This window comes from Sarcophilus harrisii, chromosome 2, assembly GCF_902635505.1.
Source record: "Sarcophilus harrisii chromosome 2, mSarHar1.11, whole genome shotgun sequence".
NCBI lineage: Eukaryota > Metazoa > Chordata > Mammalia > Dasyuromorphia > Dasyuridae > Sarcophilus > Sarcophilus harrisii.
In genome coordinates this window covers 36695176-36838768 of record NC_045427.1, presented here as the reverse complement: position 1 = coordinate 36838768, position 143593 = coordinate 36695176, and the positions used below count along the sequence as shown (strand labels likewise).

The 143593-nt window shown below is 45.2% G+C and overlaps 3 protein-coding genes across 3 annotated transcripts; 1 reads left to right on the top strand and 2 right to left on the bottom strand.

Annotated features, from left to right (window-relative positions):
* Positions 1 to 91958: 91958 nt before the first annotated feature.
* Positions 91959 to 116837, bottom strand: MMP15 (matrix metallopeptidase 15). Its single transcript, XM_031949929.1, has 8 exons — positions 116663 to 116837; positions 99030 to 99178; positions 98015 to 98137; positions 97056 to 97363; positions 96536 to 96697; positions 95725 to 95975; positions 94465 to 94603; positions 91959 to 92130 (listed from the first exon to the last, which is right to left on the bottom strand). The coding sequence occupies exons 1-8, from the start codon at positions 116816 to 116818 to the stop codon at positions 91976 to 91978; spliced, it is 1443 nt and encodes a 480-aa protein (XP_031805789.1). The 5' UTR covers positions 116819 to 116837; the 3' UTR covers positions 91959 to 91975.
* Positions 116838 to 122165: 5328 nt separating this feature from the next.
* Positions 122166 to 128462, bottom strand: USB1 (U6 snRNA biogenesis phosphodiesterase 1). The gene is made up of 7 exons (XM_031949930.1): positions 128339 to 128462; positions 127467 to 127627; positions 126947 to 127130; positions 125264 to 125317; positions 124580 to 124685; positions 123452 to 123535; positions 122166 to 123197 (listed from the first exon to the last, which is right to left on the bottom strand). Exons 1-7 carry the CDS (start codon positions 128440 to 128442, stop codon positions 123093 to 123095), a joined length of 798 nt encoding a protein of 265 aa, XP_031805790.1. The 5' UTR covers positions 128443 to 128462; the 3' UTR covers positions 122166 to 123092.
* A 6572-nt stretch (positions 128463 to 135034) lies between these two features.
* ZNF319 (zinc finger protein 319) lies at positions 135035 to 141921 on the top strand. The gene is made up of 2 exons (XM_031949928.1): positions 135035 to 135266; positions 137921 to 141921. The coding sequence occupies exon 2, from the start codon at positions 138219 to 138221 to the stop codon at positions 139920 to 139922; it is 1704 nt and encodes a 567-aa protein (XP_031805788.1). The 5' UTR covers positions 135035 to 135266; positions 137921 to 138218; the 3' UTR covers positions 139923 to 141921.
* The last annotated feature ends 1672 nt before the right edge of the window (positions 141922 to 143593 follow it).

The following is a 143593-nucleotide window of genomic DNA, read 5'->3' as shown; positions in this document are numbered from 1 at the left end:
GCTCCCCGGCCGGAGATAATTGGGTTCCTAGACCGGAAGATGGTGGCCCGGCGGGATTCTAGGCCTAACTGGGCCACTAACTAGACAGAGCAGCTTGGCCCGGCACCTGACCCGCTTCTGGGAGCCTTGCTTCTTTCTGTGAGATCAGTCTTCTGCCTCTAAAATTGTATCTTAAATCAGAGGCTTTTTCCCTGTAAGATCAGGGTCTTCCACCACTGAAATGTCCTCCTCCATCCAAGGATGTCCTCCCTGAATAGCCAGGCCTGAGGGCACCTGGGAGCACCTGGGAATGCACTTCTTACCTATCAGTTATGTTTCAGGAGCAGACAGAGCCCCGGACACACCCGAGCTGTGATTCTGGACCTTCAGCAAATTCGTTTGCTGCCCCTGGACGAGTAAGGGTCACCTCCCTGGGCCCCTCCTCCGGTTAGAGGAAGGTGCTTGACCAGATGCTCTCTACGATCCAGCCTGGGAACGTCCGTTATATTCCATGATTCAGAGATGTAGTTGCTTTTTCAGAGATGGGCCCAGCTCCCCAACCTCACCTGTGGGAGGCAGTCTCCTGGGGAGGCCCCTTCCCTGAGGGGCCAGCCTCCTAGGTAATTCTGTAATGAGATCTGGAGGCCCCTCCACCCACCTTTGGGGTGTCTATCTCCCATCCCCTGCCTTCCCCCAAGATCAGGATGATACAACCCTGGGCTATGAGGTATAAAGCCTAGGGTTTTTATGTTTAATACTTGGAGTTATGTGGCCTTAGATTAATCCACTTTTCTTATTTTGGGGTATTTTTTTGGAGGGGGGGAGGTGTTAAGTGACTTGCCCAGTATCATATGGCTCATAAATGTCTGAGGCTGGATTTTAACTCAGGTCCTCAATGCCAGTTTTGGTGCTCTATCCCCTGTGCTACTTAGCTGACCCCATCCCAGTTTCCTTTAATAAAAAATTAGTGTGGAAGGTTAGATAACCTCTAAGGGCTCTTTCTGTTTTGAGAGGCAAGGAGTCACGGCCTTTGTGCTGATCACTAAGGGGTTAATGAAGTCTGATACCCACTCTTCGGTCCTCTGATCCACCTTCATGGCTCCCTCCATACCCCAATCTCTGGCTTTGCCAGATGTGTCCACGCCCGGCCTTCAGATGTGGCAGGCTGGCTTGTTCACATTTCCTTGAAGTCCTAAGGGGTTGCTGGCTGGGTGCCTGAGACTTTTCTTTCATGGGTGTCCCTGGAGTGTGTGTGTGTGTGTGGAGGGGGGGTTAAGGGGAACGGGGGCAGGGCTCCCCCGACTCCCTCTCCCTCCAGGCTAAGGAGTGTGTCAGGCAGTTGGCCCACAGCCACACAACTGGAGGGACTGGACCCTCCAGATCCTCTCCTCCCCACTTCTGAGAGGATTTCAAGTTAGGAGTGACTCTGGTGACTTAGGACTTTTTGGAGAGCTCCTTGTACAGCTCAGGTGGCTGAGAAAACACCTGGAAGGGCAGCAGAGGAGGGATCGTGGGTACCGGGCTATTCCCCCCAAAGAAGAGGGGCTATTTGGCCCCCATCCCCTTGTCCTGGCAGATGCGAAGGGCTGAGAGCGCAAGATGCCAAGTTCTCCTTTTGTGATGGAAAGCTGTTGCTGTGGGGATAGGTTCTGGATTCAGCCTGGAGCTGTCAAGCTTTGCCTCCTGATTTCAATAGTTTCTTTTCATGAGTGATAGTTTCCAGATGGCCCCTAGCCCGGCAGCCACTTGCTCAGCCCCATTTCTGCTTCTCCTCCCCCGACTCCAGGGCTGTCCTCCCCAAAGCACCCCTCAACTCCTTGGAGAAGGCCAGAGAAGATGGGCAGCCCCGGCCAGCACGGAGCTAGACACATCTTGGCTCTGATAGAGCGAGCAACCCCTCCTCTCCCCTGCCTGCCCCCTCTGTTTCCTAGGGTGGGTATGGTGTCTGTGGCTCCAAGGGACACCCACCTCCCCAGCCAGAGGTGACACATCAGTTAGCAAGGACAATCCTTTGTCCCTCAAGGCAGCTCTTCCTCCCCCAGAATCCTTCCTGCACTGTTCCTTCCCTATAGCATCCCCTTCCCTTCCAGCCACTTAATGCAACAGAGCCCACAGCCTAAGGAAATCATGACTGGAAACCCATCCTTTCGCAGCGATTATTCCTATGACATAGAGGAGGAAAGATTAAGAGAATAGGAGCAGGCACCTCAGGGGACCCTTGGGGAGAATATTCACCCCCTAAATGTCAGCATCTTGGAACAAAGGCCAGATAAATCCCTTGCTGCTTCCAGATATACTTCGGTGGTACTCCATGAGCCTGTCCCTCCTTCACTTTAAACATGGATTTTATTTTTAGATACTATTTTTAAAGCATTAAATTCACTTATAAAATCTGCCTTTATTCTAAATAACATAAATATAATGTAAATAATAAGAACATATTATTTTATCAGAAGAGGAGATACTATTGTTTTTCTAAAGTATTTTTTTGCTCCATACTTAATAATTTTTTGATTGAATGTTTTGATTGAAATATAGGATTGGTAGAGGCAAGTTACATGGTATCAGGTTGGGGAGGACCTTGAGTTCCAGTCAAAGGGGTCTGGTCTTTACTTGAGAGATAAAGAGATGTAGGTAAAGAAAATGTTTTGACAACAGCTGAAGAATGAATTGAAAGAGGGAGAGATGAAAAGAGGGATAGTTAAGAGATTGTTTCAGTAGCCTTGAAGGAATAATAGAGGCATATATTAGGTGTTGTAGTGGGTAGAATGCCAGGCCTGGAGTCAGGAAGATTCATCTTCCTCAGTTTAAATCTGGCCTCAGACACTCACCAGCTGCATGACTCTAAACAAGTCACTTAACCCTGTTTGCCTCAGTTTTCTTATATGTCAAATGATCTGGAGAAAGAAATGGCAAAGCACTCCAGTATCTTTGCCAAAAAAAATCCCAAATGGGATCAAGAAAAGTTAGACATGACTGAAAACAATAACAATAGATAAAACTAATTGCACTAGAAATGGAAAGGAGGAGATGGATGGAAAACCATGGAACCAACTGGATCTGGTAATTGGATAAATTATCAATTATGTAGGAGAGGGAAAAGTCAAAGATTTTGAACATGAGAGAAAGTGGTGCTCCAGACAAGGGAACCTGTTGTACTTAAGGTCTGATTGGGATATTTAGTTGGAAATGCTGCTCTAGGACTCAGAAGAAAGGTAAGGATTGGAGAGAATGGAGAGTTATTTACTTAGAAGTGATGTTTGAAACCGTGAGAGGGATGAGCTAGAATATTAGGAGATAACCCTTGGAGAAGACCAACATGGAAAGATCATGGAGAAGGTAAGGAAGCTCCGAGGTTTCCCCACCTTGAATGCATTAGTTTGGAATTGATAGAAGGAAATAGTAAATGTTGGAGGGTCTCTGGGAATGATATGGTATAGCTTCTAGGGAAATACACAGAGTTGTGGTTTTGGGGTCCCTTGACCTTGGGGGCTTCTGTTCTAACAATAAGTCAGTAGTCCTAAATCTTAGAAGCTAGAGCTTTGGAATCTGTCTCAGGAAACTCCTACACTCCTTGGTCAGATAGCTTCTAGCATCAGGAAACTCCCACAGATAAAAGTCCTGAGACTGTAGTAAATAAGACCACCCCTCAATTCATGGTTGATTGGTAATCTTGTCAATAATCTGGTCAGGAGAACCACTCTTTCAGTAGACCACTTCTTCCTCTCTGTGAGCCATAGAATTCGCATAGCTATGTTAGAAGCTGGATAAATGTCTCTTCTTGCTTCTGTTTCTCTACTGAATTCTCTTACAATTCAGTTTACTTTGTAATGACATTACTATTACTGTTGCAATAAAACTTTGCCCCTTGACTAGGAGATGGGTTCAAGCCAATCAAGTCCTTTTGAGACATCTCGTGACAGCAGTCTGGAACCCCAAACTTTTGGGGTCCCCCTTCCCAAATTGGTCGATCCATTCTGGAAAACAATTAGAATGCTAGAAAAAGGAAAGAAATTTTGTCTCAGTGAGGAGCTCAAAGATTAAGGATGAAGGCTTATATGTACTGTTTATTCACTGGAGTTATCAGAACCAGAAGCCTCAGTAATGTAAAGGTAAATGTTAGAAGACTTGAGACCTCATAGAATGTAGAGACTGTGAGTTGAATTATCAGTGGGTCAATGAATATTAAACACTATGTGCCACGTATTGTACTTAGCTCTTGAGTATACCAAGAAGGCAAAAAACAGTTCCTGTTCTTACGGAGCTCCCACTGGAATCGGGAAGACAATTTGTAAACTACCGAGTATGAACAAAACATATACGTAGATGCACATTCAAAGATAAAAATGATATATATAATAAATCGGAGATAATTAGCAGAGAAAAGGCACCAGCATTAGAGAGGGGTAAGGAAAAGCTTCTGACAAAAGATGGAATTTTATCTGGGACTTGAAGGAAGCCAAGGAAATATCAATCAATTATTCAGTCAATCAGCTTTATTTAGCACTGGCTGTACAGCTATGGAGATACAAGAACAAAGAATGAAACAATCCTCTTGTTCTTCCTTCTCTCAAGTAACTTGGATTCCAGCAGGGAGGATTGTGAAACAAACCTTTCTTCTTACCGTAGGGAGCTGGGGACTCTAGGTTTGGAGGGAGGCAAACATTGTTCGACATGGTCAATGCTCCTTTGTTTTGATTAATTCTACTTTGTTAAAAGGAAAAGTTCGGGTGCCATTGCATCAGGTGGTAGAAAGATAGTCATTGGGAAGCGAGAGTTAGCTATTTTTAAAGGGCATCAATAAAATATCTTTTAAAATACTTTACAGGCTCTTGAAATAGTTTTAAAAGTACAGAAGAGAACTTTACCTTTTAAGTAAAAAATTAAGACCTGCCACTTTTTACTAAGCTGGCTAGATGAAAAAGTGAAGCTGATTCAGGCCACCGGGTAGACTGTCTAGGGAAGTTCACAAGGAGGCACAGACAGGCAGAAGTTTTACCAAGAAAATCCCGAATGGAATCCAGAAAAGTCATATGTGACTAAAACAACTCAACATCAGCAATGACAAAATGTAAGAAAGACCAAACCAGTGACAAAGACAAGACTGAAGATGCAGAGTGAGGGAGGAAGACTTTAAAGTCCTAGAGAAGGCAGAAAGGAATAGGATCAAAACTCCAGGTAGGGAAGTTCACCTTGACAAGAAGGACTTCTCTTCCTTGATGCTGCCGAGGTGGCTGGAGCAGGGAAGGACAGCCCGGAGGGGTCACCCTGGGAGGGAAGGGTGTGGGTGGAACAGACTTTATGGGGAATGACATAAACAGTCTATAAGAGTTGAAAAGAAGGATTGTTGAACAACAACAAGGGCCTTACTGGCGTGATTGCTAGGAATTTGCAGTGAGTGGAATGAGTTTCATTTTGTGACTTTCTCCAGTACATTCTTTAAATTTGGGGCTGGAGTAGGGAAACAGGATGGTAGGGTATGAATTTACATATTTTACATATGAGGAAGAGTGGAAGGTCAGGGGCAAAAGATTCTAGATTAAGAACTAGTAAAACCATGGGACCATAGGCTCTGAGGTAGGTATGGAGAAAATTAAAACCAGAATGGGAAAATGGCCTGGGGAAATAGGGATGGATCCATGGGTCATAGGAGCAAAGGGTGAAGAGCTGGAGAAGTGAAAGAATGGATGGTTGTAATAGGAAATTAGCATTTCAAAGTTGTGTACATTGGAGGTGCTATGATTCAGAGCAATAGTGAGGATTTAAATGTGGTCCCTTGACTTGTGAAAGAATAGTCAAAGAACTCAAAAGAGATAATATTGCAAGGGAAGGGTGAGAAGACCAGGTACAGAACTCCCTGAAAAGGTTGGAAGATTAGACTAAAAAGTTCAGCAGATGAAAACAAAGATGGGGAAAAGATGCTACAAACAAATGGATACAGGTGGAAAGAGGAGATGCCTTTAGGGAGATGCAAAAGGAAGGGTCTGAAATGGTAGTGATAAACACTAAAAGCAGACCACCTCTTTTCTGGGGCTCTAGAGTCATGGATAGGGCCAAAAAAGGTAGAGAAAAGAATTGCAAAGGATGTAGTGTCCTGGGGGGCACTTCAGATTTCTCTGGAAAATTTGTTGAAATTTGAATGTATGTGGGATTTGACGGGTTGAGGATTTTGGGGAGAGGCTGGAGAAGGAACAGAGAAGGAACTATTATTCTATATTTTAGATGGAGTTGGGTGGCTTTTGCTTAAGCCCCTAACGACACTGTCCCATAACCTGAAGCAGCTTCACTTTTTCATCTAGCCAAGGGGACGAGTCTTAATTTTTTACTTAAAAGGCAAAAGCCAAAAAGATCCTCAAATCAACATGTGCATGCATGTGTACCCACATATATACACACATCAGAAACTATCAGTTACTATGCTTGAGCAGCTGGTGTTCTCAGCATTTGTATGTACAGGGATTTGGGGGGCTAAGGACCTCCAAATAAAATTCAGAAATAGCACGCTTCTTTCTGGCCATTGATGAAGTACATTGAAGTCTGGTCATATTTGCCTTGAATCTTCAAAAGAGCAATAAACTGAAAAGGAAGGGGAGGAAAAAAGCTGCTTTTGCTTGTCCTCCAAGTGAGATATCATAGGAGCTGCATTGTAAGAAAACAAATACCAGAATGGACACACTTTCATTTACACATAAGAGAAATAGAACTCGTGCTCAGATGTGTCTGTACCCATATGTAAATGGTATGGATGAACAAGAAAGAGAAATAGAGATTGTAAAGTGAGGTAAATTTAATCTTATAGGGATCACTGATCCTTGAATTGTGCCTCAAAGGTTATATCTAATTCAAAAGGAATGGGATAGGTAAAGGGATGATGGAATTCAAATTCAAATGAGACTCAGCTACTTACTAGCTGTGTAACTCTGGACAAGTCACTTATTCCTGCTTACCTCAGTTTCTTCATTTGTAAAATGAGCTGGAGAAGGAAATGGCACACTACTCCAGTGTCTTTGCTAAGAAAACCCCAAATGGGAACATGGACAGCCAGACGTGGACATGACTTGTCCCAAACAATCCATCTAGAGGCTGGTTGAGTTGCTCTTAGAAATGCATGATGGGGGGGGAAAGGGAGGGTTTCCCTTCCCCAACCTCAGAGCACTTGCCCTCATCTTCTGTTTCCTGTTGACTTACTGCATGGTGACAAAAATCTTTGCTGAACCAGAACAGAGTGTGTATACAAAAGGAAGATCTTTGTTCCTTGTGGCTTTTGAATGAAGAAAAAAGAAATATTAGGGGCTTCTGGATGGGTTTGTTGTGGTTGCCTTATCTCCATACTCAGTTACCATGTGGCTGTGAACACATGGCTTCTCTGTTTCCTTTGTCCCTTTATGTTTATTCTTTCCTAATCTTAGGTGAATGAATATCTGGGATAGAATGGACCAGGCTCAGATATTGTGACCTTTGAAAGGTCCGAAGATCCATGAGAGATCTCCTTAGCAACCAAAGCTAGTAGCAGCAATAGCCGAGTTTGATGAAGAGCCAGCACTGAGGAATGATCTGCTTAATACCAGCAGTGAATAAACTGGCAGTAGAGATAATATCCTGTAAGAAAGGAAGTGACTTGTCCATGAGCTATATCACACCCACAAGTAAACTTTCCAGGGACTCTTTAAAGAGAGAAAAGAACTTTCCTGACAAAAGAAGTATCTTTGCTCTTCAAGGTTAGGGGTTGGAGGTGGTGGGATGTTTTGTAGAAGCCGGTCTAATTTTAAGACCATTTCTCCAATGATTGCCTGGGTATATGAAGGGGAGAATGACTTTTATGTTTGGGGTGGGGAATGTTTTGTATTTCAGTCCTTGCTATACCTTCTCAGTAAACATCACTTTGTAAAACATTGTTTTATTTTATTTATTGTTAACAAGCTGAATAAATGATACTGAGTAAGTGGTTAGCTGGTTAAATGATAGTAGGGGGCTGGATGGGAGCTCCTGAGCATCAATGGTACTAGAGAAATTCACCAATTCCTCAACACTACATCTAGGATCTCTAGTGGAAAAGTATTATCTGTCCTCTGGGAATCTGACCTGCTAAGATGAGTAGAGGTGGGAAAATAAGTCCAGATGTTCACTTTCTAAAAACATGTAGCAAAACTTTCATTTTATTTTTAAGGTTATACATGTACATTCATTTTTTACTTATTTCTATATGAGTCTGTTTGGGTGAGAAAAAAACAGTACAAAAGGGAAAAACCATGAGAAAGAAAAAGAAGGAAAAAAAGTGAAAATAATGGGTGGTGATTCACATTCGGAATGCATAGTTCTCTCTCAAAATGCAGATAGCATTTTCCATCTAAAATTTATTGGGATTGCTTTGGACCACTGAATTGCTGAAAAAACCAAGTCTGTCATGGTTGATCATCAATCACACAATCTTCTTGTCGTTGAGTAGCACAAATCTTTTGAAGAGAAACCAGACACAAGTTGAAACTTGGTGGGAAGCTTTTGAGTGAAGATCAGTGTTCTCAGAAGTAACAATAATGCAATCTATGAGACTACTAAACCATCCTAAGAGAAGTAGAAATTGATGCATTTGAAAAATTGATTGCAAAGTACTAATTCCTTCAACTATTTCGACATTTGCTGGAGCTCCCTATTTGAAGCAGAACAGCTAACAATTTCTTGACTCGTCTAATGCTAATTTTATCTTTTCAAAAATGGATGAACCAACAAGGAAAATATCTATTCTGAATCTAGTTCTTATAAACAAGGAAGATATGTTTGTTGGAGTGGAAATGATGATAAATTTTTTTGAGGGGATTGAGAAATGACTACTACCTCATAATTATTGTGTTATAAAAGGAAAGGAAAGGTAGATCTATACTGAAATGTATCTTTTTAGGAGAGTAGATGTCAAAAGATTTAAAAAGGATAGGTGAGATCCTACAGATTAAAATTCTATAGGATAAGTTATCCCAGAAGTGATGGAATGCTTTCAAGAATAAAATTCTGAAGAATGAAATTCTAAAAAAACTCTAAATCATTACTGGATAAAGAAATGCAAATGGAAACAACTCTGTGGTATCACCTTATATTTATCAGATGGACTAATATGACAAAAAATAAATGAAAAATGTTGGAGGAAATGAGAAAAATTGGAACACTAATGCATTGTTGGTGGAGTTGTGAACTGATTCCAACCATTCTGGAGCGCAATGTAGAACTAAATCCAAAGGGCTATCAAACTATGCATATCCTTTGATCTAGCAATAGTACTACTTAGTCTATATCTCAGAGATCAGAGGAAAAGGAACAGGACCTACGTGTACAAAAATATTTATAGCAACTCTTTTTGTGGTGGCCCAGAACCGAAATTTGAGGGGCTAACTACCAACTGAGGATAGCTGAATAAGTTATGCCATGTGATTGTGATGGAATATTCTGTGAGGAATAAGCTATAATAAATGAGAAACAGGATGGCTTTAAGAAATATGGAAAGACAAGAACTGACGCAGAGTGAAGTGAGCAGAACCAGGAGAACATATACAGTAACAGCAATATTGTATGATGATCAATTGTGGATAATTTAGCTGTTCTCAGCAATACAATGATCTAAAGCAACTCTGAAGGATTTAGGATGAAAGGTGTTATTCATCTCCAGAAAAAAGAACTGATGAAGTCTGAATGCAGATCAAAACTACTTCTTTTACTTTATTTTTCTTGCCTTTTTTAATTGTATTTTTTTTTTACTACATGGTTAATATGGAAATATGTTTTGTATGACTGCACATATATAGGCTATGTTTTGTCTTCCTAAAGAAGAGGGAGGGAATGTTCCCTCTCTTGGGAAAGACATAATTTCAAACTCAAAATTACAAAAAAATTAAAATTGTTTTGATATGTAATTGGAAAAATATATTAATTTTTTAAAAAGAATGAAATCCTCAAGGTTAGATGTTGGAATCTTTACAAACTGTTAAGTCATTAGAGTTGATAGAGACAATAATTATCTAATTTAGCATGGTTCAATATGATTGATCAGATCCTACAAGGAGATGTTATAGGCCAGAACTTGAAACAAGGTACTAAGTACAACTGATAGAAACAATGCTTGTGTTCACACCTTTAGAGAGCTCATATAAGCAAGAAGTATTTAAGTACTCATTGGAGTTCACATGCTTGGGAGATTTCAGGGTTTAGTATGAGATATCCAAATTCACACCTCTCTTAATCCCTCCCTCGGGAGGAGTCAACCTTTGGGAGATCATTTATATAGAAGAAGCTCTTAGAGCTTCAAAGGAGTTACTTTGGAACATTGTCAGGGGTTGGAGAGGAGCACCCTGGAAGTTTGAGAGCCAGAAGCCCTCTCTCAGAGGCAAGACAAATTCACCTTGATGCTGGCTGGAGGCTGAAGAAAGCAGAGGCAGAAGCAAAGGACAAAGCTGCAAGAGCTCTTGGAGCCAAGCAGAAAGATAGGCCTCTAAGAAAAAGTAACCGGGCTATTTGGGAAGGAGAAAATAAACATTTGCATTTTGTCAGCTGGCTGCATTTTGGAGGGATTTATACTTTTAACTGAAACTAAGGCTGCCTCCAGAAAACCTCCCCAAGAAACCTACACCCAGAGAGAATCATATATATTTTAAAGAAGAAAAACACCACAGTTAGAGAAACAATTTGAACAAGGAAGAAAAGAAGGGGTTGTACAAAGTGATCATTGAGATGATATATAGGACCAACCAAATTAGACAAGTAGAAATGATAGGAAATGAATAGTGGCCATATCCTTAAAACAGAATATCAGCAATGTAAATCTCTAAATAAACAGAGACTGGAAATCCTAACTATCCACACAGGAAAAACCAAGTGGATGAAGAATACCTATTGCCTAAACTATGATATAAAGTTGAATGGGAATTCTTAGAGATGGTCCATTGGGAAATACCAAGGTTACTAGACCACTGGACTGAAATAAGGCATCACGACACAGTGGTTAAAGTGGTGAAAGAGCTGGTCTCAAAACCAGAGAGATCTGGGTTCAAGTCCTGCCTCTTGATCCACCAAGTCAACAAGCATTTATTAATCACCTACTATCTGTCAGGCACTGGGCTAAACAATAGGAAATATAAAGAAAGATAAAATAGTTCCTGTCTCTGGAGCTATGCCAGAACTGGGAATACAAGTACAGAAAATGAAACAGTCCCTACTTACTGGAAAACCACTTGGATCTGATTGAATGACCAGATACAAAGAGAAGTCATTAATGAGTCAATTGAGCATGAAAGTCCCTGGAGATAAGTCTCAGGGATCTGTGCTTGGGTCTGTGCCATGTAACATTTTTATTAATGACTAATATGATCTGACAATCAGATCTGAAGATGATGCAAAACTGGGAGAAGTAGCCAGCACTTCTTGTTAATTATTAATTATTATTTATTATTACTTATAATTTCAGGAGCAAAAGAAAATCATAGCAGGCTAGAATGTTGGGTTCAATTTTACTCTAAGGTATAATAGTATAATATAATATAATAAGGTATAATAATATAACATAGTATATATAACAGTGTATTATGTATAACATATAATATAATATGAAACATAATAGAAGTAACTGTAAAATCAATGGTTATATCATCTCTAAACATCAATAACATTTCTCTCTCAAAAAACATGAGAAAATCATACAATGACTGCAGATTTTCATGAGAAAAGATAGCAGAAGACTAAATCAAATCTCAATGAAGTTGTAAAATGGCTCACAGGTTCTCTGTGAATAAACAAATGATAACAAACAAATAAAAAATAAAAAAAACAGTAAAAAACTTGGTGAAGTTGTTTTAATCTTGTGTTCAAAAGCAACCAAAACCATTTCCTGAGATATTCAATCACCTTGTATTGCATTGCTCATTAGTATTTGCTTTTAATTTTCTTATAATCGTAAACATTATTTTAGTTTATACCAAACATTATTTAGTTTATACAATAATAACTGTTCTAGAAGATGAAGATTTAGAGAAATTTCCAAAAGAATTCCATAGACTATCCAAATTAAATCAACATATATTTTAATACCTACTGGCTTCAATAAAAAGGTGGGTATAGAAAAAGATGGACAAAATATGTTGACAAATATGGTTTGGGAATAAGAAATGAGAGGTGAAAGATTTGTGGTCTACACAGGAGCTTCATACCCCATATTTCACAAATGTCTTCATTGAAAATTAGTGCCATTCATGCTGAGTGCCAAATGACATCATTAAAGAAGAGGAAATTGATTATATTTTGATAGAGAGGGAATGACTGCTTACTAATGTGTATGTCATTTCCAAATTCATTTCTGGGTATAGTCAGGGCACTTACTTATTAGAGAAAAATCAATAACAAACTAGAAAAAAGAATAAAAATAGAATATATGACATACAATAGGAGCAATTCAGATATGGTTTATTTCAAAGGTTATGAACACATAGTTTTTGAAAGGAAGAAATTAGAGCTCTCAATGGCCAAATGTTTAAAATGCTCCGTGTGAATACTAATTAGAAAAAAACAAATGAAAGCAATTCTGAGGTTCTATCTAACTATAATTGAATTGAAAAAGTTGGCCAAAGATTTAACAAAAGGGAAAATCACAAATATTGGTGAGACTCAGGGGAAACAAGCCTCCGAGAGCTTCTAGTGCACTTGTCTCTTTTTGGCCCAGAGAGCTTCTTGCTTATATGCTGTACACTGAAACCATTATTTGTTGTAGGATTAAATCAATGCTAAACTAGATCTAACCATTGCCTCCTCAATTCCACTTAGTACCTTGTTTCAAGTTCTGGTCCATAACATCTTCTTGTAGGATTAAATCAATGATACTGAACCATGCTAAATTAGATAACTATTGTCTCTATCAATTCCACTGACTTAATACCTTGTAAGAATTCTTCGTTTCAAGTTCAGAGCTCTGGCCTATAACAGGAGGGAGAAAAAAACAAATCTTTGTTAATAAACAAAATTAAAATTAAACAACAAATATGATTTATTTAAACATGCAATTAATGCTAAAATGTGGGAAATGGATAAAAGAACTGACATAGAGTATGGCCATCCCCAAAGAAACTGCACTGATAAAAATCAGTCACTGTAGTAAAGAAACCTAAAGAGTCTAATAGGTATGTCATTCAAATGGAAAAAAAAATATGATAGGCAAAAGACACAACAGTTTTGAATATAAACAATTCATTTGTAAAATTTCATAGAGGAAGTTATTGAGTGTTTATGAGCAGTATGACCTCACACAACATCATGATCATAATGGAATACTACTGTGCCATAAGGAATAATTTTAGAAAAACATGGAAAGACTGCATGAAATAACGAAGAGAGAAATCAGCAGAACCAAGAAATGAACAGAGCTGCAATATTCCTTTTTTATTTTAATTTGTGGGATAAAATAAACATTTGCCTTCCTTGCTGTGGGGCTCTGGGAAAGTCACTTGGGCACTTAAGCCCAATTGCCTTAGCAAAAGCAACAACAACAACAACAAACATTTATATAATATAGTATAATAAAAAGATAATTGTATGTGAAACTGTAAATTTACTATTTATTTCAAATATACAACAGAATTATTATGTAAATTTCTTTTTTTCTCCTCCTTTCCTCTCCCTGATCTTGGAGATGACAATCATCAGATCCAAATAGGTATGTATGTAAAATTATTCTATACATCTATTTATCAGTTTTTTCTCTAGCTGCAGATTGTATCTTTCTTCATATGTCCTTTATAGTCCCATATAGTCCTTAAAACAGTATTGTTGTTACTGTATGCAATGTTCTCTTGGTTCTGCTTATTTCACTTTTCATTATTTCATGTAAATCTTTCCATGTTTTTTCTACACTGAGCTCATCATTTCTCATAGTACATGAGAATTCCATCACAAGCATATACATTTAAAAACATATAAGTTCTTTTCCTTTCTCCCTAATTATCTTCAGAAATAGATCAAATAATGGTATTGCTGGGTCAAAGGGTGTAGGTAGTTTAATAACTCTTTGGGTGTAATTCCAGATTGCTCTCCAAAATAGTTGGATCAGTTCACATTTTCCACCAGCAATGAATTAAGGTTCCAATTTTTCTACATATACTTGTAGCTTTCTCTTTTTAAGATTTTAGCCAATCTAATAGGTGTAAAATGATATCTCAAGACTATTTTAATTTGCATTTCTCTAATCAATAAGAATTTAGAGCATTTTTATAACAGCAATATTGTTTTATTTTATTTTATTTTTTACCTTATTATGAAATTGATAAACATCAATGTGAACATTTACATATAAGACACAGAAAAAAGATCATATATAAAGCTCTGGATATCTATCACATATGTTTCATTTTAAAATCATATAATAAACTTCACAAAAGCACCAATACTATGTGTGACCCTTTATGAGCTTTCTTCTGCACAATTCTCTGTATTTTTAAATGTTTTATTGATACTCTTGTCCTTATTTTCTATTTGGCTTTGTCATCACTATTTACTCATTCTGAATTTTTTTTTTTTTGTGAGGCAGTTGGGGTTAAGCGACATGTCCAGGATCACACAGCTGGTAAGTATTAAGTATTTGAGCTTGGATTTGAAATGGAGTCCTTCTGAATTCAGGGCCGATGCTCTCTCTACTGCGCCATCTACCTGCCCCTATCTATTTACTCTGTACTTCATGCGAAACCTCCCTTGTAACAAATAAGTATAATCAAAGAAAACAAATATACACAATGACTGTTTCTGAAAAATACGTGGCATTATGTACTTAAGAGTCTATCACTTTTTTTGCAGAGAAGAAACAGCATTATTCACCATTAGTTTTTGGTATTTATGACTTACCAATTTTTTTTTAAACACTACCATAGCATTTAATTTTTTTTCTTTAAATATAATTACTATTTATTTTAACACCATTAAAAATTGAGTTCCACATTATCTCCCACCATTCCACCCCTCTCCTAGCCATTGAAAAGAAAAATATGATATAAATTAGATATGCGAAGTTATGCAAAACATATTTCCATAAACACACAAAAATCCAAAAAATGTGAGAAAATAAAATTTCAATTTGCACTTGAAGTTCATAAGTTCTCTCTCAGGAGGTAGATAGGATTTTTTCATCATCAATTCCTTAAAATTGTTTTGGATCACTATATTGATAAGAAGAGCCAAACTTCACAGTTGATCATCAGTGCAATATTGTTTTAAGAGCAACTTTGAGCAACTGACTATTATAAATACTCCAATCAACTACAAAGGATATGTGAAGGAAGATTCTATCTGTACCCAGAGAAAGAACTGATAAATAGAAACATGTATAGGATGATTTTACATGTATATACTTTTATCTAATAGTAGCCATCTCTAGGGCAGGAGGGAGAAAGGGAAGAAAAAGAAAAGAAATTTACATGATAATTTTATTACATATTTAAAAAGAAAGGCAAGTTGTACATGATAGAATTGCAATTTCATGTACAATTATCTTTTTAAATTCTAGTATGTTATGGAAAAGCTTATTTAATTTATTAACATAAATTAATAAGAATTTTTAAAAAGAAGCAATGGAAAAGGGGAGACATTACAGACGGTTTGGCAAGAGACTCAATAAGGAAATTATGAAGGTGGATGAAAAAGTGAAAACTGCAAAAGTTCTATAAAATATTGTATTAAAATTACTTTTCTCTACTAATAATAATGAAGTATTTTAATATTGTAGTCCCAGATAGGCCATGAAAAAGACAAAGGTGAGAAGAACATAGAAGTACATAGAAGTTTGTGCTAGAGTAACACAATATTGAGGATGCTGGGTACCAATTCCTAAGATATGTATATAAAAGTAGATGAAACCAAAGGCTTAGAAAAATGTTGGGCATTATTGTAAAAAAAAAAAGTGGTCATGAAAACACCTATAGCTGCCAATTTACATCTACTTGTTTTTTTAGCTCTTTAAAAGCTTCATGAGAATAGACTACAAGGATTCAGTGAATCCTTGATGAAGTTTTAAGAAGGGTAATTTTTGAAAATTATGAAACATTGTTGACTGAAAGTTGCAGAGAATTCAAGATTCCCATTGGGCCTTTTTGTTGACTATTAATAAGGCATTTGACTAGGCAAAACAATATGGTACCTTAAAGGCTTTCTTTTCAGCAAGTTGCTTCCCATGCATGTGTCAAAACTTTAAAAAAGAAATTTTGAAAGATACAAAAGAGATAACCTTGTTCAATGTCCTAATTGTTATGGTCATATAAAATACAAGACAGGGAGGAAAATTCTTGTGAAAGCTATTTACCACCATCATGGCAGATCACCAAGAAAAAGGATAAATGGAATAATAATAATGTTTATGATGATTTATATAACACATACCATGTTTCAGTCACTGTGGTAAATACTTCACAAATATCTCATTGATCTTCAAACTCTGGGAAGGAAGTGCTATTATTATCCCCACTTTATAGGTGACAAAATTGAGGCAAATTGAGATTAAGAGATTTATGAATGCCTATTGTCTAGACAATGATATATAATTGAATGGATAATCTTTAGTTAGCCCATCAGTATATATTGCTTAGACAGACACTACAGATGAATAAACTGGGTCAAGAAATGAACAAGAGAAAGACAGTGGGTTTTCAGAAAATTGTTCAGATTTTTAAAAATGAGTCAATTCAGTTTTCCCCAAAACAAAGGCCCATCTTTTTCATGATATTCTTGTGGTGCCATATGGCTAAGAGTCAATGGAACAGCATAAGGATGGTTGTTCTGAGATGTAAGGAAAGACATTTCTTTGCTTCTGGTTCCTTCTTTTTCCTGAGATTGAGAATAAGATTAGACAGAATCTTAGGGAATTTCTAGACCAATTCTTTCATTTAACAGAAGAAGAAATTGGAGGGAAGTGACTTGGTCAGTAAATCATTGCAGAACTATGACCAGGTCTTTTCATTCCATATTTGCCTTCCTCTCGCTTCCTCAGCTCCTAACCCTCAATAGGGGACCCAGTCTTTGAAAGAGTCCAAGTCCTTCTACTGAAGGATCCCAGTTCCTGCTCTTTTTACTTTTTACAAAAAAGATGAAAGAGAGGCTGATGTGTGAAGAAGGGAACCAGGCAGTGTGGTCCGTGTCTTGTAGTCACACTACAGAGGCTCATTTTATGTTCCTTCTCCAGCAAATATAGTATTTAAAAGCTTTTTTGTGGTTGAGTCATTTTTCAGTCATGTTTGACTCTCTGTGACTATTATAAATATCCAAAACAACTACAAAGGACATATGAAGGAAGATGCTAACTGTACCCAAAGAAGGAAGTGATAATAACTAGAAGTGTTTAGAATGATTTCACATAGGCTTTTTCATGGCAAGATACTGGAGTAATTTGTCATTTCCTTCTTCAGCTCATTTTACAGATGAGGAAACTGAGGCAACATTAATTATAGATTAATTTTACAGATGATGGAAATGAGGCAACATTAATTGCAGATTAATTTACAGATGAGGGAACTGAGGCAACTTTACAGATTAATTAATTTACAGATGAAGGAACTGGGGCAACATTAATTACAGATTAATTTTACAAATGAAGGAACTGGGGCAACATTAATTACAGATTAATTTTACAAATGAAGGAACTGGGGCTACATTCACTACAGATTAATTAATTTACAGATAAGGGAACTGGGGCAACATTAATTACAGAATAATTTACAGATAAGCGAATTGGGGTAACATTAATTACAGATTAATTTTATAGTTGAGAGAACTGAGGCAACAGTCATTACAGATTCATTAATTTGCAGATGAGGGGACTGAGGCAACATTCATTACAGATTAATTTATAGATGAGGAAACTGAGGCAATATTAATTACAGATTAATTTACAGATGAGGGAACTGAGGCAACATTAATTACAAATTAATTTACAGATGAGGGAACTGAGGCAACATTGATTAAGTGATTTGCACAGGGCCACACTACCAACAAGTCTCTGAGGCTGGATTCAGGCTTGGTGCTCTATCCACCGCTCCACCTAGCAACCTATAAAAACTAACAAAATCCCTAAATTGTGTAAAGCAACCTGTGTTATATGTCTTCCTTTTGGTTTTTAAATTGAATATGAAACATTCAATTTTTTTTATTAGAATCCTTCTTTAAATCCAAGGGGAACTCAGCTAGTCCTTTGAATGGGACTATTATCCCCAAATTAGTTTTCAGGAAATTTGAAGAAGATAACTTATGTAGGTCCAGTCTTTGCCTAAAGCAGGACTCACAAGAGTCCAGAGGAGACATTTATCTGCTTTTCTCCATTGCAGTGTTTAACCGCCCTCACAGTTAAGGAAATTATTCTTCACTTCCAACATGAGTCCATGATGGCATAGTCTGAGCCAGTCTCTTCTTCAGTCCCTTCCACATTTCCCCATTTCTAACTCATTTTGAGGCTGGATGTTGTCTTCTTCCCTTTCCTAACCTTAGACTAGAACCTTCACAGTTCCTCATCTCAATGGTGTGGGAGTGGGAGGAGGAAAGGAAGGAAAGGGAGCTGAGGAGGCAGCAGGAGGAAGACAGATCTCTGCTATGGATTGAAACAGGGTCTTGAGAGCTGGAAAACAAGCCTTTTTTTTTTTTAAATCCAGGAGAGCATTTTGGTGAGGAGAGATATCACTTGAAGAAAATTCACTATTATAAAGATGCTTTTTTCCTTTTGGGCTCCCATGGCTGGTCGGAGAAGAGGAGGGGTGGTAGAGAGAGGGAGAGAGAAGTTGTCCTTCCCTTTTAAAGTAATTAGTGACTCTCCAGCCAGCCCCAAATAACAGCTGTGATTTACAGTCTCTGCTCTGCCGGGGCCAAGCTCCAGATTCTGCTCCAGTATGAATGGCACGGGATTGGGGCAGCCTGGGCATCCCCGACTGCAGCCAATAGCATCTCCCCCGTCCCCCCTCCTTCTCTTGCCTTTCCTTCCAGGATAGTAAGGGAAACCAGCAAAAAGGAAAGGAGGTCCCAGTGAGGAAATCCAGTGGACACGAAGCTCCCCCTCCTGATATCTTAGAGCTGTGATGTCAGATTCAAATAGAAAGGCTGCTAAGCCATATGTAAGGATCTCTGCAGGTCACAGATTGACTTGGAAACCACATATTAACATTATCTATGTTCTATTGTAGTTTTATTTATTTTGTTAAGTATTTCCCAATTTGGTTCCTGTAAGTTTGACATCTCTATCTGAGAGAGTCCTAGGTTTAATTGAGAAGGGTATTAGCAATCTTGTCTATCCCTTCATTTTACAATCAAGATAACTGAGGCCCAAACAAATGATGTGATTTACCCAGGAACACACAGGTGATAAGAGGCAAAGCTGTGATTTGAACCTACTTCCTCTTACTCCAAATCTAGCGTTTTCTCTACTTCCCTGAAATTCTAATCCTTTCTTGGACAGAAGGAAAAACTTTATTGGTGTCTCAATACTTATTCCTTCCACTTTTCAGATCTTCTGCAATTTAGTAAACAGTTTAATGTGGTCCTGTTGGAGCTACAACTAAGGCAGGGTGACATGGCCTTTGCCCAATGGTGCTAAATTTAGATAGTGCTGGCTGCACTTGCAGGCTTTCAGTGAGACAGAAACAATAGAATGCAATACCTTGTTAGCAAGAAGTCTCAAATGGACATGGGATCTATCTGATTTGAGAATTCTTTCCAATAGTTGATTCATACCTGCCCATCCTTTGTGATTCTCAAACTCATCCTTCCCAAATTTTAACACAGGGATTTGATTCCATGCTAAAAGCTTTTCTTGTTTTTTCTTAACCTAGGAGAGTACCAGTTGAGCATTCAGATCGGTCTCCTGTCATCCCTTGCTCTTGCTACACGACCATTCCATAATCTCTTTCCATCAAAAAATTCCCTGGTGATATCCTTTACTTTTGTTCTGTGATTCCTGGTAGGTTATTCGTGGCAGCTGGCTTATACCTGCCGTGTATGTACCTCTCCATTGCCCTTTGTGATAGGCTCACCAGGGTCCCTGAATATTGATAAAATGTTTTATTTTAAAAGATGGACTTTAATTTTATGAGGTCAGTAAAAGAGCTTTTAATTTTCTGAAAGCAACCTGAGTTATTCTTTTCCTTCTTTGTAACTCTGTACCCAGCTCACTATTTCTACCATTTCTCCCAGATACTCACTTTCTTGGACAAACTGGACAAATCTAGGTCACAATGGTTCATCCATTTGATATTTCCTGTGTGAATGGTTAAACTAAACTTTGAATGCTTATAGATCTTTTTCAGATGGTTCTTCAGTGTCTTGGGTGGGACTTGTTGCAATCAATATAATGTCTTATACATACCAAAGCATCTGAAGTACCTCCCTATCTGAAGGAAATGTCTCATGGACCTTTATCATTTTCCATCATAAAGATAAATCCTTTACCCAGTTGATATCTCCTTGTTTTATGATGTTATTATATGATGATGTTATTTATGTTATTATATGATGTTATTATAGAGGGTCATGGAACAGGGTTATTTCTTTTTTCATTTCATTTTTATTTTTCTTCTCAATTACATATAAACAATATTTTAAAGATTCCTTTTTTAATGTTGAGTTTGAAATTCTCTCCTTTCCAAATGACAATGTTCTGTTCTATTCTGTTTTTAATTTTTTTGTTTTATTTTGAGGCAATTGAAAAGTAAGTAACTTGCCCAGAGTCATACAATTAGAAGTGTTAAGTGTCTTGAGTCCGTCTCTGAACTTAGGTCCTCCTAAATTCAGGATTGGTGCTCTATCCACTGTACCACCTAGTTGCCCCCTCTGTTTTTTAAAAAATAAAATAAATGAAAAAAAAATTCTCTCCTTTCCTTCCCCCTTCCTAGAGAAGACAAGCAATTTGATATAGATTATGCATGTATAGTCATGTAGAACATTTCTGTATTAGCTGTGTTGCAAAAGAAAACACCAAAAAAAAAAAAAAAACCCAAGAATAATAAAGTTTAAAAAATATGTTTCACTTTGCATTAATATTCCATTAGTTCTTTTTCTTTAGGTGAACATTTTTCACCATAAGTCCTTTGGAATTGTCTTGGATCATTGTATCATTGAAAATGGCTAAATTGTTTACTGTTGATCATTATATAACATTTTGTTACTGTGTACAGTGTTCTCCTGGTTCTGCTCATTTCATATAGCATCAGTTCATGTAAGTCTTCCCAGCTTTTCCTGAAAGCATACCAATAATCATTTCTTATGGGACAATAGTATTTCAGCGCATTCATACGCAATGCCAACCCTTAAGTGATGGGCATCTACTCAATTTCCAATTCTTTGTTATCACAAAAAAAGAGCTGTTATAAATATTTTTGTACATATAACTCCATTTCCTTTTCCTTTTATCTCTTGACCTGGTAGTGGGTCAAAGGGTATGCAGTTTTACAGCCCTTTGGGAATGGTTCCAAATTGTTCTCTAGAATGGTTGGATCACTTCACAACTCTACCAACAATGCATTAATGTCTTGATTTTCCCATATATCCTCCAACATTTGTCATTTTCTTTTTCTGTCATATTAGGCAATCTGATAGGTATGGGATGGTACATCAAGCTGTTTTAATATGCATTTCTCTAATCAATAGTGATTTAGAGAATATTTCTATATGATTATAAATCATTTTGGTTTCTTCTGTTCATATCCTTTGACCCTTTATCACTCAGAAATTACTTACATTTTAATAAGTTTGACTCAGTTCTCTATATTTTTGAAAAATGATATCTTTAATCATAGAAAATTGCTACAAAATTTCCCCCACAATTTCTTGCTTTCCTTTTGATCTTGACTGCATTGGTTTTGTTTGTGCAAAAACATTTTTTAATTTGATGTAATCAAAATAATACATAGGATTATTTCTCTTGTTGTTTCTTCTAGGCATTCTTGAATGATTTTAGTGTTTGGATGGAAGCTTATAAAGTAGAATTTTGTATAAGTAATCCAATGCCTTTCCATCCCTAACAAAATAATGAATTGATGACCTTCATAATGATCTTGTTTAGAAAAGAAAGTAGTCATTTAAGTTGGTGGTTACTGATGTCTTCTCGGTCTCTATTTTGTAATAACAAGTTCAAGAAAATAGTTCAAAAAAGAAGCTGCCAGACTTTCCCCCTGCCCCGGGATATTCTTTGTGCTGGTTTTTGGCTTTGAATACAAAATTATTGCTCCAGTTCTTGTAGCTAAAATGCTTGTCACCAATACACAAACCGTCTGATGATGAGCTGCTATACTTAGGAAGACTGATTCTTGGATGACACTTCCAAAAGTGAACTCATTATCTCTCCCTCCCTTTCTTAAACTTCCATATTTCTATAGAAGGATTCACGATTCTTCCAATTTTTCAGGTTCATAACCTTGACATTATTTTTTATTCCTTACTCTCCCTGACATCCTGTATATAAATCAGTTGCCAAATCTTATCATTTCTGTCTCCAAAAATCTCATGCATTCTATTTCTCTCTCCTCATAGCCATCATCTTAGTTTGCATCTCCATTATCTCTTGTCTAGTTCATTAACAGCTTCCTCATTGGTCTCAAGTCTCTTCCCATTCTATTCATCCTTCAATCAATTGCCAAAGTGACTTTATTTTTTTTCTTTATTTATTGTTTTTTTTTTCTGGCTATACATGTATATCTAAAGAGAAAAATGCTGGAAGAGAAAAATCAAAACAAAAGGGAAAAACCTCCCACAGGGGAGGAAAAAAATAGAAAAAAGAAGTAAACAGCATGTATTGATTTACATTCAGTCTCCATAGTTCTTTTTCTGGATGCAAATGGTGTTTTCTATCCAAAGTTTATTGGGGACTGCCTTGGATCACTGAATCACTGAAAAGAACCAAGTCTTTCATAGTTGATCATCGCACAATCTTGCTGTTATTATGTGCAATGTATTTCTTAGCATTGGTTCATGAAAATCTTTCCAGGCCTTTTGAAAATCAGCTTGTTCATAATTTTTTATAGAATAATAATATTCCATTACCTTCATATACCACAACTTTTTCAACCATTCCCCAACTGACAGGCATCTATTCCTTTTCCAATTCTTTGCTACCACAAAAAGAGCTGCCACAGACATTTTAGCACATGTGGGTCCTTTTCCCTTCTTTATGATCTCTTTGGGATACAGACCCAGTAGTGGTACTTCTGGATCAAAGAGTATGCACATTTTTATAGGTCTTTGGGCATTGTTCCAAACTGCTGTCCAAAATGGTTGGATCATTTCACAACTCTAGCTTGGATTCCATTTAATAATTATTAAGCCTTTATCCAAAAGAGACCAAAGAAAGCAGAAAAGAACTCATATGTACAAAAATACTTAGAGAAGTTCCATTTATGGAGACAAAGAATTAGAAGCTCAAGGAGCATCCATCTATTAAGAAAATAATTGAACAAATTATAGTATATAAATGTGATGGAATGCTATTAAGTTATAAGAAATAATAAAGAAGATGGTTTCAGAAAAGCCCGGTACAGTGAAATGAGAAGAACCAGAAAGACAATTTATAGAATAATAATATTGCAAAGATGAACATCTTTGAAAGAGTTTGGACCATCCATGATTCCAGAAGTCTGATGATGAACCATGCTGAGGAGAGATGAGAAAATAAGACATACATTTTTGGACATGGGAATTTGTTTTACTTGATAAATATTTATTAGGTTTTTATGTCTTTTTTTCCTTTTTTTTTAAGTTGGAGTAGGAGAGTAAGAAAAAAAAAAAAGACTTGAGGGTTGAGGTAGAAACCTGCTCAGTGCAGGAGACTGGATTGGGTCTCCTCATCCTTCCCAAGTCAAGTCCATAAACCTTTATTAAGTGCCTACTATGTGCCAGATTCTGGGCTCCAATTCCAGGGCCTCTCTTTGATTCTCTGCAGCAGCACCTTAGTGGACATTACCCGTCTTATCTCCCATCTCTGCTTTTCTACCTATAAAAGGAAGTTTGAGTTTTCCTGGGGATAGAGTCATAATAGTCAGGACCAGTGGTGAAAAAGGCTTCTGGGTGGTTGAAGGCTCCTGGCAGGTAGCCCCTTGTATACTGGGTGAGCACTATCCTGCCCCTACCCCTTCCCACCCACTCAGCCAGGGGGCCCTTTGGATTCGTGTGTGCCCTGAAATTCTTGATTCCTGGCACAGGGGCCAGCTGGGGCTGGAATTCCAAGATCATTTCCAGGGAAGAATTACCCTTCCACTGAACTAACACCCCCTTTGCCCTCCTCCTTATGTTATAGTCAGTCAGACCCAGAGTGGAGATTGGAAAATTGACTCTTTCCAGCTCTCCCACTCACACAATTTTGGCACCCTAGTTTATTCCTTGTTTGGGGAAAGTGACTCCAACAGAGCTTGGCCTTTTGCTTCAATCCCACTGATTTGTTTGCAGGTACCACGTGGCCAACAAAGAAGGGTTCAGGGCTAGGAAACCCATTATCAGGTGGAAAAACTGAGATAATGACGATGATCATAGAATTAATCTGATATCTGGAAAGACAGTTGGAAATGTTGCTATATTGTTAGTTAACAAACATTTATTAGGTGTTTCCTATGCCAGACACTGCTGAACATTGGAAATCCAAAGGAATATAAAAAGCTAAAATAGTCCCTGCCCTTATGGGGCTCACATTTAATGGGGAACACATCAGAGTAGTAATAAGAGACACACAAGTTATAGGCAGCCTAGCTGTGTGGTACAGCAGATGGAGCACTGGGGCTGGGATCAGGGAGACCTAAGTTCAAATCTCTGTGACCCTGGGAAGGCCATTTAACCACTGTTTGCTTCAGTTTTCTTATCAACAAAATGGGGAGAATAATAGCACCTACCTCTTAGGCTTGTTGTGAGGTTATAATGGGATAATCATGTCAGGTTCATAGTAAGTACTATATATATATATATATATATATATATATATATATATATAGAGAGAGAGAGAGAGAGAGAGAATATATATATATGTATATATGAAGCTATGTACAGTATATATTAAGATATGTTAAGATTAGGTAATATTTGTTTAATATACATTAATATATGTGTAAATAGAAAGTATAAGTATAAATAGGAGACAATCTCCAGGGGAGTGCCCAGGGAAGGCACTGGGAAGGTGGGGAGGAGATGTACTAGTTGGAAAAGCCTCCTGTGGGAGGCGAGATTTGAGATGAGCCTTGGAGGAAGCCAGGGAAGCTAACAGGCAGAAGTAAGAAAGGGAGAGCATGTGAAGTATGGTGCACAGAGTCAGAGTCATATTGAGCATGAAGAGCAATAGCAGCAAGAAGCCCATCTAGCTGGATCAGGAGTGTCTGGGGGAGTAAAGAGCAAGGAGAAAGGAAAAGTAGGAAGGAGGCAGGTTGTGAAGACCTTCAAATGTCAGACAGAGACAGGATTTTATATTTGATCCTGCAAGATGTAGGGAGCCACCAAAGTTTGTTGAAGGAAGGGAGAGGGATGATATGGTCAGACACACTCTTTAGGAGGTTCAACTTGGCAGCTTGAGTGAAAAGTGTATTGGAGTGGGGAGAAAATGGAAGCAATTAGAAGGCTATTGTAATAATCCAAATAAAAGGTAATGAAAGTCCCAACTAGGCTGGTGACTGCGTGAATGATGGGAAAGAGATATATACCAGAAATTTTATAAAGATAGAAAAAAAGGATATGGCAATGGTTTAGCTTTGTGAGTGGTTGAAAGTGAAGCACCAAAGATGGTACTGAGTTGTAAGTCTGGGTGATTGAAAGAATGATGGAAAACTCAAATTGGGAAGCTGGACAGGTTTAGAGATCAATAAATGTCTTCTCTTCTGGAGATGCTGAGTGTGAGGTGCTTAAAGGACATCCGGTTTGATATGTCCAATAGGTAGTTAATGATCTGTTGATATAGCTCAAGAGAAAGATTATGACTGAATATAGAGATCTAGGAATATGCAGAGAGATGAAAACTGAATCCATGGGAGCTGATGAGTTTACCAAGTGAGGTTGTATTCAAGGAAAAAGAAAGAGTGCCCTGAACTGAACCTTAGAAAATACCCATAGTTTTGGGGCTTAACATGGATAAAGATCCAGTAAAGGGCATTGCAAAGGGGTGGTCAGACAGATAGGAGGAGAACTGGGAGAAAGCAAAGTTAGGAAGAAATAGAGAAGAGAATGACTAAAAGTCTCCCCGACCAGGGGGAGAAGGTTATTGATGGTGTCGAATAATACAGAGGATGAGGATCAAGAAAAGGTCCTCAGAATTGGCAAGTAAGAGATTATTGGCAACTTGAGAGAGAAATCCAATTGAGTGATGAGGCTGGAAACCAGATAACTGAGGGTTTAGGAGAGAATGAGAGGGGAAGAAGGTTTTTCTCCCCAAGGAGTTTAGCCAAAGAAAAAAATTATATTGCTAGTGGGGATGATGAGATCAAGTGGGAGAAGTACAAATGCATATGTAGGCAGTGGGGAAGAAGCCTATAGATAAATAAGAGTGGGAGGTTGACAGTGGGAACAATCGGTTAAGATGACAAAGAGGGATTGGTACATTTTGTGCATTTTGCCATGGCTAGGACACAGGCTGCCTCTTCCTCCAGAACTGTAGCAGAAAAGGAGAAAGATGATGCAGAAAGATGTCAGTGATGTGAGAAGAAGCAGAGGGAAGAAGAGGGAGACTGCTTGATAAGCAGTCTTAACTTTTTTCCAGTAAAATAGGATTCCTATTGGAGGAAGGAAGGATCAAGGGGTTATAATAGGTAAATGTAGTGTAAAAAAGATTTACTAATAGTAGAGAGTGAAATAATGAATTAATTAGGGAGGAGTAGAACGATTGCTTTGCTGCAGTGAGGACCCAGGTGGATCTATAGAATTTAAATGTGTAGTGAACCTAATTTATAATATTTCATTATTTCCCCAAGCTTTGCTCAGTAACACACGAAAGAGACAAATTATTGGAATGACTGAGGGTCAGATTTTGGCAAAGTATTCGTTACGTTTATTATTGCTAATGGAACAGGGGAGCAAAGAGTTCACAAAGGGAAGCAAGCCTAGGTTGAGTTGAATTGGTTCACAAAGTGGTTTAGTTGAGGAATGGATGAGAGGGAAGGTGAGAGGGATGGTCTGGGAACATATTAAGGAGTTGAAGAAGTAGAGGTCTTGGTGAGAACAAAGAACAGCAAAGGGTGAAATGATAAAAAGAGAGAATCAGATGAAAGGATCTGGAACTCATGAGCATGGAAGTGATGTGTTTGTGGGTGATGGCAAGATCAAAGGTATGGAGCAGGCGTGCTAGAGATGACAGTGAAATAGAATTAGGGTGGAAATAGTTGGGAATAAAGAGGAAGACAATAATATCTGGGAGCTTGTTGGCCAGAAAGGGGTGTTTCTGGGAAGACGGAGGGTGTTGGATCAGTTGAAGTCACTGGGACATGACATTTCCAGGAAAGATGCTATGGATCTGGTCTCTATTCTCAGAGCTAAAGGGAACCCAGGATGCCAAGGGTGTGTTGAATTCTAGGTCAGAGGTAGAAGCTAAAGCACAAGCAGGGTGGGCACGGCAAAAACATGGGAGGGAGGGCAGGAGAACTGAGATGGATCAAATAGGTAGTGGAAGAGACAGGACTAAAACTTGGGGATCCAGGTTCCTAGGTCCATTATGACATATAGCCTTCACTGGCCCAAAGGCTCTCTGTTAAAGGACCCCAGGCTCTGCCCTGGGATCCACTCAAGGCTTCCTTGAGCCAGAGAGCCTGCCGTATCCCTGGGTAAGAGGTCTGCCAGCTCTCCTGGGCATCACAACTACCACAGTCATGGTCTGTAGGGCCTGGGCTAGTGCCTCCTGAGTCAGGAAAGAGAGGAGATTCCCTTCTTTTTCTCAGAAGAGATGGCATCCAATCACATCCGGAGGGAGAACTACGGAGACTGAGTGGGGATCAAAGCATAGTATTTTCACCTTTTTGTTTGTTTTCTTTCTTGTTGCTTTTTTCCTTTTGGTCTAATTTTTCTTACCCAATATTTCAGATATGTAAATATGTTTAAAATAATCCCACATATATGACCTATATCACATTGCTTGTTGTCTTGCGGAGGGGTGGGGTAAAGGAGGGAGAGAGAAAATTTTAGAGCACAAAGTTTTACAAAAACAAATGTTGAAAATGTTTTTTGGAATTCCAAAAGAGAGGCACAAGGAATACCGTCCTTCTTTGGGTCTCTCACAATGCTGACCATAAGTTCTATATCTGGAGCTAGAAGAGGCCTTACAGGCCATTGAGTCCAAATCCTTTGCTTTATTCATGAAAATAATGACTTTATCAGGGTTACAGTTAGTGTTTTAGGTAGCATTCAAACTCAGACCTTTCTAACTCCAAGAAAATCAGATTGCACCATCCAGGGGCTCCTTGGAACGCTCCTGAGTCAGCCCTTTTTGGGCTAACCATCTAACTAGCCCTGCTCCCCCATTGGCCTCTGGGAGAGTCCTTCCTCTGAGTCACTACCTTCCAGAGATGGAAAGTTTGGAGATATTGATCCCCACCCCCAATCTGGTCTTTCTGTTCCTATATAAACATAGCTTTCCTCCTCAGGATGAGTCTGAGTGAGACTGTTCCCACCTCCCTTCCCCAAACTTCCCCAACCAACACACCCATGGAACTGGAAGCTGTCACCAGCAATAGGAAGGGATTCAACCCCGCCCCTTCCCTGGACAGCGGCCCCCTCCCAAACTACCCAGTTCCCTTCCCTGAGAATGGGCTAAAGAGAACAACCAATCTCTTTTCTCCAGATGAAGGTTAGCCCTTTTCTTCTGCTCCAGGACAATTAAACTCCACTGGGCTGGATTAATCGGGCACAAGGCCCAGATAAATTGGCAGAAAGTACACATGAGAAAATATTTTAGAAGAAATGCAGCTGTGTTATTTTCAAGTGCATATGGCAACTACAATTAGTTTAACAGTGTTGCCTAATAGAGAAACTTAAAGGGCCTACTTTAATAAATTGGTAGGAATGATTCGGATACACAGTTATTGTGGGAATTTTGTTTTGCTTGTCTGTGCATATGTGTTCTAAGATGTTTTTTGGCATTTGCCAGTCCAGTTTGAAGAGCTAGAGTCTACTTTTTTTTTGGAAGGAGAAAGATGTAAGGGATAGGGTTGCCTGATAAAAAGAAAGAAAAAGAAAAGCATGAAAAGCAAAATTATTTTTTAGTGAACAGAAGAGAATGGAAGGAAGGGCCGGAGGAGTTACGAACAAGTAGGATGGCTTTGAAAGTCCCATGTTGAATTTATTATGTACTTTAAAAGAAAAATCAGAGCTCTATATGATACTTTCCTGTACAACCCTCTTTTTTCGTTCCGTTGTATTTATGGAAGTACTCATTTTAGTTGAGAACAATGTCAGAATTTAAAATAATAATAATTTAAAACAATGATATGGAAAAGAATGATTCCTATGTGCCAAACACGGTGCTAAGTACTTGATGAATATCATCTTATTTGAGGAGGAAAGAGGAGGTTTGGGATAGCTACTGTAGATACTACACAGAGCCAGATACTCAACAAACCCAAACAAATCCTCTTTATGTAGCAGATCCTGGGCTCGGCAGTGGCAGGACTGAGGGGGAGCCCAGTTGACATTAGATAACAAATTTCTGATGGATCTGCTTGGTGGGATTGGGGGATTGGCAATGGAGAAGGAGCAAGAATTCGGCAAGACCAAGTAGCAGCAGCACAAGGGGCTGGGGGTTCAAGGGCAGAAGGTGCTCCTGGAGATGAAGGACTCCGATGATGAGGGACCAAACCGATAAGGAGCAGAGTCAGAATGGAGGGATTTGGGACATCAGCCAGGCAGAGGAACCAGAGTTTACCAGCTGCCAGGTAAGCAGGAGTTGGCTGGAGGGAGATACGGAAGGGAAGGGCATGTGGTCAGAAAGAAATTCTAAGCTTCAGATCAAGGAGGCAGAACATCGGTTGGGCTGCCGGGGCCCAAGCCCTCTCTGTGTGGCTGAGGTAGGAGAAAGAAAAAGGGTGAACCAGATATGCGAGGGACAGCAGGAGGTCTACCAGGCTCCAAGCCAAAAGCAGAGGCTGGGGAAGAGAGGGACCACGAGCAGGTACTGAGCTCCCCGAGAAAGGAAAGGGGATAACTCGGGGTCCGGCAGATACCTGAAACAAGGGCTGAGGTAGGAGGAGATCCAGGTAAGGGATAGAACTCAAGGATACCGAGAAAATGCTGAGGAGAGATGACAGAGGGAACATTAGGAAGTCCTGGCTACCTTCTGAAGTAAAGATATGTTCATGCATACACACAACATACATGCACACATGCAAAATGCACGTCAAATACACTGCACTGCAATGTGAACTTGCTGGTCCTTACATGCCCCCACACGTGTGCATACATGCAGGCAACGGCACCTGGTGTGGGATGCACAATGTAACACACGTGAATGGACAACAGAGACAGGCCACGGGAGCAGCTGGACTCCGAACCACGGATTGATAGATTCTAGGTGGGATTCTAGACTCTAAGCAGATCCAGCAGCCTAGAGAGGGTGTAGAGCGAGAGGTGGAGAGAGGGTCAGCTCTGGAGAGGGGAAGTCCTATATTCAAATCTGACCCCAGAACTTGCTGGCTGAGACCAGGACAAAGCACCTCCTTCCGTTTGTCCTAGTTTCCTCATTTATAAAATGAGCCAGAGAGGGAAATGGCAAACCAACCATTGTGGTGTCTCTGCCAAGAAAATCCCAAATGGGGTCACTGAGAGCCCTACATGACTGAAATCACTGAAAGCGTCCGAGCTGGAAGCAATCTCGGTTTGCAGTTAGAAGAAGAGATAAATCTCAGCCCCTTCCAGACGTTTCCCAAGGACTGAGGGGATTTCTCTCCCCATCAGCCTTTCTCTGGTGACCCTCCTGGATAGACATGTACCGCTTTTCTGTCCCAGAGGCGGAGGGATAACTACCGATGACTTGCCTCCCCAACTTGAACGGGAACTCTGTGAGGGCAGGGACTTTTTGGGGTTCCTTACTTTGTATCCCCAAGAGCACTTAGTAGGTGCTTAATAAATGTTGCTTGCCGACGGACTGACTGTGCTGGGGTGGAGCTAAGGAGGTCCTTGGGAATCCTCTGGAGGACGGGATAGAGTACAATATTGGACCGCCCACTGAGGAAAGCTGCTATTGTGACCCATAAATAGACCCGCGGACAAGGGGAAGAGGAAATCCTGAAAAACAATATGGGTTTGGTTTTCAGGATTTTCCTCCTGGCTGAGATGTTGAATTCAGAATTGCCCTCTTTGGGCCCAAAGCCCAGGAAAAGCAAAACTTTGCCAACCTGCAGGAATATCAATCTGCTCACCTGGCCTCTCTAGGTCAGTCTCTCAAGTCTTGGGGCCTGTCCAGAGCCTGTCTCCTAAAGTGCTTCCCAGGGTCAGAGAGAAGCAGCTCATTAGAGCTTCCCAGCAGCCCCACACCCACCTGCACATATCCACCGGCCCCTGGGGCCCGGGCCAGCTCAGGGGCCAGCTCAGGACACCGGCCAGAAAGCCGCTTCCCTGGGGGGAGATCCAGACCTTGCTCTTTTGTCTGACCCAGCTGAATGGAGTCCAGCAATGGCGATGATGTAAGCGCCTCTAGACCCTTCTAGCCCTCCTAAATCCCGGAATTATCTCACAGACTCTTGCTGTGTTGTGGTCAACAGCTAGCCAGGGATTGAGAGGCAAGGTGGGGAGAGGAGGAGCAGCAGAAGTGATGGCGGTGCGAGATGCTGGTGGTCTTCCTCCTAATTAATCATCCATAATTAATTAATATATAATTATATGTACTATAATTAATTAATCATCTATAAAGGGGGAATTCTGGTCCCTGGCCCCATTGCCAACTGGAGAATACAATCACCAAAAGTAAGGGGCCAAAAATCAAATGTTAAACTAAGGTCTCTTACAAAGCAATTAAATATTACTTGTTTAACGGAAGGGGCATTTATCATTGGCCACACTCCTTGTAACCCTTAAAAACTTAGTTTACTGATTCTACGGTCAATCTAAGCCGGAGTCAGCCATCTAGGAAGAAACCAGCACCTCCAAGGGAATTGTTCTTCCCCTTTGGAAGGAGGAAGGGCTGGTTCCCAGCCCCTCACCAGGAGGAGAGCAATTTGGAAAGTTAAACAGTTCCAGGCAACAACAGAAGCAAAGGCTTTCCCAACAAAGAGAGGCAAGATTCAAGAAGCAAGGCCTCTGGCAGCAGAAAAGCGAGCTAACTGGATTCAAGAGGGAACTAGCCTCGTTTCTAGACTTCTAGAGCTAACTCCCACTTGAAGTTAAAGTTCTAATTAAACCACAGAAAGGAACAGATTGAGGGATTCCACCCAGCAGGAGGAGGCAGCATGAGAACTTGTGAAGATGGAGGACCTCAGGTCCCTACAATAATGGAAGCATATGTTCTCTTGGCCATGTGTGCTCCCTACTTGTTACTTCACCGTCTAGGTTTGTGTCCACTCTTCTCACATTGTGAGAAATTGTGCTCTAGGTGTACGGGAGTAACGTTTTGTAGCATCTCTTATAACTCTGTGATATTAATAAATGCCTTGCTTTGACCTAATATCTACTAGCTGACTATGAAGAGTAAGCCACCGGTAGGGGCTCATAAATTGTAGAATAGGGACTTTGAATGTGGAGGTCTCAGTTGTCCCTCTGGGGAGATTATAATTGGATCATTAGTTGTGGGAGATTGTTCCCAGAGGGCACACTACATACCCATTTGAGCACTTTGATTCTCTTTGGATCTTGCCTACCTTTTGTCCACATTAATCTTATCTTAGCTCCCAGAAGGCAAGAGTCACAGCTAAAATCTGTTAGAGGCTGGCTGAAGACCCAAAACCAAAAACAAAAAGGTACATAAGAAAGGCTTTCAACCTTCCCCTTTCTTTGCAGAGATGTGGGACTACAGGTATGGAACAGTCTAAATGCCATCAGATTCAGCTGTGAGGCTGGTTCATTTTGCTGGACTGCTTTTTTTTCCTTTATTGCTATATTATATCATACTATATATATGTGTGTGTGTGTGTATACATATATGTGCATACACAAATACACATATATACTGTGCATATCTGTATATGTATATATAAATTTTTTTTTTTTAGACAAGGGATGACTCCCTGAGGAAGGAGGAAAAGATTCAAAGATAAAGGTGACATAAAAACAAAAGATATCAATACAAAATATGAAAAGGTTTTTGGGAATGATACTGAGAGAAAGGAACCGTGTGAGTCTCCATTGCTTCATGAAGGTGAGAGAAAAGGATTATTCTGAAGGTGTACACAGTCTCCTACGATTAAATTAAATTCAACAAAAGTTTTATTCTATTTTATTTAGTCTTAAATTTTTATTGCACCCTTTTATTTTAAATCATTTCCAAATATTTCCCATCCCACTCTCCTATTCCGAGAGCTTAACAAAGATTTACCTCTATAACAAAAAATAAAAATGAAGGAGGGAAAAAGAACAGTTTAGTAAGCAATACAACTACATCTGGCTGTATATGTGACACTCCATAGCCACGTCGCCCACCTCTTCAAAGAAAGGTGCTAAACATTTATTTATTAAGTGTTTTCTGGGTGTCAGACATTGTGCTGAGAACTGAAGGATGTAACCAGAAAGTAAAATCTATGATCCCTGCTCTATAGAAACTCAGAAGATTATAGAGGAGATAATATGCTACCAATTTGGGAGACATATGATAAAAACAATATAAGTGAGAGACGAGCAATAGAGATAATCCTTACTTGCCCAGCCCAACGCAGTCCCTATAACTCACAAGACTATTGAAGGTCAAGGACATGTTTTGCTCCTTGCCATCATGGCTCTGTTGCTCTCAGTTGCAGTTTTGCTTAATTCATCACTTCTTTACTAAGGCTTATGGCCCTCCAGGGTTAATATAAAAATTGCCAGATATTTCTTGCCTTCCATTGTCCCTGGGGATGATACTGGTTCTTAAGAGGAACCATTTGGCTCTGGGAAGCCCAGAATGACCAGATCTCTCTGTAGGTCCATAGAGATGCTTTTCTCCCTTTTCATCTCCTTGTCTCTTCTATCCCTCTTAAAAGCCAAGTTCAAGGGTGTTTGTCCAGGTGTGTCATGAATCAATTAACCATCTCAATGAATATATCTACTGGGGCAATGCCGGGCAAGACAAGTAATTCACACCTTTGCAAGGAAGCATTACCAAGGTCTGAACAAAGGCAATCATTGCAGGACTTCCTACTTTGTATTCACAAGAGTCACCACTCTTAGAACCAAGTCTTCACACTGCCAGCAAAGAAAAAGCTGGGAAGTTTACAAGGATCATAAAAAGAACTCACATATCTAAGAGGGTGCAACCATAGTACTTAATAAATATTTGTTTCTTAAAGTATTTTTTAAATCTCTCTATTTTTAGGTTAAACACATGCAACTCTTTTAAACATATTTCTACATTCATCAGGCTGCATGAGAAAAATCAGATCAAAAAGGAAAACATGAGAGGGAAAAAAAACAAGCAAGCAAACAACAACAAAATGAAAATATTGTTTTGTCTTTATACCAAAATAATGTCTAAATGGGTTCATGATATAGACATAAAGAGTAATATTATAAGCAAATTAGGAGAATGACGGGTAGTATTCCTCTCAGATCTGTGGAGAAGAAAGGAATTTATGGCTAAAGAAGAACTAAAGAACATTATGAAATGCTAAATGGATATTTTTTATTATATTAAATAAAAAGGTTTCTATACAAACAAAACCAATGCAGCCAAGATTAGAAGATTAGAAAGAAAAATTTTCTATCCAAGGGTTCTGATAAAAGCCTCATTTCTAAAATATAGAATTGACTCAAAATTATAAGTTTTTGAGAAATGACTCAAAATATATAAACGATTCTCCAATTGATAAATGGTCAAAGAACATGAACAATTTTCAGATGAAAAAATTAAAACCTAGTCATATTAAAAAGTTCTAAACCATTATTGATTAGAGAAATGCAAACTAAGATACCTCTCAGATTGGCTAAGATGACAGAAAAAGATAATGATGAATGTTGGAGGGGATATGGGAAAACCGGGACACTAATACATTGTTGGTGGAGTTGTGAACTGATCCAATTATTCTAGAGAGCAATTTGGAACTATGTTTAAAGGGCTATCAAAATGTGCATATTCTTTTATCCAGCAGTGTTTCTACTGGTTATATCCCAAAGAGACCATCAAAAAGGGAAAGGACCTACATGTGTAAAAATGTTTGTGGCAGCCCTTTTTGTAGTGGCGAGAAACTGAAAAGTGAGTGGATGCCCATAAGTTAGAGAATGGCTGAATAAACTATGGTGTATGAATATCATGGAATATTATTGTTCGGTAAGAAATGATCAGCAGGATGATTACAGAGAGGCCTGGGGAGACTTACATGAACTGATGCTAAGTGAGGTGAGTAGAACCAGGAGAACATTGTCCAAAGCAACAACAAGATTACATGATAACCAACTGTGATGGAATTAGCTCTTTTCAACAATGAGGTGATGCTGGTGATTTCAAAAGACTTGTGAGGGGGAGAGCCATCTGCACCCAGAGAGAGGACTATGGGAACTGAATGAGAATCACAACACAGTATTTTCATCTTTTTGTTGTTGTTTGTTTGCTTTTTTTCTTTCTCCATTTTTCTTCTTTTTGATCTGATTTTTCTTCTGCAGCATGATAAACATGGAAATATGTATAGAAGAGTTGCACAAATTTAACATATATTGAATTACTTGCTATCTAGGGGAGGAGGAATAGAGGGAGAAAAATTTGGAACACAAGGTTTTGTAAGGGTGAATGTTGAAAACTGTCTTTGCATGTAATTTGGAAAATAAAAAGCTATTATTAAAAAAGAAAAGAAAACACTATGTTGTGATCCACATTCAGGCTCCATAGTCCTTTCTCTCTGGGTACAAATGGCTTTCTCCATCACAAGTCTATTGGAACTGGCCTGAATTACCTCATTGTTGAAAAGAGCCATGAACATCACAGAAAATCTCCGTCTGTCTGTCTCTCTCATTACAAATTCAACTATCTTCAAAACCACAAACATTTTAAGACCTGAAAAATAGGGAAGGAGACTGAACAATAATAATAATAACAATAATAACTAGCATTTATTTAGTGACTTAAGGTGCAAAATGCTTTAAATATGCTGCCTCATTTGATCCTCATAACTCTGAGGAAGGTAATTATTATCCTCCTTTTATAGATGAGGAAACTGAGGCACAGAGTGCTTAAATGACTTGCCCAATGTCACCCAGCTAGTAAAGGTTTAAGGTAGGATTTGAATTCAGATCTTCCTGATGCCGGATCTCATGTAGCCATTGCTACACCCAGCTGTCTCTGCAAGATTTTTTACCAAGTGCAGCATTTTATTTTTGAAGTAAACTTTTGTTCAACAGAATCATAGATGTAAATATGATTTAAGAAGTACAGGTGTGGGGGGTTTTGTTGTTATTATTTGTTTGGGTTTTTCTCCTTTATTTCTCTTTTGTTCAGTTTTTCCTTATGCAGCATGATGAATATGGAAACATATTTAGAAGAATTACAAATGTTTAACTTAGATTGCTTGGGGAGGGGAGGGAGGAAAAGCAGGAGAAAATTTGGAATTCAAAGTTTTGCAAAAGTGAATGTTGAAAATTCTCTTTGCAAGTATTTGGAAAAATAAAATATTCTTTTTAAAAATAAGTAGAGGTGAGAAGGATGAAGAAGGGAGGCAGCTAGGTGATTCTATGGATAGAACAATGACTCTGGAGCCAGGAGCACCTGAGTTTAAATTCAGCCTCAATGCACTTGACACTAACTGTGTGATCTTAGGCAAGTCATTTAACCTGGACTGCCTTGCAAAAAAAAAAAAAAAAAAAAAATTCTGGAGGGAATCAAAGTAGCAGCATATTAGAGCTTGAAGAGACCTTTTCCCTTAGACCACTCTGTTTTAAAACTTTCTGTATACTTTGTAATATTGCCTAATATAGGTATCTATTTCTGTGCCTTACCCTCTTCCACCATAGTAAGAAAGAAGCATTTATTTAGGAGCTCCTATCAATTAGACACAGTGCTAGGGATCTAAGGAAATGCAAAAGGCAGTTCCTGCCTTCAGGAAATTTATAGTCTAGCCTGTGTTTCCTATCAGGCAATTTATTAACTAATAATATTAGTATTAATATTATAATTATATAAATTTATACATTTTATAATTGTATATACTTTGGAATTATATAAATCACATAAAATAAGTAATTAACTAATGATGTTATTGTTAATAATAAATATTATTAAAGCCGGCAAACATATCTACTAGTAGTTCAGTCCATTTTACAAAAGAGCAAACAATCCCCCTTCTCCTTCCTAGAGTGGAAGAGGCTGACTCAAGGCTACACAGTAAATTTTTGGCAGAGCAGGAGCAGATTTATAGAACTGAGGTTGAAAGGCTTTGGGTGGCAGCCATCTGGTCCATCCCCCTCATTTTATAAATAACTTACATCAGATTTGAGAAGCCCTATCCCAACTCCTGCTGTCATAGAAGAATCAAGGCCCCAGAGCTTGGCTACATCTGATCTATCACACCACCATTTTGGACAAACAGTATTGGGCTGGAGTCCTATTGGAGAGCCTGTTGTTAAATTTTGTATGTGATCATTTATATACCTTGGAAATTGGCAAATTCTACAGACCAAGGCTTGATTTGTGGCTTTGTTGAGTATCTAGATTTATGAAATTAATGCAAAACATTTAAATAATGAAAAATAAAATTTAAAAGTGTATCCTATACCCATCCTCCCCCTTTTTAAAAAAGCTGATTGTTAAACATTTACCAGCATTCTACTGGAAACTTGGGCCCAGAAAGTATAAGTGATTTCTATACAGCAAAAGTAAGGAGCCGAGTTGGTTTTGAACCCAGGACTATCTTCCCAATTCTTATTCCACATCAAGCAATCTCTCCCCTGAACCAGGAGTCTTTTGCCCAGATTGGGATGATTTTCCTTCTGTTTCCGCAACTGGGAAAATATACCTGCAACAGGTAGGGAGCAATTGCCCAGGTACCTGATGGCCTGATGGTGTCGCTCTGAACTAAGTCAATCCCGAGGCGCCTTTGGGAGGGAGGGGGGCGGGGGAAGAGGGAAGGGGCCAACAAACAGCTTGAACCGAAACACAAACAATCCCAAGAGAAGGATCGAAACTCCCAGGTTGCTACAAACTAGTTTATCGGGTTTATTTCCTTTTCCCCTGGGTGGGGAGGGGGAGGGGAGGAGGGGCATTCTCGTTCTAGATTACCTTGGTCTGACCCGGCTGCTGGGTAACTCCAGCCTGTATCAGGTCTCCAGATCAATGAAAGGCCAGAGCCACTGAGAAAAACAGCTTCCACCGGCCTGGCTGCTGGGGAATGTCTCAGCTGGAGCCCCAAAGACTTTTTTTGAAGGGGGAGGGAAGGTGCATTTCCCCAACTTCTTGGGAAAGAAAGGGCCAAGGGGAAATACTACCCCCAGTCTGGCTCCCCAGGCTTAGTGGCCAGGCCCTGGCTATTTCTTCCCATCACCATTCCCTTACTTGGCCTAACCCCAACTTGCTGCCCTGATAGAGTTCTTCCCTACAGAAAGCCCTGCTCTTGATCCGCCCCCCCCCCCCCCCCACCACAAATTTTTGCCTGGGTTTTGTAAAACCTGGATTTTTTGCATATATTTTTGAAAAACATTTCCATTCAGTGGGTTTCCAATTGGGACACTGATACATTGTTGGTGGAGCTGTGAACTGGCCCAACCATTCTGGAGAGCAATTTGGAACGTTGCCCACAGGACTATAGCAATCTCTCCATGGGGTCTGTATCCCAGAGAAAATCACAGAAAAGGAAAAGAACTTTTACAAAAATCTCCTCCTGTAAAAATATTTCTAGCAGCTTTTGTGGTGGCAAAGAATTGGAAATTGAGATTTAGGGAATGACTCAACAAGTTTTGGGAAGTGACTGGGATGGAATACTATTGTGCTATAAGAAATGATGAGCTGATGGGGGGGATGGGGGAAAGGAGGGGGAAAATTGGAACAAAAGGTCTTGCAATTGTCAATGCTGTGAAATTACCCATGGATAAAACTTGTAAATAAAAAGCTATTAAAAAAAAAGAAATGATGAGCAGAGTGTTTTCAGAAAAAACGTGGGAAAACTTACTTGAACTGATGCAAAGTGAAATGAACAGAACCAGGAGAATATTGTATGCAGTAACAGCAATATTGTCCAATGATCAACTGTGAGTGATTTAGCAATCCTCTGTAATACAATGATCCAAGATCATTCCAAAGCCCGTATGATGAAAAATGCCATCCATCTGCAGAGAAAGAACTGATGGACTCTGAATGCAGATGAAGGCATACATTTTACTTGATTTTTCTTGGATATTTTGCTGGTTTGGGTCTTTTGGTCTGATGGAAACGTTTTGTGTGACTGCACATGTGTAGTCTGTGTCAAATTGTTTGCCTTCTCAGGAAAAGAGGAAGGGAGGGAGAGAATTTTGAATTTAAATTTTTTTTTTTTTAAAAAAAAAAGGAATGTTAATGAGATGATTCAGGCCAATTCCAATAATCCTGTGATGATGAGAACCATCCACACCTACAGAGAGGACTGTGGGAACTAAGTGTGGATCACAACACAGCATTTTCACTTTGTTTGTTGTTCTTTGCTTGAATTTTATTTTTTCTTATTTTTTTCCTTTTTGATCTGATTCTTTTTGTGCAGCAAGAGAATTGTATAAATACGTATTCCTATATTGGATTTACATATATTTTTACCATGTTTAACATATATTGGATTACTTGCCATCTAGGAGAGGGAGTGTGGGGAAAGAGGGAGAAATCGAAACACAAGATTTTGCAAGGGTCAGTGGTGAAAAATTATCCTTGAATATGTTTTGAAAATAAAAAGCTTCAATAAAAAGAAGAAATGTTAAATTTGGAGCATAAGGTTTTTCAAGGGTTAATGTTGAAGATTATCTATGCATATATTTTGGAAATAAAAAACTTTAATTAAAAAATTAAAAATAAAAGTTAATAGGACACAAAAAAGGAATGTTAAAACTTATTTTTACACAAGTAGAAATATATTATATATGTATGCATAATACACATATATACATATATATTTTTAAATTCAATTCATTAAAATTTTTTTGCTGTCCTATGTATTTTATGCATATAACAGCATGATTTTGAGAAGGGGTTCGCGGTAGTCAGCAGCCTACTCAGGGTTCCAGGTTAAAAATCCTTGTCTTTGTTTTACAGAGCAAGATTCCAAGGAGGCTTAGATATAAGCACAGGCTCCATGTGTAGAATACATAGATAAGGGAAAGCAGCTGTGCTTTGGATGACCAAGGCAGGCTCTGAATAGATCCAGGCAGTCGCAAATGCCAGTTTTAATCTAATGTCTAATAAAACTTGGAGCCAAGAAGACCTCGGTCCAAATCACCTCTGACATGGTTATTGACTGACTGATGTGGTCCAGTCCTTTACTCAGTTTCCTCAGTTGTAAGAAGGAAACCGGACACCTATCAAGAAGACAGAGCATTTCTAGTATAATAGTGAATAATGGTGGTGAGAATGGTCAGCCTTGTTTCACCCCTGATCTTACTGGGAAGGCTTCTAGCTTATCCCCAACACATATAATGCTTGCTGATGGTTTTAGATCTATGGTACTTACCATTTTAAGGATAACTCCATTTATCCCTATGCTCTTTAGTATTTTTAATAGGAATGGGTGTTGTATTTTGTCAAATGTGGACCAGCCACCTCACAGGGCTACTGTGAATGAAGTGAGATCATGAAGAACTCTGCAAGTTTTAGGAAGCAATATGTGTCAGTTGTAATTATTATTTATATTTTTAAATAGAGATCAATGAAAAGCAATATGGGGTCTGAATTATTTTCACTAATACAGGATAGAGAGGGCCTGTCTAGAAAGCTGCTCACCTGAAGAAAATCTAAGGGTTTCATCTAGCTGTAAGTGCCATGTGAGTCAACAAAGGGATTAGTCGGCTTAAAACATGAATTTGATTTTAGAGTATGTTTAAAGAAGCTTAATAGAGACAGTTAGGTGGCAGAATGCAGAGACTGCTCGACCTGGAATCAAGAGAAAGCATCCTTGTGAGTTCAAAGCCAGCCTCAGATACTTCCTTGCTGTGTGACCTTAGACAAGACATTTATTCTGTCTCCTTGTTTTCCTCCTCCTCCTCTTTTTCCTTCTCCTCATCCTTCTTTATCTTTTTTGTCCTTCTTCCTCTTTCTCTTTCTCCTCCTCCTCCTCTTCCATTTTCGTTCTTCTTCTCCTCCTCCTCCTCCTCCTTCTTCAAATGAATAGAACAAGGAAGTGGCAAACCAGCAGTCTAATATCTCTGCCAAGAAAATTTCAAATGAAGTCACAAAGGGTCAGGCATGATTGAAATAACTGAATAACAAAAAGGAGAATCGAGATGTCAAGAACAAAGACGCTATTCTCCTCCCCACTTTCCCAGTATTTTTACTACCTCCTGGCTTCCCCGTTCTCCTTGAAGTCCACCTGAAATCTTGTTTCCTTCCAGAAGTCCTTCCCTACCTCTTTTCATTCTGTCTTCCTTCTGTTGAGTATTTTCAATTTATTCTATCTATATCTTCTCCATATTATTGATTTATATGATGTCTTCTCCATCATTGGTGGCGAGCTCCCCCAAAGCAAGGGCAAGGATTGTCTTTTGCTCTTCTCTTTGCCCCCAGGATTCATCACGGTACCTGGGACATAGTGTTATTGACTGACCGGCCAGCTGATTGATGACTCCAGTGTCTGTCCTGGGAACCTTATCTAAAGGACTGTTTAGGTTTCTGCATCGCAAAGACAAAAGTAAACTGGAGAGTCACCAGAGAAAGATGTCCAGAATGGTAGAGGGCTCTTAGTACATTTTTTAAGGAATTGAGAACATTTCGTTTAAAGCAGAATTACTGACTGTCCTCAAGAATTTGAAAGACTTTCTAATAAATAAGGATTTCTCCTTCTACTTGGCCTGAGAACAGAACTAAAAGTAATAGATAAAAGTTTAAAAGAGGCATTTTTAGGCTTGATATCTAGGAGAAAACAACTCCCTACAACGAAAGCTGTTCCAAAGCAACTGCCTCAAACAGCGGTGGATTCTCTTACGTTGTTGTTCTTGTTCAGTCATTTTTCAGTCATGTCCTGCTCTCCATGATCTCTCTGGGGCTTTTTTTGGCAGAGATATTGCAGTGGTTTGCCATTTCTTCTCTGGCTCATATGACAGATGAGGAAACCGAGGCAGACTGGTTTCAGTGACTTGGCCAGCGTCCCCCAGCTAGGAATTGTCTGAGGCTGGATTTGGACTCATCTCACAGAGAAGAGTCTTTCTGACTCCAGGTTGTGCATCATGGCACTACTTAGTTCCTACATTGGAGGCCTTCAAATCAAACGTTGATAAATAGAAGTCCATAGCTGGCTCAAGGACTCTTGCCAAACAAATAGAAAATAAGGACAAGAGTATCAATAAAACAAGGACCATTTCAAATCTTACTTTTTTTGTCCACCAGTATGGAACACTCATGTTGTCTTTTATTCATCTCATGCAGTTTTTCATAAGTGGATATCATATTCATAAACTTTTTCATACATAAAATTCTTGTTTCCCCAGGTAAACTGGAAGCTTCCCCAGAGCTGCTCCCCTTCTACAATTCTCCTCCTTCTCCCCCCATTGCTTAGTAGAGAGCGCAGAAGGCAATAGGAAACACAACATGATTGGATTTGAGGTTAGATGACCTGGATTTTGACTCCTGCTCTGCCACTTACTAGCTATGTGATCTTAGGCTGATCTGAGCCTCAGTTTCCCTATCAGTAAAGTGAAAGATTTGGCCTAGGGGCTTTGACTGCCTTTTCCAGATCTAACTGGGATTAAATACTGGCTGAATCAAAATGTTTTGGCTAGTTCTGATTCTCAGGAGGAGAATCTGCTCGTTGGCTCCCTCTCTCCTGTGGAACAAAGCTTCTTCTCTGGGGCTCATTCTTCTGGAGAGATAAAGTGGGAGCTGGGCCTGGTGGGCTGGGAGAAAAGGGCTGGGGGGAAGACACTGAGGCCCTTGTTCACTTTGTCTGGACTATCTCTCCCGTAATTGCTGATGAGTAAGAGGATGTGGGGGGAGGTCTGGAGGGGCCGGGGGAGCAGAGCAGCCCCCTCCTTGCAGCTGGGTGTGCGCTTAAGTCTCCCTTCCCAATGGGGTCAGTGCCACCATATGCCTGAGACACTGGCCTCCCTGCCACTTCTAGGGAGGCTCCAGCCACCTTCTCCAGCCCTCTGCTAAGTCAGAGGGCAAGAAGCACAATTTTGGCCCCAGTCTGTGGGTCCTCCCCAAGGCTTTGCTCTGGGCCCCCTCCTCTCTCTCTCTCTCTCTCTCTCTCTCTCTCTCTCTCTCTCTCTCTCTCTCTCTCTCTCTCTTTCTCTCTTTTTCTCTCTGTCTCTTTTTCTCTCTGTCTCTGTCTCTCTTTCTCTCTCTGTCTCTGTCTCTCTTTCTCTCTCTCTCTCTCTTTCTCTCTCTTTCTCTCTCTCTCTCATCCAGCTCCCCAAGGTCTAGTTATCATGTCTTCATCTTGGTCTATGACTCCCAGATCTATACATCGAGCCCCAATCTCTCCCCTTACCAGCTGGCTGCCTTGGACATTTCAAACTGGAGACCTAGACACCTTGCAAATCCTACCCCACCTCCAACTGAGCTTGTGCTGCTCCGCCGCCCTTCCCCATCCCCACCAAACCCACTCCTTTCCCAAAGCTCCCTGTTTCTTCCCAACCTTCCTGGGTTTGAAATCTCAGCACTGTCCTTGGCTCTCCATTTCCCCTTACATGGCACATTTTACCTCCACCACCCTTTCTCCTCTAAACCCTTCTCTCCACTTCCTGAGTCGCCCCTCCAAGCGCTCACCCCATTCTGCTGAGAGGCCTTTTCCATGGGCTCCCTCCATCACCCAAGGGGATTTCTTTCCAACCTGGGACTGGGATGCTTCTCCCTTAATCAACAAAAGTCCTTGGTTCACACACAGTCTTTCTAGCTTACTGTCCATCACTCATACTCACCTTTTCACTAATTTGCACACATTTGCATGTCTCTTTCCAGTTCTTCTGGAAAATTTTCAGACTGTTCCTGCTGCCTCACTAAAACTCACACTTCGGGGTAGCTGGGGGTGCCGTGGATAGAGCACCAGCCCTGAAGTCAGGAGGACCTGAGTTCAAATCTGAGCTCAGACACTTAACTGGCTGTGTGACCCTGGGCAAGTCACTTAACCCCAATTGCCTCAGAACAAATAAAAAAAAAAAACAATCTTAAGCTTCTCTCTGAGAGGGGAATGTTTCATTCTTTATCTTTTGCATCCTAGCACCAGCATAATGCTGGACCCACCATTGGTGCTTAATAAATAAATATATTATACATAATATACATAAATGATAAAATTTTATATAATATATGTTTTGTATATTATATAATTTTACATAATAATAAATATAATTTAGAATAATAAATTATTCTACATAAATTAATAAATTCTCCCTCTGTCAGCATGAACCTTCTTGCTCCTGAGGGACGCTCTATCCTTGCTCACAGAGCCGGCTCGCTGATGGGGGGCGCAGGAAGAAGGATGTTAGTCTCAGAGGATTTCCTGAGACTTCATTCTGCCAAGGCCAGTGGGCTCCTTCCCCCTCCGCTCCCCCGTGGCCCCGATCTTCCCGAAGCAACCTTTGACCTCCTTCTTTGAGACAGCAGCAGAGGGGAGGTGACTTGTCTACCCTCACAGTTCATTAAGGAGATGGATGAGGAGTCAGAAATAAAGTTCTGGTCAGAGCCGCCAGCCCCACTGAGTCTTCTGGACACTGTTTCCTAAGCCTCCATCTGGTGAGATAAAGGAAGCCCTCCCCCAAGCCGGAATCCTAGCAGAGAAACAGCACCAATAAAAAGCTCAGGAAGCCAAACTTTCTCCCCCCATCAGGGAACCACAAGCCAAAAGACCATCGATTTTTCCCATCAGAAACTGCCATCTCTCTGCCCTGCTGCAAGTTCTGGGCTGGCAGCACATATTTATTTTAAAATTGAGACGAATGGAAGCCCGTTTAATTAACATTATGGGATAGAGGTGTTGGAGTCGGGACTCACCTTCCTGAGTTAAAATCCAGCCTCTGAAGCTTCCTAGCTGTGTGACCCTGGGCAAGTCATTTACCCTCATTTGTCTCAGTTTCCCCATCTGTCAAGTGGGCGGGAGAAGGAAATGGCCAACCATTCCAGGACGTCCACCAAGCAAACCCCAGAGGGGGCCATGAGAGTCGGAAGGACTGAACAATAACAACAATAAATAGAGCAGAGGAAACAACACTGGGCAGAGGACCCAGATTCAAGGTCACTTACTCTCTGTTTCTTAAGAAAATAACTTAATCTCTTGATGTCAGCTTCCAGACTATCAGGTGACTTCAATCTACAATAATAATAATAAAGATCGATTAAGATCAATGATAGTTCACGTTTCTACAGCGATTACAGAATTATTCCCTTTCAAGGTGGATTTGGGATGGGGCTTTCCAGGGCGGTGATTCCCAGGACCCAGCTGGACACTTTAAAGGCAGCCTCCTCTCGGTGCAGGGCTCTTTCCTGGGTGCTGCCCTGGGAGAAAAGCTCAAAGCCAGACCCTGCCCTCAGGGAGCTTCTAGTCTAGTACAGAACATAAGAGTGATCCCGTTAAACAACCAGCTCAGAGCACAGGACGAGACAGCTCTGAATTAATGGCCAAGTGAGATGTTAAACTCCAGCAGGGCTTTAGGAATCCAAAGAAGGGGGAAATGAGTGTGGGCAGGAGCTTCCTGAAAAGAGTGGGCCTTGAAGGACAGTTGGCTTTATTTTGATTTTTTTTCCAGGATATAATTATAGAGTTGGGTAGCGGAAAGTGGGATGCATTTAAAATCAGAGAACCGGGATTCAAATCTCTACTGAACTTACAGATAAATTATGTGGGCAAATCATGCAAGCTCTCTGCATGAGGAGGAGATTGGATGAGCAATTCTCCGCCCTGGATTCTTGTGGGAGTGCTTGAGATCAAAATTTAAATTTAATTCCTAGTGTGGTCTTGTTGATAGTTATAACCCCATAACAAAAGCCCTTTAGGATTTCCAGTAAGACCAGAAAGTTTGAGACCTCTGGGTGAAATGAGTAGTTAACGCTGGAGCTGGAGTCAGCATCGATCTGAGTTCGAATTCTACTTCAGAAACTTACCTGTAAGGCAAGTCATTTAAGCTCTATTTGCCTCAGTTTCCTTACCTGTAAAATGGGGATCAGAATAGCACCTACTTCCCAGGAATCAAATGAAATAATATTTGTAAAAATCTGGCACATTTTTTGTACTTTCCCTCTTTCTATTCTACCTTTATATATATGATCTTATTTTTGGAGGGAAGGGGAGGTAAACTTCTTTTTAAAAGTTTTGCTGATGCTTTTGTTTTTAGATCATTGGCATTTCTAAATCCTCCCTCTCTCCAGAATGGCCTTTCCTTGTAATAAAGCAGAACAGATTCTGGAGGCCGTGAACTGAAACTTATATAGATAAGTGACTGGGCCAGGGTCACCCAGCTGGTCAAAGCCAGAAGGAGAATTGGAACCCGTTTTCCTGAGTCCCAATCCAGCTTTCTGTCTTCCATGTCACATTGGCTACTGGATGACAAAAATCCACCATGAATTCAGGAGCGCCTTGGCTGGAATTTGCTCTTTTACATGGATGTGTGAGAAATATCCTCTCCAGGGCGGGTTTACAAATTTAGGAATACACAGTGAGGGAGAGTCTTCCATTAACCCCATGTTCCCTCCCATCCCCATCTGCAGTCCTCAAGTTAGAAGCAATTACACAGGGAGAGAGCAGGACATGTGGAGGGACCTGCCTCTGCCACTCACTAGCATTGGGGATATGGGCAAGATCTTGGAGTTCTCTCAGTCTTACCTTCCATAGCTGCAAAATGGGAGTGATAATAATACTAGAAATGATAATTTCACAGAAGTAGACTTTCTAAGGTGCCTTAGGCCCCTAGAGGCACAATCAATATATCACTATATACCAATATTATTAATAATAACTTATTTATATAAATAATATATAACATTATGATAAATATATTTTTATATGTAACAATGATTTATAGAAGTATAATAAATAATATATAATAATATAAATAATTTTATTTAAAGCACTTTACATATATATTCTAATTTTAGCCACACAACAGTAAAGAAGAGGCTACATTTTTCATTATTATTGTCATCCACCTTTATGATTGAGGAAACAATTTCTGAGGAGCTGAGATCTGCCTAGATTCATACAGCAAATAACAGACAAAGCTGGGATTTGAACTCAAGTCCTTGGTCATGGATCCATGACTGTCTTCACTTTATCACTTTATGGCCTATTAAATGCTTTATGAGGATTATTTTATTTAATCCTCATGTAGGCCCCAAGAGGACTATAGATATCGTAAGAGTACCCTGGTTTTATAACTTTTGAACACATCCTCAAAATATTTCAAGTGTTGTGAAAATAAACAACAAAAAAATTAAAATCTAAAAAAACGCCCTATTAAAATCACACACCTCCTCCTCCTCGTTTCAGTTACTTCTCCTGGAATAATTTTGCTTCTGCCGTTAGCTTTTCAAAACCCTATTCATGCTTTGAGGAAATGTATCTCCTTGCCCATGGTCAGGAGTCAGGAAATACTGAGGAACTCAATAAATATTGACTGATTGATCGATTTTAAAACCATGAATATCAATCAATAAAAATAATCCATATTCACATAAGAGTTTAAATACTTTGCAAGGCAGTTATGTGTTTGGAGCCTCACAGTAACTCTACAGGAAATGCTGCAGATATAACACCCATTCTCCAGATGGGGAGTGGAGGCACTTGCTCCTTACACAAAGTTAGCAAGTGCAAGAGCAGAGACTTGACCTCTGGCTACAGCACTCTTAATCATTATATTGCACTATTTTCTTAAATCTAGGGTGGCTAAGGATCAAATCCTCTCCTTGGGGAGTCAGTCAGTTAATAAGCCAGCCACTGTGCTCAGTGCTGGGTGGCCAGAGAGAGAACAAACGTCATTTGGGGGGTTTCTTGGCCCAGTATTAGGAGTCATGGGGATCAGACTTAATCGGGACGATTGCCATCGGTTCCTAAGCCTGTGGGTGATGAAAAGCTTCCCCCTTTGGGGGCAGTGGCTCCTAATACTAGATACAGACTCACAGCAGCAAAAAGCTTGGGAGAATTCCCTGAAATTTGCTTCGATGAGATCTGCCCTATTCCAGAAATAATGGCCCTGGCTGACTTTCTGTGAGCTGAGACAGGCCTCTTGCATTAACCCCGTGCCCTCTCCCATTCCCCCTTGGGTTTCCATGAGTAAGAAAGTGTGGTTCCAACAGACAGACAGACAGACATATATATGTATATGTTCGTATTATCGTTTTTCTTCGATGACTGGAAGGGACCCTAATAACTCCTAAGTGTTTTGGGCGTTATAGCTTCTGGCTCCAGGACAACCAAGGGAAAGGGGGAGAGAGCCCAGAAAATGACACACAGTCAAGGTCTCTGAGAGCCAGCGAGCAAGCACCATTAAGAGTCAAGCTTTGCTGATCTAAGCACTTTCCTCCCGCGAGCTTGCCAGACACTATTTCATCCAGGCCCCCGGGGAGCTAGAGGCTAATAGATCAATTTTCCCTTTTAATGTGTGAGAACCTGAGGTACACGAGAAGGGGTGAAGGGACAGCCAAAGACAGGTATACCTGGGGTCTGGTATCTCGATACGGCCCCCATCTCCAAGAAGAGAACTGGAATTTCAGTTGTCCTGGACTCCTTCCCATCCATCCCTGGGAGGCAGGGGAGGGGGAGATGACAGAGAACTCATTACTCTCTAACCCTTCTCCCCCTCAGTCCAGTTCAGTATCTCAGTCTGAGCTGGAGAGAGAGAATCACTCAGAGGATGCTGACCTTTGGAAAGTACCTCTCAGACAAGGTACAGATTTCAGGGCAAAGCAGGAGCTGTTAAGGAAATGATTTCTTTATATTTTCTAATGGTCCCCAGGGGAGAGCAGATTAAGCCACATAGGATAGACTAGAGGAAGACCAGCCATGAAAATTATATCTGTTCTCTGAGCACAGCGGGGGCCTTGAGACGGATTGGTGAGCCTTCTGGTAAAAGGATCTTGCCAGAACTGGAGGGCACTTTGTATTTCTGGGGCCCCTTTTTTTATATTAGGGACCCCTGGCAGTCTGATGAGATATGGACCCTCCTTCCCAGAAGCATGATTTTAAATTTATAAGATAAAAGACATCCGAGGGTAAGTGAAAATAAAAACGTAATTATTTTTTCTCTGTTTGATTTATCTTCAAACCCTTGTTTAAGGGATCCCTGTCCTAATCTAGCCTGTGTATTTTACAAAAAAGGAAGTTCAAGTCCAGAAAAGTGAAATCAGGATATAAAAAGAGCTTGAGAGGCTAGAAAACTGGTCTCAATCTAGAAAAAATGAATTTAACAAAAATGAAGGCAAACTATTATATATAATATATATAAACAAAGAATATATGATAATATATAAAAAATAAAATATATGATGTAATAGATAAAATATATTCTTTCAGTTGGATATTAAAAATCAACTTTACAAATAAAAGATGGAGAAGACACAGCTAAATGACAGCTCATTTGGAGAAAATCTGGACATTTTAATGGTTCACAAGCTTTACATGAATCAAGATTTTCTCAGGCAGAGAAAAAAATCTGAAGACTCTAGGCTGGTGGGCTTGGCTTCAATTACTGGAAAAAATTTAGAATGGATTGTTTAAAGGAACTGTTAGTGAACATGGTTCTTAACCTGGGGTCCTGACCTTGGTTTTTCAATATTTTGATAATTATGTTTCACTTGAATTGGTTTCTTTTAGAGTCCTCTGTATTTTATTTTTCACATCTAGAAGTATAATTCTGATTTTTATCAGTCTGCCAAAGGGGCCCTTGAAACAAATAAGCAAACAAAAAATGGTTAAGAGCTCATTTAGAAATCCCAATAGACTTTGGACAGAAAATGCCATCTGTAACCAGAGAAAGAACTAAGGAAACTGAATGTAAATCTGTTAACACATGCTATGTTCACTTCTTTTTTTTTAGTTATTTTTTCTCTCTCCCATGGTTTTTCTCATTTGCTCTGATTTTTCTCTCTCAACATAATTCATAAAACAATGCGTATTAAAATAAATAAACTAAAAAAAAGAGCTCATTTGGATGGGAAATTTTCATCATGTCAGGCTAACCTTATTTCCCTTTTGGACAGGGTTACTAGACTGGTTGATCATGACAACACTGTAGTTTACTTAGATTTAATTAACCAGCTTCTCTTTCTCCTGCAGAGCCTAATAATGGAAGAGTTGACTTCAGAATGGCTCGAACAGACAAACCCAAAAAAGAGTCACTAATGGTTTGATGCTATCTTGGAAGGAGAGGATGGAGGGTCCTAGGGATCTATGTTTTATCCTATGTTGTTTACCATAAAGCCAAATCTGCCAAAGGGATGTATACCACTTTTTAAAATTAAATCTTTTTTATTTTCAAAACAAATGCATGGATAATTTTTCAACATTAACCTTTCCAAAACATTTCCAATGTTCCCTCCCTCTCCTTTCCCCAACCCCTCCCCTAGATGGCAAGTAGTCCAAGATATGTTAAGTATTGTAGAAATACATGTCAAATCTAATGTATGAATACATATTTATACAATTCTCTTGCTGCACAAGAAAAATCAGATCAAACAGGAAAAAATGAGAAAGAAAACAAAATGCCAGCAAACAACAACAAAAAGAATCAAAATGCTATGTTGTGATCCACATTCAGTTCCCACAATCCTCTCTCTGGGATGATTCTTTTCATCACAGGATCATTGGAACTGGTCTGAATCGTCTTATTGTTGAAGAAATCCTCATCCATCACACCACACTTGATCATCTTATAATCTTGCTGATTATTTCAACGAATAAGAATGAAATGTTGTGTTCCACACTCATTCCCCACGTTTCTCTCTCAGGGTGTAGCTGATTCTCTTCATTATTGAACAATTGGAACTGGTTTGAATCATCTCATTGTTGAAGAGAACCACGTCCATCAGAACTGATCGTCCTGTAATCTTGTTGTTGCCATGTATAATGATCCCCTGGCCCTGCTCATTTCACTCAGCATCAGTTCCTGTCAGGTTCTCCAGACCTTTCTGAAATCATCCTGTTGGTCATTTCTTACCGAACAATAATATTCCATAACATTCATACACTATAACTTATTCTGCCATCCCCCAACTGATGGGCAGCCACTCAGTTTCCAGTTTCTTTCCACTACAAAAAGGGCTGCCACAAACATTTTTGCACATGTGGGTTCCTTGGATCCTACTTTTGATGATTGAATTAGGACACAGAAAGGTCTTGACAGGCTAGAAATCTGGACTTAACCTAGAAAAATGAATTTAACAAAGATGAAGGTAAAGTCCTTCAGCTGTATATTAAAAATCAACTTCACAAATACAAGATGGAGGAGGCAAAGCCAGATATCAGCTCATTTGAAAAAGAGCTGGATGTTTTAGTGATCCTCAAGCTCTATATGAATCTACAAGAGCGTGTGGTAACCCAAAATTTCAATCTATATTAAGAGGCATAGCAAAGCAACCACAAGATTATACGATGATCAGTTCTGATGGACGTAGTTCTTTTCAACAGTGAAGGGATTAAGATCAGTTCCAATGATCTTGTGATGGAGAGAGCCATCTGCATCCAGGGAGAGCACTGTGGGGACTGAGTGTGGATCACAACATAGGATTTTCACTTTTTTATTGCTGTTTGCTTGCATTTTGTTTTCTTTCTCATTTTTTTCTTTTGATCTGTTTTTTCTTATGCAGCGTGATAATTGTGGAAATGTATATAGAGGAATTGCACATGTTTAACATAGATTACTTTCTATCTAGGGGAGGGAGTGGGGGAAAAGAAGGGAAAAATTTGGAACACAAGGTTTTGCAAGGGTAAATGGTGAAAATAATCTATGAATGTGTTTTGAAAATAAAAAGTTTTCAAAAAATAAAAAACAAAATTAAAAAGAGTCAGTGACAGGACTAAGAGGAGGAAAGTTCTTCTTTACTCAGCTTTAATTATATTTGGAATCTTGGGTTTACTTCTGGAGACCACATTTTAGAGAGCAATAGAAACTCCAAAGGATCCATTGAGAGAGCTGGAGATGTTTAGCCTGGAGCAAAGAAGAAGTGGGGATGTGAGAACCTGGCTTCAAAAATCTGAAAGGCTGACAAGTTGGTCATGGGGAGGATGAATGAGGTTTGCCCCAAAGGGGAAAACCAGGAACAATGAAAGGCAGTTGCCAAGAGACAAATCTAATCTTGATGTCGGTGAAAAGTTTCTATTAGAAGCATCCAAAAGTAGAATAGACTGCTGTAGAAGGGAAAAGGCTTTCCCTTTACTAGAGGGCTAAAAGGAAAAGATGACCCTTTGATGGACTCATTGTAGAAGGGAAACAAGAGTTTATTATGCCCCTACTCTATGCCAAGAACTTTACAAATGTTGCCTCATTTAATCTTTATAACAACCCAAGGATAGGTGCTATTATTATCCTCATTTTGCAGATGAAAAATAAAGGCAGGCTATTATAAGATTCCCTCGAGAGAGGGGAATTTTGAAGAGGTTTGGAAGTGGAGAATGGGACAGTGAGTTGATAAGGGAAGCACAGCAGGATTGCCAAGCAGCTGTGAAGGCCCATTTGAGGTTGTATAACCTAAATTTTTAATGGGCCCAGTCAGGATGGGCTCATAATTTTTTCTACCTTCAGTAGACATATTAAACTCAACCCAGGTCTCATTACCTTTACTCCTAAACCCTCCCTTTCTCCTCATCTTCCCTATTACTGTAGAAGAGAACAGCTTCCTCCCAGTCTCCCAGGTCCACGACCTAGGAGTCATTCTGTCACTATCTCATCACCCTCCAAATCCAAGTTGTGCCAGGTTCTATGATATCTCTCAAATATCTCCCTTTCTCTGCTCTGACACTGGTCCAAAACCCTATCACCTCATTCTTGGACTATTGCAATAGCTGATGATGGGGCAGCTTGCTCCAATCTCCCCCCAGTCTATTCCATTCTTCCATTTGGCCATTGAAGTTATTTTCCTAGAGCACAGGTTCTTCCCCTTTTCAATAAACTCCAGTGGCTCCCTATTGCCTCCAGGAACAACAATTGTTCAAAGCCCTTCACCCAGCCCCCTCCTACCTTTCCATTCTTCATACATCTTACTCCACAACATATACCCTTCAGTCCAATGACCCTGGCCTCCAGGCTGTTCCACAAACCAGATCCTCCATGTCTTGGCTCTGGGCATTTTTTCTGCCTGCCCCCATATCTGGAATCTCTCTCCTCCACTCCAACTATTGACCTCTCTGACTTACACTGATGACAACATTGGAGACAGAAAGGAAGGAGAAGAGGCTGGAAGCTTCCTGAAGGAAGGAGTGACAGGACAGGATTAGGGAATGGAGAATGAGTCAAGGAAGCCATCAAAATTTGGGGTCTGGGTGAGGAAGATTGTTGGTAGTATTGGCAAAAATAATTAAGTAGGGATGGAGATGAGGTGGGAATGGAGCATGGAGGCTAATATGTTCAGGGGAAGAGGAGATCGATTTTAATGTTGGGTTTGAGCTGATAGCAGTGAAATGAGAAAGTTCAGGACTCGAGACATAGATTGGAGAGTTCTCACCACAGAGATGCTGCTCAAAGGCATGAGACAAGACCGGTTTCCCAAGGGGAAGAATATGAATATTTTTAGGAAAGACTGAATCATCAATTTATCTGCCATGTTAAAAAAAAATGAAGTCTCCCTTTTCATCATGGCACCATGAGTCAGACTTGATTCTCCCAAATAGTGTACATCATGGTCTTGTTGGGTGTTGGAATTGGATTCCTGGGCTCTTCTGGGATAAGTCCCTCGTTCAGGAATCTCAGGCTTGGGACACTATTGTTTCTGGTTAGCCAACATCTGAAGGATGGGGCATATGTGTACGTGGGTGGGGAGGGATGGACTCTTCCCCTTGGTGATCTTAAGAGCCAGAAGATAGGTTGTTCCAACAGGATACAGAAGCACCGCATACTTTCTGCCCACATGTTATCTACCAGACTTTGGGGATGGGAAGTGCCTTGAATGTTTTTTCCATGTGTCAACTGGTAGAAAGTAGCTTCCAGCTTTCGGGGTTGGTTTTAGCTCTGCTCACATATCTAGCACTTTAGGACTTCATAAACGATGACATTAAGAACTTTCAATTACACGGGGCTTTAAAGTTTGAAGAGTGCCTTCATAACTGTCAATAAATAAATAAAAACATATTTATTAAATCTATAAGTATATAAAATAAATTTATTCATTATATTTATTATTTTATTTATCATTACATATTTATTATATAATATAAATTAATATATTAATATATAATATATTTATTATTACATATTTATTATGTTCACTCAGTGCTCACTCAATTGATTAATTGAGGGAGAGACCCCATTTGCCTTTCTTTGTATCCCCTAGGGTTAAGCACAGTATCTCACACATAGTAAGGCTTATTGAAAGCTTAATGAAGGAAAATGCTGAGTTAAGGAAGGCAGGGAAATAATTAACCCCCTTTTTTCCCTGGTCCCACAAAGATCTAACCAGAGAAGTTTGGTCTTGTACAGATAGGATTTAATAGCAAGCACAAGGAATTGGGAAACAGGGAGCAGAATTTGTCTCTCGGTCCCTTTAGCCACTAATACATTAGTGGCTTCAGTTAACCCAGATCATGAATCAACAAGCCTGTTCCTGCATCCATCTTCATGCTGAGATCCAGATCCATCACCTCCTCTAAAGGGGTAAACAGTGGGGATAACAATAGCACTCATCTCCCAGGGTGGTTGTGAGGATCAAATGAGGTATTTGTAAAGTGCTTAGCACACTGCCTGGCACACAGTAGGTGCTTAATAAATGATCATTCTCCCTATACCCCCAAGGAGGTAGAGACAGGCAAGGGAGGAGGGAAAGAAAGCACAGCTATACAAGTGAGACTGAATGGGGTCTCGGAAGCAGTCCTGGGACCGCCTGGTAGCCAATAAGTATTTTTAAAGTACTTACTATGTGTCAGATTCCATGTTAAAAACTAGGGATAAAAAGAGAGAAATAAGGGAGATGGAGGGATTAGGTATAATGTTCCAGATGTGGTAGAGAGATAATTCATGCTTAGAGGCTCAAAATAAATTTCTATCCATTCTTTCTTCAAGTTACTGGTCAAACATGTTTCATTTTATAGAATCCTAGATGGAACTCCAGAAGGAATATTAAAGCTTATTTAATTCAGTTTTACAGATAAGGAAACTGAGGTCTGAGAAGGAAAGTGATTTCATGTAAGGCAGTCCCCCACCTTGACATTACAGGGATAAAGTTGAGATGGAGGAAGCTGGAGAGGTAGAGTGATACAGATTCCCATCCCCCTAGTCAGAGGGAGTTTTTGCCACAGGCTCTGGGCAGCCTGAGCTCTGCCCTTCCTAGATGTCAGCATCACTTAAGGGGTCTGGTTTCCTGTTGCCCTGGCTCTTTCTTAGAAGACAACCAGTGTCTGTGATGCTTCTGTCTGTTTGAACCCAGAGTACAGTAGTATGATAATCATCTTCTCTTTGGATGGCAGCCATATGGGGCCTGGGGGAGGCCCAGAGCTCAGGAAGGGCCTTGGGAGGCAAAGCTGAGGGCGGGAGAGCATATGAAGGCCAAGGACAGAGCCCACTATTATGCCTGGGGAAGGATTCCTGGTATTAACCCAAGTGGGCAGAAGACAGAAGATCCTTTTTGTTATGACTTGTTGGGGGAAGCTGGGATTGGGGGAGGAGAGAGGCAGGGAAATGGTGATTTAGCAGGCTTCTAGGGAGAAAGAGTTGGCTCTTTGAGAGACCATCTGCTAATTATCGCTGTCAGCATGTTTGGAGAGAGAGGTAATGGGAAGTGTCTCCCTACATATGTCTAGCTTGGTGGATTATCGCTAAATCTGTCTCATTCACAATGACATCTCTAGTGACAAATTTGGGTCTACCAGTCCCTTATTGAGGGCTCCCAAGTTACTATCTTGAGGTAGGTCATGTAGTCCAATCCTTTCTTTTCATTCATTCATTTGTCTCTTTCTTCATTTGTTTCTCTATTTCTCCATTTATTTATTTTTACAGAAAAGGATGCTGAGTTCCAGAGATAATTGGAGGTCAGCTGATTTATCCAAGATCTCACCCATAATAGTGAGAGACCCAGGACTGGAACCCAAATCCTCAGTTACCAGATTGAGTACCACTGAAAGCCATATTGATCAGTGGACCCAGTATACCGGAGCAATTTGTTTCATTTCTCTGAGGTTCACTTTCCCATCTGTAAAGTACTACAAAAGATCACAAAATTGGCGTTGTTTGTTTGGAAAGTACTCTGTCAGTCCTAAAGTGATACACGAATGTAGCAGAAATGGATTCTTAAGTATTATTAAGCCACAGATCTAATTGGGTTCCTTTAGCATGTTGTTAAGGAGACAAAGATTTGATCTGAACACACAAAGATCACAAAGAGAGAAACAAAGATCCCCCAGCAACTGCGACTAGCTAGTGAGACTAGAATCCAGGAGAGAGATGAGGGCTATTTCTGGGAGGTCTAATAATCATCTCTCTTGGGATGGTAATTGAACCCCTGCACAAATGCTGATGAGGTCCCTTGAGAAGAGATAGAGAGAAACAAGAGAAAGAGTCTTGTATATTCATGCAAAAAATGGGTGATGATTCAGCAAAGGTGAATGAAGAGTGACCAGATAAGCTGAGGGAGAATCAAGAGAAAGCAGAATCATGAAAGAGAATGGTTAGGGTGAGATGCTGCAGAGAAGTCAAGAAAGATGAGATCTGAGAAGAAACTATTACATCCGGTAACTAAGGGATCATCAGTCACTTTGTAGACAGCAATTTCAGGTGAATGGTCAGGTAGGAAGCCAGATCACAAGAGGGTGAATAGTAAGAGAGAAGAGGTTAACTTATAGAATACAATTTATTCCTGGACTTGGCTGTGAAAGGGAAAAATTATATGAAACCACAGCATGAGGGGATGGCAGGGTCTACTTATATTATCATATAAGATGTCGATTTAAACCTATTTTCCCATGGCTGTATCCCAGTTTTCTCAATATTTCTGAAAGAATAGAAAATTCCTTCTTTTCAAGTTTATAGTTTGGGATTTATCAAGCGTAGGATTCCTGTACTCATTTGTCTCTTAGTATGCTTATTTAGTCTATTCCCTGATCTAATTTTATTTTTGATACAGTAGCAGATAACTACAGTTTGAAATTAGGTTGCACCAACCGCTTCTACTTTTTGAAACTGTATCCCTTGATAGTTTTGACCCTTTATTCCTCCAAACTAATTTTGTTGTTATTTTTCCTAGTTCTAGAAAATCTCCTTTGGGAAATTTGATCACTAAAGCAAGCACCAGATCTGGGGAATAATTTCAGCTGTGTTGGCATTTTTATTATATCAATATGGTCTAGTCATACACATTGAAAAGCTTTCCAAGTATTCCAATGACCATTTTTATTTTTGCAAAAAAATTTTTTTGTTATTTATCTTTCTTAGAAGGTTAACATTCAGATATATTTTACTATTTCTTAAGGAGAAATGATCTTTCTATTTCTTCCGCTTGGATTTTGCTAATAATATACAGAAAGATTTTTATGTACTAATTTTGCCTTCTGCTACTTTTATGAGGCTAGTATCACAATTTGTGGTTCATTTTAAAGTAATTTTTTTCTCTAAATAAATCATCAGATTGGCTACAAAGAGAGATAATCTTGCTTCCTTTTTGCTTAATCTCTTGATTTCTTTTTCTTCTCTTCTAGGTATGGCTAGCATTTCTAGAACTATTTAAAATAATAATGGTGATAGTGAGCATATTTGTTTAAGTGTCCTAATATTATTGGGAATTCTCTAATATTATTGGAAAATTAGATATTCTAATATTGCAGGGAAAATTTCTAGCATATTCATTCAGTACTGGTGCTCTATCCACTGCATTAATTAGCTGCTCCCAGTGTACTCATTTATATTGAAGCTAGCTCCTGATTTTAGATAGATCATCTTAATTTTATATTTTCATTCCAATGATTATTTGTGCTTCGGTATAAATGAGTACTGCATTTTGTCTAAGTCTTTTTTTTTCCGTGCTTTTGGATTTAATTTGGAATTGATCTTGACTTTGCTCTCATGGTGTCCTGATTGCTTACAGAAAGCTAATTCTGAAATTACACTGGTCATAAAGCATTTTCTGTCCCTTAAGATAGATTCTGTTTCACTTTTTGTGATGTTACCCATCATTTGCTATGTTTAAAACTTTCTCTGACTCTTCTTTTGGAACAAATTCAACATATACAAACCTAAGTTCTCTGGGTATTCTAAACACCCCTGACTTCTTTCACTACTTAGTCCTGAGCACATGTTGGAGGATCCTACAATTGCATGCTGAGGTGGGAAGCCAGACTAGAAGAGAATGAGAAGCAACTGGGAAGAAAATTAGGAACAACAAGCTTAGACAACTTTTGCTAAGCATTTATCAGGGAAAGGAGAGAAGGGTACAAAAAGATAGCCTGGGGGATGGTAGAATTGTCCATGTGGAACATATGTTGGCTTAAAGTATAAAACATTAATCTAAAACTATTTTCTCAAGTCTATTTTCTAGTTTTCTCATCAATCCTTGTTGAAGAGAAAGGCTCTTCCCTTAAGGTTGGTGTTCACCTTTGCAGTGATCAACAGGTAATGTCGACTCAGTTTGGCACCTATTGCCATAGAATGACTTCAGAGATTGTTTACACGGCTTCATTTTTGCAGCAGATTTTTTTTTGCATAAGCTGCAGTTATCTTTATGGTGATCTCTTTGCTTATGTTCTTTATGAATATTGCAAGGTGAAATAGCCAAGCATTGCATGAAGTGTTGTTCCTTTTTATGTTTAGATGGGCGATGAGACCAAATTCTCTGACTGCTTTTATTTCCTTTCCAAGGAAAATCTAGAAGCCATCCTTCAACCCAGCTGCAACTTCATTATTGATTAGTTCCATTACTAGAAGGAATACCATTGTGTACTGTTCCTCCCTGGGAAGATCGATTGCTGGACAAAGGTCACTCGTTAATGCTAACAATAATTAAATTTCCTCTAGCCTTGATCTTTGCCTTCTTTCTTTTTGTCCATGTCGTCTCTTCCCGTACTTCCCTAATGTTAGTATAAATTGCATATAAGATGGCTCTTTCCTTTCTTTGAGAAGGACATGTCTTTACTTATCATTAGCAATGGTGTCGCAGGAAGAGAACTAAGGGGGAGTTGGAAACCTGGATTTAAATCCCAATCTGACCACTTTGAGCCTCAGTTTGGAAGCAGGTATGATATACTAGTCCCAAAAAATTGTCGTGGGGACCAAATGGATAATGTGTGGAGTAATATGTAATCCTTAAAGTACTGCATAATGAAATCCAACAAATATTCCTTAAGGACCATTTGTATATGAATGTAAGTATTATCATCATTGCTATCAGTTCATATTTATAGTGGAAGGAATAAGTAGTTGTTAACTGCTAATGTGTTAAACACTTTACAGATATTCTCTTATTTGATCTTCACAACAACCCTAAGAGGTAGGTGGTATATAGTTGAAGAAACTGAGACTGACAGAAACTTGTTTAGAGTCACATAGTTAATAAGTGACTGAAGCTAGATTTGAACTCAGCTTCCTTATTCCAGGCCCAGCACTTAATCTTATTTTCCTCTCTTTAGATCAACCATGTTATGCCCTGGAAGATGTTACGTTAGTCTATTATGTTCTGGTCCAATCCAACATGAGATTGTCTTTCAGAACCTCCTTTTTAAATTTTTAAAAAAAATTTCCCCAAAATTACATGTAAAAACTATTTTTAACAATGTTTTTATCTTGAAGTTCTGAGTTTCAAATTCTATTTCTCCTTCCCCCCTGTACCTTTCTCTGAGATTCTGGTAAGCAATTTGATATGTTATACATGTGCAGTCATGTAAAACACTTCCATATTAGTCATTTTATTGTTAGAAGACTCAAAAGCAAGAAAGAAAAGGAAGGAAGGAAGGAAGGAAGGAAGGAAGGAAGGAAGGAAGGAAGGAAGGAAGGAAGGAAGGAAGGAAGGAAGGAAGGAAGGAAGAAGCAAAGGAAGAAAAAGAGAAGGAAGGAAAGAAGGAAGAAAAAGAGAAGGAAGGAAAGAAGGTAGGAAGAAAAAGGGAAGGAAGAAAGGAGGGAGAAAGGAAAGAAAGGAAGAAAAAAATGGTATGATTTAGTTTTAGAACCTTCTTGCAAGTCACTGCATTTAGTAAATGGTAACAATTTGTTTTTGTTTGTGTATGTGTATGTAGGTGTACTTGGAAGTGCATTAGAGTGAAGCAGAAGACTAGAATGAGTTTCCAGGAAAATGTGGCCTATGGTTATATATTTCTATCAGTACTGGGAATCATTCTGAAACTCTTCATTAGATGTTCCAATCTTTTTTCTGTTCTTCACCTTAATGGGAATGATAGAAGTACTAAATAAAAAGAGGAACAGAGTAATTAGTTCCCTGGAGTAATTAGAAAGATATGGCAGAGAAGCAATAGAACTGTTTTACCCAGTGTTTTAGCCACATGGCAGCAACGTAAGAGAAAGGTACTTAATCTTTGGTATAGAGGAAAGAACGTTGGATTTAGGAGACACTTTGGGTACAAATCCTGTGGTGATGTGTAAATTAACTGAAACAAAGTAAAATAAGTATGTGCATTGACATATAATAAACCTTACATTTTTTAAACCTAAAAATCCACTTTTAATATGCAATGTGTTCTTTAGTTTCAATGACTTTTGCACAATTTAACACTCTACGTTGACATATTCTCTAATTCTTCATCATGATTGGATATTAAGTTTACCAGTTTATTTTTCTATTTAAAAAAAACTCATATATTCCCACTATATATATACACACACACACATATATTTCCAAGATATATTGTCTATTATATTGTAGTCCATATTTTCTTGTTTGTCTTTTAAAATTTTTTTATGAACAAAAATCCATGTTTCTTTTTCTTACCTCCTCAAGTAAAAAATAAATAAAAATAAAACCCTGTTGTAAAATATGCATAGACAAGCAAAATAAATTCCTTCATTTAACCCATAGTCTTTCAAAAGGTTTTAAATCAGATAAGTTCCCAGGTCACTGAAATATGTTTATTTCCATCTCTTAGGTAAATTTCTTAATATTTTGTGATGTCATGGCATGGTGCAAGATTATATTGCAGTATTCTATCTCTATTTGGGTTTAGCAAAGAACAGCCAGTACTGAGAATACTGGGGCTAGAGACGTTTACCATTCCCTTTTCCTGGATCTAATCAGTGTTGTTCCTAGATCTAACCTGCTCTCTAATTATAAGGATTAGGTTCCTCATTATCACTTTGATTAACTTGCAAACAAATCCCCATCCTGGCATTCTGAAGACAATTTCCTTTTTGGCTCCAGTCTATGGTCTCCACAAAAAGTGGGGGCAATAGGAAAAGAGATACTTAATGTTCAGCATGAATCAGATACCAGACAGGTCATTTATTCATATAAAGAAAGAAATGATAAACAAAAGAATCTCAATGTCTCTAACAGAATGATTAGAACAGAATTTGTAAGAATCTATGTAATGAGGAACTAGCCAATGAAGACTCTGCCTCAGGAGCCACTTGCATAGGACCCATGTATATGTTTGGTGAGCCTATTGTTAGAAAGCTCATTACCTTCATGATATTGTAAAATAAAGGAGTCCAACTCTCCATTTCAGAGCGTGCATAGGTATTCTTTGATTGTTCCTGACTATTTATGAAAGATCAAGAAAAGGCAACAGTATCTGAACTGAGAACCAAGGACTAAAGACTGAGACACAGTGAAAAAAGGGAAATTTAAGACATTAGAATGAGCCTCACATAAAACTACAACATTCTTTTTTTTAATAGTACTTTTTATTCTCCAAATACATGTAAAGATAATTTTCAACATTAGTATTTTAAGATTTTGCGTTCCAAATTTTTCTACTTCTTTCCCTTCTCTTCCCTCTCCCCAAGACAGCAAGTAATCTGATATAGGTTAAATATATGCAATTCTTTTAGATATATTTTTTTATATTTATCATATTATGCAAGAAAAATCAGACCAAAAGGGGGAAAAAAATGAGAAAGAAAAAAGCAAACAAAAAGTGAAAATACTATGCTTCGATCCACATTCAGTCTCTATAAACTACAATATTCCTAACAGGAACTTCTTAAGTATTCCCCTAAAGAGCAGAAAAAGAACTTCTAGCAACTAAAACCCAGGAATTATCCCTTTGCTCTGTGTTCTCCAAGTATGAGCCTACTTTCTCCTATACTCAAGTACAAATCGGAGAGAGACTTTGTCACATATGTTTTAGACTAACTGCTCTTGTTAAGCCCCCTTAATAAATGTCCCTTTTTATAAAGTTACTTGTCTGGGTGACTAATTGATATCAGCTGATAATCATGGTAGGCAGGATATCTCTATGTAGGGGCTTATGAGCTTTAATATCAGAAAGACAGTTCTTATGCTGAGTGAATCCAGAAGAACCAAGAGAACATCATCCACAGTAACAAGATTATGTTCCGATCGACTGTGATGGACTTGCTCTTCTCAATCATGTAGTGGTTCAAGGCAATTCCAATGGTGTTAGAATGGAAAATGCCATCTGCATCCAGAAAGAACTATGGGGATTGAATGTGGATTGAAGTAGAGTATTTTCACTTTTTGTTTGTTTTCTTTCTCATGTTTTTTTCCCTTTTTGGTCTGATTGTTCTTGCATAATTTATAAATATAGAAATATGCCTAAAAGAATTGCACATATTTAATTTATATAAGATTATTTGCTGTCTTGGGGAGGAGGAGATAAGAGAAGATGAGAAAAAAATTTGGATCACAAAGTCCTACAAAAATGAGTGTTGAAAACTATAAGTATTAGGAAAATGAAATGTTATAAAAATTTTTTAAAGGGAAAAAATAATAGTCCCTAACTCTTCAGGTCTTGTTCCTAGAATCCCAAGAGAACCTGGATACCTATTAAAGAGCCAGCCTTCCAGTGTGAGAGGGGATTTGGAAGAGAAGCTCCAGATGATCTATTAATTTGCCTGGGGAGAGCTCACCCCCAAAACAGTTGAACCTGTGCTCAATAACCCTCACAGGAAAAAAAAAACCTATGTTTTTTTTTTTTTCCCCCAAAGGGAGAGGAAATCTTGTTGTATTAGATAAAGCACTGAATCTGGAGTTAATCTTGACACAGGAGCAGAAACTGCCTTGTGCACCTCCCCCACCTAAGAGATTGAAGGCAAATAACTTAATCTCTTTGAACCTGAGTTTCATTATCTACAACAGGAGTTGGCAAACTTTTTCTGTAAAGGGCCAGATAGTAAAAATTATAGGCTTTGTGGGCCAAGGGACAAATTCAAGGATATTATGTGGGTACTTATATAATGAGAGGAAACAAAGTTCCATAATAATTTTATTTATGAAATTCAAAATATAATGATAATGATTAGGTACTTTTTTGTAATACAGGTCTATAATTTAAAAAGTGGAATTTGTTTGGGGGTAGGTCACATTCTGTTTAATTGAGGTTCAAAATTATCATCAAATTTAATTGCAAATGTACTTTGTTAATGCTAATCTGTAATCAGATTTTACACAGTTCATCTTTGAAAATGTCTTCTCACACAGCTAGGTACAACCAATACTGATTTCAGGTTATAAGCATGTGATTTTAATTGAGCAGATTCATTGTTTGAAAAGCATTCATAGAGTTCTATTAGAATCTTCTCTTGTAATTTGCCTTTTAATATGCTATCACACTGCCAATCAATCACTTCCAATTCCAAAGTTAAGTGGAAGCTCCTCGATTGAATAATAGGTGGATTTTGACATAGAGAATTTCTTTTTCATTTGAATCAAGGTTGGTAAGTTAATGGGGTGTGTACCCCAAGCTTTTGAGGACTTCCCTCTGACAGAATGGGAGGATGAGTTTAGTTTGTTCCAATAGCCATGAGGGCAGCTGAAGCAGGGGATGTGGAACTTCTATGTTTGGTCAAACATAGAAGATATCAAGATCAAATTCTGATAGACGTGGCTCTCTTCAACAAAGAGAGAATCCAAATCAGTTCCAATGGATCAGTCATGAACAGAACCAGCTACACCCAGTGAAAGAACACTGGGAAATGAGTGTGGACCACAACATAGCATTTCCACTCTTTCTGTTATTGTCTGCTTGCATTTTTGTTGTTCTTTCCAGGTTATTTTTTACCTTCTTTCTAAATCCGATTGTTCTTGTGCAGCAAGATAACTGTATAAATATGTATACATATATTGCATGTAAGATATACTTTAACATATTTAACATATATGAGACTGCCTGCCATCTAGAGGAGGGAGTAGAGAGGAGGAGGAGATAATTTGGCACAGAAGATTTTGCAAGGATCAATGTTGAAAAATTACCCATGTATATGTTTTGTCAATAAAAAGCTATAATAAAAAAAGAAATGTAGATGAAAATAGCAAGAAAAGTATTTTTTTAAAAAGAAGAAGAAGAAGAAGATATCAAGATCATCCAATGTTTGTCAGGCCATGTTCAATTGTCTGGACTTTTGTATTGCCACTGGATTTTGATGACTCTGAACTTGGGATGGAGGCTGAAAATTTTGTGCAACTATCGTTTACTTAGATCCAATTCACACATAATTCCTTGATTTTATTGGTACTTTTCAAAAATAAAGGACCACCCCCTCCAACAAACACCAAGGTCTGAAAATGTTGCTATAACTGTAGCATTAAAAAAAAAATCTACTGCAAATTTGTGTGGGAATGCACAACTAGCTTCTTATTTTAACTTTTCACCGCATGGTGAATGTATAAAATTGCTTGATATCACTTGTGATTGAAACGACATTAGCTGTCATCGAATTGACTTGATCACGGAATTAAGTTTCATGTATTAGTGTTGTTTTGCCTTGTAATTTTAGATTGAATTCATTAAGTTTGCAGTAACTACTACTTTCACAAAACCTTTCGGTGTTCAATAGTAATGGGTGGTGGTGGCTCAGAAAAATTTCCATCTTGTTTCTGACCTCAAAAGATCATCATAAAGCCTTTTTCTTTGCTTATTTTGACATGATCAGTATGCATTGGTAATAAAAATTAAATGTCACAGTAGGTAGTATGAGTGGCACTTGAAATGCTGCAGTTATAATTGAGTCACTGCAATTTGTAGAGAACTGAGCAGCAGAGAGGCAGAATGAGAATATCATATACAGTCAGGGTCACCATCAGTCAAATCTGCTATTACAGCTCAAAACAAACCAACAAGATCACGAAAAAGGATTAATGAGGCCATATGTCAAGAAAACTTTATTTATGGACAGGGAAATTTGAATTTCACATCATTTCCATTTGTCATGAAATTTCATTTTTCTTTTGATCTTTTTTCAGCCATTTAAACATGTAAAACTATTCTTGGCTTTGTGGACCCTACAAAAACAGGTGACAGGCCTGATTTGGCCTGAAGGTCATAGCTTGCTGACCTCTAACCTGCAAAATTGGTGTAGAATCTTTCTAGAGTTCTTACCGAAGCAAATTAGTCCTCTTGAGCTCATAGTCAATAAGCTTCTGTTCATACGAATTCACTGGGACCTAAGATATCACAATGGGTTGCACATGCCCAAAAGGTCAAGACATATATCCTGCAGAAAGAGGACAGAGCTGAACTCACTAGGAAATGTCCCAGGGGTATGCTAGTAAAAGTTTAATAATGAGCTTTCTAAAAATGCACCCCACACTTTTAAGTTCAATCTGATTTATAAATATTTTCACCTTCTTTTTCTACTAGATTTTTTAAAAGTCTAGACAGTCAACAAGACAGTACATTAAGCCCTGATTTGTAGCATTTACCAATTTGCAAAGTATAAATGCTGATGCTGAAAATTGAATAATTAGCCCTTAATAGCTAATATCAATCAACTCTGGCACACTCTTGGAAATACTGCTCCACAAGCCGTTGTTATTATCACAGGGAATCATAGATACTCTTTATAAAGTGTGGGTGGATTTTTACCTCTCCAAATATTCTTTAAGAAAAAATTTTGAGTTCCAAATTTTCTTGCTTCCTCTAGCTTTTCCATCACCCATTGAGAAGGCAAATATTTATCAAGTTTACATGTGAAATCATGCAAAACATTTTCATGTTAGCCACGTCATCAAAAAGCAAGAAAGGTAAAGTGAAAAAATTATATATCAATTGCACTCAGAATTTCTTCTCCGAGTAGTATTTTTCATCATGAGTCCTTTGGAATTCTCTTGGATCACAGTATGTAACTAGTGGATTGTTGTTAAAATATTACTGTACAATGATTTATTCATTCTTATGTTTTTACATTTAATTTTAATCTTTCTCGATTATATGTAAATAAAAGTTTTTAGCTTTCTTTTATTTTTAAATTTTGAGTTTCTTATTCCTTCCTTTTCTCCCTCTCTCCTTAAAAGGGCAAGCAATTTGATATAGATTATTTATGTGCAATCATGCAAAATATTTTTATATTAACCACATTGCAAAAGAAAATGTGGACCAAAAAATTGCCTCTACCAAGAAAAATTTTAAAAAATTAAAGTATGCTTCGGTCTGAATGCAGATTGAAGCATACTTTAATTTTTTTTTTGTTCTTTTTTTGGAGGCATTTTTCATTAGAAGTCCTTCAGAATCATCTTGGATCATTGTATTGTTGAGAATAGCTAAGTTATTCAGAATAAATCATCTTACGGTATTGCTGTTAACTGTGTACAATGTTATCCTGCTTCTTCTCATTTCAATCTATATCAGTTCAAATAAGTCTTTTAAGTCAAATAAGTCAGGTTTTTCTGAAGCTATCCTGTTCATCATCTCTAACAGAACAATAGCCTTCATCATGATCACATACTTACAATTTGTTCAGCCAGTTCCTAATCAATGACCGTCCCTTCAGGTTTGAATTCTTTGCCATCACAAACATCTGCAATAAGTATTTTTGATCATATGTGTACAAAGATCTTTTCTTTGATCTCTTTGGGAGAAGACCTAGCAGGGGGATTGATAGGTTAAAGGGTACACACAGTTTTATTCCCCTTTGAGTATAATTCCAAATACTTCTCCAGAATGGTTGGATCAGTCCACAACTCCACCAATAGTGATTGGTGTCCCTATTTTCTCCAAATCCCCTCCAGCATTTGTCATTTTCCTTTTCTGTCATGATAGCCAATTTGGTAGGTGTGAGGTGGTTTTTTTAATTTGCATTTCTCTATTCAGCAGTGATTTAGAGCATTTTTTTTCATGTGACTATTGATAGGTTTGATTACTTTGCCTGAAAACTGCCTGTTCATATGTTTTAGCCATTTGCCAGTTGGGCAATGACTTTATTTTTATAAAGTTAGCTCACTGTTCTATATATTTGATAAAGAAACTTTATCAGAGAAACTTGTCATAATTTTTTATATTCCTTCATTGTTTATGGCACCTTTTAGCAAAATGTAGCTTCCTTAAGGGACCCACGTGTGCAGAAATGTTTGTGGCAGCTCTTTTTGTAGTGGCAAGAAACTGGAAACTGAGTGGCTGCCCATCAGCTGGGGAATGACTGAATAAGTTATGGTATATGAATGTTATGGAATATTATTGTTCGGTAAGAAATGACCAGCAGGATGATTTCAGAAAGGCCTGGAGAGACTTACACAAACTGATGCTGAGTGAAACGAACAGAACCAGGAGATCATTGTATATAGTAACCACATGATTATACGATGATCAATTCTGATGGATCTGGCTCTTCTCAACAATGAGATGACAGATGATAATTCCATTAGTCTTGTGATGAAGAGAGCCATCTATACCCAGACTGTGGGTGGATCCCAACATAGTATTTTCACTCTTTTTGTTATTGTTTTTGTTTTGTTGTTATTTTTATTTTATTATTTGTCTGCATTGTGTTTTCTCTCTCATTTTTTCCCTTTTTGATCTTATTTTTCTTGTGCAGACGATAATTGTAGAAATATGTATAAAAGAATTGCATGTGTTTAACATATATTGGATCACTTGCTGTTTAGGGAAAGAGATGGGGAAAGGGAGGAAAAAATTAGAACACAAGATTTTGTAATTTTGTAACATTGAAAGTTATCCCTGTATATATTTTGAAAATATAAAGCTTTAATTAAAAAAAAAAAACACTAGAGAACATTAAAAAAATGTAGTTTCCTTGCTCATCTCTTTTAATGAGGTCTACTTTTATTTTTTGCTCTGTCTGAGATTATGATTGCCACTCCAGCTTTTTGTTTGTTTGCTTGTTTAACCTCAGCTAAATCATAATAGATTCTGTTCTACAGAGAGCTGGAGTTGAGGTAATTTTTTAGGCCTCTATGTCCTGGCACCTCAGACTCCCTATTTCCTGTGCCTCCTTGTTCAAAGCTGCAAACTGTGGAGGTAGAGAAAGACCTGTCATCTTTCACGTAGAAATAATTTGTCAGCTCTTGGCTTCATTTTTCATTTTTGATCTCCTTTCCTTTGCTTTGCTCTTAATCGTGACTAATCCTGTTTAATTATGGGCTTCAGTGATCCCTGAAATGCTTGACTTCCCCACACCAACCACCACTGAAATGTGTCCAGCAGTCACTGAAATAAGCTCTCCAAGAGCTATAATGTTTGCATATTTCTTTGGAGTAATTTTGTGGTTGTTCAGTCACGTCTGACTCTTAATGACCCCATTTATGATTTTCTTGGCAAAGATACTAGAGTGGTTTGCTATACTCTTCTCCAACTCTTTTGAGGGTTAAATGACCTGTCCAAAACTGCAACCATTCCCAATAAGATCTGGAGTGAAACAAGGTTGCCCACTATCACTGTTACTATTTAATATTGTATTAGAAATGCTAGCTTTAGCAATAAGATCTGAGAAAGAGATTAAAGGAATAAGAATAGGCAATGAGGAAACCAAATTATCACTCTTTGCCGATATCATGATGGTATACTTAGAGAACCCCAGAGATTCTACTAAAAAGTTATTAGAAATAATCCACAACTTTAGCAAAGTTGCTGATTATAAAATAAACCCACATAAGTCATCAGCATTCTTATATATCACTAACAAAATCCAACAGTCAGAATTACAAAGAGAAATTCCATTTAAAGTAACTACTGATAATATAAAATATTTAGGAATCTATCTGCCAAGGGAAAATCAGAAACTTTATGAGCAAAATTACAGACCACTTTTCACACAAATTAAGTCTGATCTAACCAATTGGAAAAATATTAAATGCTCTTGGATAGGGCGAGCAAATATAATAAAGATGACAATATTACCTAAACTAATCTATTTATTTAGCGCTATACCAATCAGAGTCCCAAAAAACTATTTTAATGACCTAGAAAAAATAACAACAAAGTTCATATGGAAAAACAAAAGGTCAAGAATTGCAAGGGAATTAATGAAAAAAAAAAATCAAATGAAGGTGGCTTAGCTGTACCAGATCTAAAATTATATTATAGAGCACCAGTTACCAAAACTATTTGGTATTGGCTAAGGAATAGATTAGTTGATCAGTGGAATAGATTAGGTTCAAGGGATAAAACAGTCAACAAATATAGCAACCTAGTCTTTGACAAACCCAAAGACCCCAGCTTTTGGGATAAGAACTTACTGTTTGATAAAAATTGCTGGGAAAATTGGAAACTAATATGGCAGAAACTAGGCATTGATCCATACTTAACACCGTACACCAAGATAAGGTCAAAATGGGTTCATGACCTAGGCATAAAGAATGAAATTATTAATAAATTAGAGGAACACAGGATAGTTTACCTCTCAGACCTGTGGAAGGGGAAGGTCTTTATGACCAAAGAAGAACTAGAGATCATTACTGATCACAAAATAGAAAATTTCGATTATACCAAACTGAAAAGTTTTTGTACAAACAAAACTAATGCAGACAAGATTAGAAGGAAAGCGATAAACTGGGAAAATATTTTTACAGTCAAAGGTTCTGATAAAGGCCTCATTTCCAAAATATATAGAGAATTAACTCTAATTTATAAAAAATCAAGCCATTCTCCAATTGAAAAATGGTCAAAGGATATGAACAGACAATTCTCAGATGAAGAAATTGAAACTATTTCTAGTCATATGAAAAGATGCTCCAAGTCATTATTAATCAGAGAAATGCAAATTAAGACAACTCTAAGATACCACTACACACCTGTCAGATTGGCTAAGATGACAGGAAAAAATAATGATGATTGTTGGAGGGGATGTGGGAAAACTGGGACACTGATGCATTGTTGGTGGAGTTGTGGAACGAATCCAACCATTTTGGAGAGTAGTTTGGAACTGTGCTCAAAAAGTTATCAAACTGTGCATACCCTTTGATCCAGCAGTGTTACTGCTGGGCTTATATCCCAAAGAGATTATAAAGAAGGGAAAGGGACCTGTATGTGCACGAATGTTTGTGGCAGCCCTTTTTGTAGTGGCTAAAAACTGGAAACTGAATGGATGTCCATCAGTTGGAGAATGGCTGAATAAATTGTGGTATATGAATATTATGGAATATTACTGTTCTGTAAGAAATGACCAACAGGATGATTTCAGAAAGGCATGGAGAGACGTACACGAACTGATGCAGAGTGAAATGAGCAGGACCAGGAGATCATTATATACTTCAACAACAATACTATATGATGACCAGTTCTGATGGACCAGGCCATCCTCAGCAAGGAGATCAACCAAATCATTTCCAATGGAGCAGTAATGAACTGAACCAGCTACGCCCAGAAAAAGAACTCTGGGAGATGACTAAAAACCATTACATTGAATTCCCAATCCCTATATTTATGCACACATGCATTTTTTATTTCCTTCACAAGCTAATTGTACAATATTTCAGAGTCTGATTCTTTTTGTACAGCAAAATAACGTTTTGGTCATGTATACTTATTGTGTATCTAATTTATATTTTAATGTACTTAACATCTACTGGTCATCCTGCCATCTGGGGGAGGGGGTGGGGGGTAAGAGGTGAAAAATTGGAACAAGAGGTTTGGCAATTGTTAATGCTGTAAAGTTACCCATGCATATATCCTGTAAATAAAAGGCTATTAAATTAAAAAAAGAAAAAAAGAAAAAAAAAAGAAATGCTAAAAAAAAAAAAAAATGACCTGTCCAGTCACACAACTCTTTGTGTCTGAAGATAGATTTGAACTTATGAAGATGAGTCTTCCTGATTCCAAGTGCTGTTCTTCACCTATTGCACCACCTTTGGAGTAATATGCATTCTTTAAAAAGACATAGAATTAAAAACACAATAGATGAGATTGGCAAAGCATGTATATGGCACAAAATCCAGCAGTGAATTAATTAAAGGAGGGGAAATCAGCTCAATCCAGTTTTCTCAGATCAGAGTCAGACATTCTGCCATTGATGCCACAAAATGAAACCATATCAAAATCATTGTTTGTGTCAATTAATTCGCACACTTAACCTTTCTGAGCTCAGTTTTCTTATCTGCAAAATGAGAATATTCCCCTCAATCAATATTAAAGAATTCTTGTGGGATCTAAATAAGATAATGTATGCAGAATGTTTTGTAGACCTTAAAGAGTTATACCAATTTCAGCTATTAAATGATGATTATTATTTAATTATTATCATCTGTGTTGCTTGTTCGTGGGCATTTTGATTGAAATTGTAATTTCATAGAAATAGGAAATTCACAGTGAGGAAATTCTATTCCTGGGTTCACTGAGAGATTGTTTGTGTATTTATATACATATACATAGATATACACATTGACTACCCAACACTGCCTTGTTTGATCGTCCCAGAGTTATTTCCAAGCCAGTTCCCCTGCAGGGAGTCATCTTACTATCCTGGGGCAGGATTCTGATCTGCTGAGATGAATGCCCATGTTATCACCCATTCTTGTCTGCATCATCATCTGTCTCTTTTCACAATCTCATTGTTACGGCCCTGGGTCCTCGCCATCCCAGCACCGTAAACTTGGACTTCTTTCTGCCTTCCTTGGTTCTGAGTGGTGAGATTTTGGTCTGATCTTGTTGGGGCTCAGACCTCAACCTCATTTCCCCCAACTTTCGCTCCTTGCCCTGATAAAGATCCTTCCTGCTTCCCTCGCCCTACAATATTCCTTTATGTGATGTCTCCTCCTGTTACATATAATCTCCTTTCTTGTGCCTTTCTTGTGTTCCCAACACTCGGCACATGGTAGATCCTTAATAAGTGCTATCTAATCATCTCCATAAAGGGGAAGATAATTCTTCAGTCAATTTTCATCGCTACAGAACAATGTTTTGGTTTCTGGCTTAAGAGAGAATCAATAATCAATACTCTCTAAGGGAAAAGAGCTGAGACCTGAGGTCATCCCCATCATGGTCCAGTGGGAGGTAAAAACAGAGAAGGGGAGGGAGGCTGGGCTAGACCAGGCTGGACAACCATGGAAGGAGATCTGCCAAGAATCAGAGATTGGGACTCCAGGCCATCTTTCTTATCTCTCCAACCATTCCCTGGAGACCTTTTTCTCCCAACTTCAATTTTCTCTCCCGGTGCCTTTTGGAAGATGGAAAAAGCTGTTCCCGGGACAAAAGTCTCCATTGTACCAGGGAAACAATCCAGTCAGATGAAGTCAGCCTCTTAATACATTATGTGTGAAGGGCCAGCAGCTGGCTGGCCCTTGGAAAGCCAGAGACTGGAGCCCGCCGATCTATGGCTTTCTATGGAAACCAAATGACTTCCCCAAGAGCAGGGAACAGGGAGGAGCCTGTTCTGGGCACCCACACCCTTTGGCCCAGGGAAAGGCTGAATGCAGCCTGTAGTCTAGCAGGAAGAACTCTTTGACAAGGCTGAAAAATTGTGATGAGCAATAATGGTCCTGGAGAAGAGATAATAAAACATCTCTCTCTCCCTTCCATGGAAAGTAGGTGAATAATGGAATTTTAGAAGCAGGGTGTTACATGTTGATTAGGTCTGATCACCAGGAAGCTTCTGATGAACTATTCTCTTACTGTGCAAAGGAGGGTTAATTCTGGGGGAGGGGGAAAATAGATCTGGAAATAACAATGATATGAAAATAAAAAACATTAATAAAAAAATTTTTAAATTACTTCTACTCCTAAGAGTCTATGATTCTCCTTATAAGCAGGGGTTCTTAACTTGAGGACCTGTGAACTTGGTTTCTAATCTAGCTATACATAAACTAATTATGTATACATTACTATCTATACATTAATTAATAGTGAATTAATACATTAATATAGAAACATATATGTACTTTTATACTTCTGTTTTGGTAGAATTGATTTCCTTTGGAATCCTTTTTATTTTATTTTATGTATTTAAGACCATAATTCTGAGAAGAGACCCACAGGCTTCCTTTCCCAGGCCTCCAAAGACACAAAAAATGTTGAAATCCCCAGTCCTGAAGTACAAGTTAATATCCCAAACAATGATGCTAAAGTGTCTTCTGGAGCATGAATTTAGTAGCATTAAGGCTATCTCTTATTTGTCAACTGGAAATCTATGTATGTATAACCTGTACTCCAGATAGGTTCACATTGTAAAGTTCTTAATAATAAATCATTTCTCTGACTTGTTTTTTTCCTCTATTCAAATTAATAGGGAATTTCTTCTTTTTTTTTTTTCTGAGCCAATTTGGGTTAATGACTTGTTCAGGGTCCCACAGCTAGGAAGTGTTAAGTGTTCGAGAACAGATTTGAACTCAGGTCCTCCTGACTTCAGGGCTTCACAGGGAATTTCTAAAGTTAAATTGTGTCTAAAGGATTCAGTTTCTAAGAGCTACTTGCAAACCCAGGCTAGGAATAGCTTTAAAACAAGAGAGCATCTCTTCAGGCTAGAATCAGCAGTAGAATGCTAGAAAGTTGCACCAGCCACATTCAGGTGAGCACAATCCCATTCACCTTTCTCCCAGAATAACTTGAGTCTCCTATGACTTCATATACTCAAACTCAGAGGCTTACTCATGGGAGTCCCAGGGGGACATTCTTTCAAACTTTGTGCTCAGTCCTCAAGGTTGGATCCTCAGGACTTTAGGGAAGTTCAGAGGCTTTTCCAGGTGAGAAGCCTCTACCTGGGGAAGCTAAAATGGCATCCACAAAGTTAGCCAAATAGAAGGAAGGGTGGATGGCATCCCTTAAACTTTGGTGGATTATTCCTGTGTGATCAAAAATGAGCCGGCAGTGGCGTTATCCAACACAATGTCCAATCTGTTATCAAGTCTTCTTAATATTTCTCTTATGTCTGTCTCTCTTTATTTCTTCAAATACTCCCACTGCAGTGGGGCAGGGCAGGTTCTTCTCACCCACTATCTGGATGTAGCCCAAATATCTCCTCATTCCAATCCAGATCTTGCTCCCTGGAAATTCTCCTTTTCCCCTTCTGCTTACAGACATGTTACACACAGGACTCTCTTATCCGCTCTGTCTCACCAAGGAGAGGAGTGTATTTAGCTCTCTTCAACTGATTGTTGGGGATTTTTCCATCCTCGCCCTCTTGAAGAGAGCTATTTCCAGTCTAGCCCCAGTGAGGAGGCACCAAAGACATCTCTGTTAAACAGAATATTGAATTAACTAGAGAATTTCAGAAGCCATCAATGGCCTGAGAACAAATCCTCTCTATGTCATCTCTGATAAGTGGCCATCTGGCTTCCACTTGACCTTCAAAGGGTCAGAGAATTAATGTAAAGAGTTTCTGCAACGAATACCTAGGGACAGGGAGGTTTGGGCGAGATGCAGTCACAGATAATGGTTTTTTTATCCCTCCTGGTAGGTATAAAAACTGTTTTTATGAGCTCTGGTGGACTGGGGACACTGAATGGGGGTGGTGATATAGGGGCAGTCTCAGTGGCCATCCTGGAACTGGGACAGGCTACATGGGAGAGTTTTAACCTCTTAGTTACCTTACTATAGATTATCCTGACCTGTGAAAATGTCATCACCTAGACTAGTGCTCTTGTTACTTGTTATTCCATTATCATCACTTGACGTGGGGATGTCTACTGTGAGCTGCAAAGGTTTGGGGATATCCACCACTTGCACCAAATCATTAATGTTCTAGACATGGTCCTTCTGAGGAGTGCAGGTAAAAGCTCAGTTTTTTTTTTTTTTTCCCCTTCCAAGGAACCATTACTTTATTTGCTGCTGTCATTATTGTTTTGCTATCCTTTTGCTAATTTAGTTTTTCTTTTCCTTTTCTAATATTGTCTATACCAGGTTTCTTAAATCTTTAAGATCTAAATTGTCCAGTAATAGCCTTAAAGCCATTTAAATAGTAGAGGGTCTTTAAGAACGGAGATGTCAAACATATGACCCCCTTGGATTGCATATAGCCCATAATATCCAGTATTCTGAACCAGAATAATAATTGGAAAATATTTAACAAAATAAATAAAAATACAATAAAACATATATATTATTAATTTAATATATTATTTTCTAAATTGATACAAGTCACAGTAATACTTATGAATGATCTAGTCATCCCGTTCCTATTTGAGTTTGCTACTATTGCTTTAGAAGCCCTGCCATGCAGCCTGGGCTGGATTTTCCCAAGTCCCTATACCATATAATCTAGGCCTGTTTTTCCTTAAAAAGTTATGGAACCCATTCTTAAGGTTTAATTCTCTCAGGGGTCTAAGGTTCCAATGGAACTACAGTTTCCTACTGACAAGTAGAAAAGAGCTAGAGTGTTAGAAATCACCTTCTTCTCCTTTATGTTTCTGACTGGTGGACCATCATGGCCAACAAAAAGTCAGGGAAATTAGATTTAACGGAGTTGGTGTGATATCCTTGCTGAGAATCTTTTTCCTGCTATGGCTAAGTAAGCCTCCTCTTGCTAACTCCAGATAGATCACAAGTGTCCTGTTTTGTTTCAATAACAAATATGAAGTACTTGACCAGCCTATGTCAGGCGTGTCTTACTGCCCCCAGAGTGTCCATTTATGGGATTCATTTCTACCCTTTGGGGAATTTTAAATAGACACTGCAATAATAGCAGGGGAGGTTGGTTTGGGGAGCAGTAGAGGCAACAGGGAGTATTTTGAGTGGATGAGGAGATGGAAAGACAGCTGGAATGGAAGACCAGAGATGGGGAGGTAATTGAAGGGATACAGTGGAGTCAATCACAGCCAGAACCTTGGAGACTTTGGTTGAAAGGAGCCAGTCCAGCTGGTCGTCCCCAAAAGGTTTCAGTGAGTCACACATGGGGTTATCTGGAAGTAGAAAGAGATTATCTCCGTATGTTTAGTACATTCCACAAAAAGACCATTGCTCTAGAACTGGAAGTGATCTCGAGAGATTATTTAGCCCAACCTTATCATTTGACAGATGAGAAAAGGAGACAGTAACTTGCCCAGCTAATGATTATCAGATTCTGGATTTGTACCTGGGTCTCCCCGACTCCAACATTCTATCTGTTGTACTACCTCTCTGCCTAACAAATACATATAAGTAATAAATATAATCTCTCTTCTTCATGAGAGATTTCCAGTATTCAGAGATATTTATCACATACCGCTCTCCCGACCCCCAACCCCAATTGTCTTTTATCTAGGCTAAATATCCTGAAGTCCATTAACTGATGCCTGCATAATGTAGTCAATCCTTAATTCCATTAACTGATCCCTGCATAGTGTAGTCCCTCACCATGCTGATCACATGTTTTAGCTTGCCCTTTTAAAAATATGGCATCTAGAACCAAACAGTACATTCTAAATATCCATCCAGAACAAAATTGTTGGAGAGAGTGCTACAGCTGAAGTCAGGAATACTGGAGTTCCCATTAGAAAGAATTCTAAAAATATCAGTCCTTGCTGTTCTGCTCACTCCAGCTATCTCACTAGATAATAGAGTAATATACTACATTTGTTTCTGTGGATCATTCATCAGAGGAGTTAGAGAGGCCAGAAGGAGAAATAAATATATTTCTTCATCTCTTACCTCCCGGGGATCCATCTTTCCACTTAGAGCCAAGTTCAAGTTTGCAATAAATTTTGAGTTAGAAATGAATTCATTTTCTTAGGAACTATCACTCCCCGTCAGGGAGGAGGGCTTGGAAATAGAGCAGGCACCAAGTGGGAGTTTGGGGCTGCTGAAAAATTGGTAGGGAGGTGGGTGGCGGGGAATTAAGAGGCACCGATTCCTGCTTGGGGCCTGCAGAAGCCCCTTCGAGCCAAGGGAGGACATTAGGGATGGAAAGAGAGCTTCTCTCCACTGAGTAATAACTCAGTGCTCAGGCAGGGTCTTCACAGCTGTGAGGGGAACATATGAAGAGGAATGAGTTATAAGACCACCCCCATCATCCTCCCCCTACATGCGTGGTGTCTAGATTGGAGCTAGACATTTTTCTCTGTATTAGAAAAACCTGGAAAATAGTTTGCCCTCGAGTTCATTCATCCATTCACTCATTCATTCTTTCATCCCTCTCGATTCTACATGACCATTTTTTTCCACCCCCCTGTGAGACCCTGAGCTTCCTGCCCCTGCCCTGTTCCCCTCCACTGATCACAAGGGATGCCTGATTATCAGCACAATTAAACCCAGGGCCCCAGGGGAGCCCAGACCTGTCAGCTGTCAGAGGGAATAGGAAATGAGTGATGTCATTGCTCAGTGGATGAGGGCTGGGGGAGGGAGCCACATAGTTTCCTCAGCCACGTCCATGGCAGCTGGCCAGGACTCGGAATGGCCAGAATGGCCGGGCTGGACTATTCAAGGAGATCTGGGAGGGGAAGGGAGAGGCCTCGGGTGGGACAGGGAGGGGCTCCTCAGCCTCCAGTTCTTCCGCTGGACCCTTTTTTTCCCCAGATCATCCCTTAGATTCTCAGGCTGAAAGGCCCTCCAGTGTCAGCAGGCCTGGAAAGGTCAACCCACCCCTTGCTTGGGCCTGCTTGGCTTTCCGGTTCCGATACAGCTGCCTCGTCCTGGTGTGAAAACCAAGGTGCGGGGGAGCCTCCGAGGCTTCTGGGGCTTCAAGCTGCAAGGGACTTTAGAGATCATTTGGTTCAGTCTTCTAATTTTACAGATGAGGAAACTGAGGGAAACAGGGTCAAATGGCTTGCCCAGGTCAAGTAAATATCTGAGGTCACATTTGATTTTAGGTCTTCCCAAGTCCAAGCCCTACACCACTTAGCTACCTGTTCTTTCTTTTAAAAAAATTATCAAAATTATATATATTATAATGTATATATAAATAATATATATTTAAAATATATACATGTAACATATATTGGATTACTTGCCATCTAGGAAAGAGGGTAAGGAGAAGGAGAACACAAGGCTATGCAAAAGTGAATGTTGAAAAATTATCTAACAATAGGTTTTAAAAATAAAAAGCTTTAATAATTAAAAAAAGCCCAAAATATATACATGGATAATTTTCAACATTCATCCTTACAAAATCCTGTGTTTTAAATTTTTTCCTTCCCTTCCCCTCCCTCCCACCATGGCAAGTAATCCAATATATGTTAAACATGGTAATTCCTCTCTCTATATTTCCATAAATATCACCTAGCTACCTGTTCTTGCAGCTACTCCAGGCTTTCTTTGCAGTTTCTGAGCTCTTCCAGACTCAGGAGAGCTTTCCCTGGATTTCATTTCCATCATCGGGGCAATGCCCATCTTACCCACTCCCACAGTGGGTTGTTAGATGATAAGTTTTCTGAGGGCAGGGGTTATGTTTTCCTTCTTTTTGTATCCCAGCACTTAGCCCAGCACCTGGCACAAAGTAGGTGCTTAATAAAGGTATATCTCCTGATTGATCGTGACCTACTTTTAGAAGTGAGGTGTGAGATTTAACTCCACTAGCAAATTCCTGGAGAGTTGCCCCATTTTTGGGTCCCCCATGAGACAGATGTTGACCCATTGACGGCTAAGTGTCCATCGTAGATGGAGAGGGGAGAGTGGACATAGCAATCAGAAGCTAAGGGGGAGACGGAGGGGTGACTAGGACCCAGCAACAGAAGGGCAGGGACACCCTGAGAATAGGAAGTCTGTGTCTTGGGGACCCACACAGGGAAGCGAGCGGCCCTGTCAGTGAGGACAGGAAGAGTGAGATTCCTTCCCGTGAGCAGTAGAATAGCCGCTGTGTGACTTCCCAACAAAAAGGCTTTTCTGACAAAAGCAGTGGGGAGGATGGAAATCAGGCCGGTGCCCCCCTGCCCCCACACCCTCTGCCCGTCATGAAAGGAGGTTCTGTTGGCGGCCTCTGCCTTGGGCTTCTGGCACCAACCGCTGCTCGCTCTGGCACAAAGTGGGGGCCTCCCAGGCACCCCCGGCCGCCCCTGTGGGAAGAGGGGACGGGCAGGAGGGAGGAGAGGGCATTGGATGCTGGGCACGAGTATTTGGAGGCCGATCAGAGACACTCCCTTTGGGAGCCAGCCACAAGGTCCCTTCTGCTGAATTTCCCTAGGGGACTTTCTGTGGTAGAGAGAGAACCTTGAGCCTCATGAATTACTGAGGAACCTTAAAAAACAAATCCTTTTTTTTTTTTTTTTTTTGAGGGGGTTAGCAATCAAGGTAAAATGACTTGCCTAGGGTCACCCGGCTAGTAAGTATCTGAGGCTGGATTTGAACTCAGATCCTCCTGACTCCAGAGCGGTGTTCTATCCATGGCACCAGCTATCTATAGTGGTAGGGGAGCATTTTGTGTGATAGATAATGGAGCTGGACTTAAATGTCACTGATTCCTTCACATGGAGTTCTGCATAGAGCCTTAACTTTTGTGCTTTGTGGTTGGCAATCTCGTATCGGCTTTGTAGCCCCCTTGCAGCTCCTGTTTTTGGTCTGTTGGGTAAAATGTAAGGCTCCTGAAGGCAGGCGCTGCCTTTGCCTTTTCTTTGTATTTCTAGCCCTGGAAGAGTGACTCAAGCATAACAAAATGTCTAATAAATTCTTGCTGATTGAATGAGATGAGCAACACACTTGTTTTTCCTCCCATTTCAGAAACAAGGCGTTTAAGCCTCAGATCTGAGGTGATACTTGCCCATGGCAGCCTGCATGGTGGCAGGAAGAGCGGCAAACTCCAGTCTCTGGACTCCAAGTCCAGACGTTAGGACCCAAGGCCTCTGTAGCCACTTAATGAACATTTGTTCATTATTTTCGGGGGGTGGGCAGAATAAAGGGAAAACTTCCAGAAGCGCAGGTTGGAAGGGATCTCAAAGACCATCTAGTACAGCTCCAGTTCCAATCAGCAGACACTTTTAAAAAATTATAGCTTTTTATTTACAAGACATATGCATGGGTAATTTTTCAGCATTGACAATTGCAAAACCTTTTGTTCCAACTTTTCCCCTCCTTCCTCCCCACCCCCTCCCCCAGATGACAGGTTGACCAATACATGGTTAAATATGTTAAAGTATAAGTTAAACACAATACATGTATACATGTCCAAACAGTTATTTTGCTGTACAAAAAGACTTGGACTCTGAAATAGTGTACAATTAATCTGTAAAGGAAATCAAAAATGCAAGTGGACAAAAATAGAGAGATTGGGAATTCTATGTAGTGGTTCATAGTCATCTCCCAGAATTCTTTCCCTGGGTATAGCTGGTTCAGTTCATTATTGCTCCATTGAAAATGGTTTGGTTGATCTCGTTGCTGAGGATGGCCAGGTCCATCAGAACTGGTCACCATATAGTATCGTTGTTGATGTATATAATGATCTCCTGGTCCTGCTCATTTCACTCAGCATCAGTTCGTGTAAGTCTCTCCAGATCTTTCTGAAATCCTCTTGCTGGTCATTTCTTACCGAACAACAATATTCCATAATATTCATATACCACAATTTACCCAACCATTCTCCAATTGATGGGCAGCCACTCAGTTTCCAGTTTCTAGCCACTACAAAAAGGGCTGCCATGAACGTTCTTGCACATACAGGTCCCTTTCCCTTCTTTATAATCTCTTTGGGATATAAGCCCAGTAGTAACACTGCTGGATCAAAGGGAATGCACAGTTTGACAACTTTTTGAGCATAGTTCCAAATCAGCAGACACTTTTGATACAAGGATAACAAGGATTAGCTTCAGAGATACAAAGAAAGGGTAAAACAGCCCCAGGCTTCCAGGAGCTCACTTTTCCTCTTCTTCCTTCTCTTCCTTCTTCCTCTTCTGCTTTTTTTGTGGCTTCTTTTTTTCCTCTGTTTCTGCTTCTTTTTTCTCTTCTTCTGCTTCTTTTTCCTCTTCTTCTGTTTCCTCCTCCTCTCCCTTCTTCTTGTCCTTTCCTTCTCTTTCTTCTCCTTCTCCTCCTCCTTTTCCTCCTCCTCCTTCTTCTCCTTTTCCTCTTCCTCCTCCTTCCATTAGAACAAATTATTCTCATCCATGCACTCTGCTGGGGAGGTCTTCAGGTGCTGGGGGGTTATCTCGGGCCTGGTTCCGTCTTCCTGCTGAGCTGGCTTTCCCAGGCTGTGGCTGCTGCCCATGCCACAGCTTCTCAGAGTGGCAGGTGAGGGTTGGGGGAGTCGGACACAAGGCGGATGAGCATCCCTGACAGGTTCCCACCGAGGTGTCAGCCCTCTCTGAATGCTCCACCCACCCCCAGCAAGCCAAGTAAGATGGACTTGAGTGAGGAAACAGCTGAGGCGGGGAAATGACCCAGCAAGCAATTGCCACCATAATGAAGACCTGCCCCGGGACTGTGGTGGTCGGTGTGAGCAGAGAGAAGGGACATACAGGACAGATGTCACAAAGATGGACATGGCAAGACCTGGCAGCTGGCTGGATGTGGGAGCTGCCGAGGACATCCAGGTTGCCAGTCTGTGTGACTGGGAGTCTGGGGGTGTCCTTAGCAATGACAAGGGAGCTCAGAAGAAGGGAGATTGGAAGGGAAAGACAACGAGTTCTGTTTTGGCCATATTGAGTTTGAGATGTCCCCTGGACATCCATTTCAAGATGTCCAGTGTAGTTGGAGATGGGAGATGAGTTCAGATAGGAAAGAGGTTAGAATTGAATAAAAAAATCTGCTTAATAAACGTCAATTGATTTGATTCGAAATATCTAAGGGACCACGACGTGGAAGAAAGACGAGATTTCTTATTCTACTGTATAGGGCAAGGCTCTGATTGTCTCTCAGAACAATTCTTACAGGGCCCCCCCCCCCTTGGCTCTTAAGGGCAGTTGCTGTGATCTCACTGGTCCAGGGAACTCCCAGGTGAGAGAATCCCTCCTGCACCATTTCTTCCACGAGTTGCGGAGTGCTCATAAATGACTTGCCCAGGGTGATACACTCAGTGCGTGTCAGAGATGGGGATTTGAACCCATGACTTTGCTCTCTAGCTTAACTTCCAAGCTGACTTTCTGCTGTCATGAATTAAGTTGGAGGATGGTCCCTCGTAGCTGCTGCCACAGGGCTTTAGCTATTCTTGAGCCTCTTCCGGAGCTAGTGATTCCATTTCCCAAGGCAGGCCAGCTCAGGGGCAGCTCCTCTGGGAAGGGCCCATGACTCTAGGAATTTCAGCTCAGGAAGGGTCACTTGGGGCAGAGAATGCCCTATAAATGGCGGATCAGGTCTTATATTTAGCAGGTTCCACCAAGGCAGAGGGTGAGGAGGGCCAGAAGGCTGATCCTGTCTGGCTCAGACCCTTGGCCAGGAGTCTCCCCTCAAATGTAGCTTCAGCATCCAGGTCAAGTCCAGTCGTCCCCACCCCTCTTCCAACAGTCAGAGCTGTCCAGACGTGGGAGAAACTTTTGTTTTGGCAACAAGCCTCAAAGTCATCAGCCTCCCTTCCTTTGAAAGATGAGGAGGGCCCATAAAGCTGCTGGGGCCCCTGTGGCTGTGATACTAAGGCCAGGGTCGGGCACTTGGGCTGGGGACTAGCAGAGCTGCAGGTGCTTGGCTGCTGTCACAGGAGAGAAGACCCGGGCCTGAAGGGCCAGGGTGCTCTGCCCCTGCTTATAACACATGCGTAACTTTTGGACAAGAATCTGGAGATTCCCCATTTCTCAGAAAAAATGAGGGATTGGGACTAGATTAAGAGTTCTTAACTGGGGGCTTGTGAACTTAAAAAAGGATCACATTTCAATGGAATTGGATTTCTTTGCAATCCTATGGATTTTTATGTGCTAAAAAATATTATTCTTCCAATGGGTCCATAGTCCTCAGACTGTCAAAGGGATCTGACACATAAAAAGGATCACTATTTCAGTATAATTGGATTTCTTTGCAATCCTATGGATTTTTATGTGCTAAAAAATACAATTTTTCCAATAGATCCATAGTCCTTCTCAGACTGTCAAAAGGGTCAGTGACACATAAAGAGATCAATCTCCAAACTCCAAACTGGATGATCTCTTTGGTTCTTTTCAAATAGATAACATGGTCTTTCCCCCCCCCCCCCCCCCAAGGAGCTAACTTTGGGGCAAATCCCAGAAGCTTTGGAAGAGTTTGTGTGACTAAATTCTAGAGCTCGCATCTTAATCCCCTAGGAAACCTCAGTTGCCTTTCAGGACATTGGGACCCTCACTGGGCCAGATGGTCAGGTTTTCACACTCCATCGCCCACCTCCAGTGAAGCTGGTGCTGTCATTATTCACCTGCCTTCTCACCTTGGGGAGCCATCCCTCCGCCATGTTGGTCCATCCTCCCATGGACAAGTTTCCTCCAAGGCTCTCATTTTGGGGATGGGCCCTGGATGATTGGGATTCATCCCTCTTGGACTTTCCTACCTTCCCACCATCTCCCGCCCTCCTCAAGCTCCTATTTATCTGAATCTTCCCCCATTCAAAGGTAAGGTCCTTGAAGCGAAAACCGCCTTTTACTTGTATTTGGTCTCAGCGGGGCTCAGCACAGTGTCTGGGGAGCCGCTGTTCAGCCGTGTCCGATTCCTTGGGATCCCACAGACCGTAGCAAGCCCTGGCTACGAGGGTTTTCTTGGCAAAGCTACTGCAGGGCTTGCCCAGTTCCTAAGTGACTTGTCCGCACTAACAAAGCCACATTGAACTCAGGTTTCCTGGCTCCAGCTCCAGAGCCCATCCACCGAGCCTTGTAGCTCGGACTCTAGAAAGAATTAATAAATGCTTCTCGTCCCACTTGCTTAGGACAGCAATAGGAAGAAGTGGGCTGAGGGAACTGGAGAAAAGAACCCCAAGGGGCGGCTGGGCCAGTAGCCACTCCTAGACTAGGTCTCCCCTCCTCAGCAGTTCCCTCTGGGAGCCCCCACTCAGCTCTTCTCCCTCTGCTCACTCCTGCAGTGGCTGGGGGGGAGGGGAGGAGGGAGGGGGAACAGCCCCTCCACCCTCCCCACCCCCATCCCCTCAGCAGACAAAGCCTTCGCTTGGGACTGAAAGTGGGAGAAATGGGCCGGCCCTCCTATGGGACCTCCCCTCCACCTCTCGCTTTCTTTGTGGCCGGGGAAGCTCCTTACATGATTTCCTGAGAAGCCACAGCTCCTGCCAAGTCTCTCCCAAAGGCGGGTCTGAGGAAAAGCCATGGGCAGCACAGCAGGCTTTCTAATGACCGGCCCCCCACCTGCTCCCCACTCAGCCCCCCCTCCCCCCAAGCTCAGGGCTGGAAGGAGGTGGGTGGGGGAGACTGGCTTTTACCATTTAAGTAGAGAGAAGCTTCCCAACAGGATGAAGTAATGTATGTAAAGTGCTTTGTAAATCTCAGAGTGCTATATAAATGTCAACTGGTATTAAAATGGGATCCTCTGATGGCCTGAAGAAGCGGTTTGGAGCTAGAACAGGCTCGGAATCTTAATAAGTGATCTGGGGCTTCTCTGGGCCTGTTTCCCCATCCCCAGATTTGACTAGACTGTGGGGTCTCCCAATCACAGACGGCCTTTTTTTCCCAGAGGGCCTCCATCCCAGCCCTACTATTCATCGTTCTTAATAATCTCCATTTAAAAGCCAACTAAAGGGATTCTTATTCAGCATGGTGGGTCCTGGACTCCTTTGACAGTCGGTGAATAATGTGTGTGTATGTATTGGGGAGAGGGGAGGGAGTTGCTCAGAGTCACACACTAGTGTCAAATATCTGAGACTGGATTTGAATTCAGGTTCTCCTGACTGCAGCGTCAGTGCTCTATCTACTGCACCATCTGATTGTTCCTTTAATGAATTATAATGTAGGTTATATTACATATTATATGATATTATATTTATATTAGAATATCATATATTTACAATATATCATATTATATATAATATAAAACATTACATTATAATCATAAAATATCCATAATTATAATTAAGATAATTATATATTATTATGTAACATCATTAATTAAAACAAAATACATGGGAGTACATACACCATTTCCCCTCCATGTAAAATCTATGGGCTCTGTAATCTCTGTTCTAGAGTTTCTCTGGCTTGATCTTCACACTCATTTATCATTAAGATGGGGAAGTGTCTCCATCCCGAGTCCCCAGCTTGGTCCCAAAGCAAAGCCTGTTGCCATGGCCACCATGCTGTCTGGAGACCACAAGGGAACTCTCCCGGGTAGGGGAGCCGACTCCAGCGGAGAGCGGGGCTCACATCAGGTCTGCCTGTGGATACCAGGCAAGCTCGTTGGCCTGCACTCCAAGGTCCCCGGCCCCGGGCCCCGAGATCCCCAGCCCGGAGTCCAAGGTCCCCAGTCCTGGACTCCAAGGTCCCCAGCCCTGAACCTCAAGGTTCCAGCATGGATTCCAAGGTCCCCAGCCCCGGAGGTCCCCAGCCCAGACTCCAAGGTCCCCAGCCCCAGGCCTCAAAGTTCCAGCCCGGACTTTGAGGTCCCCAGCCCTAGGACCTGATGTCCCCAGTCCCGGACCCCGAGGTCCCCAGCCCGGACTCTGAGGTCCTCAGCCCGGACTCCGAGGTCCCCAGGCCGGGACCCCGAGGTCCCCAGCCCCAGACCCCAAGGTCCCCAGCCCCGGGCCCTGATGTCCCCAGCCCTGGACCCCAGGGTCCCCAGCCCGGAGTCCAAGGTCCCCAGCCCCGGGTCCCGAGGTCCCCAGCCCCACACTCCAATCTCCCGTCTTCGGCGCACTGCCTTGAGCGGCAGATGTCACTCGGACACACAGAAGTCCCGGACCATGGCTGTTCATAAGTTTATTGTGGAGCCTTGAATCATGACCAGCATGGACTGTAGAAAATGATCAACAGACACAGGAGGGATGGACGCCCGATGAGCTGGGGGAGAGGGGAGGCCGGGGGGGACGACGGACACGCTTCTGGAGCCTCAGGGACCTGATAAATGCATCGTCATTATTATTTTTGCATCGTTTTTCTTCCCTAAGTGAGCCCTTTATCCAGCAGAGAGGGGGAGCGACAGAGAAATGGAGATGGGGGCAGAAAAATAAATGACGACTTTTCCAACCAAATGTCATTATTCTGGTTTCACAGTAAAAAGGGATGTAGCTCCAAGGGGAGGCCGATGGAAGTGGGGTTGGGGGGGCACTGAGGTTCCTTCTGGGAAAGCCAATTAAAGGGTTGGGGCAGAGGAGGAGGGAGGCTCCTGGCCACCAGCCAGCCCTCGTTTCTCCCACCACAGGCCTGCACCTGCGGGGTCCCAAGGGGAGCAGTTTTTCCATCTGTCCTGCCCCTCTCTCCCGCCCTTCTTGCACAGGCTGGGTTCCCAGACTGCCTGCGGAAGGCGCTAAGCTGGGCCGGGGAATGGCCCGGAGAAGCGAAGAGGGGGTCAGAGACAGCTCCGGCCTTGTTTCCACAGCCAGGCTCCCTCCCACTCCTCAGCTCAGGCCGGGGAACGTTGCCAGAGGCTGCCCTTTCCCATGGGGAAGGGGAAAGGAACCGAGAATCACACATTCTTTCCCCCTCCTCCTCCTCACCCCCGGGTCAGAGAGCAGTCTCTGGGCCTCCGAGCTCTCAAGACAATCTCAGGCCTGAAGTCCGGCCTGTCAGTCACACATTTGGGCCCTTTTTGAATCCATCACATCCCTCCTGGCCAAATGCCCTCTCCAGTCCGGACACTTCCCTTCTTCTGACAAGATCCGTCAGCCAGGAGAGGGGAAAATCCAAATAAAGCTAGGAGGTGTTAAAGCAGGGGGTGGGGGGGAGAGAGAATATTGGTTTTGGGGTCAGAAATTTTGGGGTTCAACCCCCCTGACACCTGTGTTATTGGCGTATCGCCTCATTCTGAGTCTTGTTTTACCCATCTGTAAAATGGGTGATAACACTCCCGAAACACCTTTCCGCAGAGCTGTCAGGAGGAAAACACTCTGTAAACTTGAGAGTCGAGTGCGGGAACAATTCAAGCTATTATTGTTTCCTTGAAGCTCCCCTCCCAATATGGAACGGGTGGGAAGGGGGGGGGGGGAAAGGGAAGGGCCCCGGGCCAGCCGACCGCTAAGGGGGCCCTAATTGGAGCTTAATGCGAAGCTTCCCCCTTCACAAAGCGAGCCACACCTGTTGGAAGCTGTATGTACAATTTAATAAGCTGCGTATTATTTACAGAAATGTACATGGGGCCACCGACTCCCTGCCACGAAGGACCCCCCTGCCAGCCGGGGCGAGGGCCGAGGATGTAGTCAGGGCTCTCTAGAGGGAAACTCTTGGGAGGGCTGAGGGAAGGGAAGGGGGGGGGCGGGGTTCCGGTTCTGACAAGCTCCGGCCCAAATGGAAAGGGCCAGAGACCAGCAAGAGGGGAGGAGGGGGTGAGATTGCCAGGAAAGGGTTTTTAGTGACTGCTTCCGATCTAAAACCTCCTGAGCCGTCCCTTACTCCCTTAACAGCCCAGGAGTTGGGGGCTCAGGCCCACAAAAAGGGAGGAAGGGGGGGAGGGCCGATGGAGGGATCAGGCTCAGCTTCCCAGTACCGTTTCCCACAGAGGCCGGAGACTCTTGTTTGCTTTGGAAGAAAGATGTAGGGAGGGGAAGGAGAGGAGATGGAAATCGGGTCAAGACATGGGGGGAGGACCCCCCTGGGACTTGGCCCCAATTACTGTGGCCCCTCCCCAGTGTGGCCCTGGCTGCAGAGTTCCGAGGGAGCGGACACAGCGCCTGGGGGATTTCCACTTGGCCCTTGCCTTTCTTGGCTGGCTGGGAGAAGAACTATTTCTCAAGACCGCTTGGGTTTCCTTTCCCTTTCTTTCCCCAGTGACCCATTTCCCAGATCCAAATCCAGAAACAGAAGCAGCCCAATGATATCAATTCTACACCTTCCCCACAGTCCCCGGGAGTCACCCCTCTGATTCCCGCGGACTTGGATATGGTGATGACGGCATTGGGGGGCCAGAGTCTGAGACACCCTCTAGCTGCCACAGCCCAGAGTCCCTTTAAAGAATTCCATCCACTCCCCCTCCATTCCTGAGGTAGCACCTACTGGGACCAACACTGTGGGCAGGGGACCCCAACACCTCTCCTCCATCCCTGATCACCGGGCCCTACTGGGGGGCTGGGACACCCATAAAGAAAGACGCCCTGGGCCAGCCAGCCTCAGTGTCCAAGCAACCTGAAAGTCATTCCATGGAGGGGCTGGCCCGTCTCAGCCCCAACGCACCCCACACGGCTGGGAGCCAAGCCGTTCTAACCGGCCAGGAAGCCCGGAAAGGCCGACTCGCGGCTCCTCTCAAGTTCCCACTCCAGTCAGGGTTCCAGAGCACCATTTCTGCCAAATAACAGAGGCGGAGGAGGGTTTGGGGCGCCAGTGGCCTGGCGCTCCAAGGTGCAGCCTGCACCCGCAGCCCTGAATACTCTCCATCTGCAGCAGAGCGAGAGACCCTCAACCTTCTGTGCCTCCCCCACCCCCCGCGGGCAGTCGGGTAAAGCCAATGGCCGACCCCTCATCAGAATCATGTGTTACCAGAGTATTACAAAGGAAAGGCAAAGTTAGTGGAAAGGAAGCTGTCATTTTCTCCCCCACTGGAGTTCAGAGTCCCTGAAATCTATTCGTGGACCCCCACAGACCCCTATGGAGAACCCTGCAGCACCTGGAGCTGGAGGTTCTGAGATTGACTGTCTAGCTCTAACTCTGTAGGAGTCACCTCCCTCCACCCTGCTGCCAGATTGTGTGCAGGGTCCCTTCTGGCACTAAATTCTGCCCAGATTGAGGATTCTTACCCATGAGGGGCGGGATGGGGGGGGGGAATGGCTGCTGGGGGCACGGGGTGCAGCCTGGGGCCTGAGAACTCTGTAAATGATATATTCAGATAACTATTCAACAGAATCGGTTTCCTTTGTAATCCTATGGCAAAGATTTAATGACTTCAGAACCATGGACCCTGGAGGGGCGGCCTAGCGGCCCCCATGAGGGGTGAGGGGTGGCTCACTCGGGAAGATTAGGTCGCTCCCTCTCCTACTATCCCTGGCCCTCCATGTCTCCCCCTTCTTCAGGTGCCAGTGCACAAGACCCTGACTCAGGGAGGCAGGGGGAGAGGGCAGAGATCAGCCGTAGGGGGAGCCCAGTAAATCCGGGCCCCTTCTTAGCTCTCTGCCGCTCTGGATTAAGCCTCCATCCCTCGGAGGCGGCTGGAGGAACACCCGGGCCTAACTCCATCCACCGCTTTGTTCTCCGGCCCCGAGGCGGGACAAATTCTGGGGCATTTCCCAGGGGCTACTCAGCCCGAAGCCTCTCCTCCCGCAGCCTCCCCCGGCCTGGCCAAGCAGCGGGCCTCCAAAGCAAACACCTGGACAGCCTCGCTTCCTAGCGGAGGAAGGAGGCCCCGGCAGAGAACCCCTGGCACTGGCAGCCCCCACGGCCCCGGCTCCAGCCAGACCCTAACTCTCCGGGCGCGGGGGAGGGTCTCATGGCTGAAACCTGGAGTACTGCGGGGCGCCACTCCCTCCTCCCAGGGGCGTGTCCCAACAACGAGGGGCGCAGGGCAGAGGTGCCCGTAGCCTCGGCTCCTTCTTCCGGACAACCTTTCGGGCGCTGAGACAGGGGGAAACGCTATCCGGGGAGGGAGCTGGTCCTCCTACCTGCCACTAAGGGGAGGGGAAGAGAGGAAAAGGCGGGAGGAAGAGAGGGAGGAGGGAGGGAAGAAGGGAGGATCTCGCAAAATAGACTGGGAGGGTGGGGAGGCCGGGCTGCGTTGCAGGCGCCTGCCTCCGAGCCGAGGCGGGGGCCGCGGCCAGCACAGTATGTACATCGCTCGGGTAGCAGCACCGTGGGCGGGCGGCGCTCAGACCCACTCCAGGAGGCTGCAGTGAGAGATGCGGCGTTTGGCTATTGGATGATCATGGATGAGGAGGATGAGGAGAGACAGGGTACAGAATGATACGTTATGGTCGCGTGGTATCGGATTTGACACTACTGTTGCGCCGGCGCCGTCCTCCCTAGTCTCCTCCTCTCCGCCCCGGCCTCGGGTTGCTCCTCGGGGCCGCCTCCCGCTGTCCTCCGGCCTCCTTGGCGGGGTGGAGGGCGGTTGCCGCGGGCATGGGCCGGGCGTGGGTCGGCGCTTCCTCCTGGCAGCCCATGAAGTCCCGGAGGATGGGATTGTACCTGGCTCCATCCTGCGCCGTTGTCAAATCTCAGTACTTGGTGCCCTTGTAGAAGTAGGTTAGTGGGGAAGGAGAGGGTGGGGGTGAAAGGGTGAGCCTTTCTCCTGACACGTCCCTCTGACCCTCTGGTTCTCAACCCTCCTCCCTTCTCGCGAATGGCCCTGGCTACTGGCCAGGTTGCCGACAGGCCGGCCTGGGGCTGGGAGGAGGAAAAGCTCCTCCTGGTCTTGGCCAGGGCCTGCGCCTCCTGGGCTGAGGAAGGAATGAAGGCTCTTCCTACCGGTCGTTGCAGAAGGCCCTTGGGGTGGACGGGCCTTCCAGGAGCTGGATGGGCTTGGGGTGGCGGGGCCTCGCTGGTGTTCCCTTGAAGGCCAGTGCCTAGGCAGGGGCGAGAGGGTGGGTCCAGGTTCTAGGCCCTTGGCCAGTGGCATGTCTGCCCGCAAGAGGGGCCAGGGCCGGTTCTCCACTATGGGGAGAGTTTCCTCCCGGAGTGTTTGGCTTCTCTTTTGGTGGTTTTTTCCTAGAATTTGGGAGGGAGGCCTTATTTTGTTATTAACAGACTAGGGTGGATTGTTTGTGGTTCTGTTGCCTGGTTTGGGTTGGGTTTTCAGGCAAGGATACTTCCACAGGCTGCCCCTCTAGCCCAACTCCTTTCAAATGCAGCCAGAGCTGGGGGAGACAAGGGGGAGAGCCCAGCAGCTAGCCGCTCCCCAAGGCTGGACACAGGTGCAGGAGGGCACAGATGGCCACCTTGTAGGCGGAGAGCCAGAGCTTGGGTGGGGAGACCTCTCCCCCATATCCCCCATTCCCCACTTCCAGATCTTCTCTCTTTGCTTCCAGACTCCCTGCCAGTCGGGACAAAGTGCATAAAGTCAGGGCAAGGGAGCCTGATGGCGAAGGTCATGTTGGTCATCAGTTGCTCTCAGATATCCCTAGAGCCTCTGGAGGGCATATTACCCATTGAATAATTGAGCATATGTGGAGCCCCAGATCTTGTAAAGGAAGACCAGCCCCCTTACTGAGCAGACACCCCTCAATAAGGGAACACTTCTGGAATTCTGCTGAAGCCGAGCTGCCTCTCCTTCCCGGCCCCCCACCCCCCACCTCCATTAGGGACTTAAGATCCCACATGGGTTGGAGGAGGTCAGAGTTGAGATTAACACGGAACCCTGAAAGGCTCCTGAAGGAGCAGATGTCGGAGGGCTCAGAGGCTCCGTCCCTTTCCCCGGCTCTGACCCTTTCCCCGGCTCTGACCGACCACTAGCTGGAGGCCAGAGCCTCCTCCCCTCCCCTCTGAAGGTAACCCAGCCTCTGGGGGACTGCTCACTCACCTGTCCTCCTGGAAGAAAAAGGTGTGTCCTGTGGGCTCCCACCAAATGGCCGTGTCAATGCGGTCGTAGGGGATGCCCAGCCCGTAGCTTGTGAGAGGCTGGGGGTAGCCGGACTCCAGGTTGGCTTCCCGGAAGAGCCAGTACCGGTCCCCTGGGGGGGAAGGGCAGGGGCATGAGCCACAGTGCCTTGTGGTGAGTTAGGGCAGAGGCCGGGGAGTCTCCCTCCTCCCCTCAGAAGGTAGCCCCCAAGGGGACTCTGAAAAAGCCAGGGAAGCCGCGCCAGGAAGGGGGTGAGAGCTGAGCGTGTGCAAAAGCTTGGAGGCTGGAGACGGGAAGCTGACTTTTCCTATAAGGGCAAAGGGGCTGGTTTGGCTTGAACACGGAGTGTGTGTCATGGGGTAACATGAAATAAGTGTGAGAAGATCAGTGGAGAAGCCCGTAGTTTTATCCTTGAAAAGGATGATAATAGTAGTAGTAACAATGATAATAAGGTGATGCTCGAGATTCTAGAGTGATCCGGGCAGGCTGGTCCTACAGGAAGACGGATTTGGCAGAGGAAGGAAGTCCAGACAGACTGTTGGGGGTCCAGGCAAAAGGGGACGAGATCCTGATGCAGGACAGGGTCCCATAAATGGCAAGGATGGAGGAGTTAGAAGAACAGTGGGGTCCAGAGGGATGGGAAGTGGTGCTCTCAAATCCTGGGTTCTTACTGCCTACATGACTTTAGCCAAGTCACTCTGGGACTCAGTTTCCCCATCTGTAACATGACATTTCTGAGATTCCTTCCAGCTCTAGACCTATCATCTTTTATTTCTTCTGAGGGAAACAGAATGTACTTGTCAACAGGTGGGATATGAGGGGTGAGGGAGCAGGAAGGGTCAGGGAAGACTCAAGTCTTCCCTAACCTAAAATTCAAGGGGATACATGTTGGAAGGGGTGTTGGTACAGCTTTCACGTGTGTATATTAAAATATATATATATATATATATATTTTGGCCCAAAGGAAGAACACAGTGGCTGGTAAAAGCAGGATAGACTCTCTCACTTGATGATCTCCTCAGTTCCCGTGGGTTCAATAATCATCTTTATGATCAATTTTCTCCAATCCTAGTCTCTTTCTGGAGCTCCGTTCCCATATTACCAATTATTTCTTGGCCGTTTCAAATGGGGTATCTTCTGGGAATCTCAAATTCAACAACCCATCTGCGAGAGCTGACGATTTTTTCTCTTAGCCCAATCATTGTCCAAACTTCCCTATTGCCATCAAGGGTGACATCCCCACCATATCCTAGGTCTGCAACCAGAGTCATCCCCAATTTCTCTCCGGCCCACGGCACATACCCAACAGCCACATGTCCGAATCTTGTTCTTATCCCTGGATGCCATCTCTGACATATCACCCTTTCTCTATGCTCCATGACCGCCATACTGTCACCCACAGCCTTCTAACTGGCCTCTTCCCCTCTCTCCAACCATCCTCCTCAGTTGCCAAAACTAATTTCCTGCGGCTCAGGTCTGCAAATGTCATAGCCATACTCGGGAGACTCCAGTGACTCCTCAAGACCCGGGAGCCAACAGAAACTCTTCCCAACTTGGAGTCATCCCCGCTTCCCAATTACTGAACACACGACTTTCCCCCACAGGCTCAGCATGTTGATTTACATACAGTCCCTTCGCCTTGGATGTCTGCCATTTTTGGAGTACTCCCTCCCCACCTTCCCTTTGGAGACTCTGGGCTTCCCTTAGGACAGCTTAAGCACTACTTCTTCTGGGGGACTTTTCAGACCTCCCTCCTCAACGGCTTTCCCCAGAGATTTGCTTCATTCTACTATGGAGACATCTCAGACATGCTGAGTTATTAGAACGTAAGCTCCTTACGGGCAGGCTCTCTCCATTTTTTTGGTATCCCTGATGTTTCACATAATGTCTGGCTCAATGAAAGTGCTTAATAAATGGTTGTTGATTGACTGATTGGTCAGAGGGACAATTGGGGAAATGGAGGAAAAGGTGGAGAGGCTGGTAGAAAGAGAACGGGGTCTGCTCTGGATGGCCTTGGGTTCGGGTCTCCCCAGGCAGGGGGGCCACACTATATTCCACCTAGCCTGGTGAGCAGAGAGGCTGGCATTCCATCTGAGTATCTCTATAGCGGCTCATCCAGGGATGGGGCAGGGAAGAACAGGAGAGATCTGGGCTTTCTCCTGCCCAGTCCCCCTCAGTGCCCCAGGTCAGAAGCCTTCCCTTCCTCCCCCTTCCAAGTCTGGCTCCTCTCTTTGTCTCCCTTTACATTTACAGATGGAGATGACCTCATCTAGCCCATAATGGGGAAAACATGAGGAGGGACTCTCAGGAGCCAGGCTGACTCAAAGCCAGCAGCCGGTCCGGCCCGGCCCCCTCCCCTCCCCTTCCTGCTTGAGGACTGACACAGACACCTTAGCCTGGGGAAAAGGTCCGTCCCCTGGCCGCCAACCTGGGCCGTCCCGCTCACCTTTGAAGAACACAAAACGCCCATCCTGACGCTCGTAGGCAGCACTGATGTCGCTGGGCAGCCCCCGCCAGAAGTGCCCGATGGGCATGGGGTAGTTGTCCAGCACCCGGTTGTGCCGGACCCTCCAGAACCAGCGGCCCTAGTGGGGAGAGCAGACTGTGACCCCCACAGCCCAGCCCCAGGACCTCCAGGTTAAGGGGGGGGCCTCAGGAGGGCAGGGGGCTGTGAAAGTGGCAGGAATATCTCTGTGGGTCTGGGCCCTGCCTTGGGGTCCCCTTTGGCCGGCTTCCCAGAGGAATCAGATAAAATGAGACTGGGAAAAGGCTTTTGGGACAAACTGGATCCACAGAGCATATGAGTCACGTGGAAGGAGAAAGAGACTTTCTATCTGGAGAGGAGAAGGTGAGGGGAAAGTGAGAACAGAGAAAAGTGAAAAGGAAGAATGGGGAGGGGACAGCAGAGGAAGAAATGAGTGAAAAGGAGGAAGAAAGGGGAGGGAGAACAGAGAGAGAAGTGAGAGGAAGAAAGGGGAGGGGAGAGCAGAGGGAGAAGTAGAGCGTGATAAGAAGAAAAGGGGAGGAAGCTTTAAGTCAGGCTTAAGAGAGATGAGCAGAGGGAGTCCTGACAAGAAGGATGACTAGAATTAAAAAAAAACATTTTAAACACTTCACTGTGTGCTAATAATTTTCCTCAGGTACAAATCTGACCTTGCTCTCTTTAACCCTTCAGAGACCAGACAGATTTCCTTCCCCTCTTGGTTCCTTCTACAAAAGAGAGGGCTGCACTAAAGGGCCACACATGTCTTTCATGGTCCTGTAACTGACCCTGGAGTCTATATGGTCAGGGGATTAAGTGAGCTTGGCTGGCAGCCGACCATAAACACCGAGGCAGCTCCCTCCTCCTGAGGAGGTGGGATGTACCCAGACCCAGAAAAATGACTGAATTTTCTAACAGAAACGAACGGTGATTTCTAAGGTCATGGACAGTTCTAAGAGCATCAACATCCTGCTCTGTGTCTTGCATCTTCCTTCCTTTCCCCATCCCTGGTCTTAGAAGACTGGGGTCTTCTCCCTTGCTGAGGGTCAGGCCCTACCCTCAGAGAGAGAGTCTTGCTCTGGCCCCCTCACAAAGGGCTTCAGTTGGACACTCCCGTGTTAGCGGGACACCAGTGATCATTTTTAGGGGATACAGCGCCCATACATCCAGATGAGCGAAGGAAAGGACCACAAGGAGGGGGAGCTTGAAGAAGGGGCTCTTCACCTTGAACACAAACATTTCCCCTCTCAGCATGGCCACAGTGTCAAAGTTGCCGTCACAGATGTTGGGGCCGTACTGGTCCGGTCTCTCTGTGGCTCGTGGCTGGCTAGGAGGCCCTGGTTTGGGGGGTTGGTCTGGCTTCCCCCCCGGAGGCGGCGGCGGCGGTCTGGGTGGCCGGTGGTCAGGCCGGCCTGGGCGTCGGGGTGGGACGGTAGGAAGGGGCCGGGTCGGCTGAGGCTGGCCGTCTGGAGTACCTAGAAAATGAGGGGAGGGGTCAAAGGAGGGATGTGAAACAAGTACCACCCCGATGCCCAGGGACAGTTTTGTGGGATGGACTGGACTTGGAAGACCTGGCTCTACTATTTATCAGCCACCTGAACCTGGCAGGTCATTTAACCTCCATGAACCCATTTTCTCATGAGAACCATGAGGAGTCTTCTCAATGAGCCTTGATCTGGGGTGTCTGAGAAGGGGGGCGGTGACTTTCCCACAGCAGAGACCCCATGCACTGGGAATCAGAGGGCCAATCTTTTCTTCCCTCGGGCCTCAATGGTCTCTGTACAATGAGCTGGACCCCGCTCAAGATGACCCTAAAGTCAGGGAATTAGCTCGGGACCTGAAGACAAACGCCCTGGGGAGAGGGGAACGAAGACAGACGTGGTCTTTACTTTAGGGTAGCTCATAATCTAAGGGGAAAGCAGGACGTGCTTGGGCCCGGGAGAAACAAATTCACTTTACACTAGAAATAAACAGTGAAACACAGACCAAGGGATGAGGAAGGGATTTTACCTCCCATTTTAGCCCCCCAACTCACCATAGAGCTTCTGGATGCCCCTGAGGTCATCTTCGGGCAGCTGGAAGTTGTCCGTGTCCATCCACTGGTAGAAGGGTGCCATGATGGCGCTGGGGTTGTTGGAGTGCTCCAGCCCCAGGGCATGGCCCAGCTCATGCACAGCCACCAGGAAGAGGTTGTTTCCTGGGTAAAGGGAGGGAGAGCCCTGCTTGTAATCACAGGCTTAGGGGAAGTTCCAGGTCCCTGAGCTCCAGATCTACTTCCTTAGGGAAGCTATGTCACCAATAAGGGCTCGGTTTCCCTTCTGTCAAAGGGAAGATGGATCCTTGTCTCGCTGTCCCTTTTGGGGGACGGTCGGAGGATAAGATGAGATTACAGACAGAAAAGTGACTTGTCAGAAGGAACATGAGGAGAAATGAAGGGGGTCAAAAAGAACTGTGCTTTTGGAGGTGACCCTCACAGCAGCCGCCTCCCCACTAGGCGATGGGGACCATCCACGCTGCTCCCCAGCCTCTTCTCCTTCCCCGGCCACGGGTCTCACCGTGTAGGTCAGTGTTGGAGAAGGTCCAGGGCTCATCAGCATCAAAATGGGTGTCTCCGCCCATGCCGGGCCCGGGGAAGTAAGCGTGGGCCAGAAAGCCCCCCACGCCGTCGAAGGGGGAGCTGTCGCCATGGAAACCGGAGGCAAAGAGCACCATGATGTCGGCCTCCTTCTGCCGCCGGGTCCGGATGTCCTCGTAGGGGATCTCCTGGAAGACCAGGGGCGTGGCCTGCTCCCACACTCGGAAGGCCAGCCGGACGGCCTCCAGGGAGTTGTACCAGCCCAGCTTCTCTGTGTAGTTCTGGATGCTAGGGATGAGGGAGACGGTGGGGAGGAGGGGCCCGTGTCGGGATCCCCCTTCCCATGGCCTGATGGGCAACCACTGCAGGGGGAGGCTTGGAGGGAAGAGGTTCTTGGCTGGCTTCCCTCAGGCAGACTCAAACCTAGTTCTTTTCTGGAACCCTGTTTCTTTTGGGGGGCTAGAATCCCAGGGAGGAGGGGAACACTAAATACGGGAAATTACAGCTGGAGGGGCCTAATCCTCTCCTTTTAAAGATGAGCAAACTGAGGGGAAAGGGGGTTAATAAAGTGCTCCAAGACACACAGAGCTGAGATTTGAACTCGGGTTCTTTTGTCAATCTGCCCCAGGCACAATCTACCTCAGGGGCCCCGCCAGGCTGGGGAGGGAGCAATGAGTCTATGCTCTATGAGTCTATGGTCTAGCTCTTCTCCCATTCCACCTTCTATTTCCAGGGTTTCAGCTTCGTGCTCTAGGCCCTGGTGCTTGGGGGAAGGCCCCCAATCATGTTAATCCATGAATCCCAAGGCCCTGGTCAACTCTGGCCGGAACTTCTTGGGGAGAATAGGGATAAACGTCCCCTACACAGGAGAAGCTAGGGGCCAGATTCAGGCCGGACTGACTCAGATGTGAGGGCCACAGGACGGGGCCAGGAAGCTACCTGAAGGTCAGGTGGTGGCTGTTCCATTTCCTCCCGGTGAGAGCGTAACGTTTCCGCCGCATGTTGGCTTTCACCCGCACCCCAAACTGGTCTGGCACCCCACAGCGAGGCCGCTTCATCCACCTGCAGAGAATCCAGCAACCTGGGAAAGGGCCCAGGCCACCCCCCGCCTCCTCCTGCTATTCCATTGGGCTAATTTTCTCACCATCTCTTACTAGTATTTTTATTAATCATTATATTAATATCCTTATCACCCTCCACACTGTAGGGTCTCTCTGCCTCCTCCCACGGGCTCTGAAAGCCTTGGACGTCTGGCTTCTAGTTTACCAACACATAACCTGCTCCTCATCTGTGCATCCCGTGTGCCAAGAGCCACCCGCATCTTTCCCCACCCGTCTCATCCCCTCCCTGTTATTATTTGGGTGTCTCTGTTGTGTCCCCCACTCACCCACTCCCATGTCCCCAATCAGACCGTAAGTTCCCTGAGGGCAGGGCTTGGGTCCTTCCTTTATACTGTGCGCCAAATAGTTTATATTTTTATATATAAACGGGCCACACATTTGCCAGCAGCTCGTTCAGATTTGTTCAACACTTATTGTTTAGCTGTTTTGTCAATTATGAATTTTTAACAAGACTATTTTCCGAATCAGACTCTAAGTTCCATGAAGGCAGGGCTCTGGCCTTTTCTTTAGGCTGTGTCCCAGATATTTCACACCTGGGTCATGCATTTGCCAGCAGTTGGTTCAGATTTGTTCAATGCCCGCCTGACTAGGGGGATATGGTGTAGACGGACCAGGTACCAACAATGGGGGTCCCAGAGGGACCCTGAGAATCCTCCCCCCCAGGGAGGCACTGGCCACTGCTGCGCTTATCGTGGGTCTGCCGAGAATCACAGTGAAGGGCAGAGGGAGCGGGTGGGGTCGGGTGGAAGGCTGTCATGCTTTGGGGATGAGGAGCCAGGGCTGCCCACCATCCCGAGGAGGAGGAGGGACGGCGTCTGGCAGGGAGGACTTACGTTTTGGTCTCCTCGTCCAGCACGCCCGTGACGGTGATCCCGTAGAAGCGTTGCATCTCGGAGATGGCCGACGCTAGGATCTGGGCGGACCTCATGGTGGACATCTGGCGGCTGGGTTGGGGCAGGTAGCCATAGAAGCGCAGCCAGTTCTGTGGGAAAAGCCAAGGGCCAGGCCGGTCAGAGATGGAAGGGCAACGTCGCGGTGCCAGAGAGCGCCCCTCGCCCAACCCCCACCTCAGGATGGGCAGCAGGGGACCTTGCTGCCCACCCAGCCCGCATCACTCTTGCGGCTCCCAGGGACACTCGTGGGCAGGCACAGGCCATTGGGGGAATCTGACCCAGGGTGGGAGGAGCCAAAGCAAAGGCCCAGCAGCCCTCTGAGATTAAGGGGTCGGGCTGTGTGTAAGAAGGGGGACTTGGTCCTTGGGTCCCTTCCGGGGGACCTTCTGAGCCCTGCTAAAGGCCATGGTCTCCCTTGCCTCCAGGGCCATGTCCTGACCTATATCTGGCCTCTGGACCCAGGTGGCTCAGGAGGGGAAAGTGGGGCGGGTGACCTTGCCCAGCCTCCCTCACAGTGATGTCCCGGTGCTTGAGAACGCAAGGATGTCCAGGGTCTGGGGCTCTGGGCTCCAGCAAAAGGGGAGGGGGCAAACCCCCCCAAGGCCTATACCTGATGCCCCCCGCAGTTAAAGCAGAGCCAGCGCAGGGACCAAGTTCCCCTCTGCCTTGTCAGGGACGTCCCCTCCGGCTCCCCAAACACTTTCCTCAGCTTCTCCCACAGCTGGATCAGGGAGGGTAGGCCAGGTCTCGGCTGGCAGCCAGGCCACAGCATAGCTCTGCTGAGCTGGGCCCGGGCCAGGGAGGAGGGCCTAAGGGAGGAGGGCCTGGGCAGGAGGGCCCAGGCTGGGGAGAAGAGCCCGAGGAGGAGGGCCCAAGGAGGAGGACCTGGGCTGGGGAGGAGGGCCCGGGCCAGGGAAGAGGACCCAGGCAGCTGCCAAGGGGCAGTTGGGCGAGCAAAAGCCTGGCCGGGCAACAAGACACAGCAACATGGGCAACAAGACACAGCAACGTGACCCACAGCCACCGGCGATGCTGGAAGGGCAGGTGTGCTTTTCCCTTTTCCCATTCAGTTGGACCTTGCCCACCTTCCTGGGAGGAAGGGGCTACTGTTGTCCCCATTTTATAGGTGAGGAAATGGAGGAAGACCGGAGGTTAACAGTGTCTGAGCCAGAACGCGGAATCAGGTTATTCTTACTCAGGCCCAGTCTCCATATGCTGCACTGGTTCTTGGGGCTGGGGGCTGACGACAAGAGCAGGGGAAGGAGCTAAATTGCAGGGACGCAGACCCCAGAGCACCTGGGCTGCCTCAGGGCCAAGCATGGTGGGCCCTTACAGAAGGAGGGACGGGCTGGTGTCCCCGGGCCCGGCCCAGCCAGAGGAAGGTCTGGACTTCCAGGCTTGTAGTGGCCCCCAAGGACTCTCCCCCCGGCTCTGCTGAAAAAACAAGTAATACAACTTGGGGTTTCTTGCAAAGCCCTTAACAAATCTCATTTCATTTGAGCCTTATACTAACTATGAAGTAGGCAACAACGGAGATAAGAATAATAGTAATAATGAGGATAAAAACTAGCACTTAGAGAATGCATTAAGTGCCCAGAATGCACCTTCTGATCTTCATCACAACCTTGTGAGTAGGTGGTGTTATTACTCCCATTTCTCAGATGAGGAAACTGACTTTAGAGTCATTTAACCATGTTCTCTCTCTTCACACACATCCTCCTAATATCTGAGGTGAGATCTGAATCCGGGTCTTCAGGGCTCCAGAGCCAGCTTTGAGCCACAGAGAGCCAGCCTCTTTCATCCAATTTAGCCCAAGAAAAAAGGAGTCATGGGGGGTGGAGGGTGGGGGGGAGGGATGTCAGGGAGAAATGCAGAGAGCAGACAGAGGGGGAGGGGCCTGATTGGCAGCCGGAGCGGCTCCCCAGGAGGCCCCCTGGCAGAGGGCACGTCTCATCTGCATTGGTTATTTCATTAGCAGAGGGCTGCCGCTGATTGGGAAGGTTTTCAGAACAAGCGGGGGAGGGGGATGATTAAGCCAATTAAGCCGGGTTCCCAGCAAGGAGCCTGAGGGTTTGAGGGGATGCGGTACCTAAGGGTGGGTTTGCATCTCGGCTGTGCTCCTGGCTCCTGCGTCCTTGGAAAGGCATCCTAATCAATAAGGGTCTCAGTCTGCCAGTGTACAAAAGGAGGGGGCTGGGAGGAAAATGAGCCTTTATTAAGCACTGACTATTTGCCAGGTGCTCTGTTATATAATAAAATAGTAAATTATTAATAATATAATATATAATAATAAAGTAATATAAAAATAAAAGCTCTGTTAAGCGCTTTATAAAATCATCTCACGAGGCAGACAGAGATTAGTGTCTGAGGGCCCATTGAACTTAGGTATCCCTGACCCCAGACCCATCCTTCACAGGCAGAGAAACCCCACTGTTTCCATTTAGACCAGATCACGTACCAGCTGTAGTGATTGGCTAACGGCCTCCTTGGAGGGACGGACAGATAGATGACCTCTGATGATCCATCAGAGAGGAAGGCCCCCAAGCCAGAGGAGTGTCAAGTATAAGGGAGGGGAGTCCCCTGAGCTGGTAGGGGAAAGGGGTCGGCCCAGTGGTGGCTGAGGTGGTCTTGCTCTCCATCCCCTGCCCACCGTTCTGGTCCTGGTTACAACGCCTTCTGTGCTCTGAGATCCAGCTGTAACAGTCCTGTACATCTCTTGCTTATACATAAAGGAGTACCCAGGCCACCACTAAAGCAAACATTGCCATAAAGGGAATTTCATGAATCATTCGATTTTCCAGTGCATAGAAAAGTTATGCTTACACTGAACTATAAGGCTATTAAGTGTGCACTACATGTGTATTATTGTCCAAAATGCATGTATTGTATGTAAGAAAACTGTACATTAATTTAAAAAATGCTTTATTGCTAACAAAAAAAAAAGCTAACTCTCATGAGCCTTCCGTGAGGTATAACCTTTTAGCTGATGGAGGGTCTGGCCTCCATGCTGATGGCTCTTGTTTGCTGAGGGTGGTGCACATTCTCAAAGTAAAGCAACAATGAAATTTGCCACATCGATCGACTCTTCCTATCACTTGAACACTCAGAAGTCATTGCCGGGTTATTAATTAGCCTAATTTTGATACTGCCATGTTTCAGGGAATGTGGAAACTGGAGGAGGGAGAAAGTGGTGGGTGGGTGGAACATACAGATTTGTTGGTTTAGTTTGTTGTTGAATATGAGCAGTTTGTGCTGCTCCAAAACCACTGCAAGAGGAACGCAAAGATCGCTCGCCACAGATCACCAAACAGATTGGAGGGGCTGCGGAAAGCTGGGGAAAGTTTTTACAACTAGCGTTTCTGATAAAGCCTCATTTCTAAATATATAGAGAACGGACTCCAACTTGTAAGAATACAAGCCATTCTTCAATTGATAAATGGTCAGAGAAGATGCACAATTTTAAAACCATTTCTAGTCATATGAAAAATAGTCTAAATTACTATCGATTAGAGAAATACGACACTGAGGTTTCCCTTCACGCCTCTCAGACTAAGATGACAGGAAAAGACAATGATAAATGTTGGAGGGGATGTGGGAAAACTACGACACTATTGCATTGTTGGGAGAGTTGTGAACTGATCCAAGCATTCTGGAGAGCGATTTGGAAGTAGGATAGGAAGGCTATCAAACTACATACGCTTTGATCTCTACTGGGCCTATATCCCCAAAAATCATAAAAGAGGGAAAAATGTGCAAAAATGTTTATAGTGGCTAGGAACTGGAAAGTGAGTGGATGCCCATCAGTTGGGGAATGGCTGAATAAGTGTGGTACATGAATGTTAGGGAATGTTATTGTTCTGTAAGAACATGTTTAGCCTATGGTGGAAAGGAAGGGGTCAGGGCGAGAGAGGGAAAAAACTGGAACATAAGGTTTCGCAAAGTGAATGTTGAAAACTATTTTTGCGTAGATTTGGAAAAAATAAAGAGCTACTTTAAAAAAAAAAAAAGAACTCTGGATAAAGCATGGGCCCTGGACCTGAGTTCAAATCCAGTCTCAGATGTAATACTTCCAAGCTATGTGACCTGGACAAGTCATTTAATCCCAATCGCCTCAGAAAAACAACAAAAACAGAACTTTTGGTCTGGACAGGATCTCCTGGGGATTAGAGCAGAGAAGGGCAGTTTTCAGAGAGTTCAGAATGGGGGGGAGTAAGGGGGGAATGTCCCACAGCTGGATGGCCCTTCTAGCTTAGCCCCTTTGTTCCTCCCAGGGTGAAAGGGCAGACCCGAGATTACAGAGCTCGGTCAGTGGCAGAGCTGGGCCAGATTCCAGAGCTCTCCAGTTTCTCCCTCCATGAATGGCTGCCTCCTAGCCCGGGAATCGATGGGGTTAATGGTCTCAGAAAGGCAAGGGGGAGGAGCAGGGTCAAGGAAGAGGTCAAACGATAAAACATCCCCTCCTGAGTCAGAGGAAATGGGGTCGTCTCCCCCTCCCCAGCAATTACCCCCAGAGGAGAGCACGGCATTAAGGTACCAGGAGAGTGGGAAAGGAAGGAGGACGTGAACTGGGGGACCCCCAGAGGAGAGCACGGAAATAAAGCAGGGAGGAGCCCGTTTCTGACCGCAGATGCGGAGACTGTGAGAAGAGAGCTGCCGGACGGGGCTTGGCTCTGCCTTCCCATTTGCTCTCTGGTGGCCAGATGCCAGGTGCTTGGGCATCAGCTGCAGCCTCTGGAAGGGCTCCTTCTCCCTTCCTCCCAGAGTCTCTTCAGGAGGCTCCATAATGAACTTTCTGAGATCATGCAAATGGGCTCCAGTGGCAATCAGAGAGGGGGCCGTGCTTAGGAGGGAGCGAGGGGCCTGCTCTCCAGGCTCCCCCCATCAGCAAGGCTGGCAGACTGGCTTAAAATAGACTCATCTCATTGATAGAGCTTGGTGCTTGCTGACGATCTGCCCACCACATGAGTAGGGGGAGGAAGGGCAGAGCCCATTCCCCCCCGCCCCCCTCCACTGCCCAGGAAAGACCAAGGTGGCGGCTTCCAACTGCTGGGAGGCTCTGGAGCCAGTCCCAGCAGAGCCTGGGGGAGAACCCTCCTCCAGGGAAGGGCAGGGGTGCAGATCCCCCTCCTGAATCAATTATGGCAACATCAGGAGGGCAACAGGAGCTGTTTCGTTCTTTGTAAGTCGAATGCTAGACACAGGCCCGGACATACAGTAGGGGCTTAATAAATGCTTGTTGTTTCCCTGATGTCAGCATCCTTCCACTCGAGGCTGATGGTCCACTCAACAAGTATGCGCCGGCACTCACAGACCCGGCAGCTCTGGAAGGGACTCCTGGCTCCCGGGGAGCTCCCCTCACCCCACTCTCAGTTTCCTCCTGAGGGAGATGGAGATGTTCTGCTATAGGGACAGACGTCAGAGCTCCCCGGGCCAACTTCCTCCCTGGACAGAGGGGGTGAAGGAAGCATCTGTGGCCCCCGTGTTTCTTTCACCCCAAATGCTACATTACGGCTCAGGGACGTGCCCGAAGCCACACGGGGGGAAGGGAAAGAACCAGGATTCCCCATCCCTGTATCCCCAATGGGCTGCTGGAGAGGAAGTTGGGGTGTCTGGTCACTCTCAGAGGTGCTCTGGGAAAGGCAAGGACCCCCCTCTCCTGCCCTCAAGAAGCCTACAATCTGATGGAAACAAATGTAATGTGGAGTCGTTCCGTACTAAAGCTCTAAGGGAGCCCCAGCTCTTGGGGCCGAGCCCACGAGCTCTGAGGAAGAAGCCCCCAGCTCCTGGCCTTCCCCTTCCTCCCCCGGCCCTGGGAGGGCCAGCTGGGGAGGGCCCCTTTGTGGCAGGGCCCGGGACACGGGCCCGGTCTGGCGGGAACTGTCCTATCTGTCTGGGCTGCGGCTCTGGGAGAGGAGGAGGGGGCTGCTGCCGCGCGCACTGGGGAGGGGATGTCTGGGCAGACAGACACCAGATCGATAATCCACATCCAGGAGGCGGCCTCCCTCCCCCTCCCAGCTGGCAGAGCACTCGCAGGCGGCTGAGGCTCCAGGGCTTCATTGTTCCTGTGAGACAATGAGCACTCGCTCTGCCCAGGGAGCCCGGCCTGGCCACTGATAAGGATGCTCTGAGCCCGAGCTGGCCCCCCATGCTGCAGGCCGAGGTGGGGGTGGTCTGGCTGGCCAGGCTTATCAGCCTTTCCTGAGTCAGGAAGACCCTTTCTGGGAGCAGGGATGGGGGATGGGAGAAGGCTGCCCCTCCAAATTCCCCCACGTGGTCTCTGTCCCCTACATCCCGCTGGGCCAGCAGAGGCCCCGGGAGTCAGAGCTTCCAGGCCAGCTGAGGTCTGAGTGGGAGGGGGGAGAAAAGCGTGGGGGGCGGGATGCGAAGGGACCTGGGTCTGGGGGAGACGCTGTCCCCTGACGACTTACACTGCCCACCCTGGAGCCAAGGCCCAGTGGGCTGCCCCCCAGCAGCCAGGGCCTGGGACTGGAGGAGGAAGCTTTCCAGCCTTCTCCAGGCCAGGCCTGCGGGCCCGGGAGGGGCCCGAGCCATCTGTCTGCCCAGTTTCTGCGCTGGCCGCCAGCCAGGGATCACGAGGGCTCCGGCCTGCCACAGGTTGCCATCTGCGGCAACCCGGCCTCCTCTCAAACACCCTGCCCATGTTTGTTTTTCACCCCCACCTGGGGAAGCCGCTGACAGGAAGGCCTCTGCCTGTCTCAGACCCCAGGTGTAGGCTGACAAGTCAGTCCTGGGGTCCTGAGGGCCTGGAAGGGCCCCCTTCCTCCGCTGACTGAGGAGCCCAGGGACAAAAGCTGGGTCTGAGGAAGCGGGGTCTGAGGGAGCGAACTCCGGCCACTGGGGCATCAGGCACCCGGAGCTTCCGAGAGTGCCGCCCGAGCCCCAGCGGCGTCCTGGGCCCCGGGCCCCACACTGACTCACTCGGAGCCGTGACGCTCCCTCCGACGTTGTCGGGCACGTGGCCCTCCCATCGATCGCCCTGGCTCCGGCCCAGCTTCCGTCCCTTCCCCTGGCTGTTAGCACTTCCTACCGCGGAGATATCTTTTATGATCGTTTGACTCATCAATTAAACTAAAGCTTTTAAGGGCGTATCATGGGCAAGGCGCTGCTTGGGACTGGGCATGAAATGATAAAAATGCAAGCGTTCCCACTCCCCTGGGTTTTACGTTCTCCTGGAGGCGCCACCTGAGCTGGGGAAGATTCTGGGAAATAAGGAGGAAGAGAGCGCGCTTTGGGCCACCAGAAGCCTTGGGGGATGTAGGGAAGGAGGGAGAGCCGAGCTGTGGAACAGGAAGGGGAGTTACGTGAGATAAGGAGAAACGGGAACTAGTTTGGGGAAGGGTTCACTTTGGCCAGTAGGTCATGGAGAGCGGCTACATGGCACATACTTCACGAGTGCCGGGTCCAAAGCCTCCTCGGATACTTCCTAGTTGTGCGGTCCTGGGCAAGTCACTTAATCCTGTCTGCCTCAGTTTCCTCCTCTGTAAAATGAGTTGGACAAGGAAATAGCAAACCACTTTAGGGTCTCTGCCAAAAAAACCTCAAATGGGATCATGAAAAGTCAGACAGAACTGAATAACTGAAGAGGGAAGAAGATGGGAGAAATACTGGGGGTGTGAGGAACAAAGAGACTCAGATCTACCGAGGGCATCCCATGAAGGAACAGAACTAGAAAGAGTCACAAACATTCAAAATGGCATCAAACCTCAACTGGGCTCTCTCTGCTGCAAGGCAACTTATTTTATTCCTCCTTAATTCATTCTTTTTCTCTCATACTTTTCCCTCCTTCCTCTAATTTTCCTGATGAGGACTTTAGACTGTTTACTGAAAAATGTAGACCATTCACTATGAGCCTCAAACAGCACCATCCCCTACTATCTGTGAAGCACTTAGCACAGTGCCTAGCATACAGTAAGTGCTTCATAAGCTTGCTTCTTTCCTTCTCTCTCCCTTCCTTCCCTCTGGCTCTGCCTACTTTCCTTCTTTTCTCTGGTGAAGTCATTTCCTTTTAGTTCCAAGCCCTCCAATCTTTTCAGCAGAATATTCTTCATTCCCTTCCTCAATATCTCTCAAAATAATGATTCCTTTCCTACTGACTTCAAACCTATCCCCGGCCCTTCCTAAAAACAACCCCCTCTCCCTCAAAGCCTTTCTTTAAGTTCTTCTACTATCCCTCTTCTTCCTCTGTCAAATATCTAGAAAAAGCTGTTCATCATCCTTGCCTCCACTTCTTTCCCACTTACTCTTTTCAATCTAGTTTCCAATCTCACTTCTCCCTTGAAACAGCTTTTCCAAAGGGACAAGCGATCCTTTCTTGGCCTTCATTCGACACTTCATTCCCCTGCCCTAAAGGCTCTCATTCTCTCTTGGTCATTCTAACTGTTCTTTCTCACTCTTTGGCTTGGAAGCTCTGATCCCAAGGCTAGTCACTGCCCGTTGCCTTAGTGATCACTACCTTCCCACCTAGCCCTTGTCTCCTAAGCTCCCGTTCTCCTCCACTAGTTGTCAAGTGGACTTCCAAATGCAAGGTCCCAGAGAAAACCAACAGGTGCAAAACAACTCAGTTTGCCCTGTGGGTTCTCCCCTCTCCCAAACATCAGTATTTCTGTCAAGGCACGAGTCTTGTGGTATCCCAGTTCTGTGATCTCAACCTCATCCCCGGATGCTCATCTGCTTCCATACCATGGACCCAATCAGCTGCCAAATCTTGCTGTCTCTCCCTCCATAATCTCTCTCACATATTCCCTCCTCTTTTCATTTTCTCAACTTCCATCTTGATTCTTGCCCTCATTACCTCTCTCCTAGAGTACTGCAATGGCCTCCTAATTGGCCTTCTTCCCTCAGTTCCCTCACCACCCCAAGCCATCCTCCCCACACCAGCCAAAATGATCTACATCACTGCCCTACTCAATTTTTGTTGATCCCTATTGCCTCTAGGATAACATAGAAGCTCTTTTGTTTGAGCTCTAAAACATCATAATCTGGTCCCAACTAATCTTTCTAGCCACGTTCATATCATTCCCCTTCCCAAATTCTGGGATGGTCAGTGGAGGCTTTCTCCCTCTGTTCCTTACACTCACCACTCCATCTCCTACCTCCGTGCCTTTGCACAGGCAATGTCCCAAGCTCTTCTTTATTTACTCGTACCTCACAGAATCCTTCACTTGCTTCAAAATGTCCCTTCTCCATGAAGCTTTCCTTCCTTCTTTCTTTCCTTCCTTCCTTCCCTCCCTCCTTCCTTCCCTCTTTCCTTCCTTCCTTCCCTTTTTCCTTCCTTCCTTTCTCCCTTTCTTTAAAAAAAAATGGAACAGTATTTCATTCTTCGAAATACATGCAAAAATAGTTTTCAACATTAGCTTCTGCAAAACCTTGTGTTTCAAATTTTTCTTTCTCTCCTCCCCAAGACAGCAAGCAGCCTGATATAGGTTAAAAATGTGCGATTCTCATGAAACCCTTCTTGATCCCCCTGACTATGATTGCCTTCCTTTTCAAACTATCCTGTATTTATTCTATGTAGTTACACATACACAGTGTATGTGTATGTATATATACAATGACTTTATGTACACACTCACACACACATAAATAAAATCTCCTCAGAATGTAAGCTCTCTGAAAAAAGGATGGTTTCATTCTTTGCTTTTGTATTCCTGGCACTCAGCCCAGGGACTCACACATAGTGGATACTCAGAATGCTTGCTGATTGAATAAAAGTTCTAATAAGCCAACCACAAGTCCCAGCTTGAGCCATCTGGAGGGGCAAATGCACAAAGAACTAGTAGATATCTCTCAGGTATCCCGCTGGGACTCCTTATCTTGCCCATTAAGCCTGCACCCTCCCTATACTTTTTACTTCCTGGTCACTCATATTTTGTGACCTTGGTTCTTGACTTTTCTCTCACCCATCACATTCATCATTGGCCCAGAAGTTCTTACTGCTTCCCTTCTGTCCACTCACATAGAAAACACTGCTCTAATTGCCTCTTGCTTGATTTATGGTATTCATCTCCTAATTTGTTTCTGTTTTCAGCTCTTCTTTCTTCCACTCAAACTCCATAGACTTCTCACAGAAATATTCTGAAGACCTTGGTCTGATCCAGAAGCTGTCACTCTTTTGCTCGGAAGCCTTCCATGATTGCCCATTGTCTCATATCTCCTTGCCCTGGCATTTACTCTGGCTCCTGCCTGCCCTCCCAGTCTCCATTTGACTCATTTTTTAGATTAGGTGTTCCTTGTTCCCACTCTGATCCCCATCTGCTGAATGAAATCTTTCCTTGCACTTGATGCCCTTCCAAGAAAAGACAAGTAAGCTCATCGATGGTCTTAAGGGAAGCCTCAATACCTTTCTCTATTTCCAAAGCTTGGATAGACCAGCTGGTACATTCTTAGCCCAGCTTTAGATCGGAACAATGTCTAAAGCAGAAGGATGAGTTCCAGGATGGCTCTCTGTAGGAAAATTTTTAAATATATCTACTTTGGGGTACAAGGCTAAGATGAAATACCCATGGGGATCATACATTAATCAGCTTGGAGGCTGAACCTTGGTCTTCTGCTCTTTGGTCCAAAAGACTTTGAATTTCTTTATGGATATTAATATGTATTGTTCTAAATAAGCTTGGAAGTTAAACCTTGGTCTTCTGCTCTTGGTACAAAAGATTTCAAATTTCTTTATGGATATTAATAAGCATTGTTCTAAATAAGCTTGGAGGTTGAACCTTGGTTTTCTGCTCTTTGGTACAAAAGATTTCGAATTTCTTTATGGATATTAATAACCATTGTTCTAAATAACTTGGAGATTGAACCTTGGTTTTCTGCTCTTTGGTACAAAAGATTTCGAATTTCTTTATGGATATTAATATGTATTGTTCTAAATAAGCTTGGAGGTTGAACCTTGGTCTGCTCTTGGTACAAAAGATTTCAAATTTCTTTATGGATATTAATAAGTATTGTTCTAAATAAGCTTGGAGGTTGAACCTTGGTCTTCTGCTCTTTGGTCCAAAAGACTTCAAATTTCTTTATGGGTATTAATAAGCATTATATTGCTACTACATTCCAGATACCATTTGAAGCACTGGTATGACAAATAAAAAGTGATGCAGCTCCTGCCCTGAGAGACTTATGTTTCACTCACATTTATTTATAAGATTTATCGATAAGGAAATAGTGGATTTTCTCTTGGTCGTTGCCCCCGGGCCATTCTCAGATGCCTTAGTCGGGGGAGGAGTGTATGTTCCAGACCTCCCTTTGGAACACTAGATGGAAATCTGAACAGAAAGGCAGACAGATCGATTGCCAGATCTCCATCAGACCACTGTTTTAATACATTTCTGCTCTAGTATAGACAGCTTCCCCTGTCTGGAGCAGGATGATGATGCTGAATGGCCCCCAAAGTGGAGACGCCCCACCAGACTGATGCAGGACCATCTGTTAGTGGTTTGTACCCCAGAGTTCTTTGCGCCAGCAGCCACTGACCCAGGGGCCCAACTGACAGCGTGTGACGTAGCTCAGCTGTGCACGAGAGGCAGATGGATGACGGGCAGCAAGGGCCCGAGGAATAAGATCACAGGATTCGCAGAGAAGACTCCTGAGACATGATCTGATCTAATCTCATTTTACAGAGGAAGAAACCAAGACTTAGGGAGCTGCAAGAAGGCAATAAGTCCACAACTCCAAATGTGGGGGCCTCCCTCACCCCACTATTCCGTGCTGTGTAGTGGCCAGGGAGGAACACTGAGGATTCTGGGCTCCACAATGAGATAAACATTTATTCCGAGCCCAATAAGTGTCAGGTACCATGTTATGGGGTGAGACAGGTTCTGTCAGAATGACAGCATCTCCCACTGGTGTTCAGGAATGAGTCCTGCCCGCTCCCAAGCTTCCAAGTCAGCAGCACTGTTTATACACGGACTTCAGAAAAACAAAATTCAGGTGCGGACTTTCCTCCTGAAGCTCACCTCCCTAGAGCATCCTCTGGCAGGGCAGGTGGGGAGATCTCTGGCCAGTGGCCCTCATCCCGCCCTTGGAGGGAGGGGAATGAGAGGCAAGAAGGGCCCGAGGGCCTTAAAGAGGTGGGCCAGATGAGATAAGCCCAAGTACTGCTCCACTGGGGTTTGCTGTGGGGTTATCGGGGCCACTGGGGCATGCTGTGGGACGTTCAGCTCTGGCGGCCTTTTCTCACCTATTCCAAGTCATTTTTGTCTTTTTAAAAAGCCAGCCCCACGCTCGGAGGCCTGGTTACATTTGCAGCCAAAACCAGAAGTAAAGCAAACAGAACCTGCCCGTTGCTTAGTGGGGTTATCTGGTTTCAAAGGTCGCTTACTCTCCCAAGACTATTGGGGTGAGTAAACCGAGGGTGGGTGAGGGTGCTCATGTTTCTGCTATCTTGGCTCCCCACCCAGAGACGCATGGAAGGGCAGTCCCAGTGGGCGGCACCGGCGGAGGCTGCTGATCTGAGGCTGGCTGGGGGTTGGGGGCCTGCGGGGTGGGGGGCAACCAAAAGGAATGGGCCTTTCTCTCCCTCTGGGGGCCGGAGGAAATATTTGGTTTGGCAGAAAAAACCACGAGAGGCTTAAGTCACCCCAGGAAGCCTTTGCCAAAAAGCAAAGTGAGCTGCCTGGACCAAAGCCCTTAACGAGGAGGGCTAGAATCGAGAGACCAGCTGTCCCTTCTCCCAGCCTCTGTATGAACTCAGCCTCTGAGCCTTCAGTTAGCCTGCTGAGGGATCCCCGGGTCTGGGAGCACCGCCCCGGAGGGAGCGTGCTGGGCTTCCTCGGGCCGGATTTGTCCCGACCACTCAGCCGCCTCACTAAAGAAAAGGTCCCTTCTTAGCTCTCCACGGAACTCCCGTGATTTGGTCTGTTCTTCTTGTTCAGTGAAGCATATGTTTATTATTTCCTCCCGGGAGGGCAAGGAGGTATGGGCAGCATTAGCTCAACAGAGGAGGTATCGAATCTTCCAGGGTCCTTTGGGGTGACTTCCCCCTTCCCCCAGCCTCCCCCTTGAAGTGGTTGGGAGGATGGCCAGGAAAGATTGTATTCTAGGGAGTAAGGGAAAGGATTAAACACACCAGGGCAGGTGAGGGAGGAAGGAAGGGAGCCCTTGCTCTTTAAAGCTCTCTGGCTCTGGGAATGGAAATCTTCTCCATCTTGGGTCATGGAAATCCCATGGTTTACGCTTTCCTGCTGGCTGGCCTGATCTCTAGCCCCCACACCCAAGATCCTGTCATTGATGGAGGCACCGAAGGACACTGTGCGGGGGTGATTCTCCCTCCTTTCCATCTTGGTTGGCGAGAGTCACATTTACCTCTCCGCCTGGATGAGTCCAGTCTCTTCATTTTTTTGTGGACGAAGCCCAGGAAGGGGAAACGTGTTGCTTGATGCTCAATAATATCGAATAGCGATGTTGGTACCTAATCCCCCAGGTCTCATCTCTCCACAACAGAATACAAGCTCGTTGAGAGCAACCTCTGTAACTGGGGGCCCAGTCCATAAGTCAGCATCCCGGCACATCGGAACTACTCAATCCATGTTTGTTGATCAACTCCAGGAGCAGGATGGTTGCTATGGAACTACGTCCATGCCGTACATCGGGGTATCCTGGAGGCTGTGCCCTGGGAGAGCTCAATCAGTAACTGCTCCTGACCACTCTCAGAAATCCAGCTGCTGTTCTGGCCCCCCAGGCTGGACGCTCTCCGCCCAGAGGTTCCCTCGCTTGGGGAAAGGAAGGCAGCCAGTCAGTTACCCATCCTCCTCCCGGTGACCCAGGGGAAGGCAGGGCCTACTGGACGCTGCCATCAGAGAGGGAAAGACCAGCCAGGGACCCGGCTTCTCTCAGGAAAGTACATAGGGGAACGGCTGTAAAACGTGACACGATGCCAGTGAGTCAGTAAGCAAGCACTGATTAAGGGCACACTATGTGTCGGGCACTGGGCCAAGAACCGGGGACACAGAAGGGCAAAGCCTTGAGCTGCGGAAGCCAAGCTGGACAGTGGAGAGCGAACTCTACGTCTGAAGGCAGGAAGACCCAGATTCCAAATCAGCCTCATATGTTTCCGCCTTGTGTGATCCCAAGCAAGTCATTTAAACTTTGTTTTCCTCAGTTTCCTCAACTGTAAACGGGGATTTTCCTACTTCCCAGATTTGTTATAGAAATGTCAAATAAAATGATATTTTTGTAAAATCTAGCACACGATATTTATGTAAAATCTAACACACAGTAGGCACTTAATAAATGCTTCTTTCTTTCTTCCCCCTACCCTAGAGGTAGGAGGGAAACATATAGAGAGTCAATGGAAAGGACTCTCAAAGGGGAGGGAAAGCAGTAGTAACTGGGAGTGAGATTAGAGGGTTAGTGTTGAGAGAAAGAAAAGGGGCAGTGGGAAGGGCATCCAATGGTCAAAAAGGAGCCTCTGGTAATAATAATTACAAAGAGAACAGTGCCTACTATCGGCAGGTACACTAAGCACTTTACAGTGTTGTCTCATTTTGTCCTCATAATGGTTACAGAAGGTGGGTGATCTTTTTATCCCCATTCTACAGATGGGGAAACTGCTTTCCCGGTGGTTAGTGTCTGCAGTCAGCTGTGACTTGGGGTCTCCCCTGTTTGCAGGCCCAGCTGCTCCGAGCTGCCCATGGGTGACCCCCACATGTCCCTGGTCCGTGTCTTGTTTCCTGACTTGAGCACAAGCCCAGGGAAGCAGATGCTCCTTCTCCAGCGTCCAGAAGGCGGCTAAGGCCACACTAGCCGAGTGAAGATGGGATCCACAACCCTCATTCTTTCAGATTAGGACAATGAGACCCAGTGAGCTCGAGGCCCCGGAGGCAGCAGGAGGCGGAGACGAAATCCAACCCTGGCTCCTGACCCCCACCCTGCACTTTTTTCCAGCAGGCCATGACAGGGAGAGGGAGCCTCCTCCCAGCCATTATCCTCACCGGCCCTCAGATAACAGGATCCGGGTACAGCCTGTAATGAATCCCCGCAGTGTCCGCCGCTTAGCGCGAGCCAGGCTCTCTCCGGCCTGCGTTACCATGACCAGAGAACACACACACACACACACACTGGGGGGCTGTCTCCTCTTCCCCCTCCCCCCCCCCCCCCCCAGCCTCAGCTGGCTCTCAAGTGTAACTGGAGCTTAGGAGGAATTCCCTGCCCTTCCCCAGAGGAGTTTATTAAAATAGGTCAGGAACCAGCTGGCTTCGATCGGAAAAATCTCTGGGGCGGCAGAGAAGCGGGCGAAGGGGAACTACGGGAAGTTAGGCAGGGAAGGGAATGAAGGGAGCGCCCTGTGTGAGGCTGAAAATAGAAACAGTTCCCAGGCCTGAGCTCCAAACCCCCAGACTGGGCTTTTCTCCAGGGACCTGGCGGGAGGCTATCAATGGGCAAGGGGAAGAGCAAAGGAAGGGCCTTTCCCCACCTGCCCCAGCCTGGGGTGGTGAGACCCAGACACCCGGCCCCGGGGACCGACCCTGCCCTCCTGAATCTGCCTGCCCTCTCTGGTTCAGATTCAGTTTCTCTGTCGGGAAGGGAGACCCAGAGCCTTTCTAAAAAGCAGCATCTGGACAGTCGGCCACTGAACACCGTCCAGATTCCTCCCTTTTTTGTCTCTTGGTCTTCCTAAATCTTGAAGGCTTCTCCCGTGCCCGCCCCGGGCTTGCTAGAGCGGACAGGGGGTGGCGGCGATGTTTTCCACTGGGGAGTCTGTTCTTATTGCGGCCACAGTAAGGGAGGGAGCTCGGGAGGGCAGGAGAGAGGGCTACATAAACGGTCAGAGATCGGCCCCAGGCTAGAGGAAGATTTCGGGCAGGCCCGTGAGGAGCAGCAGGCCTTGGCTCGGGCCTCCCTGCTCCTAATTGGAGCCCTACATGGAGTTCTGGCCGGGCCTCCCACGGCCGGGGCCAAATGGAGGTGAAGGCCTATTTCTGCCTGAAAGCCCCTAGTGTCCGGCCCCAGCCCATCCCAGCTCTGGCGGGGACGTGCACGGCTGCTGCCAGCCCGGTCTGAAGCGCAGGTAGGCGCTTGCCTTCTCTCTGCTTTATCAGACACCCTCCTTTGCCTACGTGGTTAAAAAACCTGACATTCAAGGGCTCCCCTTTAACCCAAACATTTATGTTCCTATTACAGGGAAGTTCTATGCTAGGTCAGAAGATACCACCAAATAAAAGCTAGTCCCCATCTTTAAAGCCTTTATATTTGGGGGGAGGGGAGCCATAGAAACAAGTGGCTAATCCTGCTCCTTGAGGAAAGAGAGAATAAATGGCGAGGGGCAAATCAGGGTGGGACGGAACCAGCACCGGGCCTAAGCACTGAAGGTAGCTGGGGATGGTTGGTTACAAAAAGGGAGGGGTGAATATCAAATACAAGGGAAAGTCTGCAAAGATGTAGCGCTGGGAAATGACAGCCGGCCAGTGTGGCTACAATGTAGCCTGATGGGAAGGGAAGCGAGACTTTCAGCTCCTTGAAGGCAGGGAGAGCATGACTTACTCTCCTTGGCCACACTACATCAGGCTCTTTCAAACGTCTGAACTGCACAATAGCTCACATTTTTACCAAGTGCCTTGCCAGTCTGAGCCGAGTTTTGCCTACATTTCACTTGGTCGATGAATGGGTCTATTCCCCAGCTCTGAGGGAGGAGTCCTTTCAAGGAGGACGTGCGCCTGCTTAGGGCAGCGCTCGCACTGGCAAATGCCACCTGCAGAAGGGGCTCTGCCCCCGGCCCATGCCTTGGGCCTACAGGCAGGGTTGTGAGGGCTTCGGCATGCCCCCCCCAGCTCCCCCAAGCGTGCAGGAAATCCTTGGGAGCTTGGAGCCCCCGGCTTTGAGGGGCCCTGGGATTCTCCCGCCCATGGGCTTCCTTTAGCCCTCGCCTTGGGAGGCTACCTAGCCCCTGTCCTCCCCCACTAGTTCCCCTTGCCACCCCTGTGGTTCTTTCCTGCAGACTCCAGGTGCCTAGCCCCGTGCTGCGGAGGGAGGGCCTTCGGGGAGAACCTACACCAGACCCTGCTCGCCTGGCCCACCCTAGCCCCAGTGCCCCCCAGAGCAGCCCCGCCATCCGGCTCCTCGACTCGGCTGAGCCCGGCCTCCTCCCCAGCCAGGAGAGTACAGGGCACTTGGCCTTTTCAGCAGGGAGGCAGCACAGACTGGCTGCCGGCTACTAGGAAAGGGGGCACAGAGAGGGTGAGGTGGATGCCCAGCCCTGAAGGTTAATCCCGGAGGCTAGAACGGCCCACATAATGGAGAGGGGAGGACGAGTGGATTTCCCTCAGCCCCTTCTCTAGCGGAGACCCTGCTGGCCGGGCCGGGCCGGGCTAAACGGGTAGAGCCGGAGGGGTCCGGCCGCCACCCAGAGAAAGCTGCTACCTCTGGGCAGGGAGGGGGGCCTCCCCTCCCCCAAGGCCGGGCGATTCAACCCAATCCAAACATTTATTAAGCAAGGGAAGAGCGGTGGGGGGTGAGCAGGATGCAAAGTTTAGCTAAGAAGACAATCAAAGCGAAGGGAGGAGGAAACGGATGGGGAGGCTGCAGGGGCGAGCGCCCCAAGGGGGAGCGTGCTTACTGACCTCGGCGTTGACTTCGTTGTCCCCGGCCACCCCGTGGCAGCTCAGGGGGCCCAGCCACACGAACAGCAGCAGCAGCAGCTCCCCGGTGCCCAGGAGGGTCCCGGCCCAGCCCGGCCTCCGGGGCTCGCCCCGCCCGGCCCCGCTACCGCCGCTCATGCTCGCGGTGCTGGCTGGGCTGGGCTGCGGAAGGGGGTCGGAGAGCCCCGATGCTCCGGCCGGAGATTTCCTCTCGGGGGGCTCGAAAACTTGGAGCGAGAGCGTGGGGGCCGGGGCCACCCTCCGCTCCTCGCCTTCCTCTTCCCCAGGGGAGCCCGCCCCCGGGCGAGTTCCCCAGGCTCGGCGTGGAGAGCCCGGCGGAGGGCACCGCGAGGGGCCGAGCCCGACGGCCAGCCAGGTGCGGGAGGCTCTCCCGGCTCCTTCCCCGCCGGATGCCGCCTTTGTCTGGGGCTCAGCCTCGGGGCTGCCCGGAGCCGCTGCGCTCCCCTGGGCTCAGCAGAGCGCGCCCGCGGCTGCTGTCCATGCCCCGGGCCGGCGAGGCGGAGGCGTGCGCTCCCGGGGCCCCGCGGAGGCGGCGCGCACGCCCCCTCCCCGTGCCCGGGGCACCTCGCCCCCCGCGGCGGGGTCTGCGGGAGGGGGGTGGGAGCAGGGGGCCCCCCACGGCGTCCGGCGGGGCGGGGGAGGGCAGGGGCAGCCCGAGCCCGAGCGAGCGCCGAGCGTCCTTGGGGCCGGATCGGCGCAGCTCTGAGCCAGCTCCTGCGCTCGGGGCCCGCTCCCCCACCCCCTCTCTCTCCTCCGCGGCTCTTAAAGGGGCCGTGCGCTCGCCCGGCCGGCCGGCCAGGCTGCGGGGAGGGGGGCTGCCGGCCCGGCCTGGGAGGCGGCGCCCGGCGCTGCAGCGGCCCCGCGTCCGAGACTCCCCCAAAGGCAGGTGTCCGGCTGGGAGCCCGCGCACCTCCGCCCCTTTAAAACTCCTCCAAGTTTCCCCGGAGACCTGGGGGGAGAGCGCGGTGTGATATAGTTTGACCCGGATCCCCAGGGAGCCCAGCGAGAGGGGCGGGGCCTCAACTTGGAACTAGCGAAACGCCCCCTCCCCCACCTCCTTCAGCCCTCTGGCACTTTTCCGTGTGGTTCGGGGCAGGAGAGAAACGCCAGGGATGACTTAAAAAATAAACCTCGACCTTTGCTGCCACCCTGCCCTTTACACTGAGCAGTGATAACGATAGCTGGTCCTGACATCCATAAGGAAACGGACTGGTGCAGGACGACACAGGGAGCAGGCAACCGAGATGGAATTAGAACTTGGGCTGCGAATTCACGGGCAGCGCTGTCCCCGCTGCGCCCCCCGGCATTTGGGAGACGGGGGTGGGAGAGGGAGAGGGAGACAGAGAGAAAGGAATAGCCATGAATTTGCCCAGCCAGATTCATGGATACCCCAAAGCAGGGGCCGGCTTCCCACATCCTCCCCATAGTGCCCACAACGGTAGCTAGGGCTCTTTTGCCGAGGGAACTCGAACAATAGTAGCCAATGAAAGAACTTGGCCAGATAAAGGGCTCTCTCCTTCCTCCTCCTCCCCCTTTTCTTCTGGATGGTTTGACAATATGCAGAGACTTTTACTGTCTTCCTCTATCTACTGGGCTACTCACTTTTGGCATAAGAGTGTGACCTTTTAATCAGGTGTCAGTTTCCACAAGATACTCTTTGCTGCTCTGTGAGCTGCATTCCCCTTTTATGTGGCGGTCCCCAGCAACAGCCGCTTCCCTAAATCTGGAGCTGCTCTGGGAGAGTTTGGGAAATTGTGTTTTTTCTTCCCCTCTAGAGTCTGTTTAAAACTAACCTGTCAAAAGAAGAAAAAGACCACAGACCACTGAAGCTATGCTGCATGCATGTTTAGCTAGGACTCCTCCCAAGATAACAAACATAGACTAATTTTTACTCCCCCAGGGCCTTCTAATGAAGAGGAATAAGAAATGTCCTTGATTTCTTTGGAATCAGCTCTTTGGTAAAACAAGCTTTCCAAATCCGGTCCCTTCCTTAGAAATTTGCACAGAAACCATCTGAAACAGACCACTTGTGCTTCCAGGTTTGACAGAAATATGTTTTAATCTTTAACAATAACATTTATTCAAAATCAACCACAATCGAGAAAAATATTTGGTTCGATGGAAGCTAGCTGTTCATTTACACTGCTGAAGAGGGGCCTTGAATATCATAAACAGTGTGCTTCGGGGCTTTGGGTCAAAAAAGTTTGCAACGTTCTTATTTATGATGAAATTCTTGCTCTGTGAGTTAACTCTCCTCTGGATGACTTCTATTTCTAGGACAGAACGTCTCTCAACAGGATAACTACCGCAAAACACCCAGATTTCCACTCTGGCCAATCTATGGAGGCCCTAGGGATTGGGAGCACGTAGGTAAATTTTTGGAGGTCAGTATCACAAATGTTTGACAATGAGCAGGAAAATGCTGAGGAGCAGAGTTTCTGTAGCTTTCCACGCCCTGCCTGGGCAGAGGAGGCTACAACATGTAAGCAACTCATCTCGGTCTCCAAAATACAGGAGAGCTTATTCTTGGACAAGGAGAACCTGCTTCAAATCCCACTCTGATACTCATCCCCTAAGTGATTTTGGCCAAATTGCTTGTTGTCTCTGGGCCTCAGTTTCCCCATCTGTAAAAAAGTACTGGCTTCTGAGGTCAGCTCCAAATCTAGGGATATTATTTTTCAAGGGAAATGGAACAGAACACTTGTGTAATATCAACTTTTAGCAATCAACAACAAAGGGAGGGGTTTCTGTGGGTTGTCATCAGGGAAGGCACTGAATGTTCCTAATGTTTCCCAAAAGATGCCCTACTAAGGAATACATACATGCCTATAGGAAGGGCAAGATGGCCCCTCTGGCTTAAAACTGTGATCCATGGATGAAAGTGCCTGGAGGGAAAAGCAAGGCCATATTACATGTACTTTCACCCATCAGTAGGATTTTGATCTTGCTTACTAGCTATTTAGCTCAATGGGGCAGGAGCAGATGAGCAAATTCTTGGGGCGGCACTTGAGATATGAAAGTGCACAGATGAGTTGAGAGGGTAAGTGGCCTAGCTGCAGTGTTGGCAGAAAAAGGAGCTACTGGGAAGAATATCTTGGGAGAATCACTGAATTTTTAAGCTGAAGAGGATCTGGGGGAATGGGGAAAGCCTTTTACAGTTTACCCAAGTGATCACCTAGCCTTTGCTCAAAGATCTGAGAGGGGGACACTCACTGCCGCCGGAGTAACTTCAGTCCCCTTTTGGATAGCTTTCTTATTAGAAAGTGGCTCTTCTCACTGGACATCAAGCTTAAATTTGATTTTTTGGCAAGTGCCAACCCATGGCTCACCCTTCTGATCGTTTAGGTCAAAATCGAATCCCTCTTCCATATGAAACTAGCATTATTTACCATCCTGTAATCTGGAGGACAAGGTACCCTCTCAGGGTCTTATAGAACCCCATGTTCTATTGATTCTAGGATTTCTTTTCTGAAGCTGTTTGCCACAGTTTTGAGAACTACTACTAACAAGTGATCTCTCAGCTTTGGGGCCCAGCCCAATGCACAGATTTGTGCTGTTTACAAAGCACCCCCTGCTGGGCTTTCAGGGCCGGTGCCCCAAGGAGCCTTGTTTCAGCTCCTGGTTCTGAGAAGGAATAAACAAGTTGTGTTAATTTCTCTCTTGGATATAGGATTGGGGGTGGGGCACAGAGGGGGGGTGGGGAGGTGTGAGAATGGCATTTTCCAGGTGTATAAGGGCCAATCTCCTCCCCTCCCCCCCCCCCAAGCCCTCTCAACAATCCAGGATGCTTTTCCTCCCCTGCAGGGACCATCTGAGGAGAGTCATGATATTTAAAAAAAAAATTAACCATGACAAAAAGGTTCCAAAAAATGGCTATCACAAAATTGAATTTTTTATTGTTTTCCCTCTGTGATCTCTTTCTCCATTTTCCGGAGGTGCTCAATGATCCCCGACTGTCAAGTCTTTTTATCATTTTCTAACATAAGCTACAGAGCCCCGAATCCTGTCTCTTCTAGAGGACCACTGAGCTGGGCGCAAGCCAAGCCCCCCCACCGATGCTCTGTCATTTTTCTGCCCCGCCAGCCTCCCCATCTCCGAGTGAATTTCCTATTTCCTGCCTCTATCAGCTCCTTTCCATTCTCCCATTGAATTTCATCTTATTGATTTTGGCCCATTTCTCAAAGTCATGCTGCACTCTAATTCCCTATTCAGCACAGCTGGGCTTCCAGTTCCACATCCTTCCCAAATTTGATTAGCAAAATCCATCTTTGGGGTTGTTAATGGAAATGCCTAATAACATCAGGCAGGGCTCTCCAAAGGGACCGGTTTCCTAGAACACTCTTAAGAGGATTTGTTTGTCTTCTGCAGACTCTGTGTTCCCAGTCACTGCCCACAAGTGATTGTGGAAAAGCACCAGCATCAATGACTCGTCAGACACTGTTTTCATCCAGATGGTAAAGGAGCAATGGGGAGACCAGGACGGGTCTGGATCAAACAGAATAGGGAACTGGGACTAGGCTTGTCCGCCTTAGTCTGGGCTTTCTACGGGTACCAGTTGCCGTGGCAATTGAACAGGCTCGGCTCCCCAAAAAGTCAATGAAAAAAGACCAGCTTTTTTCTCTCCGACACAAGCCCAAGGAGTACGGCTGGTAACCAGGTAATCTTGAGCTGTCATCAGCACAGGGAACGGTGCTAGATTCCAAAATGATGGTGGGAAAAGTCTTGATGAAGGACAGTGATTCATGAAATAAAGCCCTTCACTCCTGCATGTACTGGGGAGCAAGGCCCCCCATTCCTTGAGATACTGTTTAAAAAAGAAAATGACCTGGCCAGGACTTGGAGGCAAGATGGTAGATAAAATGAACTTGATATTAAGAAGTGAAGGATCTTTAGAAGGGTATTTGTAGATTTAAAGAAAAAGAATTAAAATTTTGCATTTAAAAGAAGTGAAGGATCTCAAATCATTTACCTTAAATTTCCCATCTGTAAAATGGAGATTTAATAATGCTTCTTACCCTAGTCACCTTACCAGGCTTGTGGGAGAATTGGGGGCCTTGGAGGTCATAGGGTCCAATCACCTCATTCTATAGATGAGGAAACTAAGGTAGACAGTCCTTCCAACTTGCCTAAGGTCACAAAGGCAGTGAAGGAGCAGTCATATTTCAAAGGAAGGCCCCTTAGTTCTAAGGCTCAGTTCTTTTCACTGTATCAAGAAAGCCCCGTACAAATGCAAGGTGTTATAGGGAATGGCAGGATAGCTAAATAGATCCTAAAAAAGCCAAGCCCTGTGTTAGTCTGAAAGGTGGGCCACACAAAGGACGTGAGGAATTTGGACAGCCAGACTCCTGACACCTGGGAGCAGTGGGGGTGTTGACAGTGAGAGAAAAGGGGGAGAAAAATCTCTCCTTTTACCTTGATGATAAATGCTATCCCAGAAACCCAAGAAGCAGAAACAGAAACATTTCAGTTCACATCATTTAAATATCCAGATATAGTCCCACCAGCCAGTACCAGACACCCAGGTGGCAGCTGGATTTGTTCAGGACAACCCAGGTTCTTTTAGTAGCAGTGAGGGCCCCAACTGGCCCTGAACGCTTCCCTGTAAAATGTGTCTCGCTGCTCATCAGGCAGAAAGGGACAAATGGAGCCAGAGCCTGGGATAGTTTTGGAGCACCAGGAGGAGGGCCTCCATAGGAAAGATTCGTTTCCTAATTTTTTGGAAAATTAACACGGGAAGCCAGAGGCCGAAGCGTTGGGAGATCCAGAGAGCTCTTCCCAGACAGCCCAGCCCACAAGAAGCATCTGCTCAAACTTTCCCCCGGCACCTGGTGGGGCTCCTGGGAAGGGGTGAGGGGGATGTGCTGGAGAATCCTGGGGCAGAGCCGCCCGCTTGACTCAGGGGCGGCCTGGGTGGGACTGGGGCAGGGACCAGGAGTTTCTGGGAAGAGGGCAGGGATGGGCCTGTCCAAGACACCTGGCCACCAGGGCAGGACAGGGCGAGGTGTGGAAACACTAATTCTTCGGATTTTGTTCAGAGGCCAACGGCATAAAAATGCAAACAGCTGAAAGGTTCACCAAGTGACCCCAAAAAATTCCCCACCAGGCTCAAAGACTCAGGACAAGAATCATGGGCTGCCCTGCCCTCTGCTGGGCATCGGGGGGAACTAGCCCCTTACTTGGGAAGAAGAGGGTAGGGAAGAACCCCGGATCTGGGCAGAGGCCCCCTTTGCAGTCCTAAGTGGGGCTCCCGGGCCAGGGCTCACCATCAGGATGGGCTGGGAACCACGGAGCCGGGCTCATGCTGTTTCTCCTCCATCCTTCACCCTTCCAGAGGAAGGCTCCTTCCCCGGCCCGCCACAAGCAGGAGGGTCATTCGCTCACTGGCTGGCTCTCATTTTAACGGGAATGAGAAGAACTTATTCCCAGACTTGCAGCGGACCTGCTCGGCCCGCACGCGCAGCAGTGGGGCAGAGTCATCAAAGCTGTTCACGGTTTCCTGGCAAACACAAAGCGCCCCTGGCTGAAGCTGGCCCCAAGTCAGGCTGTCCCCTCAGGTGGAGCTGGGAGGTGGCTCCGTGGGGAGCCCTCACCCTGCTCAGCCTTCCCCTGGGCAGTCCTCACCCTCCTCAGCCTTCCCCTGGGGAGTCCTCACCCTCCTCAGCCTTCCCCCCCCAACCCTTTGGGCCTGCATGCTCTCCAGCTACCTCCCTCTAGGGAGGGGCAAAGCCTCCCTTTCCCCCCGGCCCTCACCTGCAGCTCCCGAACGACACCCTCCTCCAGCCGGGACCGCGCGTCTCCCACACACCAGGCCAGACTGATGTGGAAGGAAGGCTCCTAGGAGAGAGGGGCAAGGACACCCTGAGGACGAGGGCAGTCACGGCCACTGCTACGTCCTGCCTATGCTGGGAAGGCGGCCGGGCCACAGGAAGGATGCACTGGATTTAATGACCCAGCTTCCAAAGGGTCCTTGGTTTGTCAAGAGTAGGGGGAAGGCAGTGGGCAGTGAGGGCCCAACATGCGGGTGACAGTGGGCACACAACCAGGAACTTTTAAATGTTTTTAATGTGCTTTTTTTCTCAATAAAAAATTCTGTACATATTGTGAGCAAGTCACATTCCAGATTCCAGGGTCCGTGACAGACTTCTACAGTGACAATAATAGCTAACATTTACCCAGCACTGCAGTCTGCAAAGCGCTTCACTTCTTATCTGATTTCTCTTTACAACAATCCCAATTTACAGATGTGGGGACTGAGTCTGAGAGGCTGTGAGTGACTTGGAGAATTTGAATTCAAGCTCTGGGACAAAGCCTCTTCGAGATGGGTAAAGTGTATCTTGCCTCACGAGCGGGAAAGATCCTGCCAAGCTCAAAAGGCTTCTAAGAGTGGCCTATCAAATATGAGGGGCTCAGTTCCCGGGGCTAGCTGTGTGGCCCCCACTGCTCCCTCAGCCATGCACCAAGGCCAGCTTCCTGTGAGTGGGAAGAGAGCTGGGCTGGGAGAGCGGTGACACCTGGGGGAAATCTGAGCTCGGTCACTCACGGACCCCTTCCAGACCCCCATGCTCGTGCGTGCTGTGAGGAGACACAACAGAAGCACAGCTGGCCTTGTGTTTTAAACAATGAAGAGTCAAGGGCTCTGGGGAGCAGCCTCTCCTGGCTCATCCCTACTCTGGCTGAAGGCTGTGTCCCAGGAACCTCGCTCCCCATGTGGCTCAGTGGCTACATCCAGCCCTGCCATTTCAAGTGACCCCAGAGGGTCTGTTTGGTGCCTTTTTCACAGAACACGTGGGTTTAAAGACTAGACGGACTTTCATTTCCCTGGCTGACAGGGGCCCACTTTTAGACGTTATGTTAAAAGGGAAACAAGAAGTGTCTCACCTTGTAGAAAGTTGCCAGGTCAAATTCCTCCATGACTCTGTCTACTTCTGAGACCAAGTCCAGGAAGTGGGAATGCCCCGCAGTGACCTCTAACCCGAGGAAGGTCCTGGTCAGAGAAAAGGAATAGAGCGTGTGAAGTCCGGCACTCATCCGGCAGGGAGGCTAGCGCTGGGCCCAAAGCAAGGAGGGCAAGCTTGGCCTAGACTACTGATGCAGGCAGTCAGCTAGCGTTGGCAAGGGCCGGCTGCTAGCAGGTGACGTGCTCAGAGCTGGGCAGAAAGGAAAGGGAGCCCCCACCCCCAAATGAAGTCCTTGCTTCTACAAAACTGCCCTCTGCTTGTTGGGGGGAGGGGGGCATCTCAGAGCCTGGGTGACACTAATCTATCATATCTGTTTAGCACCTTCAACTTTTCCCGAGTCTCCAAAACCTGAGCACCTGGTGAAGTTGGCCGCTGGGGGTGAGGCTCCCCGGCCTGATATCACTAAGAGGCTGACGAACTTGCCCAGGGATGCTCAGTTACTTGGGCCTATCTTTCTAGTTTCGGGCAGCCCCACTGTCCTGAACTGGTCCCCCCTAAGCAGGGTCAGTAAATGATCCAAACATTCAGGAGGAGGGGCCTGACCCAGCATGCCCGTCCTCCCTCTCTTCCAGAGTGTGACACACACACACACACACACACACACCTTGTCTTCTCTTGATTTGTGTAAACCTTCACCTGGTTGGCTGTGAACAAGAACCTGAAATTTATAAGAAAAAAATGAAAACATCAGTTTCTCAGGATAGGAAAAAGCAAGCAGAAAAATGAATCTAGTATTAAATAGTAACACAGAGGCTTCTAGAGTCACTCGGAAGGCAGTCACCTGACTTCCTACCTCAGTGGCTCAGCTCAGGATCCCCGTCCTGTTCTGCACATGCTCAAAGGAGGCCCAGAAAGACAATTCATGGGCAAATTTATCAGCATGTAGGAAGGACTCAGTCCTGCTACTGTCATTTACTTCCCAATTCTGTAATTAGATTTCAGTTAACAGTAGAAGGTTGGATTTTATGTGTGAATCAATGGGAGGAGACATCTCATCTACTGTTAGTGGGTAATAATGTTGACAAAAGAATAATTTGTTCCTTTGAGGCTATTAGAAATAGATAAAGAAGATTTAGTTTGGATGAAGGATTATCAGAGAGATAGAGGAAGACTAATTTTAGCAAGTTCGAAGTAATATGAAATTATGTGTTTATGTCTTCACACACATGAACACAGGTGTTTCTATGTGTAGGTACACATTCCACACCGACCAAGAAAAGGCAGGGCCAGGAAAGGAACCATAGGTCAGGGGGAGTCAGAGATCAGAAAACAGGGGATTAATCCACAGGGATTCCTGGCTCCTCCACTATTAGTCACACAGAAAGAGGGAGGAGTCAAAGAAAGCAAGGCATTCCATGGCATGGCTTTGTCCATCTTGTCCAAAGAAACAATCTAAGAGAGACAGGTTAGGGTCCTGCCCTTTGTGAATAACGAAGCTTTGAGTCTTGGGCAGCCCCAATGCCAGAGGTAATGTTACTTGGCCAGGATTGAGGACTGGAAACGCATTGGGAGAAGGGGGTGGGGACCCTTGATCCGGTCTCCCTGTTTCTAAAACCCAAACAATGTCATTCATTGAATCCGGTCGAATCTTGGGATCCTCATCCAGACCTCCAACTATACCAGCTACTACAGAACCACATGGGGGACCAGGGTGAGGGGACAGAAGGGAGATAAAGAAGGATTCTTTTCTAGACCTCTTTCTCCTCCACTTATGTCAATATACAAGGCTCTTCTGAGATGGAAGCCTAGGGGAAACACTCCTCCACCCCACCCCCCACATCTACCTCAAGGTCTCAGCCTTGTTTCTGCATAACTCACAAATGAGTTATCCCTACTGCCTTTGAAATAATCCCTTCTATTCTGATCTTTGACTTCTAACTCATCTCAGCTGGGAGATTTATTCTTTAGTGTTCTGCAGACTTTGGGTGCCTTTAGGCCCCAGTGAGAACATAAACGCTGTGACTTGTGCCAGCACGTTTTCAGGCTGAATGTGCATGTGTCGAGGGGGTGGGGGTAGGAGCCGAGGTACCAAAGACAATTTCAGCCCTTCTTTTTGTGACCTGCTAACACAACTCCACCGCACTCCGTGGGGTGTCATAAAATATGAAACTATGTCTACAGCCTTTGGCTCTGGGAAATAAAAGGACTGAGAAGCATCCCAAAGGCCTCAAGTCCTCCAGCTTTTGCTGATTCCTAGGGTATTCCCGGGACTGCAGACCCAGTATAAAACAGAGACAGCTAAGGAGGCCAGAGAGGGGAGGTGGGGGTACAGGGGAAAGAAGCGCACCTATAGAAGGGGGCCATGCGGCCCTTCAGGGACTGCATGAAGGGAGTGATCCAATGGTAGCGCAGGACCACACTCTGGGACAGACTGATGTGGAACTCCTTCATCTTTACTAGCCTGGGCAGGACCTTTTGGGCCTGGGTCATGAGGATGTCAAGCAGGTCAAAAAAATCTTCCTTTGCTTCATCTGGAGGGGAAGGAAGCAGAGCCATTTTCTTATGGTGGGACCCTCACTCAACAAAGGAACACATACCCAGGAGTGAAAGATGACTTTTCCTCTCCCTTTTTCACAAGGAAGTCCCTTAGAGGGTGAACCGTGTTTATTTAACTTAATCAAGTGCAGGATGTCACCGAGGACCAAGCCATCCTCTCCAGAAAGGAAGCAGCTGAGGTCGGGGGCCCTGCAGAACTAACGCGGCCCCGGCCTGGGAAGCTGGACTCGGGGGGCGCCGGGCAGCACAAAGTCCACCTCAGAGGCCTGAAAAAGCTTCGGGGGCGGGGAAGGGGCCCCGCTGTCACTTACAGGGCACCCAGACGTGGGTGGCCCAAATCCCCCTTTCATGGGGGAAGGTGCGGACTCTCCCACCGTGTTTTTCAGCATCATCCACCGGCTCATCTTCGGGATCGGGAAACATGTTCAAGACGCTGTCCGGGAGGGGCAGCCGAGGGGGCGGGGGAGGGCGCCTGCAGGAACCAAAGGACACACTTTACATACACCTCGGTCTTCGCCCACCCCCACAGTAACCACGGCTTCCTTCCCGGGCCCAGGCTCAGGGGCCGTGCGGGGGAAAGTCCCGGCGGGGAGCAGGAAGCCCGCGGTCGGCCGCGGCGGGTCCGGGGGCGGCGCCCCCCCCCTCCCAGACGCGGAGACATCCCCGGACCCCGGACACTCAGGAGCGGGGCCAGGCCCGGGGTCCCGCCTTCGGGGGAGACGCCGAGGCTCCCAGCCGGGGCCCGCTCCGAGGAGCCTCTGCTCCAGCGGCGGCACAGGTTAAACCGCCCGCAGGGGGCGGGGCCGGGGAACTCAGGGGGCGGGGCCGGGGAACTCAGGGGGCGGGGCCGGGGAACTCAGGGGGCGGGGGCGGGGGACTCAGGGGGCGGGGCCGGGGAACTCGGGGAGCGCGGCCGGGGAACTCGGGGAGCGCGGCCGGGAGGAGGCGAAGCAGGGAGAAAAGCCCAGCACGCCCCGGCCTCCCCGCCCCCAAGCGGGCCGGGATCCCGCCCCCCCCGCCCCAGGGGCTCGGACGCGCCAAAGTCCGGGGCGGGGCGGTCCCTCCCGAAGCGCCGCCCCCAACTAAAAGCCGCTTCCGGCTGCGACGGAGGGACGCGGGCTGGTTCCTCCCTTCCCGGCCCGGGAAACGGCTGCGTTCCGGCGCCGGCTCAGGCGCTCCTCACCCGCGGCCGCCGCGCTCCTTAGGCTCCGCGCCGGACCCGGGCTCATCCTCGCCTTCCGAGCTGCTGCTGCTGCTGCTGTAGCCCACCAGGAGCACCCCGCTCATGGGCCCTTCCTGCCCCCGGGTTTGGCCGGTGCCCCCTTCTTCCCTTCCCGTAAGAAACCCAGGCCCGCCCCCGGAAGTTCCGCCTCCCAGAGCGCGCGCCGCCGCCCCGCCCCTTTGCTCCTTCTACGTTATCTAGAGGAGGAAACCGCTAGATGAGCCCCAAGCTTGGAAGCTCTTCCTCTAACCCCCTTCCTTCTCTCTTCCCCTTTTCCTTCTTTTTTTCCCTCCTCCCCCTTCATTCTCTCCCCACTTTTCCTTCTTTTTTCCCTCCTCCCCCTTCACTCTCCTCCCCTTTTCCTTTTCTCCCTCCTCCCCCTTCTCTCTTTTTTCCTTTTTTCTCCTCTCTTCCCCTTCTTTCCTCCCCTCCTCCCCCTTCCTTCTCTTTCCCCCTTTTCTTTCTTTCCTCTCTTCATTTCCTTCCCCCTTCCTTCTCCCCCTTTTCTTCTTTTCTCCCCTCCTCCCCCTTCCTTCTCTCTTCCCCTTTTCCTTCTTTTTCCCCTCATCCCTTTCATTCTCTCTTCCTCTTTTCCTTCTTTTTTCCCTCCTCCCCCTTCCTTCTCTCCTCCCCTTTTCCTTCTTTTTTTTACCTCATTCCTTCCATTCTCTCTTCCTCTTTTCCTTCTTTTTTCCCTCCTCCCCCTTCATTCTCTCCTCCCCTTTTCCTTTTCTCCCTCCGACCCCCTTCTCTCTTTTTTCCTTTTTTCTCCCCTCTTCCCCTTCCTTCTCTCCTCCTCTTTTCCTTTTCTCCTTTCCTTCTCCTTTTCTTTCTTTTCTCCTCTACTCCATTTCCTCTCTCTTCCTCCCTTTTCCTTCTTTTCTCCCTTCTCTATTCTTCCTTCTCTCCATCTTCTTTCTCCCTTCCTTCCTGCCTTCCCTTCTCCTCTCCCATCTCTCTTCTCCCCTCCTTTGCTTTCTACCCCGCCTCATCCCTCTCCTATCTCTTTTCCTTTTTACTCCTCTCCCCCTTTCTCCTCCCTCTTTTTCCTTTTCTCTGTTTTTCCTTACTTTATGGGGGGGGAGGGGCTTGTGGGATATCCAGAGATGCAACAGGTGAGAGGTGGCCGTGTAATCAGGAATTTTTTAGTTCATCTGCATTGGACATATTAGTTCTGTGACCACAATGAATTCACAAACCTTTCAGTACCTTAGACAAACATGGGAACAATTAATTTGGAAGCCTGTTACATTGTAGGTGTTAGAAACAACCAGGTGGTCCAATGGTGAGAAAGCACTAGGTTGTCAGGAGGACCTGAGTGCAAATCCTGACTCAGATATTACTAGCTGTAACCATGTGCGTCTTTTTTTTTTTTTCCTTTTTGTCTTTTTTTTCCCCCTCTGAGGCACTTGAAGTTAAGTGACTTGCCCAGGGTCACACAGCTAAGAAATGTTAAGTGTGTGAGACCAGATTTGAACTCGGGAACTGTGAAGGTTTTCTGGAGGCAGCCTTAGTCTCAGTTGAAATAAATAATTACTCCAAAATCGCAGCCAGTTGGTAAAAATGCAAACGTTTATTTCTCCTTCCAAATTAGCCCAGTTAGTTGAGGCCTATCTCTTTGCCTGGCTCCAAGAGATCTTGCAGCTTTGTCCTTGGCTTCTGCCTCTGCTTTCTTCAGCCTCCAGCCAGCACCAAGGTAGAAGACACAATGAATTTCTTGCCTCAAAGATAGGGCTTGTGGGTTCCAAGAGCTCTCTCCAACTCCAAGTAAAACTCTCTCGAACTCACAGAGTTTCTAGTAACTCCTCAAGTAACTAACTCAAGTAAGTACCTCCAGTCCGTCCCCCAAGAAGAACTAAAACCAAGCTTCAAAAGCTCCGTATATATGTGATCTCCCAAAGGTTAACTCCACCTTCTGGAGGGAGAGGGATTCTGGGTTATCTCCCAGAGTGCTCTCTGGCCCTAAGAGAGGTGGGAATTCGGACTAAACCCTACTAAGCCCTGCATCCTCCCAAACATGTGAACTCCATTGAGTACTTAGATACTTATGAGCTCTCTAGAAGTATGAACACAAGCATTGTTCTATCAGTTCCACTTAGCACCTTGTTTCAAGTTCTGGCCCAAAATATCTCTTTCTAAGATCAAATCAATCACACTGAACCATGCTAAATCAGATAACTATTGTCTCTATCAACTCCAATGTCTTAACACTGTAAAGATTCCACCAGGGAACTCCTGACTTCAGGGCTGGTGCTCTATCCACTGCACCAACTAGCTGCTCCTTTGTGCAAGAATTGTGATTTCTGTGAGCCTCAGTTACAAAAATGAGAATAACCATAGCATTTAACTTGCAGAACAGTTGTGAAAAACATGAGAGTTATGTGTTAAGAGTTTAGCACACGACTGAGCATGTAGCAAGCTTTTTAATAAATATTAATATCCCTCCCTATTAGGCAGTGAAATACAAATACAAAAAATGAAACAATCCCTAATCTCAAGAAATCTGAGGGGTGGAGGAGAAGACAAACAGATGTAGAAATCAATTCAGCAGACCTAGCAGGCAAATAAATATCAAGTTGTATGAGGTATTTTGAGGAAGGGCACCACTACTTGGGAGGACTCAGGAAATCCTAATGAATTCATAATTTTTATTAGTTGCAGAGCAGGTAACAACCTTCATTGGCAGAGGAAGTTCCATATACTCTGGTTTTTAAAAAATGTACTTTATATCAGCTTATATGTATGTTCCTATTCCAATAGAATAAGTTCCTGTTTTGGGGGGCTGGGAGGGCCAGTTTTTGTTTCAATTTTTGACTTTGTACTTCCAGAACTGAGTACGGTGCTTGGCACATAATTGGTGTCCATTAAATGCTTGTTGATAGATTTGGACTGGCCCCTCTTTTTGACTTTACTGTCAATATCATCCAGCTTTAGGTTTATCTTTCTCTCTTCCCTCATAATTACCTTCAATATTCAATCAGAATTTTAGATTTGTATGTGAGAGACCTGGGTTCACATCTTGGCTGCATCATTGACCACCTATGTGACCACAAATTGTTTCACTTCTTTGAATTTCAGTTTTCTCATCTGTGAAGATGTTCTCTGAGGTCAGGATCACAGAATTTTTAAAAATCTTGGAGCATATATTCCAATCCATGCCTCAAAAGAAAAATTCCCATAATGGACAAGAGTTCATCCAGTTTTTTTGTCCAAAGCAAATCAAAAATTTTATGTCAAAGTAAAATTAAAATAATTTTTTACCAGTTGGTCTGCCTGATCCTTTCAGAGTTAAAAAAAAAAAAGGGGGGGGGGGAGAGGAAGAAAGGAAAAAGTTAATGAAACTAATGGATATGTCAAAAAAGTCTTTTGCTATATGTAACATTCCACATCCTCAACGTGCCATTTCTACAAAGAAATAGGAAAGTATCTTCTAATGTCTCTTCAGAGGATCAAATTTGCCTATGATAATTGTATACTAGGCAGTTTCTATTGTTTTGTTGCTGTTTCCATTTATATTGTGCAGTTATGTAAGTTATTAGCCTTGTTCTTACTTTATTTTGTATCAGTCCATATGCATCCTCCTATGCTTCCCTGTATTCATCATATTTATTAATTGTTTAAATATTAATTTTTATAGCACAGTAATATTCCATTACATTTATGTACCACAATTATTCAGCTGTTCCCTAGTTTCTAGTTCTTTGCTAACACTGCTGCTGTGAATATTTTTGAGTGCTTATGGGGTCTTTATTTTTGTTACTTCCATTGGAAATTTTGTTCATGTGGGTCCTTTCCCTTTTTTTATGATCTCTTTGTGATATAGACCTAATAGTGGTATTGCCTTGTTACATTGTGTAATCTAGAGCCATTGTACTGATTATTCATAGCTTCACCAACCACTCATTAATATTTCCAGCTTTCCCACTAATGTTCCAACATTGACTATATTCATTTTTGACTAATTTACTGGAAATGAAATGAAACTTCAGGGTTTTGAGTTTCATTTTTTTATTAGTGATTTGGAGCATTCTTTCATATAGTTATAGTATACATTCCCTTTTTTTGTGAACTGTGTATATAACATTTGACCACCTATTTAGTCAGGAATTGCTTTTGGTCTTCTGTATTTGTTAGTTTTCTATAAATCTTGATAACAGATCATTTTCAGAGACTTAGGGAAAGAGAAGGCTAAGTCAGAAAAATACTAAGATAATAGAGTAGAAATTTAGAACTTAGGTTTTGAACCCTTGGTTTTTTTCCCTTTTGTGTGTGTGTTATATTTTCCCTGAATCTTACATTATGTTTATGCTCCCAGTGCAGATGTCAAGATAGGAATTCTCTTTGACCTAAAGAAAAACTAAAGGAATTTTGGTGACAGCCTTTTTGCTAGTGGTGAGGTTGTTAGAATCTCTAGAATTTGGAATTACAAAGGTTAAGACTGGTAACCTAGCTAGTGGGACTCATCCCTTGTTGCCCTGTTGGTGTGCAGTTCCTAAGTGGGAAAGTCATTGACAAATACAGTAAAATATGGGAAAAGTTAACATTTGCATAGGGAAACAGGTACAGTAACTTAGTTTCCTGAACTATGACATTTTGGAATTGGAGTAGCTGCCCTCTCTGTTCCTTGTAGCTCTCCACTTACAGTCTCACAATTCTTTCCTGGGATGACTGGATAGAACCCTTTTGGAAAGCAATCCAGCGATCTCTCTACTGAGTATGCTCCAAAGACTCAATAAAGGGCGCCCGAATAGAACCAAAACACTATAAAAAAAAAGCTAGAAATCAATCATATCCTCAACATTTGGATTATGTCAACAACGTCATAATAAATGAAATATTATTGTCCTTTAAAATATGATGACTTTAGAAAGTCATGAGAAGAATATTTGTATAATGCTTTAAAGTTTGGAAAGGACGTTACCAATATCTCATATCTAGAGCAAGAACTATGGAATCTGAATGCAGATAAGATGCATTCACTTTTCACTTTTTCACTTTTTTTGTCTTTTCTTTCTTGTGATTTTTCCCTTTTATTCTGTTTCTTCTTTCAGAACATGACTAATGTGGAAATATGTATTACCTATATCAAATTTTTTGCTGTCTTGGGAAGGAGGGAGGAAGAAAAATTTGGTGAAAAGTATTTTTACATTTACATTTTATTAAGTGTTGAGGGCCAGAACTCTGAAAAGGTGTACTAGAATCTAAGTCAGCAGGATACTTATAGTGAAGCACATACTTATTGTAATGTAATGGTGTAATGGCTACAGTTGGCCCAAATGCTCAGTATGCTGTAGTGACATAATGGTACTGAAGTATTTAAGGGCTGGAAGGACTAAGAACCAGCCTCCCAGCTACAGTTCTCAGCCACAGACACAGAGAAGACTTCAGGTTCCAGATTTCAGATGCCAGACTCCATCTTTGACCAGCCTTGTGGTGGCTGTCCTGCCTCCTTCACTCCTCCACTAAGGCCAAGGACTCGGTCCTCCAGAGAGCTAGTCCGGATATTACAACTAAGTATTTTACATGTAATTGGGAAAAACCCAAAATACTATTAAAAGAAAAAACAAAACCAAACCAAGTACTATCTCATTCTATCTTCCCAAGAAGCCTGGGGCAAAGGAGCTATAATTATCATTCTAATTTTATAGGAGGAGAAACGAAGGCAGTCTCAATTGAAATTGATTATCCACTGTGCTACATAACCACCGCAATGTTAATAAGTATATATTTATTATAGGGGAGGCAACAAAGTATCAGAGTAGGACGCTTGACCTGGAGCCAAGGAGCAGAGTTCCAATGCCGCCCGGCTCTGCCATTTCTGAGCCAACTCCAGTTCCCTGGCTTGCAGATGACGGGGGGCTGACCAGATGGTCTCTCCGAGGCAGCTCTAGGCTGAAGTCAGGATCCCAAGATCCTGCGTCACCTAAGTCCCCCCCGTTCTCAGCTTCCGCTTCTCTAAACGAGGGCGGCCTTGGAAGATGCTTCCTGCCCTCAATCTTGATCCTAAGAACATGAAGGACGCCGCTGGCTCCGTAGGACTGGAGGGCAAGCCCAAGGCCTTTCTGGTCACTAAGTACGAAAAGCAGCAAGGGGCAGCCACAGTGGGAAGTTCCCCGGGATCGCGGACGACCGCAAGGAGAGTTCGGTGCTTTCGCGGAGCCTCTTATAGGAAAGCACCTCGGGGCTGTGGCGGGATCAGCAACAGAGAAGCTAATGCAAACGCCGCCAGGAAAATGTGCTTTCCGTGGGTGAGCGGTGGCCGGGAAGCCCCGCCCTAGATCGACCCGGTCAGGGACCACGTGCGGGAGAGGGGGCGGGGCCGGGACGAGGCCCTTCCTCTCTCCTTCCTCCCTCGGTCCCCGGGAGTCGGTCCTGCGGGAGGGCGGGGCCGGGGAGGGTCTCCCTGTGGCCACGCCCTCTCCCCGCGGCCTGTGCCGCCGCCGGGCTCCCGGCAGGGGGCGGCCTCGCCTCCTGGGCCCTCGCGCGCGACTCGCAGCCCGCTCCTCCCCTGCTCCCCCTCCCGCGGCCCCGCCTCCCGGCCCCGGCCGGCCCCGCGCCCGTCACTTACCCTGGCTTGCACACTCACTCACACTCACGCTCGCCTCGCACGCTCGCCCTCGCCCCCGCCCCCGCTCCAGCCGCCGCCGCCCCCCGGCCCGGAGCCCGCCGGACCCCAGGCCCCGCCCGGGACCCGCCGCCGCCGCCGCTACGCGAGGCCGGGGATCGGGAAGGACCCGCAGGCCGCGCCCCCGACCCCGGCCTGGCCCGGCCCAGCCCCGGCGCTGCCCGGCCGCCGAGGAGGAGGACTAACAGGGGGAGGAGCCGCAGGAGAGGGCGGCGAGCGAGCGAGCCGCAGGGGAAGGCGACCCCCGGACCCCGGCAGGCCCAGGTGAGCCCCCCTCCCCCGGTGCTGCGCCGCGACCTCCCTGCGGAGCGAACCCCCGCCCGGGAGGCCCCGGCCCCGAGGGCAACCCTGCAGCTCCTCCGGACGGAGAGAGACTCCGGCCCTCCCCCGCCTCCCCCGGGAGAAGGAGACCCCGGACACTCAGCCCCGGGAGAGAGCGCGACCCCCCCTCCCCCGCGGCCCTCCCGAGGGAGACCCCCCGAGAGAGACTACGGCTTCCCTAGAGACACCGGCCTCCTCCCCGGATAGACGCTCCAACCCCCGACAGAGAGACCCTAGCCTCAGTGGTGACCTGCCCGGGGAGGCGCCCCCCACCCCCGACTTTCTTAGCTTTTAGTGAGACCCCAGACCCCAGAGAAACCCCTATCAGTCCTCTGTCTCTCCATCTCTTGCCCCCAAACTTCCCAGCCCTGCTCTCTATCTCCCCACCCCCCAGACTCCTCTCTCTCTCCCCTTCTCTTCTTTACTTCTCCCTCCCTTCCTGTTCCCCTCCTCTTCCTCATCCCCCCAGTCTCTCTCCCCAGTCTTCCTCACCTTTCTCTCTCTGTTCCCCCCTTCCTCACTCCTCCAACTTTTCCCTGTCCCTCTCCTCTTCCTCACTTTGCACACCATTCCTCTTCCTGTCCCCTCCTTTTCCTCACTTTCCACAACCTTCTTCTCTATCCCCCTCTTTCCCACTCTCCCAGTCTTTCTCCCTGTCCCTCTCCTCGTCCCTCTCCTCTTCCTCCTTCCCCCTGCTCCGTCTTCCTCTCTGCCCCTCCTCTTTCTCACTTCTCCAGCCTTCCTCTCTCTGTCCCCTCTTCCTCACTCCCCTAGCCTTCCTCCCTCTGCCCCGTCCTCTTCCTCACTCTCCCAGTCTTCCTCTCTCTGTCCCCTCTTCCTCACTCCCCTAGCCTTCCTCCCTCTGCCCCATCCTCTTCCTCACTCTCCCAGTCTTCCTCTCTCTGTCCTCTTCCTTCTCCTCCCCAAGTCTTCCTCTTTTCCCTTACTCCTCCAGCCCTCCTCTTCTTCACTGCCTCTTACCTCACCTCTCCTGGAATCCTTTCTATCTCCAGATCCCGTCTTCAAGCATCCCCTTTCCTTAATCCCCTGCTTCCCACTCCTCATTTTTCAGGGGTCCTTGGACTTGTGCCCACAGTCCCCTGCCTAGAGCCTTCCCCGGCCCAGGTGCTGCCTCTTGGCGTATCCTGCTGCCCAGGGTGGAAGCCGGAGCTGGAGCCGGAGCCGGCGCATTCGGGCGGGGACTGGTGCGCTCAGGCCGCTGCCGGGGGAGGACTTAGCTGGGAGAAGCCCCAGACTGGGATCCAGGCCTTTCCTCTAGTTTATTGTGGCCGCTGGTTGACTTGGGCCCGGTGGAAGCTGCCTCACCGGCTTTCTGGGAGCGCCGCTGTCTGTGTTTATTGAATTCCTCCCGGCCCCTGTTTTCGATTCTGTCCCAATGGCAGCTCAGCTGGGCAGGGCAGGCGTGGGGGCTGGGGAGCCGGATCAGCTTTCACTGGGATTCAGAGGGAGAGAAAAGGCTTTTGGAGGGCTGGGTGTGGGGGGCTGGCTTCTCCCTCTTCTGGAGGCTGCCACCCGGAGTCTCCTGGCGCTCTATAGGGAAAAAAGGTGTGTGGAACCTCTGGATTAGGGCAGACCAGAAGCCAAGATGTTGAGGGGGGATGTTTGTGTTGGAGCCACTCTGAGAACCAGAGCAGCTTGCTTAGAACGCCGGCTTTCCTGTGCAAGGGACTTCCTTCGATTCTCCCCTTTCCGACTTGCTGCTGCCTTCTTGCAGCAAAGTGAGCTAGTATTCAGTTGCCGATTTCTCCCTGCAATCCTCCGTCCCCCCTCAACAGATATTAGTGCATGACAGGGAAGTCTGGTTCCTTCAGAACCCAGTGGGAGCCAAAGTGGCTTTGAAGGAAACACCCCAGGATTATAAAATGGGTACATATTAGTGTCGAAGCCAGAGAAAACCTGGAACTGGTGACCGTTTACATGTTATCGTGGGATATTCTTCCTGTTGGACATTTCCTCTCGTATGGTTGTTACCTTAGATGGCCACAAAGTCACTGTGGAGAGGAGAGTGTGTGAAGTCAAGTTCCAGGCTCTTGTCTGACAGAACCATGTCCGGGGCAGCGTGGCGGCTTTGAAGGAGCTTCTCCGTCCTTAAGTGTTGTTAAGGATCATTAGGAGATGAAGCTGAGAGACTAGGCTGCTCTCAAACCCTAAAAGGCCCTGATCTATACTCATAGAGTATGCCCCAGTAGAGAATGAGGAAGAGGAAGGACAGATGAGCCCTTGTGAATCGTAGCCAGATCAGCCCAGACTGTCCTTTGTGAGACGGCCGATTACCAGGCACAAGGGAAGTCTAAAGGGAATATGTGTGTATTGCAAAGGAAGCTGCTGGGAGACTGGTGTCCTCTGGCTTGAGGATGGGGAAATGAGGGCATATGTCAAGGCAGCTGCTTATGGTGGCCAATCAGGAGAGCTGCTCTCTGCTCCCTGACAGGAGTTTGTCCTAGTCCTGGCTACAGGTTGTGATTTTTTGCTAGACTTTCTTTCCATTTAGACAATGGAAGGAGGTAGAGTGCCCTGTGATATTCTGATTTTTCCCAGTCCAAGTCATTTGACTGTGTTTTCTGTCTTCCCTACAGAAGTATTCATCGTGGGCGCCAAGCTCTCCCTGCTCACCCTGCCGGCACAACCACTGGTTAAGGAATTGTTGCCAGTGGACTACGAGGCACTGTCTGGTGCTCGCATGTCCTTTTGGTCAGTGACTTGAGACTTAGCTTAATAAAGGACTTTTTGCTATGCCTCCGATGTCAAAAGAGATTTAGCTCCTGACTGAGGCTGCTGCCTCTGCCTCCACGTGGCCGATTCTTTCTGTGTGTTGTCACCTCAAGCGGGAAACTGAAGCCGTTACTGTCCAAACCCTGTTTCCTTTTCCCAAGCATGTCAGAGAGCTGGCAGCAGCAGCCTCCCCCGCCGGCCCCTCCGCAGCAGCCCCCGCCTCCCCCGCAGCAGCAGCAGCAGCACCATGCCGAGCCCCCGCCCGCCCTGGCGGAGCACTCGATCCCCCCAAGCGCAGCCGAGAACCCGCTGGGCTGCGCCGTCTATGGCATCCTCCTGCAGCCTGACCCCAACTTGCAGCACCACCAGCACCCGCCCCTGCAGGCCCCCGCGGAGCCGTCCCCCAAGTGCGGCGTGTGCGGACACGACTTGACCCACCTCTCCAGTCCCCACGAGCACCAGTGCCTGCCTGGCCACGACCGCTCCTTTCAGTGCACTCAGTGCCTGAAGATCTTCCACCAGGCCACGGACCTACTGGAGCACCAGTGCATCCAGGTGGAGCAGAAGCCCTTCGTCTGCGGCGTGTGCAAGATGGGCTTCTCGCTGCTCACCTCCTTGGCCCAGCACCACAACGTGCATAGCGGGAGCGTGATGAAGTGCTCCATCTGTGAGAAGACCTACAAGCCGCCGGAGCCCGCGCAGCCGGCGCCCGCGCCCGAGCCCGTGGAGAAGCCCTACAGCTGCTCCATCTGCCAGAAACCTTTCAAGCACCTGTCGGAACTGTCGCGGCACGAGCGCATCCACACGGGGGAGAAGCCCTACAAATGCACGCTGTGTGACAAGAGCTTCAGCCAGTCGTCCCACCTGGTGCACCACAAGCGCACGCACAGCTCGGAGAGGCCCTACAAGTGCACCGTGTGCGAGAAGACCTTCAAGCACCGCTCGCACCTGGTGCGCCACATGTACGCGCACTCGGGGGAGCATCTCTTCAAGTGCCCGGCCTGCGAGCTGCACTTCCGCGAGTCCTCGGAGCTGCTGCAGCACGCGTGCACTCCCAGCGGTGAGCGGCCCTTCCGCTGCGGCGAGTGCCAGAAGGCATTCCGGCGGCCCTCCGACCTGCGGCAGCACGAGCGCACGCACAGTGAGGAGCGGCCCTTCCAGTGCGACCTGTGCCAGATGAGCTTTAAGCAGCAGTACGCACTGCTGCGCCACCGGCGCACACACAAGGCCCCCAGCACCCCCACGGAGCCCTTCAAGTGTGCCCTGTGTGAAAAGGGCTTCTCCCAGCCCGGCCACCTGGTCTACCACCAGCACGTGCACAGCCTCGAGAGCATCTTCAAGTGCGGCGTCTGCCAGAAGGGCTTCGACCAGTCCTCGGAGCTGCTGCGCCACAAGTGCGCCCAGAGCGCCGAGCGCCCCTTCAAGTGCACCGTCTGCGCCAAGGCCTACAAGCGCGCCTCGGCCCTGCAGAAGCACCAGCTGGCTCACTGCGCCGAGAAGCCCCTGCGCTGCACGCTCTGCGAGCGCCGCTTCTTCTCCTCCTCGGAGTTTGTGCAGCACCGCTGCGACCCTGTGCGCGAGAAGCCCCTCAAGTGCCCCGACTGCGACAAGCGCTTCAAATACGCCTCGGACCTGCAGCGGCACCGGCGGGTGCACACGGGCGAGAAGCCTTACAAGTGCCCCTCGTGTGACAAGGCTTTCAAGCAGCGTGAGCACCTCAACAAGCACCACAGCGTGCACGCCCGTGAGCAGCAGTACAAGTGCATGTGGTGCGGGGAGCGCTTCCTGGACCTGGGGCTGCTGCAGGAGCACAGCACCCAGCACACCGCTGAGGGGGCCTACCAGGTGGCCGCCTGTCTGCCCTGAGGGGCCCTTGTCTCTGGGCTCCGGGGCCTGCCCCCCAGCCCTTGCGTGTGACCGCAGCCATCTGCAGCGCACAGTGTCTTCACTGAGGTGTCCATTAAACCACTGTGCTGTGGCAGGAGGATCCGCCTTCGCTCCTTCCCAATCTGTGGCTCAGAGCCTGAGCTGACCTGGGCAGGGGGACCTCAGCAAGCTTCCCCCCCTCCCTAGAAACAGGTTTGCAGCCTTTTAGTGGCACTGGCCCTTTGAGGGTCCATTTGCCCCCTCTCTGTGAGAGAAATTCAGAGCCACAACAGATTAGAAACCAGTTTTTCCCTCTTCTCCGGGCCCCAAAAGTGGAAGATCAGCTCACCAGGCCCTTCCTGACTTTTTTCAGCCGAAATAGAAATGAAACAGAGCCATGAGGAACAGTTATGTGGCACATGAGACATCTGCCACGGCCCTTGCTCACCTGGGCGGTGGGTTTAGGGTGTGTCCCAGAGCTGCCCCGTCCATGGCCGGGGCCACCTCTTACTCTCTTCAGCTCTAGAAGGAGGAAGCACTCGGGCTGGAGATCAGTCCTATCAGAGTCTGGTGACCTTCCTTTGGAGTTGTCGCAAGGACGCTGTTTTGACCATTTGTTCAAATAGGAAACAAGACAAAAGCTTCCTTAGCGTTGGGAGAAAAGGACTGAGAGCTTTTCCTGATGGAGGAGGAAGCCTATCTTCTATGAGGGTTCAAAGATCAATTTCCCTATTTTAAGGGCAGCTTCATCTCCTGCCACTTTGGGGTTGCTTAGCACTTCACAACATGCCATCTTAAAGTGGCAGACCTTGCAGGGCAGGACCACTGAGTATGATGACCAGAATGCGTGGACATCCAAGGGCAGAATGTCATCGATGACTTTTTGTTTTTGTTTTTCTTTCTTAGCAGGGCATCAGTTCTCCTGCCCCTTTCTTATTTAAATAATAACGTGAGGAGGCTTCTAGTCAGATTGAATGGATGGGAGCTAAGCTTCCCCCAACACCTGTCCTCATAGTCAAGACCAGGTTTGGTCTTGTAGGTTTGGAGTTACGGGGAAGGGCAAACTTTCGAAGGAGAGTCTGGTAGAAGGATCAGGAGAGAGTGCTGTCCCTGGGTAGTCCTTCTGTCACTTGACCCCTTTTTTCCTCTCCATGTGAATGATTCTATTGAGTTGTGACAAGAGAGGAGCATTCCGTAGCCAGCAGCCTGGGTGGCCCGATTTGTCACAAGACCAAGGATGCTTCATTCGGGTCCGGACACCTCTTGGGTCAGAGAGGTGATTCCTGGAGTTTACTCTGGCTGCTTGTGGGGCATTTTGAGTCTTGGGGGAAGCGGGGAGGGAAGGAAGGGGATAGAGGCGGGGCAGGAGTAGAAGAAGGGGAAATGGCTATTTAAATGGAACAAAGACAAATAACCAACCTGAAAACCACCTGGCCAGAGCGGGTCCCATGCATGCTTCCTGCCATATTTAATGGTAAGGTAGACCTCTCAGCTTCTCTTCAGAAACCATTTGTCCAGACTGACTGGTTAGAAATCAAGCTGGGCCTATTTGTGTCCCCAACAAAATACTAGGAAATTTGGTGCAAACTGGGAGACTTCATGTTAAATCGGCATCCCACTCTCTTCACTCCCACTCTACCTGTCCGTGGTCCTGACACTTGAAAGGGGACTGCAAGCAATTTTGATCTAGGTGTCCAGTGGAGCTTTTCTCACGCTCAGCTTTAAGGAGTGTAAAAGGAAACAGTTCTCCTCTTCCTCTCCATGAACCCCACTTTCAAGCCAGCCCTCGGGGGAGGGAGGGGCTTCTCCTTTCCACATGACTGTTAAGCTCTTTGTACTTTACGCTGCCTCAAGAGATGTAGAACCTGACCTTACAAAAGTTGCTGTTTGCTATTTTTCATTTTGCTTTCTAAAAGCAGTTTGTTAATATTCACAAAGTTGTATAGTTTAATTTCATGTCATTTTGGATCTTCTATAAAAAAAGATATACAAAAAAGAATTCCTTGGTTTTAGGTAGCCATTTTGGATGTTGTTATCATTTAGTTTAAGCTACGCTTGTAGAAGTAAAACCACAGCCATCTCAAAAGAAAGCTAAGTTATTGAAGTCATTCTTACAAGGGGAGAAAAACAAACTAGCAGTAATGAGGGGCTCTAGTGCTCCCCCATCAAAAGATCATTTCCTTCTGCCTGGAAGCCCTGTGCCTAGTGCAGAAAGATTACCAAATGATTTGAAATCCAATCATTCCTCCCCACAGGCCCCATTTGCGGTAAATTGCAAATGGAAATAAGTGTCCCAATACTTCTAAATTCAGCAAATATTTATTAGGGACCCTCTCTGGACATGTCGAGGATACAGGGAAGAACAGAGTCTGAACTAGGAAAGGTTCTGATTTAATGAGATGCAATACGTCCTGAAACATGTTTCACATGTGGAAGTGCTACTAGGATCCTAAAACTGGAATTAGAATGGAAGGGAACTTAGAGATGGTCTAGATGAAGTCTACATGACTATGTAAGTAGTAGAGCCCATGCTGGAGTGCAGGTAGTCCAACCTTAAAAGACCCAGGGACCTTCAAATATGATCAGGGAGGGTTTGTACTTTTATCTTCTAGACAAAGAATGGATAGACTATTGGAGGAAGTGAGTAGTTGAGGTTTTGCATTGGGAAGGTTACTATGACAGCTGAGACTGAATTGGGGAAAGTCTGTTTAAAGCAGAGCTTCTTAAACTTTTCCCACTCGTGACCCGTTTTTCACCCAAGAAGTTTTATGTGACTCCAGGTATATAGGTATACAAATCACACATTTACTGATAATAAAGCATAATTTCATGAAGCCCACATTCAATTATGAGACCCTCAGATACGAGTGCTAGCTTTCATCGGATTCCTTGGCTGATTGACTGAAAGAGCTTCGGATCGGGGTCAGAACTAAGCAGGATTTTGAAGCCATTCAGTTGGTCGTTGGTCCGTGTGTTTCCTTACCTGGCACTGTCCCACACCCCAGGTTTCCAGGCCTGCTTCATTTGCACGGGGGTGCAGCCTGAGCAAGGTTATTGTAACTAAAACCAGCAAAAGTCATTGCCTGTTCCTGGGCTGTGTGTCCCTTATTGATAAGTCTTCTGGACTCAGGAACTCTTAGCCTTTGAAAGCGAATGGAGGTCTCGTGGTGGACTTGACAGTATTTATAGGCAGCACAGGCAGTTCTTGGGCAGGAGAGCTCCCCGCATCTTTGGCCACGCTGACTTGTTTTTGTGGGGGTGGCTTTGAGTGGTAATTTCTCTGGCAAAGGCATGTGCTCGGATGTGTTGCAAAGCCCCCACCTGGGGTTTCCCCAAGGTCCGAGATGCAGTGCTGCCCTGTCTGCGCTGGGCGGAGGTGTCCCGCGGTCCGATGCTCAGGGAAGGGCGGCTCTGACCCGCAGCCCGGTCCAGTGGTCTCCTGCATGTCTCCCCCTCGTCCCCGCTTGCTTGGCCCGGTGGTACTGTGCTCTCGGGCCGGGTTACAGAGCACTTCTCAGCTGGGAGTGCTCCCGAGCTCCCTTGCCCAAGGCAGCCTCCCTCACTTAGAGTCCGCAGAGACATCTTCCCCTGGACTCAGCCCAGAGGAAGAGCTGAGGCTGCCCCCAGGCGATGCCATGTTGTTAGTGTGACTCAGTTTTACTTCCCAGCCT

Bases quoted from the DNA above. Each gene is read 5' to 3' on its own strand.
- ZNF319 (XM_031949928.1), top strand. From the start codon at position 138,219: ATGTCAGAGAGCTGGCAGCAGCAGCCTCCCCCGCCGGCCCCTCCGCAG.
- MMP15 (XM_031949929.1), bottom strand. From the start codon at position 116,818: ATGAGCGGCGGTAGCGGGGCCGGGCGGGGCGAGCCCCGGAGGCCGGGC. The intron at 99,179-116,662 runs GTCAGTAAGCAC...CTTTTCCCACAG, and splicing joins ACAACGAAGTCAACGCCGAG to AACTGGCTGCGCTTCTATGG. The intron at 96,698-97,055 runs GTGAGACCCGTG...CCCTTTACCCAG, and splicing joins CTCCAACACTGACCTACACG to GAAACAACCTCTTCCTGGTG.
- USB1 (XM_031949930.1), bottom strand. From the start codon at position 128,442: ATGAGCGGGGTGCTCCTGGTGGGCTACAGCAGCAGCAGCAGCAGCTCG. The intron at 123,536-124,579 runs GTGAGACACTTC...CCTCTCTCCTAG, and splicing joins ACCTGGCAACTTTCTACAAG to GAGCCTTCCTTCCACATCAG. The intron at 123,198-123,451 runs GTGAGGGCCGGG...TGTGTTTGCCAG, and splicing joins GTGTCGTTCGGGAGCTGCAG to GAAACCGTGAACAGCTTTGA.